We start from the raw sequence: 129,628 nt of genomic DNA on the forward strand, positions 1-129,628 counted from the left end.
CATTTGCCCATATTGGGAGATGATACACTGGATTTCTGACTGCTCCATTGGATGGGGGGGGCGGGTCACAGGGGCATTGGGGATTATTTTACTCACCCTAAAGTGTCCTGATTTGCTATCTCTGGGCTCCTCCCACCCTGCCCATTGCAGCATCTCCGTGGCACCCGGGGGGGGGGTAGTTATAAATACCCACATGGAAACGCACCTACGGGGGAGCAAACTGGCACCAAAGTAGACAGGGGGCCCCGGTCCCTCAGCCACAGGCAGCGGATAAACGGTTAAACCCCAAGACCGAAAAAAAAAAAAGGAAAAGAGAGCAGTTACCCACGTGCCCCCCCGCCTGGGCTCCATCTGTGGCAGAATGTTCCATGCCCCTCCCCTGGCACCATCATGTCTGTGTGGCACCTCCCTGCCCTCAGCCTGGCACTGTGTGGGTAATGCCCTTCCCTCCCCACTAGGTGGCGCTGTGGGTGCAGAGCTGGATATTTGAAAATCTAAATATCTGAATCTTGTTCCCAAGGTCCCTTTATGTGGACTTTCTGTAGAAGGGTTGTCCCCGCCAGAACCGGGCCTCCCCAGCACCCCGCCAGAACCGGGCCTCCCCAGCACCCCGCCAGAACCGGGCCTCCCCAGCACCCCGCCAGAACCGGGCCTCCCCAGCACCCCGCCAGAACCGGGCCTCCCCAGCACCCCGCCAGAACCGGGCCTCCCCAGCACCCCGCCAGAACCGGGCCTCCCCAGCACCCCGCCAGAACCGGGCCTCCCCAGCACCCCGCCAGAACCGGGCCTCCCCGCCAGAACCGGGCCTCCCCGCCAGAACCGGGCCTCCCCGCCAGAACCGGGCCTCCCCAGCACCCCGCCAGAACCGGGCCTCCCCAGCACCCCGCCAGAACCGGGCCTCCCCAGCACCCCGCCAGAACCGGGCCTCCCCAGCACCCCGCCAGAACCCTTTTGGGAGCCCAGAACTTTCTGCTGTGAAATGACAGGGAGAAGCTGCGGTGTAGGATCCATAACGCGGTACAGGCGAGGGTTAAACAGAACAGGCAGATTTGTTCGCACAGGGGCAGAAATTTTCACATTGCGAATAATGTTCCTGTTACAGAGTTTTTATTACATTCCCCCCCCGACACTTCCTATAGAAGCCAATGGGGGGTGGCTCCTGGGGAAGCCAATGGGGGGTGGCTCCTGGGGAAGCCAATGGGGGGTGGCTCCTGGGGAAGCCAATGGGGGGGTGGCTCCTGGGGAAGCCAATGGGGGGTGGCTCCTGGGGAAGCCAATGGGGGGTGGCTCCTGGGGAAGCCAATGGGGGTCGTTCCTATGGAAGCCAATGGGGGTGGCTCCTGGGGAAGCCAATGGGGGGTGGCTCCTGGGGAAGCCAATGGGGGTCGTTCCTGGGGAAGCCAATGGGGGGTGGCTCCTGGGGAAGCCAATGGGGGTCGTTCCTATGGAAGCCAATGGGGGGTGGCTCCTGGGGAAGCCAATGGGGGTCGTTCCTATGGAAGCCAATGGGGGGTGGCTCCTGGGGAGGCCAATGGGGGGTGGCTCCTGGGGAAGCCAATGGGGGGTGGCTCCTGGGGAAGCCGGCGGGGGTCGCTCCTGAGGAAGCCGGCGGGGGTCGTTCCAGGCAAAGTTGCCCCATTTGTTCAAACTCAAATCTTTCAAGTTTGTGAACTTAGAAAATTCCAGGTTTTCGCATTTTTAATTCAAACGAGTTTTCACTATTAATAAATAAAGGAGCAGTCGATGGGGGAGTTTATTCGGTTTAGAAAAACAAACTCGAAAATTGATAAATAAGCCCCAACGAGACTAAAATATAATGTGCTGCTGCCTGCACTGGTAAAAGTTGTGTGTTTACTTCAGAAAGTCTACTATAATTTATATAAATACCCCGCTGTGTAGCCCCGGGGGCAGCCATTCCTGCACCGGTACAGCTGGGGTGTTTGCTACAGAAACCCTACTATAGTTTATATAAATACCCCGCTGTGTAGCCCCGGGGGCAGCCATTCCTGCACTGGTACAGCTGGGGTGTTTGCTACAGAAACCCTACTATAGTTTATATAAATACCCCGCTGTGTAGCCCCGGGGGCAGCCATTCCTGCACTGGTACAGCTGGGGTGTTTGCTACAGAAACCCTACTATAGTTTATATAAATACCCCGCTGTGTAGCCCCGGGGGCAGCCATTCCTGCACTGGTACAGCTGGGGTGTTTGCTACAGAAACCCTACTATAGTTTATATAAATACCCCGCTGTGTAGCCCCGGGGGCAGCCATTCCTGCACTGGTACAGCTGGGGTGTTTGCTACAGAAACCCTACTATAGTTTATATAAATACCCCGCTGTGTAGCCCCGGGGGCAGCCATTCAAAGGAGAAAAGGCACAGGCACATAGCAGATAACAGATAAACACTATTGTATTCTACAGAGCTTATCTGTTATCTGCTATGTAACCTGTGCCTTTTCTCCTTTTTTCCAGCTTGAATGGCTGCCCCCGGGGCTACACAGCGGGGTATTTATATAAACTATAGTAGGGTTTCTGTAGCAAACACCCCAGCTGTACCAGTGCAGGAATGGCTGCCCCCGGGGCTACACAGCGGGGTATTTATATAAACTATAGTAGGGTTTCTGTAGCAAACACCCCAGCTGTACCAGTGCAGGAATGGCTGCCCCCGGGGCTACACAGTGGGGTATTTATATAAACTATAGTAGTGTTACTGTAGCAAACACCCCAGCTGTACCAGTGCAGGAATGGCTGCCCCCGGGGCTACACAGCGGGGTATTTATATAAACTATAGAAGGGTTTCTGTAGCAAACACCCCAGCTGTACCAGTGCAGGAATGGCTGCCCCCGGGGCTACACAGCGGGGTATTTATATAAACTATAGTAGGGTTTCTGTAGCAAACACCCCAGCTGTACCAGTGCAGGAATGGCTGCCCCCGGGGCTACACAGCGGGGTATTTATATAAACTATAGTAGGGTTTCTGTAGCAAACACCCCAGCTGTACCGGTGCAGGAACGGCTGCCCCCGGGGCTACACAGCGGGGTATTTATATAAACTATAGTAGGGTTTCTGTAGCAAACACCCAGCTGTACCAGTGCAGGAATGGCTGCCCCCGGGGCTACACAGCGGGGTATTTATATAAACTATAGTAGTGTTACTGTAGCAAACACCCCAGCTGTACCAGTGCAGGAATGGCTGCCCCCGGGGCTACACAGCGGGGTATTTATATAAACTATAGTAGTGTTACTGTAGCAAACACCCCAGCTGTACCAGTGCAGGAATGGCTGCCCCCGGGGCTACACAGCGGGGTATTTATATAAACTATAGTAGGGTTTCTGTAGCAAACACCCCAGCTGTACCAGTGCAGGAATGGCTGCCCCCGGGGCTACACAGCGGGGTATTTATATAAACTATAGTAGGGTTTCTGTAGCAAACACCCCAGCTGTACCAGTGCAGGAATGGCTGCCCCCGGGGCTACACAGCGGGGTATTTATATAAACTATAGTAGGGTTTCTGTAGCAAACACCCCAGCTGTACCGGTGCAGGAATGGCTGCCCCCGGGGCTACACAGCGGGGTATTTATATAAACTATTAGTAGGGTTTCTGTAGCAAACACCCCAGCTGTACCAGTGCAGGAATGGCTGCCCCCGGGGCTACACAGCGGGGTATTTATATAAACTATAGTAGGGTTTCTGTAGCAAACACCCCAGCTGTACCAGTGCAGGAACGGCTGCCCCCGGGGCTACACAGCGGGGTATTTATATAAACTATAGTAGGGTTTCTGTAGCAAACACCCCAGCTGTACCAGTGCAGGAATGGCTGCCCCGGGGCTACACAGCGGGGTATTTATATAAACTATAGTAGGGTTTCTGTAGCAAACACCCCAGCTGTACCAGTGCAGGAATGGCTGCCCCCGGGGCTACACAGCGGGGTATTTATATAAACTATAGTAGGGTTTCTGTAGCAAACACCCCAGCTGTACCAGTGCAGGAACGGCTGCCCCCGGGGCTACACAGCGGGGTATTTATATAAACTATAGTAGGGTTTCTGTAGCAAACACCCCAGCTGTACCGGTGCAGGAATGGCTGCCCCCGGGGCTACACAGCGGGGTATTTATATAAACTATAGTAGGGTTTCTGTAGCAAACACCCCAGCTGTACCAGTGCAGGAATGGCTGCCCCCGGGGCTACACAGCGGGGTATTTATATAAACTATAGTAGGGTTTCTGTAGCAAACACCCCAGCTGTACCAGTGCAGGAATGGCTGCCCCCGGGGCTACACAGCGGGGTATTTATATAAACTATAGTAGGGTTTCTGTAGCAAACACCCCAGCTGTACCAGTGCAGGAATGGCTGCCCCCGGGGCTACACAGCGGGGTATTTATATAAACTATAGTAGGGTTTCTGTAGCAAACACCCCAGCTGTACCGGTGCAGGAATGGCTGCCCCGGGGCTACACAGCGGGGTATTTATATAAACTATAGTAGGGTTTCTGTAGCAAACACCCCAGCTGTACCAGTGCAGGAATGGCTGCCCCCGGGGCTACACAGCGGGGTATTTATATAAACTATAGTAGGGTTTCTGTAGCAAACACCCCAGCTGTACCAGTGCAGGAACGGCTGCCCCCGGGGCTACACAGCGGGGTATTTATATAAACTATAGTAGGGTTTCTGTAGCAAACACCCCAGCTGTACCGGTGCAGGAATGGCTGCCCCCGGGCTACACAGCGGGGTATTTATATAAACTATAGTAGGGTTTCTGTAGCAAACACCCCAGCTGTACCAGTGCAGGAATGGCTGCCCCCGGGGCTACACAGCGGGGTATTTATATAAACTATAGTAGGGTTTCTGTAGCAAACACCCCAGCTGTACCGGTGCAGGAATGGCTGCCCCCGGGGCTACACAGCGGGGTATTTATATAAACTATAGTAGGGTTTCTGTAGCAAACACCCCAGCTGTACCAGTGCAGGAATGGCTGCCCCCGGGGCTACACAGCGGGTATTTATATAAACTATAGTAGGGTTTCTGTAGCAAACACCCCAGCTGTACCAGTGCAGGAATGGCTGCCCCCGGGGCTACACAGGGGGGTATTTATATAAACTATAGTAGGGTTTCTGTAGCAAACACCCCAGCTGTACCAGTGCAGGAATGGCTGCCCCCGGGGCTACACAGCGGGGTATTTATATAAACTATAGTAGGGTTTCTGTAGCAAACACCCCAGCTGTACCAGTGCAGGAATGGCTGCCCCCGGGGCTACACAGCGGGGTATTTATATAAACTATAGTAGGGTTTCTGTAGCAAACACCCCAGCTGTACCAGTGCAGGAATGGCTGCCCCCAGGGCTACACAGGGGGGTATTTATATAAACTATAGTAGGGTTTCTGTAGCAAACACCCCAGCTGTACCAGTGCAGGAACGGCTGCCCCCGGGGCTACACAGCGGGGTATTTATATAAACTATAGTAGGGTTTCTGTAGCAAACACCCCAGCTGTACCAGTGCAGGAATGGCTGCCCCCGGGGCTACACAGCGGGGTATTTATATAAACTATAGTAGGGTTTCTGTAGCAAACACCCCAGCTGTACCAGTGCAGGAATGACTGCCCCGGGGCTACACAGCGGGGTATTTATATAAACTATAGTAGTGTTACTGTAGCAAACACCCCAGCTGTACCAGTGCAGGAATGGCTGCCCCCGGGGCTACACAGCGGGGTATTTATATAAACTATAGTAGTGTTACTGTAGCAAACACCCCAGCTGTACCAGTGCAGGAACGGCTGCCCCCGGGGCTACACAGCGGGGTATTTATATAAACTATAGTAGGGTTTCTGTAGCAAACACCCCAGCTGTACCAGTGCAGGAATGGCTGCCCCCGGGGCTACACAGCGGGGTATTTATATAAACTATAGTAGGGTTTCTGTAGCAAACACCCCAGCTGTACCAGTGCAGGAATGGCTGCCAATATAAACTATAGTAGGGTTTCTGTAGCAACACCCCAGCTGTACCAGTGCAGGAATGGCTGCCCCCGGGGCTACACAGCGGGGTATTTATATATAAACTATAGTAGGGTTTCTGTAGCAAACACCCCAGCTGTACCAGTGCAGGAATGACTGCCCCCGGGGCTACACAGCGGTATTTATATAAACTATAGTAGTGTTTCTGTAGCAAACACCCCAGCTGTACCAGTGCAGGAATGGCTGCCCCCGGGGCTACACAGCGGGGTATTTATATAAACTATAGTAGGGTTTCTGTAGCAAACACCCCAGCTGTACCGGTGCAGGAATGGCTGCCCCCGGGGCTACACAGCGGGGTATTTATATAAACTATAGTAGGGTTTCTGTAGCAAACACCCCAGCTGTACCGGTGCAGGAATGGCTGCCCCCGGGGCTACACAGCGGGGTATTTATATAAACTATAGTAGGGTTTCTGTAGCAAACACCCCAGCTGTACCAGTGCAGGAACGGCTGCCCCCGGGGCTACACAGCGGGGTATTTATATAAACTATAGTAGGGTTTCTGTAGCAAACACCCCAGCTGTACCAGTGCAGGAATGGCTGCCCCCGGGGCTACACAGCGGGGTATTTATATAAACTATAGTAGGGTTCTGTAGCAAACACCCCAGCTGTACCAGTGCAGGAATGGCTGCCCCCGGGGCTACACAGCGGGGTATTTATATAAACTATAGTAGTGTTTCTGTAGCAAACACCCCAGCTGTACCAGTGCAGGAATGGCTGCCCCCGGGGCTACACAGCGGGGTATTTATATAAACTATAGTAGGGTTTCTGTAGCAAACACCCCAGCTGTACCAGTGCAGGAACGGCTGCCCCCGGGGCTACACAGCGGGGTATTTATATAAACTATAGTAGGGTTTCTGTAGCAAACACCCCAGCTGTACCAGTGCAGGAATGGCTGCCCCCGGGGCTACACAGCGGGGTATTTATATAAACTATAGTAGGGTTTCTGTAGCAAACACCCCAGCTGTACCAGTGCAGGAATGGCTGCCCCCGGGGCTACACAGCGGGGTATTTATATAAACTATAGTAGTGTTTCTGTAGCAAACACCCCAGCTGTACCAGTGCAGGGCAACAGTGCATTATATTTTTATTACTTTAAAGCTCTTTCATTTTTTGGTGTTACTGTTCCTTTAATATTGAATGTACAACGGGACGATGATGATGATGCGATGGGAGGGGTCTATTTATTATTTTGCCGATATTCACAACCCCATTCAGTAGAAATGGACCGTATTTAGGCTCCTCCTCCTTTTGTTTCTATGGGTTTAGGGCTTATTATATATCTGTATTCCTTCTCTCACAGTCTCACAGTAATCCCGACATTTCAGCGCAATAATCTGTTAATATCGGACATTTGGGGAATCGAGTTCAGTAAATCTGCCCCTTAATGTGGAACAGTTCTGTGTAGTGATGAGCGAATCCATGGGCGGAGCTAGGGGCGGGTACCGCTTCTGCCTACGCCCAGTCTGTGCTCTACCATTGTGTGTCTCCTCCCCCTGTGGCCTCACTGGGGGTGGGGGGCACATTGGCCGACCGGCTTTCCTTGGACCCGCCTCTGAGTGAATCTGTCCCATTTTACCCCAAAATTTTTGAAACCGCAAAAAAATTCATGAAATGGCAAAAAAAAAATTGCGAAATGTAGAAATGTCAGTAAATCCAGGCCTGGCGCAAACATCCCCCCATCACTGGCCCCGTCGGTACCGAGGGAACCCACAAAATGGAACGTTCTGTAAAGTGTGGGGGGGGGCGGTTTTTCCATGGTGAATCGTTACTGGTTATAAAAAAAAAAATCCAAGAAACAAATAAAGGTTGAATCATGTGACCAAGAAATAATTATATTAAGCTCATTTGCATATTCCCAAAACCTGTCATTAGGGCCGGACCAATCGGCTCGTCTGTGTAACGACTGGACCAATCGGCTCGTCTGTGTAACGACTGGACCAATCGGCTCGTCTGTGTAACGACTGTAGCAATCGGCTCGTCTGTGTAACGGCTGGACCAATCGGCTCGTCTGTGTAACGACTGGACCAATCGGCTCGTCTGTGTAACGACTGGACCAATTGGCTCGTCTGTGTAACGACTGTAGCAATCGGCTCGTCTGTGTAACGGCTGGACCAATCGGCTCGTCTGTGTAACGACTGGACCAATCGGCTCGTCTGTGTAACGACTGGACCAATCGGCTCGTCTGTGTAACGACTGTAGCAATCGGCTCGTCTGTGTAACGGCTGGACCAATCGGCTCGTCTGTGTAACGACTGGACCAATCGGCTCGTCTGTGTAACGACTGGACCAATTGGCTCGTCTGTGTAACGACTGGAGCAATCGGCCTATTGGCTAAAGGGGTCATTACATCCAGAGATGTGGGGCCGACCCCCCCATACAGAGGTGGCACACATGGGTGCAAATGGGGCATCTCTGTAGGTAACACCCCCCCCCCCCCGAGCCTAAACCGCATCCAAACCTTTTCCTTAATCTGTCAGCACCAACCCAACCCCACGTCTGCCTGAGACCTGTAGTAAGGATTTTGTGTTCCATTTGCTGCCGCATTATATTCCGCATTATATGCCGCATTATTATGGTAGATTTGCTTGCAAAACGGGGACAAAAATCAAGCACAAAAAAAAGTTGCAGAGAGGAAAAAGTTGCGGTCGCATCAAAAAAGTTGTGTGATCGGCGCATTTCAGTGAATTTTCCAGTGAAGTGAAATGGGTCGTATTCTCTCATCATTGGGGGAAACAACTGATGTAGAATCCGCGGGTCCCATCAATGTGCCGGTACCGAATCCACAGAGTTTTATGGAGATTTCCAACCTGTCCGTGTCACACACTCAGCACCAACATTTCCCAGAACTCCCCATCCGGTACCTTCAACTCCGAGGCCAAACCCTCTCACAGGTTCCGCCCTTCCCCCAGAAACTGTAAATATGAGGAATCCAAAATGGGTACAGCTGGCTTTTTACCCCCAAACCACAAAACTTCCCTTCATTTTGCCAACAAGGGTTTCAGCTGCGCCCAATGACTGACTTGGGGGTATTTGGGGGCTCATGGGAAGAAGCAAGAAATGAGTGAGGTGGGGCCCAACAGAACCAGGGCCCAGCTGCTTTTTCCCAGTGCCCTATTGGGCCAGTCACGCAATTTACAATACCCCAGGATCCCAGTGTGGGTGCCAGTATGGGTGCTACACTGGGAGGGAGGTGGCAGGGAGGGCATGGAGGTGGCAGAGCCAAGCAGATATGATGTATACTGAGGGACCTACCTGCTCCCATTGAACCCCTTTTACAGCCTAAGGCGAGAGGGGAGAAAATATACATGGGGCAGATGTTCTCAGTGAAGCAGAGTAAGTTTATTGAGACATCACCGCACTACATGTTTCAGCTAACAGCCTTCCTCAGGTGCATACACGAGTGATAATAGCAAACAGAATAAATACCCTACACCCCACCAACAAGTTCCACCAGTGTGGCCAGGTGTATGGGTTATCATGGAAAGAAAGTGTACTGCCATCTAGTGGCCTACCCTTAAATAACACCTTGGAAATAGTATATCCTTTAGGAATCAGTTACATTACAGCAACATTGTATGCCGTATTCGCAACACTTGTAGAAGGGAAAAACTATTTCCTACCAGACGGCAATTTGATAGAAAGAGAGTTGTTTTTTCTGGAAAGGAGTCCGACATTCAAAAGTTCATTGCTGTAAATGAAAATCATATCATTACAGAAAGCATTTAAAGCTCAAGGCCTCATTCATACCCAGTGGCTCCAGGGTGTCCATTGTGTGTATCCACTTTGCCTCATTGTGTAGTAGCAGGTGTGTTCTATCTCCCCCCCCTTGGGGCAGTTACACCTTGTAGAACCAGCCAGTGTAATGAGGCCGCACTGTGTGTAAATAAAAGTGTTTGCCCCCGGGTGTCTGGGTTTTCTTTTATTCAGGGTCAGAAGTAGTTATCGAGTATTTATGTTCCCGTATTCTTGTTTTAACCGGTCTGGCAGTTTGCCCTATGTACATTTTACCACACGGGCATTTTAGAGCATATACCTCCGAGTTGCAGGTGTGGTACCCTCTAATGGGGCTCTTATGGCCCTTATAGGGGTGTGTTACAAAGTCCCCCCTAATGATGGAGTTGCAGTTACCGCCCCCCAGGCAGGGGAAGCACCGGAGGGACAAGGGAGCGGGTTGGTGTTTCTGTGCCCTGTAGGTCGGATCTGACCAATTTATCCGCTAAATTGTTGCCTCTCTTATAAGAGAATAATGGTGGGGACTGGCAGAACCTAAACCCTTTTGTACAATAGACCAATGGCGTAGGAACAGTTTCCCAAGTTGTTTGCTTCGAGGGCCATATTGGCAGATGGTATTCTTGGTTGTGATGGGGTTTTGCCAATTTTCCGTATGAGTAGGAAATGAGTAGACTGTTCCTGTCAGTTTTCTGCACCTCATTTCTCAGTTTACAGAGCGTCCTCCTGTCGTATCCTTTTCTACAAACTTATTAATAAGTTTATTAGCGCTCGGTAGGTACCTTAGGTCATGTGATGCAATGCGCCTGATGCGTAGAAACTGGCCTTTAGGTATCCCCTTAAACCAGTGATCCCCAACCAGTAGCTCGTGAGCAACATGTTGCTCCCCAACCCCTTGGATGTTGCTCCCCGACCCCTTGGATGTTGCTCCCCAACCCCTTGGATGTTCCTCCCCAACCCCTTGGATGTTCCTCCCCGACCCCTTGGATGTTCCTCCCCAACCCCTTGGATGTTGCTCCCCGACCCCTTGGATGTTGCTCCCCGACCCCTTGGATGTTGCTCCCCGACCCCTTGGATGTTGCTCCCCGACCCCTTGGATGTTGCTCCCCAACCTCTTGGATGTTCCTCCCCAACCCCTTGGATGTTGCTCCCCAACCCCTTGGATGTTGCTCCCCAACCTCTTGGATGTTCCTCCCCAACCCCTTGGATGTTGCTCCCCGACCCCTTGGATGTTCCTCCCCAACCCCTTGGATGTTGCTCCCCAACCCCTTGGATGTTGCTCCCCAACCCCTTGGATTTTGCTCCCCAACCTCTTGGATGTTCCTCCCCAACCCCTTGAATGTTGCTCCCCAACCCCTTGGATGTTGCTCCCCAACCCCTTGGATGTTGCTCCCCAACCCCTTGGATGTTGCTCCCAGTTGCCTCAAAGTAGGGGCTCATTTTTTGAATACTTGGCTTGGAGGCAAGTTTTGGATGCATAAAACCCAGTGTAAAACTAAACAGAGCCTTCTGTAGGCTGCAAGTCCACATAGGGGCTACCAAATAGCCAATCATAGTCCTTATATGGCACCTCAGGTACCTTTTTCATGCTTGTGTTGCTCCCCAACTCTTTTTACATTTGAATGTTGCTCATGGGTAAAAAAGGTTGGGGATCCCTGCCTTAAACTGTCAGGTCTGAGGATATTATTTCCCTCAGTGGGTTTGGAGAAAAGGTCGGTCCCCATGTGCCCTGCCTTATTAAACACCTGCACATCCAGATAATGTATAGTGTCGTTACTGTTTAAATTTAATGAGCCATGTTAAGAGTTAATGTATTGAAGGAATTCCCGCAGTTTTGTTTCACCTGATTTCCAAATTATGAAAATATCATCCACATATCGGAAGTAACAGTGTATGGATTCTCTGTATATTGGATTCTGGAGTATGACCGTTCCAGATAATCCATGAAGCTGTTGGCATAGCTAGGTGCCCCATTACTGCCCATGGCCGTGCCCTGCACAAAGGATAGTAGCGCCATGAGGAAAAATACCATAGAGTGTGGAGTGTTGGTATTGAGTAATGGTGCCTCAGTGTAATGCATGCCCTCCTCATGTGGTCTGGATGTATATAGTGATTGTATATAGGAGCCAGTTGGGGGAAATCTGCCCTATATCCTGCAACTTCCAGAGAAAGTCACTAGTATCACACTGGCATTGAGGTATACAATCTCTTGTGAGTATACAATCTCTTGTATATATACAATCTCTTGTGAGTATACAATCTCTTGTATATATACAATCTCTTGTGAGTATACAATCTCTTGTATATATACAATCTCTTGTGAGTATACATGCACATATTGGGAAAGTGGTTGTAGAATGGATCCCACCCCTGATACAATCCCTGGTGTATCTCTATTCACAATTACAGTGGCACCGCCTTTATGGGCTTTTTTATTACTATTTCCTTGTTGTTCTGTAGGGACTGTATTGCCTGTCTGTCTGATTTAGTGAGATTAAACCTCTTGTGGTTCCATTTTTCCCACAGATTCTCAGCCTCCTGTGTGACACAAACACAGACAAAGCTTCATTTGTAACATCAGGTATATAGTTATATATATATATAAGTTTAACACTTAAATCCTGACTAGTTGTCAGTTTTTTATCATCAGGGAAACACATTTTCAGTTTTACTCTGCGCAAAAACTGATCCCGGCTGAAAAACCGTTGCCTGTGCTGGGGGTTTGAGTAATCCCGCTCGCTTAGGGTGCCTTCCGAGTCGCTGCTCGTTAGGGGTCTCGCCGTGTCACTTCCTGTGCGTCCCACGTGGTGCAGTCTGTAATCTGTACGGTGTCCTGGCGGGTCAAATCTCCTCTCACGTTGCTGCCTTGAAGTGCCTGGTTCCCACGGTTCTCTACGGTGTCCCGGCGGTCCAATTCTTTTTTCGTGTAACTGTCTAGGGGGATCCGCTTGCCGCTGGTACACTTTGCCTGCAGCGTCGTCCCTCGTATCACGTTCAAAGCTTGTGGGAAAGTATTTCTTTCCTTGACTTTGTTAGTGTTTTATTCACATCTTGTAGTATATTCTCCTATATATTCTTGTAGTATATTCTCCTATATATTCTTCTAGTATATTCTCCTATATATTCTTGTAGTATATTCTCCTAGTCCGTTACTGTCGGCAATGCAGCCTTTAGTTGGTTTTTACTGTCAGTTATTTCCTCACGTACTTTGTTCATTTCAGGCTGTAAGTACCCTACTGTAAGTACCATAGCGTCTAGGCTTGTTCCAAATACCTTCCCATTCCTCCAGGAATTCTTTATTCTCAATACAATGTAAGGGCTGAACTCCTGTTCTTAGTCCCCTTGGCATTCGTTTTGCCTTAATATAGCCAATCAGTGTTGAGCTATGGAGAAGAAATCTCAATTCCTTACGTGATAAGTTCAGTAGTTGTAGAAGTCGGAGTGTTTCCACCCAAGTTCTGATTCTTTCTATTTCTGCATCAGAATAAACGAATGTGTTGGCTTTCTCTTGCGCTAAACCTGCTGTATCACCGACATCTCACTTGCTAGTTCAGGACGCACGGGTAATGTAGGTATCCTCAGATATAGATAGAAGTCCTGTTGTAGCTCCCAGTGTATGCAGTAAGTACTCCTCAACTGGAACCCGGAGAGAACACGGTCTCAGTGTAAGTTTATTGAGACATCACCGCACTGCATGTTTGGGCTAACAGCCATTGGTCTATTGTACAAAAGGGTGTAACACTGGGTAGGTTCTGCCAGTCCCCACCATTATTCTCTTATAAGAGAGGCAACAATTTAGCGGATAAATTGGTCAAATCCGACCTACAGGGCACAGAAACACCAACCCGCTCCCTTGTCCCTCCGGTGCTTCCCCTGCCTGGGGGGGCGGTAACTGCAACTCCATCATTAGGGGGGACTTTGTAACACACCCCTATAAGGGCCATAAGAGCCCCATTAGAGGGTACCACACCTGCAACTCGGTGGTATATGCTCTAAAATGCCCGTGTGGTAAAATGTACATAGGGCAAACTGCCAGACCGGTTAAAACAAGAATACGGGAACATAAATACTCGATAACTACTTCTGACCCTGAATAAAAGAAAACCCAGACACCCGGGGGCAAACACTTTTATTTACACACAGTGCGGCCTCATTACACTGGCTGGTTCTAGAAGGTGTAACTGCCCCAAGGGGGGGGGAGATAGAACACACCTGCTACTACACAATGAGGCAAAGTGGATACACACAATGGACACCCTGGAGCCACTGGGTATGAATAAGGCCTTGAGCTTTAAATGCTTTCTGTAATGATATGATTTTCATTTACAGCAATGAACTTTTGAATGTCGGACTCCTTTCCAGAGAAAACAACTCTCTTTCTATCAAATTGCCGTCTGGTAGGAAATAGTTTTTCCCTTCTACAAGTGTTGCGAATACGGCATACAATGTTGCTGTAATGTAACTGATTCCTAAAGGATATACTATTACCAAGGTGTTACCTAAGGGTAGGCCACTAGATGGCAGTACACTTTCTTTCCATGATAACCCATACACCTGGCCACACTGGTGGAACTTGTTGGTGGGTGTAGGGTATTTATTCAGTTTGCTATTATCACTCGTGTATGCACCTGAGGAAGGCTGTTAGCTGAAACATGCAGTGCGGTGATGTCTCAATAAACTTACACTGAGACCGTGTTCTCTCCGGGTTCCAGTTGAGGAGTACTTACTGAATACACTGGGAGCTACGACAGGACTTCTATCTATATTTGAGGATACATGGGGCAGAACTGGAGGTCACGGAGGCAGAAACACATAGAGCTGTACCCCCTATGTCTTCCTGATTAACCCATTGGCTGCCACTTTCCCTGCCTACTTACTTGCCTGATAACCAGGCCTTGGGTAACCCCTTTTTTTTTTTTACAGACTGGCAGCTAGGAGGTTGGTGCTGGGGGGCATTTCTGGGTGGGGGTGGGAAGGGAATATTTATGATGTAACCACTTGTTTATCCTTGGGGGTCATTCCTACCCTGGGGCCCAGGGGCAGTGAGTGTAGTTCCTATGCCCCAGTCTGTATAATTGAGGGGGGGGGGGGGCACGTGGTTCTGTTTCACTCATCTTGGTGCCTCTCTGGAATCCCCCCTTTGCCACAGGTTGGTACATTGGGCACAAAGCTGCTGTGTGATTAATGCCCATTGGGACTATTTGTACCTACCGATCAGTAAATCTACAGGTCAGACCCTTCCCCCAATACCCCTGCGAGGGGCAGAGTCGCATGTAGCAGTGCAACCCTCAGCGCAGCCGCAGCAGAGCCCAAACGGGTCACACAGGAAAGAACTGGGCACAAGTCTGGGCTCGTAATTTCACTAAATCTCTGGATTGGGCAACGGAACCAATCACTGGGCCCAACCAGCCAACCTCATCATCCAGGGAGAAAGGGCCCAAATCCCAAGGCTGGTACCTACTTACCCCAACAGTCTTATCACCCAACATTAGGGTGCCAGGGGCACAGGGTCGGACTTGGCCAGTGGGGCACCGAGAAAAAACCCAGTGGGTCCCCGGGCCACTCATCTCCCTCCCCCGATGCACTGAAGGTAAATTTCATTAATTCGGGGTCGAGTAGGTGCTGGGGGCCCCAGCATGGGTTGTGGGGGCTGAGGACCCTTGGGGGGGTGCGAGGGCCCCAGGGGTAGGATTTGCACCCCCAGTCAAGAGAATCTTTATGCCAATATATCCAATAGGAAACATTAATGGGTAAGTGTAAGTTTTTACTCTGGATTAAAACATCAAGGTGGGGTTTATTACTTGGGGGGGTGCAGACAAATGTCCCCGGATGAGATTTATTGCCCCTCGTTGTTCCTGACACACACACAGGGGGGGCACTTAGCGGCTGAGTGTGAGTAATTGGTGTCTCGGCACAAACACCGCGGATGGCGGCCGGCCGAGCCGTCGATAGTGGCCCCCTCACAGCGAGCCGGGGCGTAATGAAAATCCAATAGAGACGCCGGCGCCAGTGAGTAACGATTCCATCACAATGGGAAAATCATTGGCCGGACGACTTATTCTCCTGCCGTATTGATCCCTTTATTAGGGGAATATTGCTGCAAAATAACATTAACGCCGCACGAGGTGGGGGGCGTATCCTCTGCACCGAGGGGTCTCACCCTAATTATTGGCACTTCATCATTTCCTACAGAAACAGCCCAGACTTATAGGCAGAGATTGGCACAGGATTCACAGGAACTTACCCCCCAGGGGCACTGCCACTTGAACCCACATATCTATACCTGAGGGCATCTTGCCCTACTGTCCCCATCTTGCCCTACTGTCTCCATCTTGCCCTACCGTCTCCATCTTGCCCTACTGTCCCCATCTTGCCCTACTGTCTCCATCTTGCCCTACTGTCTCCATCTTGCCCTGCTGTCTCCATCTTGTCCTGCTGTCCCCATCTTGTCCTACTGTCTCCATCTTGCCCTACTGTCCCCATCTTGCCCTACTGTCCCCATCTTGCCCTACTGTCTCCATCTTGTCCTACTGTCCCCATCTTGCCCTACTGTCTCCATCTTTTCCTACTGTCCCCATCTTGCCCTACTGTCTCCATCTTGCCCTACTGTCTCCATCTTGCCCTACTGTCTCCATCTTGCCCTACTGTCTCCATCTTGCCCTACTGTCTCCATCTTGCCCTACTGTCTCCATCTTGCCCTACTGTCTCCATCTTGCCCTGCTGTCTCCATCTTGCCCTGCTGTCTCCATCTTGTCCTGCTGTCTCCATCTTGCCCTGCTGTCTCCATCTTGTCCTGCTGTCCCCATCTTGCCCTACTGTCTCCATCTTGCCCTACTGTCTCCATCTTCCCCTACTGTCTCCATCTTGCCCTACTGTCCCCATCTTGCCCTACTGTCTCCATCTTGCCTTACTGTCTCCATCTTGCCCTACTGTCCCCATCTTGCCCTACTGTCTCCATCATGTCCTACTATCCCCATCTTACCCTACTGTCTCCATCTTGTCCTACTGTATCCATCTTGCCCTACTGTCTCCATCTTGTCCTACTGTTTCCATCTTGCCCTACTGTCTCCATCTTGTCCTACGTTCTCCATCTTGCCCTACTGTCTCCATCTTGCCCTACTGTCTCCATCTTGTCCTACTGCCTCCATCTTGCCATTTTTTCAGAGTTTTTGTGTATTTACACTTCTGGAACAAGATTTCAAAGTGTAAATACAAAAAAAAAAAAAAAATTATAATTTTTATGATATAGGGATTTATACCAGAAACATATTTTATTCTATGCACACAAATTCAACCAATTGGGAAAGCCTTGTGTCTCCCAAACCTGCCAATACTGGATATGTATAGTTTTACGGATATTTCTATAGATCACAAACTCCCAGCAGTACCACATTTCCAAGCATTACAGCAGAATACGGCATACTTTAGATTCCAAAGCCAAAAATCCTGGAACATTAGGTTTACCCCAGAAAACAATATATTTTTGAAAAGTACACATTCTGCCGAATCCAAAATGGGTAACTGTGTCTTTCTAAGTACCAAACGGCAACGGTGAATTTAGCAGTTGCTATCAAAATTGTATCCCTATTTATTGCGGAATGGTGTAATTATACAATGTGCCTATAGGGGGCGCTCTATGGGGCTGTAACAGATGTAACTGTAATTAGGGATATTTAGCTGATAAGGAACATTGTATCTGTATTCCAATGGCCTTAGGGATAATGTTATGGTTGGGGGGCACCACAACATGAGGGGAAAGGGTCGGGGCATTAGGGAGGCTGGGAACCCCTGAACTAGCATATATTTAGGATGAGGTAAGTGCCGGCCGCAGTCCAATCAGAATCAGAGCAAAAGGCTGAAAACAAAATCTCCAACTTGTCCTACTGACTCCATATTGTCCTACTGTCCCCATCTTGTCCTACTGTCCCCATCTTGTCCTACTGTCCCCATCTTGCCCTATTGTCTTCCATCTTGCCCTACTGTCTCCATCTTGCCCTACTGTCTCCATCTTGCCCTACTGTCTCCATCTTGTCCTACTGTCCCCATCTTGCCCTGCTGTCTCCATCTTGCCCTACTATCCCCATCTTGCCCTACTGTCTCCATCTTGCACTACTGTCTCCATCTTGCCCTACTGTCTCCATCTTGCCCTACTGTCTCCATCTTGCCCTACTGTCCCCATCTTGCCCTACTGTCTCCATCTTGCCCTACTGTCTCCATCTTGCCCTACTGTCTCCATCTTGTCCTACTGTCTCCATCTTGCCCTACTGTCTTCATCTTGTCCTACTGTCTCCATCTTGCCCTACTGTCCCCATCTTGCCCTACTGTCCCCATCTTGTCCTACTGTCTCCATCTTTCCCTACTGTCTCCATCTTGTCTTACTGTCTCCATCTTGTCCTACTGTCTCCATCTTTCCCTACTGTCTCCATCTTGTCCTACTGTCTCCATCTTGCCCTACTGTCTCCATCTTGCCCTACTGTCTCCATCTTGTCCTACTGTCTCCATCTTGCCCTACTGTCTCCATCTTGCCCTACTGTCTCCATCTTGCCCTACTGTCCCCATCTTGCCCTACTGTCTCCATCTTGCCCAACTGTCTCCATCTTGTCCTACTGTCTCCATCTTGCCCTACTGTCTCCATCTTGTCCTACTGTTTCCATCTTGTCCTACTGTCTCCATCTTGCCCTACTGTCTCCATCTTGCCCTACTGTCTCCATCTTGCCCTACTGTCTCCATCTTGCCCTACTGTCCCCATCTTGTCCTACTGTCTCCATCTTGCCCTACTGCCTCCATCTTGCCCTACTGTCTCCATCTTTTCCTACTGTCCCCATCTTGCCCTACTGTCTCCATCTTGCCCTACTGTCTCCATCTTGCCCTACTGTCTCCATCTTGCCCTACTGTCTCCATCTTGCCCTACTGTCTCCATCTTGCCCTGCTGTCTCCATCTTGTCCTGCTGTCCCCATCTTGCCCTACTGTCTCCATCTTGCCCTACTGTCTCCATTTTCCCCTACTGTCTCCATCTTGCCCTACTGTCCCCATCTTGCCCTACTGTCCCCATCTTGCCCTACTGTCTCCATCTTGTCCTACTGTCCCCATCTTGCCCTACTGTCTCCATCTTTTCCTACTGTCCCCATCTTGCCCTACTGTCTCCATCTTGCCCTACTGTCTCCATCTTGCCCTACTGTCTCCATCTTGCCCTACTGTCCCCATCTTGTCCTACTGTCTCCATCTTGCCCTACTGCCTCCATCTTGCCCTACTGTCTCCATCTTTTCCTACTGTCCCCATCTTGCCCTACTGTCTCCATCTTGCCCTACTGTCTCCATCTTGCCCTACTGTCTCCATCTTGCCCTACTGTCTCCATCTTGCCCTACTGTCTCCATCTTGCCCTGCTGTCTCCATCTTGTCCTGCTGTCCCCATCTTGCCCTACTGTCTCCATCTTGCCCTACTGTCTCCATCTTCCCCTACTGTCTCCATCTTGCCCCTACTGTCCCCATCTTGCCCTACTGTCCCCATCTTGCCCTACTGTCTCCATCTTGTCCTACTGTCCCCATCTTGCCCTACTGTCTCCATCTTTTCCTACTGTCCCCATCTTGCCCTACTGTCTCCATCTTGCCCTACTGTCTCCATCTTGCCCTACTGTCTCCATCTTGCCCTACTGTCTCCATCTTGCCCTACTGTCTCCATCTTGCCCTACTGTCTCCATCTTGCCCTGCTGTCTCCATTGCCTGTGTCCCTTGCCTGCTGTCCCCATCTTGCCCTACTGTCTCCATCTTGCCCTACTGTCTCCATCTTCCCCTACTGTCTCCATCTTGCCCTACTGTCCCCATCTTGCCCTACTGTCTCCATCTTGCCTTACTGTCTCCATCTTGCCCTACTGTCCCCATCTTGCCCTACTGTCTCCATCATGTCCTACTATCCCCATCTTACCCTACTGTCTCCATCTTGTCCTACTGTATCCATCTTGCCCTACTGTCTCCATCTTGTCCTACTGTTTCCATCTTGCCCTACTGTCTCCATCTTGTCCTACGTTCTCCATCTTGCCCTACTGTCTCCATCTTGCCCTACTGTCTCCATCTTGTCCTACTGCCTCCATCTTGCCATTTTTTCAGAGTTTTTGTGTATTTACACTTCTGGAACAAGATTTCAAAGTGTAAATACAAAAAAAAAAAAAAAATTATAATTTTTATGATATAGGGATTTATACCAGAAACATATTTTATTCTATGCACACAAATTCAACCAATTGGGAAAGCCTTGTGTCTCCCAAACCTGCCAATACTGGATATGTATAGTTTTACGGATATTTCTATAGATCACAAACTCCCAGCAGTACCACATTTCCAAGCATTACAGCAGAATACGGCATACTTTAGATTGCAAAGCCAAAAATCCTGGAACATTAGGTTTACCCCAGAAAACAATATATTTTTGAAAAGTACACATTCTGCCGAATCCAAAATGGGTAACTGTGTCTTTCTAAGTACCAAACGGCAACGGTGAATTTAGCAGTTGCTATCAAAATTGTATCCCTATTTATTGCGGAATGGTGTAATTATACAATGTGCCTATAGGGGGCGCTCTATGGGGCTGTAACAGATGTAACTGTAATTAGGGATATTTAGCTGATAAGGAACATTGTATCTGTATTCCAATGGCCTTAGGGATAATGTTATGGTTGGGGGGCACCACAACATGAGGGGAAAGGGTCGGGGCATTAGGGAGGCTGGGAACCCCTGAACTAGCATATATTTAGGATCAGGTAGGTGCCGGCCGCAGTCCAATCAGAATCAGAGCAAAAGGCTGAAAACAGAATCTCCAACTTGTCCTACTGACTCCATCTTGTCCTACTGTCTCCATCTTGTCCTACTGTCCCCATCTTGTCCTACTGTCTTCATCTTGCCCTACTGTCTTCATCTTGCCCTACTGTCTCCATCTTGCCCTACTGTCTTCATCTTGCCCTACTGTCCCCATCTTGCCCTACTGTCCCCATCTTGCCCTACTGTCTCCATCTTGCCCTACTGTCTTCATCTTGTCCTACTGTCTCCATCTTGCCCTACTGTCCCCATCTTGCCCTACTGTCCCCATCTTGTCCTACTGTCTCCATCTTTCCCTACTGTCTCCATCTTGTCTTACTGTCTCCATCTTGTCCTACTGTCTCCATCTTGCCCTACTGTCTCCATCTTGCCCTACTGTCCCCATCTTGTCCTACTGTCTCCATCTTGCCCTACTGTCTCCATCTTGCCCTACTGTCCCCATCTTGTCCTACTTTCTCCATCTTGCCCTACTGTCCCCATCTTGTCCTACTGTCTCCATCTTGTCCTACTGTCTCCATCTTGCCCTACTGTCTCCATCTTGCCCTACTGTCTCCATCTTGTCCTACTGTCTCCATCTTGCCCTACTGTCTCCATCTTGCCCTACTGTCCCCATCTTGCCCTACTGTCCCCATCTTGTCCTACTGTCTCCATCTTTCCCTACTGTCTCCATCTTGCCCTACTGTCCCCATCTTGTCCTACTGTCTCCATCTTGTCCTACTGTCTCCATCTTGCCCTACTGTCCCCATCTTGTCCTACTGTCTCCATCTTGCCCTACTGTCTCCATCTTGCCCTACTGCCTCCATCTTGCCCTACTGTCTCCATCTTGCCCTACTGTCTCCATCTTGCCCTACTGTCTCCATCTTGTCCTACTGCCTCCATCTTGCCATTTTTTCAGAGTTTTTGTGTATTTACACTTCTGGAACAAGATTTCAAAGTGTAAATACAAAAAAAAAAAAATTATAGTTTTTATGATATAGGGATTTATACCAGAAACATATTTTATTCTATGCACACAAATTAAACCAATTGGGAAAGCCTTGTGTCTCCCAAACCTGCCAATACCGGATATGTATAGTTTTACGGATATTTCTATAGATCACAAACTCCCAGCAGTACCACATTTCCAAGCATTACAGCAGAATATGACATACTTTAGATTCCAAAGCCAAAAATCCTGGAACAGAAAACAATATATTTTTGAAAAGTACACATTCTGCCGAATCCAAAATGGGTAACTGTGTCTTTCTAAGTACCAAACAGCAACGGTGAATTTAGCAGTTGCTATCAAAATTGTATCCCTATTTATTCCGGAATGGTGTAATTATACAACGTGCCTATAGGGGGCGCTCTATGGGGCTGTAACAGATGTAACTGTAATTAGGGATATTTAACTGATAAGGAACATTGTATCTGCGACATCTTGAGACCCCCAGGTACAGGGAACCCTATCTCCCTTACGAGACCCCAGTACAGGGGGAACCCTATCTCCCCTTACTCTTGTACAGACCCCCAGGTACAGGGGAACCCTATCTCCCACGTACAGACCCCAGGTACAGGGGCGAACCCTCTATCTCCCTACTTGTACAGACCCCCAGGTACAGGGGAACCCCTATCTCCTACTTACAGACCCCCAGGTACAGGGGAACCCTATCTCCCTACTTGTACAGACCCCCAGGTACAGGGGAACCCTATCTCACCTACTTGTACAGACCCCAGGTACAGGGGAACCCCTATCTCCCTACTGTACAGACCCCAGGTACAGGGGAACCCTATTCTCCCTACAGACCCACAGGTACAGGGGGAACCCTATCTCCCTACTTGTACAGACCCCCAGGTACAGGGGAACCCTATCTCCCTACTTGTACAGACCCCCAGGTACAGGGGAACCCTATCTCCCTACTTGTACAGACCCCCAGGTACAGGGGAACCCTATCTCCCTACTTGTACAGACCCCAGTACGGGGGAACCCTATCTCCCTACTTGTACAGACCCCCAGTACAGGGGACCCTATCTCCTACTCGTACAAGAACCCCCCAGGTACAGGGGAACCCTTATCTCTCCTACTTGTACAGACCCCCAGGTACAGGGGAACCCCTATCTCCCTACTTACAGACCCACAGGTACAGGGGGACCCCTATTCTCCCTACTTGTACAGACCCCCAGTAACAGGGGAACCCTTATCTCCCTACTGTACAGACCCCCAAGTACAGGGGACCCTATCTCCCTACTTGTACAGACCCCCAGGTACAGGGGAACCCTATCTCCCTACTTGTACAGACCCCCAGGTACAGGGGAACCCTATCTCCCTACTTGTACAGACCCCCAGGTACAGGGGAACCCTATCTCCCTACTTGTACAGACCCCCAGGTACAGGGGACCCCCTATCTCCCTACTTGTACAGACCCCCAGGTACAGGGGAACCCTATCTCCTACTTGTACAGACCCCCAGGTACAGGGGAACCCTATCTCCCTACTTGTACAGACCCCCAGGTACAGGGGAACCCTATCTCCTACTTGTACAACCCCAGGTACAGGGGGACCCTATTCTCCCTACAGAACCCCAGGTACAGGGGGACCCCTATTCTCCTACTTGTACAGACCCCCAGGTACAGGAACCCTATCTCCTACTTGTACAGACCCCCAGGTACAGGGGAACCCCTATCTCCCTACAGACCCCAGTACAGGGGGACCCATCTCCCCTACTTGTACAGACCCCCAGGTACAGGGGGAACCCTATCTCCCTACTGTACAGACCCCACATAAGGGGGACCCCTATCTCCATTGTACAGACCCCCAGGTACAGGGGGACCCCTATCTCCCTACTTGTACAGACCCCCAGTACAGGGGAACCCTATCTCCCTACTTGTACAGACCCCTTATGGCCTTAGGGATAATGTTATGGTTGGGGGGCACCACAACACGAGGGGAAAGGGTCGGGGCATTAGGGAGGCTGGGAACCCATGAACTAGCATATATTTAGGATCAGGTAGGTGCCGGCCGCAGTCCAATCAGAATCAGAGCAAAAGGCTGAAAACAAAATAGTTACATAGTTACATAGTTACATAGGGTTGAAAAAAGACCAGTGTCCATCAAGTTCAACCCATCCAAGTAAACCCAGCACACCTAACCCCCACCTACCAATCTATACACTCACATACATAAACTATAAATAGAACCACTAGTACTAACTGTAGGTATTAGTATCACAATAGCCTTGGGTATTCTGATTGATCAAGAACTCATCCAGGCCCCTCTTAAAGGCATTAACAGAATCTGCAACTTGTCCTACTGACTCCATCTTGTCCTACTGTCTACATCTTGCCCTACTGTCTCCATCTTGCCCTACTGTCTTCATCTTGCCCTACTGTCCCCATCTTGCCCTACTGTCTCCATCTTGTCCTACTGTCTCCATCTTGTCCTACTGTCTCCATCTTGCCCTACTGTCCCCATCTTGTCCTACTGTCTCCATCTTGCCCTACTGTCTCCATCTTGTCCTACTGTCTCCATCCTGTCCTACTGTCTCCATCTTGCCCTACTGTCTCCATCTTGTCCTACTGTCTCCATCTTGCCCTACTGTCCCCATCTTGCCTTACTGTCCCTATCTTGCCCTACTTTCTCCATCTTGCCCTACTGTCTCCATCTTGTCCTACTGTCTCCATCTTGTCCTACTGTCCCCATCTTGCCCTACTGTCCCCATCTTGTCCTACTGTCTCCATCTTGCCCTACTGTCTTCATCTTGCCCTACTGTCTCCATCTTGCCCTACTGTCTTCATCTTGTCCTACTGTCTCCATCTTGCCCTACTGTACCCATCTTGCCCTACTTTCTCCATCTTGCCCTACTGTCCCCATCTTGCCCTACTGTCTCCATCTTGCCCTACTGTCTCAATCTTGCCTTAATGTCCCCATCTTGTCCTACTGTCTCCATTTTGCCCTACTGTCCCCATCTTGCCCTACTGTCCCCATCTTGTCCTACTGTCTCCATCTTGCCCTACTGTCCCCATCTTGTCCTACTGTCTCCATCTTGCCCTACTGTCCCCCATCTTGCCCTACTGTCCCCATCTTGCCTTTACTGTTCCCCATCTTGCCCTACTGTCTCCATCTTGCCCTACTGTCTCCATCTTGCCCTACTGTCCCCATCTTGCCCTACTGTCTCCATCTTGCCCTACTGTCCCCATCTTGCCCTACTGTCTCCATCTTGCCCTACTGTCCCCATCTTGTCCTACTGTCTCCATCTTGCCCTACTGTCTCCATCTTGCCTTACTGTCTCCATCTTGCCCTACTGTTTCCATCTTGCCTTACTGTCTCCATCTTACTCTACTGTCTCCATCTTGTCCTACTGTCTCCATCTTGCCCTACTGTCTCCATCTTGCCCTACTGTCCCCATCTTGTCCTACTGTCTCCATCTTGTCCTACTGTCCCCATCTTGCCCTACTGTCTCCATCTTGCCCTACTGTCTCCATCTTGCCCTACTGTCCCCATCTTGCCCTACTGTCCCCATCTTGTCCTACTGTCTCCATCTTGCCCTACTGTCTCCATCTTGTCCTACTGTCTCCATCCTGTCGGCTGCCGGCACTGGGCCGTACTGGGAACCTTATGAAACAACAATTGTGCAATTTATTTGCATGAACTCGAATGGGACCCAATTCCTTTCCCTCCCGCAGAGCATGTTGGTTCTGTGTCACTAACACACGTCTGTGTAACCCTTTCCTGGCACTGACATCCGGGGCCACACTGGGACGCTAACAGGAAACACCCCCAAGCCTCCATTAATTGGGAGATTTGTGGGGTTTGGATAATTAATGTGCCCCCCCCCAGGGCTAAACCGTGTACTAGGGGGCAACAACCCCCCGGGAAGTGCAGTGATTAATACACTAAATATAATAGAAATAAATCACAGAATCGATAGATGAAATAAATTCTAATTTATATACAAAGTGCAATGAAATGAGAAGAGTGAGTAACAATATAACACATATAATATGTAACAATATTCCCCTTTGGGTAAGAAATGTCCCCTGTCACTTTAAGAACCCTGAGTGTGTCACTATGGGTCTGCGTGGGTTAACCCCTTGTATGAAGGCACGGGGAGCAGAGTTATGTGTTGCAGCTCCAGATTGTAGCCCCCCGGGTGGGTAACTGTAGGGTCTCACCAACTCCCGGTGGCAGTGATAGGGCAATAGACCCTGTGGGGCAGAGCAGGGGCAGGGGGGGCAGTCTGGCAGCTTTAACCCTCACTGAGCTTGAGATGCTGGGGGAGAGAAAGGGCAATAGACCCTGTGGGGCAGAGCAGGGGCAGGGGGGGCAGTCTGCCAGCTTTAACCCTCACTGAGCTTGAGATGCTGGGGGAGAGAAAGGGGAATAGACCCTGTGGGGCAGAGCAGGGGCATGGGGGGCAGTCTGGCAGCTTTAACCCTCACTGAGCTTGAGATGCTGGGGGACAGAAAGGGCAATAGACCCTGTGGGGCAGAGCAGGGGCATGGGGGGCAGTCTGCCAGCTTTAACCCTCACTGAGCTTGAGATGCTGGGGGAGAGAAAGGCTTCCTGGGATCCTGATGGAGATTCACTGCAGGTGTCACAGGGGCTGATGGGTAATCCCACATGCAGATCCAGTGTACACGCTGGTACCTCCCTACAGGGCTGAACCCTAACTCCCCTACAGGGGTTACCCCCCCCCAGCAATAGCTCAGGCAGATGCACTAGCCCCAGTCACTAAATGGCTGAATGGGAAACTAACTCCCTGATTATGGGGGTCCCTATATGGGTAGTTGTTCTACAGGGGGACCCCTATCTCCCTACAGACCCCCAGGTAAAGGGGGACCCCTATCTCCCTACTTGTACAGACCCCCAGGTACAGGGGGAACCCTATCTCCCTACTTGTACAGACCCCCAGGTACAGGGGAACCCTATCTCCCTACTTGTACAGACCCCCAGGTACAGGGGAACCCTATCTCCCTACTCGTACAGACCCCCAGGTACAGGGGAACCCCTATCTCCCTACTTGTACAGACCCCCAGGTACAGGGGAACCCTATCTCCCTACTTGTACAGACCCCCAGGTACAGGGGAACCCTATCTCCCTACTTGTACAGACCCCCAGGTACAGGGGGAACCCTATCTCCCTACTTTTACAGACCCCCAGGTACAGGGGGACCCCTATCTCCCTACAGACCCCCAGGTACAGGGGAACCCTATCTCCCTACAGACCCCCAGGTACAGGGGAACCCTATCTCCCTACAGACCCCCAGGTACAGGGGAACCCTATCTCCCTACTTGTACAGACCCCCAGGTACAGGGGGACCCCTATCTCCCTACTTGTACAGACCCCAGGGTACAGGGGAACCCCTATCTCCCTACTTGTACAGACCCCCAGGTACAGGGGGAACCCTATCTCCCTACTTGTACAGACCCCAGGTACAGGGGAACCCTATCTCCCTACTTGTACAGACCCCCAGGTACAGGGGGACCCCATCTCCCTACTGTACAGACCCCCAGGTACAGGGAACCCTATCTCCCTACTTGTACAGACCCCCAGGTACAGGGGGACCCCTATCTCCCTACTTGTACAGACCCCCAGGTACAGGGGACCCCTATCTCCCTACTTGTACAGACCCCCAGGTACAGGGGGACCCCTATCTCCCTACTTGTACAGACCCCCAGGTACAGGGGGAACCCTATCTCCCTACTTGTACAGACCCCCAGGTACAGGGGGAACCCTATCTCCCTACTTGTACAGACCCCCAGGTACAGGGGGAACCCTATCTCCCTACTTGTACAGACCCCCAGGTACAGGGGGAACCCTATCTCCCTACTTGTACAGACCCCCAGGTACAGGGGAACCCTATCTCCCTACTTGTACAGACCCCAGGTACAGGGGAAACCCTATCTCCCTACTTGTACAGACCCCCAGACCCCAGTACAGGGGGACCCCTATCTCCCTACTTGTACAGACCCCCAGGTACAGGGGAACCCTATCTCCTACTTGTACAGACCCCAGGTACAGGGGAAACCCTATCTCCCTACTTGTACAGACCCCCAGGTACAGGGGAACCCTATCTCCCTACTTGTACAGACCCCCAGGTACAGGGGGAACCCTATCTCCCTACTTGTACAGACCCCCAGGTACAGGGGAACCCTATCTCCCTACTTGTACAGACCCCCAGGTACAGGGGGACCCCTATCTCCCTACTTGTACAGACCCCCAGGTACAGGGGAACCCTATCTCCCTACAGACCCCCAGGTACAGGGGAAACCCTATCTCCCTACTTGTACAGACCCCCAGGTACAGGGGGAACCCCTATCTCCCTACAGACCCCCAGGTACAGGGGGAACCCCTATCTCCCTACTTGTACAGACCCCCAGGTACAGGGGGAACCCCTATCTCCCTACAGACCCCCAGGTACAGGGGGAACCCTATCTCCCTACAAACCCCCAGGTACAGGGGGAACCCTATTCCCTACTTGTACAGACCCCCAGGTACAGGGGGAACCCTATCTCCCTACTTGTACAGACCCCCAGGTACAGGGGAACCCCTATCTCCCTACTTGTACAGACCCCCAGGTACAGGGGGAACCCTATCTCCCTACTTACAGACCCCAGGGTACAGGGGGAACCCTATCTCCCTACTTGTACAGACCCCCAGGTACAGGGGAACCCCTATCTCCCTACTTGTACAGACCCCCAGGTACAGGGGAACCCCTATCTCCCTACTTGTACAGACCCCCAGGTACAGGGGAAACCCTATCTCCCTACTTGTACAGACCCCCAGGTACAGGGGGAACCCCTATCTCCCTACTTGTACAGACCCCCAGGTACAGGGGAACCCTATCTCCCTACTTGTACAGACCCCCAGGTACAGGGGAACCCTATCTCCCTACTTGTACAGACCCCCAGGTACAGGGGAACCCTATCTCCCTACTTGTACAGACCCCCAGGTACAGGGGAACCCTATCTCCCTACTTGTACAGACCCCCAGGTACAGGGGAACCCTATCTCCCTACTTGTACAGACCCCCAGGTACAGGGGAACCCTATCTCCCTACAGACCCCCAGGTACAGGGGGAACCCTATCTCCCTACTTGTACAGACCCCCAGGTACAGGGGAACCCCTATCTCCCTACTTGTACAGACCCCCAGGTACAGGGGGAACCCTATCTCCCTACTTGTACAGACCCCCAGGTACAGGGGAACCCCTATCTCCCTAACAGACCCCCAGGTACAGGGGAACCCTATCTCCCTACTTGTACAACCCCCAGGTACAGGGGCAACCCTATCTCCCTACTTGTACAGACCCCCAGGTACAGGGGGACCCTATCTCCCTACAAGACCCCAGGTACAGGGGAACCCTATCTCCCTACTTGTACAGACCCCCAGGTACAGGGGAACCCTATCTCCCTACTTGTACAGACCCCCAGGTACAGGGGGAAACCCTATCTCCCTACAGACCCCCAGGTACAGGGGAACCCTATCTCCCTACTTTACAGACCCCCAGGTACAGGGGAACCCTATCTCCCTACTTGTACAGCCCCCAGGTACAGGGGAACCCTATCTCCCTACAGACCCCCAGGTACAGGGGGAACCCTATCTCCCTACTTGTACAGACCCCCAGGTACAGGGGAACCCTATCTCCCTACTTGTACAGACCCCCAGGTACAGGGAACCCTATCTCCCTACTTGTACAGACCCCCAGGTACAGGGGAACCCTATCTCCCTACTTGTTCAGACCCCCAGGTACAGGGGAACCCTATCTCCCTACTTGTACAGACCCCCAGGTACAGGGGAACCCTATCTCCCTACTTGTACAGACCCCCAGGTACAGGGGAACCCCTATCTCCCTACTTGTACAGACCCCCAGGTACAGGGGAACCCTATCTCCCTACTTGTACAGACCCCCAGGTACAGGGGAACCCTATCTCCCTACTTGTACAGACCCCCAGGTACAGGGGGACCCTATCTCCCTACTTGTACAGACCCCCAGGTACAGGGGGACCCCTATCTCCCTACTTGTACAGACCCCCAGGTACAGGGGAACCCTATCTCCCTACTTGTACAGACCCCAGGTACAGGGGAACCCCTATCTCCCTACTTGTACAGACCCCCAGGTACAGGGAACCCTATCTCCCTACTTGTACAGACCCCCAGGTACAGGGGGAACCCCTATCTCCCTACTTGTACAGACCCCCAGGTACAGGGGGAACCCTATCTCCCTACTTGTACAGACCCCCAGGTACAGGGGAACCCTATCTCCCTACTTGTACAGACCCCCAGGTACAGGGGAACCCTATCTCCCTACAGACCCCCAGGTACAGGGAACCCTATCTCCCTACTTGTACAGACCCCCAGGTACAGGGGAACCCTATCTCCCTACTTGTACAGACCCCCAGGTACAGGGGGAACCCTATCTCCCTACTTGTACAGACCCCCAGGTACAGGGGGAACCCTATCTCCCTACTTGTACAGACCCCCAGGTACAGGGGAACCCTATCTCCCTACAGACCCCCAGGTACAGGGGACCCCTATCTCCCTACTTGTACAGACCCCCAGGTACAGGGGAACCCTATCTCCCGTACAGACCCCAGGTACAGGGGGAACCCCTATCTCCCTACTTGTACAGACCCCCAGGTACAGGGGACCCTATCTCCCTACTTGTACAGACCCCCAGGTACAGGGAACCCTATCTCCCTACTTGTACAGACCCCCAGGTACAGGGGGAACCCTATCTCCCTACTTGTACAGACCCCCAGTACAGGGAACCCTATCTCCCTACTTGTACAGACCCCCAGGTACAGGGGAACCCTATCTCCCTACTTGTACAGACCCCCAGGTACAGGGGGACCCCTATCTCCCTACTTGTACAGACCCCCAGGTACAGGGGAACCCTATCTCCCTACTTGTACAGACCCCCAGGTACAGGGGAACCCCTATCTCCCTACTTGTACAGACCCCCAGGTACAGGGAACCCTATCTCCCTACTTGTACAGACCCCCAGGTACAGGGGAACCCTATCTCCCTACTTGTACAGACCCCCAGGTACAGGGGAACCCTATCTCCTACTTGTACAGACCCCCAGGTACAGGGGGAACCCTATCTCCCTACTTGTACAGACCCCCAGGTACAGGGGAACCCTATCTCCCTACTTGTACAGACCCCCAGGTACAGGGAACCCTATCTCCCTACGTACAGACCCCCAGTACAGGGGGACCCTATCTCCCTACTTGTACAGACCCCCAGGTACAGGGGAACCCTATCTCCCTACTTGTACAGACCCCCAGGTACAGGGAACCCTATCTCCCTACTTGTACAGACCCCCAGGTACAGGGGGAACCCTATCTCCCTACTTGTACAGACCCCCAGGTACAGGGAACCCTATCTCCCTACTTGTACAGACCCCCAGGTACAGGGGAACCCTATCTCCCTACTTGTACAGACCCCCAGGTACAGGGGAACCCCTATCTCCCTTACAGACCCCAGGTACAGGGGACCCCTATCTCCCTACTTGTACAGACCCCCAGGTACAGGGGAACCCTATCTCCCTACTTGTACAGACCCCAGGTACAGGGAACCTATCTCCCTACTTGTACAGACCCCCAGGTACAGGGGACCCCTATCCCCTACAGACCCCAGGGTACAGGGAGACCCCATCTCCCTACTTGTACAGACCCCCAGGTACAGGGGACCCTATCTCCCTACTTGTACAGACCCCCAGGGACCCCTATCTCCCTACTTGTACAGACCCCCAGGTACAGGGGGAACCCCTATCTCCCTACTTGTACAGACCCCCAGGTACAGGGGAACCCTATCTCCCTACTTGTACAGACCCCCAGGTACAGGGGAACCCCTATCTCCCTACTTGTAGCAGACCCCAGGTTACAGGGGAACCCTATCTCCCTACTTGTACAGACCCCCAGGTACAGGGGAACCCTATCTCCCTACTTGTACAGACCCCCAGGTACAGGGACCCTATCTCCCTACTTGTACAGACCCCCAGGTACAGGGGACCCTATCTCCCTACTTGTACAGACCCACAGGTACAGGGGAACCCTATCTCCCTACTTGTACAGACCCCCAGGTACAGGGGACACCCTATCTCCCTACTTGTACAGACCCCCAGGTACAGGGACCCCTTCTCCCTACTTGTACAGACCCCCAGGTACAGGGGGAACCCTATCTCCCTACTTGTACAGACCCCCAGGTACAGGGGGAACCCCTATCTCCCTACTTGTACAGACCCCAGTACAGGGCCCCTATCTCCCTACGACCCCCAGGTACAGGGGGACCCCTATCTCCCTACAGACCACCAGGTACAGGGGGAACCCTATCTCCCTACAGACCCACAGGTACAGGGGAACCCTATCTCCCTACTTGTACAGACCCCCAGGTACAGGGGAACCCTATCTCCCTACTTGTACAGACCCCCAGGTACAGGGGAACCCTATCTCCCTACTTGTACAGACCCCCAGGTACAGGGGGACCCCTATCTCCCTACAGACCCCCAGGTACAGGGGGAACCCTATCTCCCTACTTGTACAGACCCCCAGGTACAGGGGGACCCCTATCTCCCTACAGACCCCCAGGGACCCTCGCAGGGCAGATGGGGGGACCCCAGTAATACTGCGCAGACTCCCCGCTTCCCTGGGAAAGTTCTGCTTCACTTTCATATCTTTTTGGCTCCAAACCTTTCAGCAGGGTCACATGGTCAGAAGCAAATCCCTCCTGCTGATTGGCCCAGGCTGTGACTAGGAACTGTCCCTTTGCAGTAGGGGCGGCCGCCATGTTTTTGGTTGTCCCAGAGTGAAAGTCACAGGGTTGTTTGTTCAGGGAAATTAACCCTTCCCTACAGATGATAAGGGGCAAATGGAGGCCCCATGGGATCTCAGCCCGTTTGTTTGTTGGTTTCTATTCACGGGTCCAGTTGGCTAATGTATGTCACATGACATGGGATGTCCATTCCCCCATTTCCCAGCAGCCTCTGTACCCAGCACTGTCCCACACTGAATTGCCTGCAGTAACACATTTGCCCACTAGATGTCAGTAGAGCCCAACACATTTCCAGGGCAGAGTGAGGGGGATAATTAAGACATAAAGCTGATAATTAACTCGATGTATATAATGTCGGTCCCTGACAGGCGCTAATTAATGGGCTGCGCCGGCGCCTGTAGCGCCCAGTAGTCTCCGAGTTACATGATATTGGGGCCCCGACAGCTGCTCTGAGAGTTGTAGTTCCTCTGTGACTGCAGGGCCCCAGGTTGGGCAGTAGGGTGGCTCTGCTACCACTAGGGGAAGGGGTAGAAGCTGGGGGGGGGGCATATTCTGCAGCCTTCCCTGTTACATACACTGGCACTGAGGGGCATCAGGTACTTGCCAGGGGGCACCCCAAGGCCGGAGAGGTGGGGGGGCATATTCTGCAGCCTTCCCTGTTACATACACTGGCACTGAGGGGCATCACGTACTTGCCAGGGGGCACCCCAAGGCCGGAGAAGGTGGGGGGCATATTCTGCAGCCTTCCCTGTTACATACACTGGCAACTGAGGGGCATCACGTACTTGCCAGGGGCACCCCAAGGCGGAGAGGTGGGGGGCATATTCTGCAGCCTTCCCTGTTACATACACTGGCACTGAGGGGCATAAGGTACTTGCCAGGGGGCACCCCAAGGCCGGAGAGGTGGGGGCATATTCTGCAGCCTTCCCTGTTACATACACTGGCACTGAGGGGCATCAGGTACTTTGCCAGGGGGCACCCCAAGGCCGGAGAGGTGGGGGCATATTCTGCAGCCTTCCCTGTTACATACACTGGCACTGAGGGGCATCAGGTACTTGCCAGGGGGCACCCCAGGCCGGAGAGGTGAGGGGGCATATTCTGCAGCCTTCCCTGTTACATACACTGGCACTGAGGGGCATCAGGTACTTGCCAGGGGGCACCCCAAGGCAGGAGAGGTGGGGGGGCATATTCTGCAGCCTTCCTGTTTACATACACTGGCACTGAGGCATCAGGTACTTGCCAGGGGGCACCCCAAGGCCGGAGAGGTGGGGGGGCATATTCTGCAGCCTTCCCTGTTACATACACTGGCACTGAGGGGCATGAGGTACTTGCCAGGGGGCACCCCAAGGCCGGAGAGGTGGGGGGCATATTCTGCAGCCTTCCCTGTTACATACACTGGCACTGAGGGCATCAGGTACTTGCCAGGGGGCACCCCAAGGCCGGAGAGGTGGGGGGGCATATTCTGCAGCCTTCCCTGTTACATACACTGGCACTGAGGGGCATCAGGTACTTGCCAGGGGGCACCCCAAGGCCGGAGAGGTGGGGGGGCATATTCTGCAGCCTTCCCTGTTACATACACTGGCACTGAGGGGCATCAGGTACTTGCCAGGGGGCACCCCAAGGCCGGAGAGGTGGGGGGGCATATTCTGCAGCCTTCCCTGTTACATACACTGGCACTGAGGGGCATCAGGTACTTGCCAGGGGGCACCCCAAGGCCGGAGAGGTGGGGGCATATTCTGGCCAGCCTTCCCTGTTACATACACTGGCACTGAGGGGCATCACGTACTTGCCAGGGGGCACCCCAAGGCAGGAGAGGTGGGGGGGCATATTCTGCAGCCTTCCCTGTTACATACACTGGCACTGAGGGGCATCACGTACTTGCCAGGGGGCACCCCAAGGCCGGAGAGGTGGGGGGGCATATTCTGCAGCCTTCCCTGTTACATACACTGGCACTGAGGGGCATCAGGTGCTTGCCAGGGGGCACCCCAAGGCCGGAGAGGTGAGGGGGGGGACATTCCAGAGATAATGAGCCGAGCAGAGACGCCCACCTAAGTGTCACTCAGGGAGTCATTGCTCCTGGGGGGGGTAACTTTATCCCCCCCCAAGCACTTTACTGCTCATCCGTATTCTGCCAGTTAGGTCCTGTACTCGATAGACCAGCACAGGGGTAAGTGCAAATAGCCTGCAATCCCAGCAGCCCCCTTGTACGCAGAGCTTACAATCTACTGTTGTACTAGTGGGAGCAGCTGCAGCAGGAGTGACCCCTATTGTTGCTCATGGTGTGACAGTTCTTGGTATCACATTTAGATTGTAAGCTCTGCAGGCAGGGATTGACTGAGCTATGGGAGTGTTGGGGGACAGGTGTAGGTGGGGGCTGCTGGGCCAGTTGAGCGGCAAGGGGGGGCCATTGAACATCTCTCCGGCCTGTGCTTGTGCTACTGCATCAACTAATAATCAGCTGCTCCAGGCCGGGGGGGGGGGGGGGGGTCTCTGCCCCAGACTGCCCCGGGGGTCCCTGCTACTTCCCCTTTAATTGGGGAGGGAGATAAAGAGATGAATCACCCAGGAGCCATAAAAACACAGATGTGTCCGACTCCAGCAGGAACAGCCCTCAGTCTGGAGCTGCCTTTGTTTGTATTAACTCTTTATGGCGCTGACACCTGGAAGTGACATTCACTGGGTCTGTCTGTCTGTCTGTCTCAGGCCTGTCTGTCTCTCTTAGGCCTGTCTGTCTGTCTGTCTCAGGCCTGTCTGTCTCTCTTAGGCCTGTCTGTCTGTCTAAGGCCTGTCTGTCTGTCTCTCAGGTCACTATTTATTGGGCTGGGGGGGCTGCCCCCCCAGCCCAATAAATAGTAACTGTGGCACCTTACAGCCCCCCTGGCATTCCCAGTACCCAGAGGCACAAACAGCCCCCCCCCAGCCCAATAAATAGTGACTGTCTGTGGCACCTTACAGCCCCCCCTGGCATTCCCAGTACCCAGAGGCACAAACAGCCAACCCCCCCCAGCCCAATAAATAGTGACTGTCTGTGGCACCTTACAGCCCCCCTGGCATTCCAGTACCCCAGAGGCACAAACAGCCCCCCCAGCCCAATAATTAGTGACTGCCTATGGCCACCTTACAGCCCCCCTGGCATTTCCCAGTACCCAGAGGCACAAACAGCCCCCCCCCCAGCCCAATAAATAGTGAACTGTCTGTGGCACCTTACAGCCCCCCCCGGCATTCCCAGTACCCAGAGCACAAACAGCCCCCCCAGCCCAATAAATAGTGACTGTCTGTGGCACCTTACAGCCCCCCCGGCATTCCAGTACCCAGAGGCACAAACAGCCCCCCAGCCCAATAAATAGTGACTGTGGCACCTTACAGCCCCCCTGGCATTCCCAGTACCCAGAGGCACAAACAGCCGCCCCCCAGCCCAAATAAATAGTGACTGTGGCACCTTACAGCCCCCCTGGCATTCCCATACCCAGAGGCACAAACAGCCCCCCCCCAGCCCAATAAATAGTGGACTGTGGCACCTTACAGCCCCCCTGGCATTCCCAGTACCCAGAGGCACAAACAGCCCCCCCCAGCCCAATAAATAGTGACTGTGGCACCTTACAGCCCCCCGGCATTCCCAGTACCCAGAGGCACAAACAGCCCCCCCCCAGCCCAATAAATAGTGACTGTGGCACCTTACAGCCCCCCTGGCATTCCCAGTACCCAGAGGCACAAACAGCCCCCCAGCCCAATAAATAGTGACTGTCTGTGGCACCTTACAGCCCCCCCCAGCCCAATAAATAGTGACTGTGGCACCTTTACAGCCCCCGGCATTCCCAGTACCCAGAGGCCAAACAGCCCCCCCAGCCCAATAAATAGTGACTGTCTGTGGCACCTTACAGCCCCCCTGGCATTCCAGTACCCAGAGGCACAGACAGCCCCCCCCAGCCCAATAAATAGTAACTGTCTGTTGGCCCTTACAGCCCCCCCGGCATTCCCAGTACCCCAGAGGCCAAAACAGCCCCCCCCAGCCCAATAAATAGTGACTGTCTGTGGCACCCTTACAGCCCCCCTGGCATTCCCAGTACCCAGAGCACAAAACAGCCCCCCCAGCCCAATAAATAGTGACTGTGGCACCTTACAGCCCCCCTGGCATTCCCAGTACCCAGAGGCACAACAGCCCCCCCCCAGCCCAATAAAATAGTGACTGTCTGTGGCACCTTACAGCCCCCCTGGCATTCCCCAGTACCCAGAGGCACAAACAGCCCCCCCAGCCCAAATAAATAGTGACTGTGGCACCTTACAGCCCCCCTGGCATTCCCAGTACCCAGAGGCACAAACAGCCCCCCCAGCCCAATAAATAGTGACTGTGGCACCTTACAGCCCCCCTGGCATTCCCAGTACCCAGAGGCACAAACAGCCCTCCCTCAGTATGGGTGCATACAGTGAGTGTGAGTGGGTGGGTGGGTGCATACAGTGAGTGTGAGTGGGTGCATACAGTGAGTGTGAGTGGGTGGTTGGGTGCATACAGTGAGTGGGGTGGGTGCATACAGTGAGTGTGAGTGGGGTGGGTGGGTGCATACAGTGAGTGTGAGTGGGTGCATACAGTGAGTGTGAGTGGGGTGGGTGGGTGCATACAGTGAGTGTGAGTGGGTGCAGTGAGTGGGGTGGGTGCATACAGTGAGTGTGAGTGGGTGCAGTGAGTGTGAGTGGGGTGGGTGCATACAGTGAGTGGGGTGGGTGCATACAGTGAGTGGGGTGGGTGGGTGCATACAGTGAGTGTGAGTGGGTACAGTGAGTGTGAGTGGGGTAGGTGCATACAGTGAGTGTGAGTGGGTGCATACAGTGAGTGTGAGTGGGGTGGGTGCATACAGTGAGTGTGAGTGGGTGCATACAGTGAGTGTGAGTGGGTGCATAAAGTGAGTGTGAGTGGGTGGGTTGCATTACAGTGAGTGTGAGTGGGATGGCGTGGGTGCATACAGTGAGTGTGAGTGGGTGGGTGCATACAGTGAGTGTGAGTGGTGGGTGCATACAGTGAGTGTGAGTGGGTGGGTGGGTGCATACAGTGAGTGTGAGTGGGGTGGGTGCATACAGTGAGTGTGAGTGGGTGGGTGCATACAGTGAGTGTGAGTGGGTGGGTGCATACAGTGAGTGTGAGTGGGGTGGGTGCATACATGAGTGTGAGTGGGTGGGTGCATACAGTTGAGTGTGAGTGGGTGGGTGCATACAGTGAGTGTGAGTGGGTGGGTGCATACAGTGAGTGTGAGTGGGTGCATACAGTGAGTGTGAGTGGGGTGGGTTGCATACAGTGAGTGTTGAGTGGGTGGGTGCATACAGTGAGTGTGAGTGGGTGGGTGCATACAGTGAGTGTGAGTGGGTGGGTGCATACAGTGAGTGTGAGTGGGTGGGTGCATACAGTGAGTGTGAGTGGGGTGGGTGCATACAGTGAGTGTGAGTGGGTGGGTGCATACAGTGAGTGTGAGTGGGTGGGTGCATACAGTGAGTGTGAGTGGGTGGGTGCATACAGTGAGTGTGAGTGGGTGGGTGCATACAGTGAGTGTGAGTGGGTGGGTGCATACAGTGAGTGTGAGTGGGTGGGTGCATACAGTGAGTGTGAGTGACACAGGCCCCGCCCCCTATCTGACTGACACGCCGGGGGCTGACAGGAGTCGGAGCGCTGGGATCGCACTCGGGTTCTGACTCCGGAGATTCGCACTTGTTGCCGAAACACCGGGAAATCAGCGCTGCGGGGCCCGGGCAGCCAAGGGGGGACCCTGGGAAGGAACAGCAGGGGGTGCGGAGCCCTGGGAAGGAACAGCAGGGGGTGCGGAGCCCCGGGAAGGAGGAGCAGGGGGTGCGGAGCCCCGGGAAGGAGGAAGAGGGGGTGCGGAGCCCCGGGAAGGAGGAAGAGGGGTGCGGAGCCCCGGGAAGGAGGAAGAGGGGGTGCGGAGCCCCGGGAAGGAGGAAGAGGGGGTCGGAGCCCCGGGAAGGAGGAAGAGGGGGTGCGGAGCCCCGGGAAGGAGGAAGAGGGGTGCGGAGCCCCGGGAAGGAGGAAGAGGGGGTGCGGAGCCCCGGGAAGGAGGAAGAGGGGGTGCGGAGCCCCGGGAAGGAGGAAGAGGGGTGCGGAGCCCTGGGCAGGGAGAATGCGGAGCCGGGGGGCGGCCCGGTGCGTCTCTATGTTGGATTTATAAACGGAACCCGGACATTTAATCTACTTGCCCCGACCCGGCACCGACCCCCCCCCCCAGGGCAACGGGATGGCAGAGAACGCCGGTGTGGCCAGCAAATCTGCCCTGGTAAGTGCCCTTCTGCCCCCACGGCCCCCCCCCAATACTTCTACTACTTCTCTTGGGAACCCCCTTCCCTCCCACTGGGATAACGGGGCTTCGCCTCTCATTCCGGCACTTTCTGCTACTAATGGGGCAACTGCACTTACTGGGGCAACTGCACTTACTGGGGCTACTGCACTTACTGGGGCAACTGCACTTACTGGGGCTACTGCACTTCCTGGGGCAACTGCACTTCCTGGGGCAACTGCACTTACTGGGGCTACTGCACTTACTGGGGCTACTGCACTTACTGGGGCAACTGCACTTACTGGGGCTACTGCACTTACTGGGGCAACTGCACTTCCTGGGGCAACTGCACTTACTGGGGCTACTGCACTTACTGGGGCAACTGCACTTACTGGGGCTACTGCACTTACTGGGGCAACTGCACTTACTGGGGCAACTGCACTTACTGGGGCAACTGTTAGTGGCATTATTATTATTAATAGTATTAGTGCTATTAGCACCCTACGTTACTCTGTTACTAATGACAAACACTCCCCTAAACCCCACGGGTATCACTAATTGTATTATTGCCGTTAGTAGTAGTAACAGTTGCTGTTCCCCCGGGGTGGGTGCCATTGGGGTCGGGGGTCAGTCCGGGGGTTATAGGGACAGTAGGTCAGTGACCCAGTTGGTGTCGGTACCATTATTGAGAGTGAGTTTTGTGCTGAGGGGAGAGGGGCACGCTGGCACTGCCAATCCGCCTGTTCCTTGGGCTCCAAATACACTTTGTTCCTTTCACTTTGCCCCCTTTATCCCTCTACTGGCACCCTCAGCACTGGCACTGCCCTGCCCTGCACCCTCAGCACTGCCCTGCACCCTCAGCACTGGCACTGCCCTGCACCCTCACCCCTGGCACTGCCCTGCCCTGCACCCTCAGCACTGGCACTGCCCTGCCCTGCACCCTCACCACTGGCACTGCCCTGCCCTGCACCCTCAGCAATTGCACTGCCCTGCACCCTCAGCACTGGCACTGCCTGCCTGCACCCTCAGCACTGGCACTGCCCTGCACCCTCACCACTGGCACTGCCCTGCCCTGCACCCTCACCACTGGCACTGCCCTGCACCCTCACCACTGGCACTGTATGTAGTGCAGGGAGTCTTTCTGTGGATCCAATGAATGGAGGTGCCAGTTCCTCTCCTCACACAGGGTGTTCTGTAGGGATAGGGTCGGTACTGTAGGGAGAGGGTCGGTACTGTAGGGATAGCCCCCGGGTCGGTACTGTAGGGATAGGGTCGGTACTGTAGGGATAGGGTCGGTACTGTAGGGATAGGGTCGGTACTGTAGGGATAGGGTCGGTACTGTAGGATGGTCGGTACTGTAGGGATAGCCCCGGGTCGGTACTGTAGGGATAGGGTCGGTACTGTAGGGATAGGGTCGGTACTGTAGGGACTGGGTCGGTACTGTAGGGATAGGGTCGGTACTGTAGGGATAGCCCCGGGTCGGTACTGTAGGGATAGGGTCAGTACTGTAGGGATAGGGTCGGTACTGTAGGGATAGGGTCGGTACTGTAGGGATAGCCCCGGTCGGTACTGTAGGGATAGCCCGGTCGGTACTGTAGGGATAGGGTCGGTACTGTAGGGATAGGGTCGGTACTGTAGGGATAGCGGGTCGGTACTGTAGGGATAGGGTCGGTACTGTAGGGATAGGGGGGGGGGGTCGGTACTGTAGGGATAGGGTCTTGTAGGGATAGGGTCGGTACTGTCGGTACTGTAGGGACCGGGTCGGTACTGTAGGGACAGGGTCGGTACTGTAGGGATAGGGTCGGTACTGTTAGGGATAGGGTCGGTACTGTAGGGATAGGGTCGGTACTGTAGGGATGGTCGGTACTGTAGGGACAGTGTCGGTACTGTAGGGACAGGGTCGGTACTGTAGGATAGGGTCTGTACTGTAGGGACCGGGTCGGTACTGTAGGGAGAGGGTCTGTACTGTAGGGATAGGTCGGTACTGTAGGGACCGGTCGGTACTGTAGGGATAGGGTCGGTACTGTAGGGATAGCCCCGGGTCGGTACTGTAGGGATAGGGTCGGTACTGTAGGGATAGGGTCGGTACTGTAGGGACCGGGTCGGTACTGTAGGACAGGGTCGGTACTGTAGGGACAGGGTCGGTACTGTAGGGATAGGGTCGGTACTGTAGGGATAGGGTCGGTACTGTAGGGATAGGGTCGGTACTGTAGGGATAGGGTCGGTACTGTAGGGATAGGGTCGGTACTGTAGGGATAGCCCGGGTCGGTACTGTAGGGATAGGGTCGGTACTGTAGGGATAGCCCCGGGTCGGTACTGTAGGGATAGGGTCGGTACTGTAGGGATAGCCCCGGGTCGGTACTGTAGGGATAGGGTCGGTACTGTAGGGATAGCCCCGGGTCGGTACTGTAGGGATAGGGTCGGTACTGTAGGGATAGGGTCGGTACTGTAGGGATAGGGTCGGTACTGTAGGGATAGGGTCGGTACTGTAGGGATAGGGTCGGTACTGTAGGGACAGGGTCGGTACTGTAGGGACAGGGTCGGTACTGTAGGGACAGGGTCGGTACTGTAGGGACAGGGTCGGTACTGTAGGGACAGGGTCGGTACTGTAGGGACAGGGTCGGTACTGTAGGGAAGGGTCGGTACTGTAGGGATAGGGTCGGTACTGTAGGGATAGGGTCGGTACTGTAGGGATAGGGTCGGTACTGTAGGGATAGGGTCGGTACTGTAGGGATAGGGTCGGTACTGTAGGGATAGGGTCGGTACTGTAGGGATCCGGTCGTCGAGGGTTACTGTAGGGACAGGGTCGGTACTGTAGGATAGGGTCGGTACTGTAGGGATAGGGTCGGTACTGTAGGGATAGGGTCGGTACTGTAGGGATAGGGTCGGTACTGTAGGGATAGGGTCGGTACTGTAGGGACAGTGTCGGTACTGTAGGGAGAGGGTCTGTACTGTAGGGATAGGGTCTGTACTGTAGGGACCGGGTCGGTACTGTAGGGAGAGGGTCTGTACTGTAGGGATAGGGTCGGTACTGTAGGGACCGGGTCGGACTGTAGGGATAGCCCCGGGTCGATACTGTAGGGATAGGGTCGGTACTGTAGGGATAGGGTCAGTACTGTAGGGATAGGGTCGGTACGGGATAGCCCCGGGTCGGTACTGTAGGGATAGGGTCGGTACTGTAGGGATAGGGTCGGTACTGTAGGGACCGGGTCGGTACTGTAGGGATAGGGTCGGTACTGTAGGGATAGGGTCGGTACTGGTAGGGATAGGGTCGGTACTGTAGGGATAGGGTCGGTACTGTAGGGATAGGGTCGGTACTGTAGGGACCGGGTCGGTACTGTAGGGATAGCCCCGGGTCGATACTGTAGGGATAGGGTCGGTACTGTAGGGATAGGGTCGGTACTGTAGGGATAGGGTCGGTACTGTAGGGATAGGGTCGGTACTGTAGGGATAGGGTCGGTACTGTAGGGACCGGGGTCGGTACTGTAGGGATAGCCCCGGGTCGGTACTGTAGGGATAGGGTCAGTACTGTAGGGATAGGGTCGGTACTGTAGGGATAGGGTCGGTACTGTAGGGATAGGGTCGGTACTGTAGGGATAGGGTCGGTACTGTAGGGATAGGGTCGGTACTGTAGGGATAGGGTCGGTACTGTAGGGATAGGGTCGGTACTGTGAGTGAGTGGGTGGGTCAGTGAGTGAGTGGGTGGGTCAGTGAGTGAGTCCTGGGTCAGTGAGTGAGTGGGTGGGTCAGTGAGTGAGTCCTGGGTTAGTGAGTGAGTGGGTGGGTGAGTAGGTGAGTGAGTGCAGGTAGGTGTACTCTATTCTCACGTGTGAGACCCAATGGCACCCACAAATCTACTAGCTGCTACTGTCCCTTTAAGATCTGTGGCCCCTCGGGGTGCCCCAGGGCAGGTGCAGCTACACTCAGTGGATCTGTAGAAATCTGCCCCTGTGCGGGAGTTGGACCCTTCCCTGTGAGACCCCCAGTGTTTGCTGGCGGGGGCAATAAGGGGATAATATCCTTACTGCTTCCTCAGGGGAATAAATGCCACCGTTGGGGGTTAATCTGGGGCAATTAATATTCCGGGTGGCGTGCACTAAGCACAAATAAATTCCCCCCACCTCAGAGGGCCCTAGGAGCTGACACTCTACACACGGGCAATGTGCAATAATAACCCCTTCATATAATCTGTGATTGGCCAGGGACCCCCAGCCCGGGGGGCTGCACATCAGGAACAGAAACGGGGGGGCAATTCCCTTCACTTTGCACCCAGATCTTTTTGGGTAAAGTCTAGTTCAGGGGTTCCCAGCCTCCCTAATGCCCCTCATGTTGGGATGACCCCCAACCATAACATTAACCCTTAAGACCATGGGAAATGTGTGTTTCCCCAAAGGGCCCGACCCCCCAGGGTGAGAGTCGCTGGGCTGGAGGGTTTCCCTGCTCTCGCTCTGCCCCCCGGCTCTGCCCTCCTTGCTCTGCCCCCGGCTCTGCCCCCCCCGCTCTGCCCCCCCGGCTCTGCCCTCCCTGCTCTGCCCCCGGCTCTGCCCTCCCCGCTCTGCCCCCCCGCTCTGCCCCCTGCTCTGCCCCCGGCTCTGCCCTCCCCGCTCTGCCCCCCCCGCTCTGCCCCCCTGCTTCTGCCCCCCGGCTCTGCCCTCCCTGCTCTGCCCCCCGGCTCTGCCCCCCCCGCTCTGCCCCGGCTCTGCCCTCCCTGCTCTGCCCCCCCCACTCTGCCCCCCCCACTCTGCCCCCCCGCTCTGCCCCCCCGCTCTGCCCCCCGGCTCTGCCTCCCAGCTCTGCCCCCCACTCTGCCCCCCACTCTGCCCCCCGGCTCTGCCCCCCACTCTGCCCCCAACTCTGCCCCCCCACTCTGCCCCACTGGCTCTGCCCCCCGGCTCTGCCCCCCGCTCTGCCCCCCGCTCTGCCCCCCCCGCTCTGCCCCCCACTCTGCCCCCCACTCTGATCCTTATCCCTATTAGCCTTATTATTTATTAGTGTTATTTATAGTCATTAGTTTTATTGTTCTTACTATTTGTAATGATCTGTTTTATTTTTCTCACATTCATTATTATCATTGTTATTATTATTATTATCAGCACCATTAACGTTAATATTAGTATTATTATCACTACTATAGTTATTATTACTATTATTATTATTATCATCACTATTGCTATTATCGTTATCATTATTATCACTATTATTGTTATTATTGTTATTATTTATTGTTATTATTATTATTGTTGTTATTATCATTATTATTATTATCACTATCACTATTATTAATACTATGAATAACAATCCGGTATTTCGCCGGCGCAGTAGGATTAACCCTTAGTACAGGGGTATTTCGTAGCTGAATCCCCCAGATGAGCAGGTTGGGGTGCAGTGGGGTGTCGGGAGGGGAGTTGGGGTTCACACAGGAGTTATTGCTAAAGGGGAAATGATTTCTTATTGGTCGGATTGTTGGGTTTGATGAAACCATCTAGTTAACCCCGTGGGTGCTGTGGGGAATGCAGGGAATGGGGCAATGAATAGGCTTACTTTGCCTTTAATATATAACAGACTATGGCATTTGCCTTCCCCCCGGGGGTGCCGGGGGGCACAATACTACCCCCTCTTGCCCTGGGCTGACACAGCTCCGGCCGGTACCAGTTTTGGGCTGGCACGTGCGGGTATCAGGGCAATGGGGCAATGCCAGAGGTGCCCTCCGGGGCAAATAGTCTGCCCCCCACATACAGAAGCCTCTGAACCCAGCGCTAAATTTATCTGAGTTCTAAGAAATGGATGGGATTCTGTTCCCGGGATAAATCTGGGCCATTGTGTTCCCGGCGCCGGGGGGTCACTTTGAGACTCGCCCTCCTTATGGTCACTGGGGTAAGAGGATCTGGAGCGTTGGGGCATTAAGTCATTAGCTCTTCCCATAATCCCCCCCGGCGCGATGTAATCTAATAAACTGATTTCTTAATCACCCCCACGGATTTATCCGACAACAACAACAAAGCAGCCTTTATTAACCCCCAGCGTGCCAGAGCCACCTTTGTACCCGCCGGGTCAGCACTGTGCCACCGGGGTACACGGGGGGTTAACCATAAACCCAGCGCCGGGGGGGGGGGGTCTCATAATAAACAACAAAGTGACGCGAGTTGCAGCCTTAATAACAAACTGCCCCCGGGGGGGGGGGGAATGTTCTATGGAAAAACAGAAAGTTCCTTGGTAAATGGGGCGGCGTCTTAAAGCACAGCAGCACCGGGAGGGAGGGGCCAAATGTTGAGTGATAATCTGGGGGGGCGAGTATCACTGGTAGTCATGGCGACTCAGAGTGGCACCCATAGGCCCCCTGTACCCCCATATATTGGCCGGACAGGCCTGTCCTTATCAGAGGCGACTCCGTGATTGGCTCATCTCTGTGGCCCCCCAGCAGCTCCGTCACTTAACCCTCTGGCTCATCGGCCAATTGGGGCTCAATCAGAAGCTGCAAACAGGGCACGTTGGGCATTTACCCACATTGGAACAGAACCCCCAGTGTGGGAGCAGATGGAGTTAACTGAACCCCAATATATATATATTTGTAGGGGGCCCTTCCTATAGGTTGGGGGGTCGATAACACAGCGGAACCCAGGGGAGCAGAACAAATAGCCGCACAGGGAGGGGCTTCTCTCTCTCTACTTGGAGTTGGGGTTCATTGGACACGAGAGTCTCTCCCATTATATATATTTCTTATAGTAGTGATCCCCCCACATTCTCCTATACGGGGGGTCCGCACCTCCCTCTGCAGCTTCTGGGAGTTTGGTTTCCTTGTGTTGCTGCAGGTTGGACTGTACAAGCTGATTGGCTAAAAGCATACGCATGCTTAATTAGGCTTTTTTATTGGCCTGATGGGGGCGCTCTGTAAAACTTTATAGCAGCACAATAACGTGTGGGAAATCCTGTATATCAGTATATTATATGTATATGTGCCCCCCCCCATGCACTCACACACAGGGGGACACACACATGGGGGGTCTCTGTTTGTCTGTATTGGGGTCTCTGTCTGTATTGGGGTCTCTGGCTGTATTGGGGTCTCTGGCTGTATTGGGGTGTCTGTTTGTCTGTATTGGGATCTCTGTCTGTATTGGGGTCTCTGGCTGTATTGGGGTGTCTGTTTGTCTGTATTGGGGTCTCTGGCTGTATTGGGGTCTCTGGGGGGATTGTAAATACAGAGAGGTGCCTTGTCATGTGTGCAGTATTTACTAACGTGTCTCTTCTCTCCCTTCCCCCCCCTTGTGCCGCTCTCTCCCCTCATTTTGTTTCCTCCCCCACCCCCTCTTCTTCCCCCCCCCCCCCCCGTGTTTCTGTCTCTCCCTCTGGTTGGACGGTTAATACTGTTACCCTCACTGACTCCTTAACTTCCTCTTCTCTTAACTTCCCCTTTCCCCCCCCCTCCCCCCCCCCCGCTCTCCGGCCTCTCACTCACATTTCTATTTCTGGTTTTCATCTATTGTTCCCTTTAAATTCTCGGCCAACTCCTCCATTTCTGTATTTCTCATTTCCCTTCTTCTCTCTATAAACCTGTCTGCTCCTTCCCTCTCCCCCTTCCCTCCTGTCTGCTCCCCTATTCTCCATTCCTTCCCTCTCCCCCTTCCCTTCCGTCTGCTCCTCTATTCTCCATTCCTTCCCTCTCACTATCCTTTCTCTTTCTTTCCCTCTAATTCTCACACCATCACTCCTTCCTTCCCTCCCTACTTCCTTCCTTTCTCTCCTTTGTTCCTTCCTTCCTTCCCTCCCTACTTCCTTCCTTTCTCTCCTTTGTTCCTTTCTTTCTCTCCTTTGTTCCTTTCTTTCTCTCCTTCCTTCCTTCCTTCCATCTTTCTTTCTCTCCTTCCTTCCTTCGTCCTTCCTTTCTCTCCTTTGTTCCTTCCTTCCTTCCTTTCTCTCCTTCCTTCCTTCCTTCCTTCCTTTCTCTCCTTCCTTCCTATCTTTCCTTTTCTCCTTCCTTCCTTCCTTCCTTCCATCTTTCTTTCCCTCCTTCCTTCCTTCCTTTCTCTCCTTCCTTCCTTCCTTCCTTTCTCACCTTTGTTCCTTCCTTCCTTTCTCTTCTTCCTTCCTTCCTATCTTTCTTTCTCTCCTTCCTTCCTTTCTCTCCTTTGTTCCTTCCTTCCTTTCTCTCCTTCCTTCCTTCGTCCTTCCTTCCTTTCTCTCCTTTGTTCCTTCCTTCCTTTCTCTCCTTTGTTCCTTCCTTCCTTTCCTTTCTTCCTTTCTCTCTTTCGTTCTTTCCTTTCTCTCCTTCCTTCTTTTCTCTCATTTGTTCCTTCCTTCCTTTCTCTCCTTCCTTCCTTTCTTCATTCCTTCCTTCGTCCTTCCTTCCTTTCTCTCCTTTGTTCCTTCCTTCCTTTCTCTCCTTTGTTCCTTCCGTCCTTTCTCTCCTTTGTTCTTTTCTTCCTTTCTCTCCTTTGTTCCTTCCTTCCTTTCTCTCCTTCCTTCCTTCCTTCGTCCTTCCTTCCTTTCTCTCCTTTGTTCCTTCCTTCCTTCCTTCCTTCGTCCTTCCTTCCTTTCTCTCCTTTGTTCCTTCCTTCCTTTCTCTCCTTTGTTCCTTCCTTTCTCTCCTTTGTTCCTTCCTTCCTTTCTCTCCTTTGTTCTTTTTTTCCTTTCTCTCCTTTGTTCCTTTCTCTTCTTCCTTCTTTCCTTCCTTTCTCTCCTTCCTTTCTCTCCTTTGTTCCTTCCTTCCTTTCTTTCTCTCCTTTGTTCCTTCCTTCCTTTCTCTCCTTCCTTCCTTCCTTCCTTCGTCCTTCATTCCTTTCTCTCCTTTGTTCCTTCCTTCCTTTCTCTCCTTTGTTCCTTCCTTCCTTTTTCTCATTCCTTCCTTCCTTCCTTCCTTTCTTTCTTCCATCCTTTCTCTCCTTCCTTTCTTTCTTCCTTCCTTTCTCTCCTTCCTTCCTTCCTTTCTTCCTTCCTTTCTCTCCTTTGTTCCTTCCTTCCTTTCTTTCTCTCCTTTGTTCCTTCCTTCCTTTCTCTCCTTCCTTCCTTCCTTTCTCTCCTTTGTTCCTTCCTTCCTTCCTTCGTCCTTCCTTCCTTTCTCTCCTTTGTTCCTTCCTTCCTTTCTCTCCTTTGTTCCTTCCTTCCTTTCTCTCCTTTGTTCCTTCCTTCCTTTCTCTCCTTTGTTCTTTTTTTCCTTTCTCTCCTTTGTTCCTTTCTCTTCTTCCTTCTTTCCTTCCTTTCTCTCCTTCCTTTCTCTCCTTTGTTCCTTCCTTCCTTTCTTTCTCTCCTTTGTTCCTTCCTTCCTTTCTCTCCTTCCTTCCTTCCTTCGTCCTTCATTCCTTTCTCTCCTTTGTTCCTTCCTTCCTTTCTCTCCTTTGTTCCTTCCTTCCTTTTTCTCATTCCTTCCTTCCTTCCTTCCTTTCTTTCTTCCATCCTTTCTCTCCTTCCTTTCTTTCTTCCTTCCTTTCTCTCCTTCCTTCCTTTCTTCCTTCCTTTCTCTCCTTTGTTCCTTCCTTCCTTTCTTTCTCTCCTTTGTTCCTTCCTTCCTTCCTTCGTCCTTCCTTCCTTTCTCTCCTTTGTTCCTTCCTTCCTTTCTCTCCTTTGTTCCTTCCTTCCTTTCTCTCCTTTGTTCCTTCCTTCCTTTCTCTCCTTTGTTCTTTTTTTCCTTTCTCTCCTTTGTTCCTTTCTCTTCTTCCTTCTTTCCTTCCTTTCTCTCCTTCCTTTCTCTCCTTTGTTCCTTCCTTCCTTTCTTTCTCTCCTTTGTTCCTTCCTTCCTTTCTCTCCTTCCTTCCTTCCTTCGTCCTTCATTCCTTTCTCTCCTTTGTTCCTTCCTTCCTTTCTCTCCTTTGTTCCTTCCTTCCTTTTTCTCATTCCTTCCTTCCTTCCTTCCTTCCTTTCTTTCTTCCATCCTTTCTCTCCTTCCTTTCTTTCTTCCTTCCTTTCTCTCCTTCCTTCCTTTCTTCCTTCCTTTCTCTCCTTTGTTCCTTCCTTCCTTTCTTTCTCTCCTTTGTTCCTTCCTTCCTTTCTCTCCTTCCTTCCTTCCTTCGTCCTTCATTCCTTTCTCTCCTTTGTTCCTTCCTTCCTTTCTCTCCTTTGTTCCTTCCTTCCTTTTTCTCATTCCTTCCTTCCTTCCTTCCTTTCTTTCTTCCATCCTTTCTCTCCTTCCTTTCTTTCTTCCTTCCTTTCTCTCCTTCCTTTCTTCCTTCCTTTCTCTCCTTTGTTCCTTCCTTCCTTTCTTTCTCTCCTTTGTTCCTTCCTTCCTTTCTCTCCTTCCTTCCTTTTTCTCATTCCTTCCTTCCTTTCTTTCTTCCATCCTTTCTCTCCTTCCTTTCTTTCTTCCTTCCTTTCTCTCCTTCCTTCCTTTCTTCCTTCCTTTCTCTCCTTTGTTCCTTCCTTCCTTTCTTTCTCTCCTTTGTTCCTTCCTTCCTTTCTCTCCTTCCTTCCTTCCTTCGTCCTTCATTCCTTTCTCTCCTTTGTTCCTTCCTTCCTTTCTCTCCTTTGTTCCTTCCTTCCTTTTTCTCATTCCTTCCTTCCTTCCTTCCTTTCTTTCTTCCATCCTTTCTCTCCTTCCTTTCTTTCTTCCTTCCTTTCTCTCCTTCCTTTCTTCCTTCCTTTCTCTCCTTTGTTCCTTCCTTCCTTTCTTTCTCTCCTTTGTTCCTTCCTTCCTTTCTCTCCTTCCTTCCTTTTTCTCATTCCTTCCTTCCTTTCTTTCTTCCATCCTTTCTCTCCTTCCTTTCTTTCTTCCTTCCTTTCTCTCCTTCCTTTCTTTCTTCCTTCCTTTCTCTCCTTCCTTCCTTCCTTCCTTCCTTTCCTTCCTTTCTTCCTTCCTTCCGTGCTTCCTTTCTCTCCTTTGTTCCTTCCTTTCTCTCCTTTGTTCCTTTCTTTCTTCCTTCCTTTCTCTCCTTTGTTCCTTCCTTCCTTTCTCTCCTTTGTTCCTTCCTTCCTTTCTCTCCTTTGTTCCTTCCTTCCTTTCTCTCCTTCCTTTCTCTCATTTGTTCCTTTATTTCCTTCCTTTCTTTCTTCCTTTCTCTCTTTCGTTCTTTCCTTTCTCTCCTTCCTTCTTTTCTCTCATTTGTTCCTTCCTTCCTTCCTTTCTCTCCTTCCTTCCTTTCTTCATTCCTTTCTCTCCTTCCTTCCTTCCTTCCTTTCTCTCATTTGTTCCTTCCTTCCTTCCTTTCTCTCATTTGTTCCTTCCTTCATTTCCTTTCTTTCTTCCTTTCTCTCTTTCGTTCCTTCTTTTCTCTCCTTCCTTCTTTTCTCTCATTTGTTCCTTCCTTCCTTCCTTTCTCTCCTTTGTTCCTTCCTTCCTTTCTCTCCTTTGTTCCTTCCTTCCTTTCTCTCCTTCCTTTCTCTCATTTGTTCCTTTATTTCCTTCCTTTCTTTCTTCCTTTCTCTCTTTCGTTCTTTCCTTTCTCTCCTTCCTTCTTTTCTCTCATTTGTTCCTTCCTTCCTTTCTCTCCTTCCTTCCTTTCTTCATTCCTTCCTTCGTCCTTCCTTCCTTTCTCTCCTTTGTTCCTTCCTTCCTTTCTCTCCTTTGTTCCTTCCTTCCTTTCTCTCCTTTGTTCTTTTCTTCCTTTCTCTCCTTTGTTCCTTCCTTCCTTTCTCTCCTTCCTTCCTTCCTTCGTCCTTCCTTCCTTTCTCTCCTTTGTTCCTTCCTTCCTTCCTTCCTTCGTCCTTCCTTCCTTTCTCTCCTTTGTTCCTTCCTTCCTTTCTCTCCTTTGTTCCTTCCTTCTCTCCTTTGTTCCTTCCTTCCTTTCTCTCCTTTTTCTTTTTTTCCTTTCTCTCCTTTGTTCCTTTCTCTTCTTCCTTCTTCCTTCCTTTCTCTCCTTCCTTTCTCTCCTTTGTTCCTTCTTCCTTTCTTTCTCTCCTTGTTCCTTCCTTCCTTTCTCTCCTTCCTTCCTTCCTTCCTTCGTCCTTCATTCCTTTCTCTCCTTTGTTCCTTCCTTCCTTTCTCTCCTTTGTTCCTTCCTTCCTTTTTCTCATTCCTTCCTTCCTTCCTTCCTTTCTTTCTTCCATCCTTTCTCTCCTTCCTTTCTTTCTTCCTTCCTTTCTCTCCTTCCTTCCTTCCTTTCTTCCTTCCTTTCTCTCCTTTGTTCCTTCCTTCCTTTCTTTCTCTCCTTTGTTCCTTCCTTCCTTTCTCTCCTTCCTTCCTTCCTTCCTTCCTTTCTCTCCTTTGTTCCTTCCTTCCTTCCTTCGTCCTTCCTTCCTTTCTCTCCTTTGTTCCTTCCTTCCTTTCTCTCCTTTGTTCCTTCCTTCCTTTCTCTCCTTTGTTCCTTCCTTCCTTTCTCTCCTTTGTTCTTTTTTTCCTTTCTCTCCTTTGTTCCTTTCTCTTCTTCCTTCTTTCCTTCCTTTCTCTCCTTCCTTTCTCTCCTTTGTTCCTTCCTTCCTTTCTTTCTCTCCTTTGTTCCTTCCTTCCTTTCTCTCCTTCCTTCCTTCCTTCGTCCTTCATTCCTTTCTCTCCTTTGTTCCTTCCTTCCTTTCTCTCCTTTGTTCCTTCCTTCCTTTTTCTCATTCCTTTCCTTCCTTCCTTCCTTTCTTTCTTCCATCCTTTCTCTCCTTCCTTTCTTTCTTCCTTCCTTTCTCTCCTTCCTTCCTTTCTTCCTTCCTTTCTCTCCTTTGTTCCTTCCTTCCTTTCTTTCTCTCCTTTGTTCCTTCCTTCCTTTCTCTCCTTCCTTCCTTCGTCCTTCCTTCCTTTCTCTCCTTTGTTCCTTCCTTCCTTCCTTGTCCTTCCTTCCTTTCTCTCCTTTGTTCCTTCCTTCCTTTCTCTCCTTTGTTCCCTTCCTTCCTTTCTCTCCTTTGTTCCTTCCTTCCTTTCTCTCCTTTGTTCTTTTTTTTCCTTTCTCTCCTTTGTTCCTTTCTCTTCTTCCTTCTTTCCTTCCTTTCTCTCCTTCCTTTCTCTCCTTTGTTCCTTCCTTCCTTTCTTTCTCTCCTTTGTTCCTTCCTTCCTTTCTCTCCTTCCTTCCTTCCTTCGTCCTTCATTCCTTTCTCTCCTTTGTTCCTTCCTTCCTTTCTCTCCTTTGTTCCTTCCTTCCTTTTTCTCATTCCTTCCTTCCTTCCTTCCTTCCTTTCTTTCTTCCATCCTTTCTCTCCTTCCTTTCTTTCTTCCTTCCTTTCTCTCCTTCCTTCCTTTCTTCCTTCCTTTCTCTCCTTTGTTTCCTTCCTTCCTTTCTTTCTCTCCTTTGTTCCTTCCTTCCTTTCTCTCCTTCCTTCCTTCCTTCGTCCTTCATTCCTTTCTCTCCTTTGTTCCTTCCTTCCTTTCTCTCCTTTGTTCCTTCCTTCCTTTTTCCTCATTCCTTCCTTCCTTCCTTCCTTTTTTCTTCCATCCTTTCTCTCCTTCCTTTCTTTCTTTCCTTCCTTTCTCTCCTTCCTTTCTTCCTTCCTTTCTCTCCTTTGTTCCTTCTTCCTTTCTTTCTCTCCTTTGTTCCTTCCTTCCTTTCCTCCCTTCCTTCCTTTTTCTCATTCCTTCCTTCCTTTCTTTCTTCCATCCTTTCTCTCCTTCCTTTCTTTCTCCTTCCTTTCTCTCCTTCCTTTCTTTCTTCCTTCCTTTCTCTCCTTCCTTCCTTCCTTCCTTCCTTTCCTTCCTTTTTCCTTCCTTCCGTGCTTCCTTTCTCTCCTTTTGTTCCTTCCTTTCTCTCCTTTGTTCCTTCTTTCTTCCTTCCTTTCCTCTCCTTTGTTTCCTTCTTCCTTTCTCTCCTTTGTTCCTTCCTTCCTTTCTCTCCTTTGTTCCTTCCTTCCTTTCTCTCCTTCCTTTCTCTCATTTGTTCCTTATTTTCCTTCCTTTCTTTCTTCCTTTCTCTCTTTCGTTCTTTCCTTTCTCTCCTTCCTTCTTTTCTCTCATTTGTTCCTTCCTTCCTTTCTCTCCTTCCTTCCTTTCTTCATTCCTTTCTCTCCTTCCTTCCTTCCTTCCTTATCTCTCATTTGTTCCTTCCTCCTTCCTTTTCTCATTTTGTCCTTCCTTCATTTCCTTCTCTTTCTTCCTTCCTTCCTTCTTTCTCTCCTTCCTTCTTTTCTCTCCCTTCCCTTCCTTCCCTTTCTCTCCTTTGTTCCTTCCCTCCTTTCTCTCCTTTGTTCCTTCCTTCCTTTCTCTCCTTCCTTTCTCTCATTTGTTCCTTCCTTCATTTCCTTTCTTTCTTCCTTTCTCTCTTTCGTTCCTTCCTTTCTCTCCTTCCTTCTTTTCTCTCATTTGTTCCTTCCTTTCTTCTTTTCTCTCATTTGTTCCTTCCCCTTCCTCCCCCCCAGCAGGCTGTATTCCCCTCTTCCCCGTCTCTTCCCTCTCTCTTAGTTTCTACTTCCTCCCACCATGGCTCTCCCTTTGCCATTGGCCGGCCTGGCCAGCAGTCTCAGAGCAGTTCCTCCAATGGCGGAGGCAGCGGTGGAGGCGGCGGGATGAGGCTGGAGGCGGTGATGGAGAACCTGCAGAGGCAGCAGGCGGCCCGCTTGGCCCTGGAGGAGAAGCTGCGGCAGGAGAAGGAGCGGGAGCTGCGGTGCATGGTGGAGTCGCGCATCCAGCAACAGGCGCTCGCCATACGCCAGTACCAGGCAGCTGTGAGGGCAGCGGCGGCGGCAGCAGTGGCCACTTCCCCTCCCTCCCTGAGCGCTACTAATAGCGCCCCCACTGGCACTGCCATTTCCCACAGCCGCCCCCCACTTATATTTCCCAGGTCACAAGGGAAAAGGTCCGAGGAGGAGGAGGAGGAGCAGAAGCACGAGAGTGAGGGGGAGGAAGGGATGGATTGTGATGAGGAGGAGTTGGACGATGAGGAAGGGGAGGAGGATGAAGATGGGGAGACAGCCTCTAATATGCAGAAACAAGGATCACCCAGCAAAGGGGGGCTCAGCGTTGGCCAATCCCAGGTGCCAAACCCCAGTAACCCTGGCCAATCACAGGCTCTCTCACCCAGCGGACAGACAGGACACCATGAATGGACATATGAGGAGCAGTTCAAACAGGTAGGAGGCCATTGGTTCTGTGTTCGTCTCCTTTATTTCCTGCTATTCCCATGGCAGCCAATCAGAAATTGACTTCCATTATTTTAATGCCACTAAAGCATTGAAAGCCAACTGCTGATTGGTTGCTAAACCAGAGCAAACTTTACCTTGTGCCCCAGCAGAAGTGCTGTATAAAGGGGTAATTACCCCCTGGTACCTGTATATTGTTGTGTGTAGCATGCAGTCAGAACAGGGGGTTCTTGTTAACGACCCAGACCGCTGGGCTGTACCATTGACCCCAGGGGGTTGTGCCGGGGCACCTTTTTATATCTAAATATGGTAAATGGTGGTTGGTATCAGCTACCCCCCCCCCCCCCCAGATTAAAGGCCACATTCCCTGTGCTAATGGCTGTGTTTAGATAACATCCCAGCTGAGAGTGTGGGCGCCTGTGTGGCCCTAAGAGCCGGGGCCCCTGTGTCCCACTGCCCACCAATCAGCTGCTCTAATGGGACCGGTGGGGGAACTGAAGAGCAAACATCCTGCCCCACATGCCGGGGATTGGGGTGATCGGGTTATTGGGGATGAGTGAATCCCACCCTCTGTCTGTACTTGGGGGGCTCAGGCTCTGTGGGTGCAGCTCGGCCCAACGCTGTTTCCTGCAGCCCCTATAGGACTAACTGCAAGTGACAAAGCAACCAATAGAAACACACTACTTGGAATGAACCATTCTTGTGATTGGGGGAATGAGAGGGTTAAATAAAGGGGCAACATATTCTGCAGCGCTGTCCTGTAGAGACCCCCAGAAAAGGAGAGCTTTGGGGGTGCCAGCACCATTGTACTGAGGGCATTGGGGCAGTAATGAGAAGGTGATTGGGTGGCAGGGGCAGAAGGTTTTACCCAGGTTTGGGAGGAGGAGGAAGGGTTGAGGGGGGCGCTGAGGGGTCCCCCAGTTATGAGCACAATGGGAAAGCAATGCCGGGCCCCGTCACAAACACACAGGCAGGGCCAATGCAGGGGCAGATAAGGCGATAGCAGGGGGCAGATTACTGGCCGGTGGGGGAGGAGAGGCCTAATCTTTACACACCCAGTGGGGGGGAGACTCTTCTCCCAAATTGGCTGTATTTGCAGTTAAAGTGTATGGGCCCCGCGGGAACCAATCTCCGTCTGTCTGGGCCCTTTAGGGCCACCTGGGGCAGATCTGTGGCTTCGGCCCAGATACAGCCATGGCTCCCGGTGCGGCGCCCGAGAATCTGCCCCTGGAGGCAACTCACCCCCTGAAGTGCAACGTGCCACGTGCTGATTGGCTGTTTCTAACATATCAGTTTCTGGGTACCCAGGGCAGTGGGTGCTTTGTGGGGGGGCCCTGGGTGTAATGGGGGGTTACAAACCTGGCCCAGGCTCTGGGGGGCAGCACTGATGGGAACCCTGCCTTTAACCCCTGCCTAGCCAGTGCCAGGACGGAATGGCATTCCCAGTAACTGCTGGGCAGAACCGATGGGGGGGCCTGTATGGATCGGCTCGCTATCACCTTCCTATACTGCCAGCATGTACAGGGTTAAGGCCATTGTTCTGTTGGAGGGGGTCCCGGCCTATCGGCCAATGAGTGCTCCCGGCAGGGAGTTGCTGATAACGGGAGTTTCCCTGAGTTTGCAGGAGTTTATCAGCCACAACCATTGGCCACTCACCGGGGGGCGCGGGGGCTGCACGCCATTGGGCGGCTCGTAACTGTCATTATGTCAGGATGTGATTGGGCAGCACTGGGGGTCCCACAGAATGGATCCCCCCTATATTCATACAGATGGCACTACAGCGGCACTTCTGGCTTTTGATTGGTTGCATCTATATCACTAGGGGAGTGGCACCAGTAGAACCAGTTCTGGGGGGGCCCGTGGGGCGCATCCCTCTCTCTGTTTGTGGCTTTTGCCCTTTGTTGGTGTTTGTGCTGCCGCAGGTGCTGCTGTTGTTTCAGGTGTGGGCGCCGCCTGTTAACCCTATAAAGGAGAGAGGCCGGCACGTGCTGCATTGGGGCAGGAATATCCCTTGTGACTCCCTACAGCATTTCATCTTCACTAAACTATTGTTTGTCCGTTACTGAACTGCAACTCCCAGCTGTGAGAATTGTGGGGTTACAGGGCAAGTGCAGTGGGACAAGGTGGAGACAGTGGGGCAAGATGGGGACAGTAGGGCAAGATAGGGACAGTAGGACAAGATGGAGACAGTAGGGCAAGATGGAGACAGTAGGGCAAGATGGAGACAGTAGGGCAAGATAGAGACAGTAGGGCAAGATGGGCGGACAGTAGGGCAAGATGGGGACAGTAGGGCAAGATGGGGACAGTAGGGCAAGATGGAGACAGTAGGGCAAGATGGGGACAGTAGGGCAAGATGGAGACAGTAGGACAAGATGGAGACAGTAGGGCAAGATGGGGACAGTAGGGCAAGATGGAGACAGTAGGACAAGATGGAGACAGTAGGACAAGATGGAGACAGTAGGGCAAGATGGGGACAGTAGGGCAAGATGGAGACAGTAGGACAAGATGGAGACAGTACGGCAAGATGGAGACAGTAGGAGAAGATGGAGACAGTAGGACAAGATGGAAACAGTAGGACAAGATGGGGACAGTAGGGCAAGATGGGACAGTAGGGCAAGATGGAGACAGTAAGGCAAGATGGAGACAGTAGGGCAAGATGGGGACAGTAGGGCAAGATGGAGACAGTAGGCCAAGATGGGGACAGTAGGGCAAAGATGGGGACAGTAGGGACAGTAGGGCAACATGGAGACAGTAGGGCAAGATGGGGACAGTAGGGCAAGATGGGGACAGTAGGGCAAGATGGGGACAGTAGGGCAAGATGGGGACAGTAGGACAAGATGGAGACAGTAGGGCAAGATGGAGACAGTAGGGCAAGATGGAGACAGTAGGGCAAGATGGGGAACAGTAGGGCAAGATGGGGACAGTTAGGGCAAGATGGGGACAGTAGGACAAGATGGAGACAGTAGGACAAGATGGAGACAGTAGGACAAGATGGGGACAGTAGGGCAAGATGGAGACAGTAGGGCAAGATGGGGACAGTAGGGCAAGATGGAGACAGTAGGGCAAGATGGGGACAGTAGGGCAAGATGGAGACAGTAGGGCAAGATGGGGACAGTAGGGCAAGATGGAGACAGTAGGGCAAGATGGAGACAGTAGGGCAAGATGGGGACAGTAGGACAAGATGGGGGACAGTAGGGCAAGATGGAGACAGTAGATGGAGGCAGTAGGGCAAGATGGGACAGTAGGACAAGATGGGGACAGTAGGGCAAGATGGGGACAGTAGGCAAGATGGGGGACAGTAGGACAAGATGGAGACAGCAGGGCAAGATGGAGACAATAGGGCAAGATGGGACAGTAGGACAAGATGGGGAACAGTAGGACAAATGGAGACAGCAGGGCAAGATGGGGACAGTAGGACAAGATGGAGACAGTAGGGCAAGATGGAGACAGTTAAAGGACAAGATGGAGACAGAAGGGCAAGATGGAGACAGTAGGGCAAGATGGGGACAGTAGGACAAAGATGGGGACAGTAGGACAAGATGGAGACAGTAGGGCAAGATGGAGACAGTTAGGGCAAGATGGGGACAGTAGGACAAGATGGAGACAATAGGGGGCAAAGATGGGGACAGTAGGGCAAGATGGAGACAGTAGGACAAGATGGGCAGTAGGACAAGATAGGGGACAGTAGGGCAAGATGGAGACAGTAGGACAAGATGGAGACAGTAGGGCAAGATGGGGACAGTAGGACAAGAATGGGACAGTAGGGCAAGATGGGGACAGTAGGACAAGATGGACAGTAGGGCAAGATGGGGACAGTAGGACAAGATGGAGACAGTAGGACAAGATGGGGACAGTAGGGCAAGATGGGGACAGTAGGGCAAGATGGAGACAGTAGGACAAGATGGAGACAGTAGGACAAGATGGAGACAGTAGGACAAGATGGGGACAGTAGGACAAGATGGGGACAGTAGGGCAAGATGGGGACAGTAGGGCAAGATGGAGACAGTAGGGCAAGATGGGGACAGTAGGACAAGATGGGGACAGTAGGACAAGATGGGGACAGTAGGGCAAGATGGGGACAGTAGGGCAAGATGGAGACAGTAGGGCAAGATGGGGACAGTAGGACAGGATGGAGACAGTAGGACAAGATGGGGACAGTAGGACAAGATGGGGACAGTAGGGCAAGATGGAGACAGTAGGACAAGATGGAGGCAGTAGGGCAAGATGGGGACAGTAGGACAAGATGGAGACAGTAGGACAAGATTGGGACAGTAGGGCAAGATGGAGACAGTAGGACAAAATGGAGACAGTAGGGCAAGATGGAGACAGTAGGGCAAGATGGAGACAGTAGGACAAAATGGAGACAGTAGGGCAAGATGGAGACAGTAGGATATTGGGAAGGGACTGGCCTGTAGCAAGGGATTCTGGGAAGGGACTGGCCTGTAGCAAGGGATTCTGGGAAGGGGTACATATAGCAAGGCATTCTGGGAAGGGGTACATATAGCAAGGGATTGTGGGAAGGAGTTGGGGTACATATAGCAAGGGATTGTGGGAAGGGGTGGGGTACATATAGGAAGGGATTCTGGGAAGGGGTTGGGGTACATATAGCAAGGGATTGTGGGAAGGGGTGGGGTACATATAGCAAGGGATTGTGGGAAGGGGGTGGGGTTCATATAGCAAGGGATTGTGGGAAGGGTTGGGGTTCATATAGCAAGGGATTGTGGGAAGGGGTTGGGGTACATATAGCAAGGGATTGTGGGAGGGGGTGGGGTTTATTATGCAAGGGATTGTGGGAAGGGGGTGTTGGGTTCATATAGCAAGGGATTGTGGGAAGGGGTGTGTTTGGTTTTCTATATAGCAAGGGATTGTGGGAAGGGGTTGGGGTACATATAGCAAGGGATTGTGGGAAGGGTTGGGGTACATATAGCAAGGGATTGTGGGAAGGGGGTGGGGTTCATATAGCAAGGGATTGTGGGAAGGGTGGGTACATATAGCAAGGGATTGTGTGGAAGGGTTGGGGTACATATAGCAAGGGATTGTGGGAAGGGGGTGGGGTTCATATAGCAGGATTGTGGGAAGGGGTGGCGTACATATAGCAAGGGATTGTGGAGTAGTTGGGGTTCATATAGCAAGGGATTGTGGAAGGGGCGTGGGGTTCATAGTGAGCAAGGGATTGTGGGAAGGGTTGGGGTACATATAGCAAGGGATTGTGGGAAGGGTGGGTTCATATAGCAAGGGATTGTGGGAAGGGTTGGGGTATACTGAGTAGCAAGGGATTGTGGGAAGGGGGTGGGTTCATATAGCAAGGATTGTGGGAAGGGGTGGGTTCTTGGTGGGGTTAACATATAGCAAGGGATTGTGGGAAGGGGTTGGGGTACATATAGCAAGGGATTGTGGGAAGGGGTTGGGGTTCATATAGCAAGGGATTGTGGGAAGGGGTGGGGTACATATAGCAAGGGATTGTGGGAAGGGGTTGGGGTTCATATAGCAAGGGATTGTGGGAAGGGGTGGGGTACATATAGCAAGGGATTGTGGGAAGGGTGGGGTACATATAGCAAGGGATTGATTGGAGCGGGTTGGGGTTCATATAGCAAGGGTTTGGGGAAGGGGTGGGGTACATATAGCAAGGGATTGTGGGAAAAGGGGTTGGGGTTCATATAGCAAGGGATTGTGGGAAGGTTGGGGTACATATAGCAAGGGATTGGGAAGGGGTGGGTACATATAGCAAGGGATTGTGGGAAGGGGGTGGGGTTCATATAGCAAGGGATTGTGGGAAGGGTTGGGGTTACAATAGCAAGGGATTGTGGGAAGGGGTGGGGTACATATAGCAAGGGATTTGGGGAAGGGGTGGGGTACATATAGGGAAGGGATTGTGGGAAGGGTTTGGGGTACATATAGCAAAGGATTGTGGGAAGGGTTGCGGGTTCATATAGCAAGGGATTGTGGGAAGCGGTGGGGTACATATAGCAAGGGATTGTGGGGAAGGGTGGGGTACATATAGCAAGGGATTGTGGGAAGGGGTTGGGGTACATATAGCAAGGGATTGTGGGAAGGGGTTTGGTTCATATAGCAAGGGATTGTGGGAAGGGGTGGGGTACATATAGCAAGGGATTGTGGGAAGGGGTGGCGTACATATAGCAAGGATTGTGGGAAGGGTGGGGTACATATAGCAAGGGGATGTGGGAAGGGGTGGCGTACATATAGCAAGGGATTGATGGGAAGGGGTTGCGGGTCATATAGCAAGGGATTGTGGGAAGGGGCGGTGGGGTTCATATAGCAAGGGATTGTGGGAAGGGGTGGGGTTCATATAGCAAGGGATTGTTGAAGGGTTGGGGTACATATAGCCAAGGATTGTGGGAAGGGTTTGGCGTACATATAGCAAGGGATTGTGGGAAGGGGTTGGGTTATATAGGCAAGGATTTTGGGAAGGGGTTGGTAGGTACATATAGCAAGGGATTTTGGGAAGGGGTTGGGGTACATATAGCAAGGGATTGTGGGAAGGGGTTGGGGTACATATAGCAAGGGATTGTGGGAAGGTGGTACATATAGCAAGGGATTGTGGAAGGGGGTGGGGTTCATATAGCAAGGGATGTGGGAAGGGTTGGGGGTACATATAGCAAGGGATTGTGGGAAGGGTTGGGGTACATATAGCAAGGGATTGTGGGAAGGGGTGGGGTACATATAGCAAGGGATTTTGGGAAGGGTTGGGTACATATAGGAAGGGATTGTGGGAAGGGGTGGGGACATATAGCAAGGGATTGTTGGGAAGGGGGTGGGGATCATATAGCAATATATGGGGTGGGGTACATATAGCAAGGGATTGTGGAGAGGGTTGGGGTACATATAGCAAGGGATTGTGGGAAGGGGGTGGTGGGTATGGGTACATATAGCAAGGGATTGTGGGAAGGGTTGGGGTACATATAGCAAGGGATTGTGGGAAGGGGTGGTGTGTACATATAGCAAGGGATTGTGGGAAGGGTTGGGGTACATATAGCAAGGGATTGTGGGAAGGGGGTGGGGTACATATAGCAAGGGATTGTGGGAAGGGTTGGGGTACATATAGCAAGGGATTGTGGGAAGGGGGTGGGGTACATATAGCAAGGGATTGTGGGAAGGGTTGGGGTACATATAGCAAGGGATTGGGGAAGGGTTGGGGTACATATAGCAAGGGATTGTGGGAAGGGTTGGCTTGTGGTACATATAGCAAGGGATTGTGGGAAGGGGGTGGGGTACAAATAGCAAGGATTGTGGGAAGGGTTGGGGTACATATAGCAAGGGATTGTGGGAAGGGTTGGGGTACATATAGCAAGGGATTGTGGGAAGGGGGTGGGGTACATATAGGAAGGGATTGTTGGGAAGGGTGGGGTACATATAGCAAGGGATTGTGGGATGGGGGGGTACATATAGCAAGGGATTGTGGGAAGGGGTGGCTGGTACATATAGCAAGGGATTGTGGGAAGGGTGGGGTACATATAGCAAGGGATTGTGGGATGGGGGTGGGGTACATATAGCAAGGGATTGTGGGAAGGGGTGGGTACATATAGCAAGGGATTGTGGGAAGGGGGTGGGGTCATATAGCAAGGGATTGTGGGAAGGGGGTGGTGGGTACATATAGCAAGGGATTGTGGAAGGAGGTGGGGTACATATAGCAAGGGATTGTGGAAGGGGGTGGGGTACATATAGCAAGGGATTGTGGAAGGAGGATGGGTTGGTGGTACATATAGCAAGGATTCTGGGAAGGGTTTGGGTACATATAGGAAGGGATTGTGGGAAGGTTGGGGTACATTATAAGGGATTGTGGGAAGGGGTTGGGGTACATATAGTAAGGGATTGTGGGAAGGGGTGGGGTACATATAGGAAGGGATTGTGGGAAGGGGTTGGGGTACATATAGGAAGGGATTGTGGGAAGCGTGTGGATTTTTCAGGTACATATAGTAAGGGATTGTGGGAAGGGGTGGGGTACATATAGTAAGGGATTGTGGGAAGGGTTGGTTCGTACATATAGGAAGGATTGTGGGAAGGGGTTGGGGTTCATATAGCAAGGGATTGTGGGAAGGGGTGGGGTACATATAGGAAGGGATTGTGGGAAGGGGTGGGGTACATATAGTAAGGGATTGTGGGAAGGGGTGGGGTACATATAGTAAGGGATTGTGGGAAGGGTTGGGGTACATATAGTAAGGGATTGTGGGAAGGGGTGGGGTACATATAGTAAGGGATTGTGGGAAGGGTTGGGGTACATATAGGAAGGGATTCTGGGAAGGGGTTGGGGTACATATAGGAAGGGATTGTGGGAGGGGGTCTGGGACATATAGCAAGGGATTGTGGGAAGGGTTGGGGTACATATAGCAAGGGATTGTGGGAAGGGTGGGGTACATATAGCAAGGGATTGTGGGAAGGGGTGGGGTACATATAGCAAGGGATTGTGGGGAGGGGTTGGGGTACATATAGGAAGGGATTGTGGGAAGGGGTTGGGGTACATATAGCAAGGGATTGTGGGAAGGGGTTGGGGTACATATAGCAAGGGATTGTTGGGAAGGGTGGGGTACATATAGCAAGGGATTGTGGGAAGGGGTGGGGTAGATATAGCAAGGGATTGTGGGAAGGGGTGGGTGAGTATATGGGGGGGGCAGGCTGCGCCAATCTGCCCAGTTTAGGCTGCTGGACATGTGATTGATCCGGACATGTGAGGGGAGGATTGAGTGACAGGGCGGGGGGGGGGGGGGGGGCTATTAATGGCTCCCAATAGCAGGGCCCTGGGCCAGGTGGATTCCCAAACAAACGGAGCCATTGATGGGATCCCTCCCTCTGTCAGACCCTCTTGGGGTCCCTCTTCCCAAGCCGTTCAGATGCTGTTTGGCAGGTAATGAACTACAACTCCCAGCAGCCTCCCTGCTTCTGCCCCAGCATCACTATAATGTGACAGGTTGCAGTTGGCCTGCGTCCCTTTGCCGCATACAGTGCTGTCTGGTTATTAGGGTTAAGGTGGTACCTACCGGTCCATTGGTCCATGTATGGGGCCCGCTATTGGGCGGGATCCCATTGGGGGCGAGGAACACGTTTGTACATGTATGGGGCCCGGTATTGGGCGGGATCCCATTGGGGCAAGGAACACGTATGTACATGTATGGGGCCCGCTATTGGGCGGGATCCCATTGGGGTGAGGAACACGTTTGTACATGTATGGGGCCCGCTATTGGGCGGGATCCCATTGGGGCGAGGAACACGTTTGTACATGTATGGGGCCCGCTATTGGGCGGGATCCCATTGGGCGAGGATCACGTATGTACATGTATGGGGCCCGCTATTGGGCGGGATCCCATTGGGGCGAGGAACACGTATGTACATGTATGGGGCCCGCTTTTGGGCGGGATCCCATTGGGGGAGGAACACGTATGTACATGTATGGGGCCCGCTATTGGGCGGGATCCCATTGGGGCGAGGAACACGTATGTACATGTATGGGGCCCGCTATTGGGCGGGATCCCATTGGGGCGAGGAACACGTATGTACATGTATGGGGCCCGCTATTGGGCGTGATCCCATTGGGCGAGGAATACGTTTGTACATGTATGGGGCTCACTATTGGGCGAGATCCCATTGGGGCGAGAAACACGTATGTACATGTATGGGGATCACTATTGGGCGGGATCCCATTGGGGCGAGAAACACGTATGAACATGTATGGGGCCACTACTTTGGGCGGGAATCCCATTGGGGCGAGGGAACACGTATGTGCATGTATGTGGCTCGCTATTGGCGGGATCCCATTGGGCGCGAGAACACATATGTACATGTTAGTTGGCCGCTATTGGGCGGGATCCCATTGGGGCAAGAAAACACGTATTGTACATATATGTGGCTCGCTATTGGGCGCCGATCCCATTGGGGCGAGAATCACATATGTACATGTATGTGGCTCGCTATTGGGCGGGATCCCATTGGGGAAAGAAACACGTATGTACATGTATGGGGCTCACTATTGGGCGGGATCCCATTGGGGCAAGAAACACTTATGTACATATATGGGGCTCACTATTGGGCGGGATCCCATTGGGGGAGGAACACGTATGTACATGTATGGGGCCCGCTATTGGGCGGGATCCCATTGGGGCAAGAAACACTTATGTACATATATGGGGCTCACTATTGGGGCGGATCCCATTGGGGGAGGAACATGATGTACATGTATGGGGCCCGCTATTGGCGGGGGACCCATTGGGGCAAGAAACACGTATGTACATATATGTGGCTCGCTATTGGGCGGGATCCCATTGGGGCGAGAAACACATATGTACATGTATGTGGCTCGCTATTGGGCGGGATCCCATTGGGGCAAGAAACACGTATGTACATATATGTGGCTCGCTATTGGCTGATCCCATGGGCGAGAAACCACATATGTACATGTATGTGGCTCGCTATGGGCGGGATCCATTGGGGCAAGAAACACGTATGACATGTATGGGGCTCACTATTTCGGGCGGATCCCATTGGGGCAAGAAAACACTTATGTACATTATATGGGGCTCACTATTGGGCGGGATCCCATTGGGGGAGGAACACGTATGTACATGTATGGGCCGCTATTGGGCGGGATCCCATTGGGGCAAGAAACACTTATGTACATATATGGGGCTCACTATTGGGCGGGATCCCATTGGGGGAGGAACATGTATGTACATGTATGGGGCCCGCTATTGGGCGGGATCCCATTGGGGCAAGAAACACTTATGTACATATATGGGGCTCACTATTGGGGGATCCATTGGGCGCAGGAACACGTTATAGTATATGTATGGGGCTCACTATTGGGCGGGATCCCATTGGGGGAGAAACACGTATGTACATATATTGGCTCACTATTGGGCGGGATCCCATTGGGGCGAGGAACACGTATGTACATGTATGGGGCTCACTATTGGGCGGGATCCCATTGGGGCGAGGAACACGTATGTATATGTATGGGGCTCACTATTGGGCAGGATCCCATTGGGGGAGGAACACGTATGTACATATATGGGGCTCACTATTGGGCGGGATCCCATTGGGAGGAAACACGTATGTTCATGTATGGGGCTCACTATTGGGCGGGATCCCATTGGGGGAGGAACACGTATGTTCATGTAAGGGCTCACTATTGGGCGGGATCTCATTGGGTGAGGAACACGTATGTACATGTATGTGGCTCGCTATTGGGCGGGATCCCATTGGGGGAGGAACACGTATGTACATGTATGTGGCTCGCTATTGGGCGGGATCCCATTGGGGGAGGAACACGTATGTACATGTATGTGGCTCGCTATTGGGCGGGATCCCATTGGGTGAGGAACACGTATGTACATGTATGTGGCTCGCTATTGGGCGGGATCCCATTGGGGCGAGGAACACGTATGTACATGTATGTGGCTCGCTATTGGGCGGGATCCCATTGGTGAGGAACACGTATGTACATGTATGTGGCTCGCTATTGGCGATCCCATTGGGGCGAGGAACACGTATGTACATGTATGTGGCTCGCTATTGGGCGGGATCCCATTGGGGCGAGGAAAAACACGTATGTACATGTATGGGGCTCGCTATTGGGCGGGATCCCATTGGGGCGAGGAACACGTATGTACATGTATGTGGCTCGCTATTGGGCGGGATCACATTGGGGCGAGGAACACGTATGTACATGTATGGGGCTCGCTATTGGGCGGGATCCCATTGGGGGAGGAACACGTATGTACATGTATGGGGCCCGCTATTGGGCGGGATCCCATTGGGGCAAGAAACACTTATGTACATGTATGGGGCCCGCTATTGGGCGGGATCCCATTGGGGCAAGAAACACTTATGTACATATATGGGGCTCACTATTGGGCGGGATCCCATTGGGGGAGGAACACGTATGTACATGTATGTGGCTCGCTATTGGGTGGGATCCCATTGGGGGAGGAACACGTATGTACATATATTGGGCTCACTATTGGGCGGGATCCCATTGGGCGAGGAACACGTATGTACATATATTGGGCTCGCTATTGGGCGGGATCCCATTGGGGGAGGAACACGTATGTACATATATGGCAGCGTTACTGTCCCAGACATACGTTATATGTTACATGCCGCAGACTGTGCTGGTTTCTGTGCCGCCATGCAGAATGCAGCTACATTAGATGCCCCAATGCCCCCCAGTGTGTGAGGTATGTGTATAATGAGCCCCTCCCACACTCACGGGGCCACACTATTTTTCACTGAGGTGGCAGTTGCCCCAGAGGCTAGTACCCCTGTGGCCCCTGTGGCCCTTAGCTTATGGCTCCAATGTACAACTCCCAGTGACCCCCCAAGGGCCCGGTGGGGGATGGGAGTTTAGGGGCTTGGGATGCACAGGGGCCCCAGGTGGATGTGGATAGAGGGGCCACTTCCTGTGGGGCAGATATAAGGCCCCCCCTGGGTGGCGCAATGTGAGGAATGTAACTGGGAGCTGAACCATAAATAATTCCCAGCAAAGGAGCAGAGAGGCCGGGGCTATTAAATAGAGAAACCAGATGAGCCACATTCTCCCTCCCCCACCCCTCGGCCTATTAACTGAGCTGTCACGCTAGCCCCCGCCCCGCCTCTGCTTAACCCCTTCCTGCCCACCCTCTCCTTATGGGCTGCAGAGCTTGCACTCTATCCCTGTCTCCAGGCACAGCACACAGTCAGTCTCTCATTACAAGCTAGAGGCTTTTGCCTGCAGAGCTTGCACTCTATCCCTGTCTCCAGGCACAGCACAGTCAGTCTCTCATTACAAGCTAGAGGCTTTTGTCTGCAGAGCTTGCACTCTATCCCAGTCTCCAGGCACAGCACAGTCAGTCTCTCATTACAAGCCAAGCTTTTGCTGCTTGCACTCTATCCAGTCTTCCAGCCCACAGCACAGTCATTCTCTCATTTACAAGGCTTAGAGGGCTTTTGTCTGCAGAGCTTGCACTCTATCCCTGTCTCCAGGCACAGCACACAGTCAGTCTGCCATTTACAAGCTAGAGGCTTTTGTCTGCAGAGCTTGCCACTCTATCCCTGTCTCCAGGCACAGACACAGTCAGGCTCTCAATTTACAAGCTAGGCTTTCTGCCAGAGCTTTGCACTCTATCCCTGTCTCCCAGGCGCACAAGCACACAGGTCAGTCCTCTGATTACAAGCTAGGAGGCTTTTGCTGCAGAAGCTTGCACTCTATCCCTGTCTCCAGGCACAGCACACCAGTCAGTCTCTCATTACAAGCCTAGAGGCTTTTGTCTGCAGAGCTTGGCACTCTAATCCCTGTCTCCAGGCACCAGCACACATGTCAGTCTCTCATTACAAGCTAGAGGGCTTTTGCCTGCAGAGCTGCACTCTATTCACCAGTCTCCCAGGCCCACAAGCACACAGTCAGTTCTCATTACAAAGCTAGAGGCTTTTGTCTGCAGAGCTTGCACTCTATCCCAGTCTCCAGGCACAGCACAGTCAGTCTCTCATTACAAGCTAGAGGCTTTTGTCTGCAGAGCTTGCACTCTATCCCTGTCTCCAGGCACAGCACACAGTCAGTCTCTCATTACAAGCTAGAGGCTTTTGTCTGCAGAGCTTGCACTCTATCCCTGTCTCCAGGCACAGCACACAGTCAGTCTCTCATTACAAGCTAGAGGCTTTTGCCTGCAGAGCTTGCACTCTATCCCTGCACCCACCTCTCCTCTCCCAGTCTCCAGGCGCAGCACAGTCAGTCTCTCATTACAAGCTAGAGGCTTTTGCCTGCAGAGCTTGCACTCTATCCCTGCACCCACCTCTCCTCTCCCAGTCTCCAGGCACAGCACACAGTCAGTCTCTCATTACAAGCTAGAGGCTTTTGCCTGCAGAGCTTGCACTCTATCCCTTGTACTATCCCTGCCCATCCAGCCTGACTGACCACTCAGCACTCAGTCTTCCATGGCAACACTCCTGCCTGCAGAGCTTGCACTCTATCTCATACTACTGAATTGAGTAGTTACAGATCTAGCCCACAGAGCTGATACTCTAATCCCATCCTGTGCTACAGACCCACCTACTTTTGGGCTAATTGGATCGTTTGGCCAAACAACCGAATATCATGGGGCAGTAAAGAACCAAATATGCCCCCTTTTGCCTCCAGGATTCCCCCCCCATCACTGTTGCTGCTTCCTGTAACCAGATGCCAGTTGCCATGGTTTCCCGGTGGGCAAATAAGAGCCAATACCCTCCGGTCTGTAACCTCGGGGCCCCATCAGTTCCCAGGGGGAGGGGCTTTTATATTGATTCCCAGGGGTCACTGGGGCAGATCTATTGGCCCCGGGGCCCGTGCAGATCTGATGGCTCTTACCCCATTACATGGGGGGGGGGGGGTATCTGGAGTCAGAGTGGCTGTAAATGTGCTGCCAGGGGGCATTTAAGGCACAGTGCCTGGGAGGTTTCTTTTCTTGGATTGTCAGCTCCAGGGCCAAATGGCCAATAATACAAGGAAATACCCTGTGCTGGGGCAGGTGTGCATTTGGGCAGTACCCGGGGGCTGCCCCCCTCTAGGGATTGGATTCTGCATGGGGGGGGGAGTGTAGGGCCACTAGTCTGTTTGGCCCATTGCTCAGATACTGGATTAGACCACAACTCCCAGCAGCCCCTGCAGGGGATTATGTCGCTGCGCAGCCAATCGTGTACTGGGCAGGAGCACATTAGAAACTGGATTTATTAAACTGCTGACAGGTTGCTAGGGCCAGGAACCCTGGCAACTAAAAGCAGATTATTTGGGGGGGCTGGATTTTTATTCCTTATGTTTCTGGTTGCCATGGCGGCTAGGCGGTAGGCCCTAGGGCCAATCATCTATGGGTACTTGCACCCCCAGGGAGACCAGACACATGAATCCCAGGGGCCCAGCTGAGAGGGGCCACACTGCTAGCCAGGGTACCCCAGCTCTGCGCCCCAGGAGCTCACACTCAGTGTATAGGCACAAATACACACGCGCTGCATCTGGCGCAGGACCAGCACAGAACCAGAGGAAGGAGGAGGATTCCCTTCCTATTGGGCAGAGAGCCAGTCAGCTGACGTAGCGAGGGAAACCCACACGCCCAATGGCACCTTATCTGCCCCCTGTGCCCCTGACACCCTGCTCATTAACCCTTACTGTCCCAGTCCTGGGGGGGGGGGGAATCAGTACCTTTTTGCCCTTGTGGGTCCCTACAGATCATTAACCCTTACTGGCATGCAGGGTGCTGGGAGTCCCGTGTAAATACTGGGCTGGTACCTATATACTGGGCTGGTACCTATATACTGGGCTGGTACCTATATACAGGGCTGGTACCTATATACTGGGCTGGTATCAATATACAGGGCTGGTACCTATATACTGGGCTGGTATCTATATACTGGGCTGGTATCTATATACTGGGCTGGTATCTATATACTGGGCTGGTACCTATATACTGGGCTGGTATCTATATACAGGGCTGGTACCTATATACTGGGCTGGTATCTATATACAGGGCTGGTATCTATATACAGGGCTGGTACCTATATACTGGGCTGGTATCTATATACTGGGCTGGTATCTATATACTGGACTGGTATCTATATACAGGGCTGGTATCTATATACAGGGCTGGTACCTATATACAGGGCTGGTACCTATATACTGGGTTGGTATCTATATACTGGGTTGGTATCTATATACAGGGCTGGTATCAATATACAGGGCTGGTATCAATATACAGGGCTGGTATCTATATACTGGACTGGTACCTATATACAGGGCTGGTACCTATATACAGGGCTGGTACCTATATACCGGGCTGGTATCTATATACTGGGCTGGTACCTATATACTGGGCTGGTACCTATATACTGGGCTGGTACCTATATACTGGGCTGGTACCTATATACTGGGCTGGTACCTATATACTGGGCTGGTATCTATATACTGGGCTGGTACCTATATACTGGGCTGGTATCTATATACTGGGCTGGTATCTATATACAGGGCTGGTACCTATATACTGGGCTTGTTTCTATATACTGGGCTGGTATCTATATACTGGGGTGGTATCTATATACAGGGCTGGTATCTATATACTGGGCTGGTACCTATATACAGGGCTGGTATCTATATACAGGGCTGGTATCTATATACAGGGCTGGTACCTATATACTGGGCTGGTATCTATATACAGGGCTGGTACCTATATACAGGACTGGTATCTATATACTGGACTGGTATCTATATACTGGGATGGTACCTATATACTGGGCTGGTATCTATATACTGGGCTGGTATCTATATACAGGGCTGGTACCTATATACTGGGCTGGTATCTATATACTGGGCTGGTATCTATATACAGGGCTGGTACCTATATACTGGGCTTGTTTCTATATACTGGGCTGGTATCTATATACTGGGGTGGTATCTATATACAGGGCTGGTATCTATATACTGGGCTGGTACCTATATACAGGCCTGGTATCTATATACAGGGCTGGTACCTATATACTGGGCTTGTTTCTATATACTGGGCTGGTATCTATATACAGGGCTGGTACCTATATACTGGGCTTGTTTCTATATACTGGGCTGGTATCTATATACTGGGGTGGTATCTATATACAGGGCTGGTATCTATATACTGGGCTGGTACCTATATACAGGGCTGGTATCTATATACAGGGCTGGTATCTATATACAGGGCTGGTACCTATATACTGGGCTGGTATCTATATACTGGGCTGGTATCTATATACCGGGCTGGTACCTATATACTGGGCTGGTATCAATATACTGGGCTGGTATCTATATACTGGGCTGGTATCTATATACTGGGCTGGTACCTATATACTGGGCTGGTATCTATATACTGGGCTGGTACCTATATACTGGGCTGGTATCAATATACTGGGCTGGTATCTATATACTGGGCTGGTATCTATATACTGGGCTGGTACCTATATACTGGTATTACTACAGATATTAAGGGGGTGTTGCCCCAGGATAGGGGGATGCACTAATAATGATTTAGTAATAAAGGCCAAACAAACCCACAGGCCTAATTAAGGGGCTGTTTGTCTCTCTATGACTAAATGATCCTTATAGTGTGTGAGTGGGGAGGGGCCCCTGATAATAAATACAGCACTTCCTGCCCCCCCCCCCCAGGCACAGCTGGGAAATGACAGCGCTGATCCATTGATCCTGATTGATCCGGGGGCAGCTGTGCTTACAGCACCTAATGCATCTCCCTACCTGCCGGGGGGGGGGGGGCTTCCCGTCTGCCTGATGCAATTCCCAGGGGCCCCTTGCCTGGCTGTCACCCCCACTTTAGAGCTGGGGCTTTGGGAATGCTGGGAGTTGTAGTTCCAGGGGCCCCTTGCCTGGCTGTCACCCCCACTTTAGAGCTGGGGCTTTGGGAATGCTGGGAGTTGTAGTTCCAGGGGCCCCTTGCCTGGCTGTCACCCCCACTTTAGAGATGGGGCTTTGGGAATGCTGGGAGTTGTAGTTCCAGGGGCCCCTTGCCTTGCTGTGTCACTGATATTAGACCCCCACTTTAGAGCTGGAATGCTGGGAGTTGTAGTTCCAGCTCATAAGGCTGTCCTTCCAATAACAACTGGTTACCTGCCAGTCTCTGTGCTGCACTGGGGAAATATAATGAATATTCTGTCCCTGTAACAGGGGTCCCGGGTTCTACCCTTCTGTCCCATAGCAAATTCCAGCAGGTGGGAGTGGGGGTCACTGACCTGCCCCTTAGATCTAACACAATAGCAGGGTCAGGGGGCAGAGAGACGCCCCACCCACCCACTCAGACTATTGTAGGGGTCAGACACCCAGTGACATGGAATGTTACTAAATTATTCTAGTCTGAGTGCGGCCCCCTAATGTGCCCCCCCCCAGCCTCCCACCCACCCCTGCAATATAATGTCATCCCTTTATATGGGCACAGAACCCCTCAGTGACTGCTAATATCCTTATAATTTACAGTAGGGGGTACAGTATCCCTTATAATACATGAGTGATACTCAGAGTTCCCTGTATAACTCAGCCTGCAGCCTTGTGCCTTTATATGGGGGGCACAGAACCCCTCAGTGACTGCTAATATCCTTATCATTTACAGTAGGGGGTACATTATCCCTTATAATACATGAGTGATACTCAGAGTTCCCTGTATAACTCAGCCTGCAGCCTTGTGCCTTTATATGGGGGGCACAGAACCCCTCAGTGACTGCTAATATCCTTATCATTTACAGTAGGGGGTACATTATCCCTTATAATACATGAGTGATACTCAGAGTTCCCTGTATAACTCAGCCTGCAGCCTTGTGCCTTTATATGGGGGGCACAGAGCCCCTCAGTGACTGCTAATATCCTTATCATTTACAGTAGGGGGTACATTATCCCTTATAATACATGAGTGATACTCAGAGTTCCCTGTATAACTCAGTCTGCAGCCTTGTGCCTTTATATGGGGGGCACAGAACCCCTCAGTGACTGCTAATATCCTTATCATTTACAGTAGGGGGTACATTATCCCTTATAATACATGAGTGATACTCAGAGTTCCCTGTATAACTCAGCCTGCAGCCTTGTGCCTTTATATGGGGGGCACAGAACCCCTCAGTGACTGCTAATATCCTTATCATTTACAGTAGGGGGTACATTATCCCTTATAATACATGAGTGATACTCAGAGTTCCCTGTATAACTCAGCCTGCAGCCTTGTGCCTTTATATGGGGGGCACAGAACCCCTCAGTGACTGCTAATATCCTTATCATTTACAGTAGGGGGTACATTATCCCTTATAATACATGAGTGATACTCAGAGTTCCCTGTATAACTCAGCCTGCAGCCTTGTGCCTTTATATGGGGGGCACAGAACCCCTCAGTGACTGCTAATATCCTTATCATTTACAGTAGGGGGTACATTATCCCTTATAATACATGAGTGATACTCAGAGTTCCCTGTATAACTCAGCCTGCAGCCTTGTGCCTTTATATGGGGGGCACAGAACCCCTCAGTGACTGCTAATATCCTTATCATTTACAGTAGGGGGTACAGTATCCCTTATAATACATGAGTGATACTCAGAGTTCCCTGTATAACTCAGCCTGCAGCCTTGTGCCTTTATATGGGGGGCACAGAACCCCTCAGTGACTGCTAATATCCTTATCATTTACAGTAGGGGGTACATTATCCCTTATAATGGCAGGCAGGATGGTGCCAGTGTGGCAGGTTGGCAGGGATTCCCCGGCAGAAGGCAGACATTGGCAGAAGAAAGGGATTCCCTAGAAAGCAAAGCCATTTGGGTCGGTGCCAGGCAGAGTGGTTAAGGGAAAGCCATTTGGGTCGGTGCCAGGCAGAGTGGTTAAGGGAAAGCCATTTGGGTCGGTGCCAGGCAGAGTGGTTAAGGGAAAGCCATTTGGGTCGGTGCCAGGCAGAGTGGTTAAGGGAAAGCCATTTGGGTCGGTGCCAGGCAGAGTGGTTAAGGGAAAGCCATTTGGGTCGGTGCCAGGCAGAGTGGTTAAGGGAAAGCCATTTGGGTCGGTGCCAGGCAGAGTGGTTAAGGGAAAGCCATTTGGGTCGGTGCCAGGCCTGAGTATCAGCAGCCAGAAGCCACGGTGAGGAACCTGCCCAGCTGCATTCTGGGATTGCAGTGATGGTGCCTGGGGCAGAAATGATCCATTTGGCACCTTTGGCCTGTGATTATTGTGACTGGGCGGCGCTGGGAGTTGCCACCTGTCCTGTAATTGCCCCATGGGGAGACACAGAGGGGGGGTAACTCTGTTAGATATTGGCAGATGGAATTGCCCCCATGTGTATAAATACAGAGGGATTGCCCCCCCCCGGGGCAGGTGTGTGTTTGCTCAGGGAACACGCGTGTAGCTCTCCATGGAAGGAGCAGCCCTGCAGTCTGTTGTAGCCTCGAGGGCATTGGCTTTGTGCTGCGCTCAGCACCAACACAGTAACTGTAACCAGGAGCTGCTAACGGCCTGACGGCATGAATAGGCCCTAATCCCCCCATTGTCCTGCCCCGGGGCAACTCTCTGCGCACAATGCAATGTGTATGGGCAACAAGGCACCGCTCGGGGCAGCGCTTTATCCCCGGAGCCCTTTGGTGCAGAGCGCCCCCTGCTGTTTCCATGTACATACCAGTCGGTGGGCACAGGGGTACTGCCTTTGTCTCTGGCCTCCCAGTGTCAGTGGCTGGCAGTGTAATGCAGGGTGCCCTCTGTGCCAGGAGCTGCCATATCTGTAGCCCAATGATCTGCAGGGTCCCTGAGTGGGAGATAGGGGGCAGTGTAATGCAGGGTGCCCTCTGTGCCAGGAGCTGCCATATCTGTAGCCCAATGATCTGCAGGGTCCCTGAGTGGGAGATAGGGGGCAGTGTAATGCAGGGTGCCCTCTGTGCCAGGAGCTGCCATATCTGTAGCCCAATGATCTGCAGGGTCCCTGAGTGGGAGATAGGGGGCAGTGTAATGCAGGGTGCCCTCTGTGCCAGGAGCTGCCATATCTGTAGCCCAATGATCTGCAGGGTCCCTGAGTGGGAGATAGGGGGCAGTGTAATGCAGGGTGCCCTCTGTGCCAGGAGCTGCCATATCTGTAGCCCAATGATCTGCAGGGTCCCTGAGTGGGAGGGGGTAGGGGCCACAGCTGGGGGAGGAGTTTCATTCTGCAGCCAATGGGCCCTACCTTCCCATAATCACTTGCACCCACATTATCAGGAGGACTTTGTTTAATCACCATTTAGCTTTCTAACTAGGGGGGCACCCTGCCCACAGACACCCCCACCTCTACCCATTACAGGGGGGCACCCTGCCCACAGACACCCCCACCTCTACCCATTACAGGGGGGCACCCTGCCCACAGACACCCCCACCTCTACCCATTACAATGGGGGGCTCCCTGCCCACAGACACCCCCACCTCTACCCATTACAGGGGGGCACCCTGCCCACAGACACCCCCACCTCTACCCATTACAATGGGGGGCTCCCTGCCAACAGACACCCCCACCTCTACCCATTACAGGGGGGCACCCTGCCCACAGACACCCCCCACTTCTGCCTGTTACAAGGGGGGCACCCATGTGTGCCAGAAAAGCGGATGATGCCACCCTCACCACCTGTGCAGTAGCAGCCATTAGCCTTGTGCACATTGGCATCAGAGCTTGCAATCTGTTGCACTCTTGGCAGCCTTGGGGACAAAGCCAGTGCCCTTGAGGTGCCAGTGCCCTTTATGTGCCAATGCCCTTTATGTGCCAGTGTCCTTGAGTTGCCAGTGCCCTTTATGTGCCAATGTCCTTTATGTGGCAGTGCCCTTGAGGTGCCAGTGCCCTTTATGTGCCAGTGCCCTTGAGGTGCCAGTGCCCTTTACGTGCCAGTGCCCTTGAGGTGCCAGTGCCCTTTACGTGCCAATGCCCTTGAGGTGCCAATGCCCTTTATGTGCCAGTGTCCTTGAGGTGCCAGTGCCCTTTACGTGCCAATGCCCTTGAGGTGCCAGTGCCCTTTATGTGCCAGTGCCCTTTATGTGCCAGTGCCCTTGAGGTGCCAATGCCCTTGAGGGGCCAGTGCCCTTTATGTGCCAATGCCCTTGAGGGGCCAGTGCCCTTTATGTGCCAATGCCCTTGAGGTGCCAGTGCCCTTTATGTGCCAATGCCCTTGAGGTGCCAGTGCCCTTTATGTGCCAATGCCCTTGAGGTGCCAGTGCCCTTTATGTGCCAGTGCCCTTTATGTGCCAGTGCCCTTGAGGTGCCAATGCCCTTGAGGTGCCAGTGCCCTTGAGGTGCCAGTGCCCTTTATGTGCCAATGCCCTTGAGGGGCCAGTGCCCTTTATGTGCCAGTGCCCTTGAGGTGCCAGTGCCCTTTATGTGCCAATGCCCTTGAGGTGCCAGTGCCCTTGAGGTGCCAGTGCCCTTTATGTGCCAATGCCCTTGAGGTGCCAGTGCCCTTTATGTGGCAGTGCCCTTAGCGGAGGCTGCGGGTTGATGGCAGTTAATAGCGGCGGATAATGTAAACATTAACTTATTAACTAGAGAATCAGGTTTCCCAGTCATTAAATGTTTATGGGTTTGGGCCGATTGTGACACTCACATTACAGGACAAGAACACAAGGTCGTTAGATCCTCGTCACCCCAATGGGGGAGGGGCCAGATACCTGCCATTCTTTCCCAGGAGGATTTTAATGAGCTGTAACCCTCGCAGTGCTGGATGGAATCAACCTACCCAGGCGTGTGTGTGTGAGGTAGTCAAGGGTTAATGCACGGATACAGGGAGTTGCTGGCAGTGCAAGGGTTGGTACAGGGAGTTGTTGGCAGTGCAAGGGTTACTGCATGGGTACAGGGAGTTGCTGGCAGTGCAAGGGTTAGTGCATGGATACAGGGAGTTGCTGGCAGTGCAAGGGTTAGTGCATGGATAGGGGGAGTTGCTGGCAGTGCAAGGGTTGGTACAGGGAGTTTTTGGCAGTGCAAGGGTTAGTGCATGGGTACAGGGAGTTGCTGGCAGTGCAAGGGTTACTGCATGGGTACAGGGAGTTGCTGGCAGTGCAAGGGTTAGTGCATGGATACAGGGAGTTGCTGGCAGTGCAAGAGTTAGTGCATGGGTACAGGGAGTTGCTGGCAGTGCAAGGGTTAGTGCATGGGTACAGGGAGTTGCTGGCAGTGCAAGGGTTAGTGCATGGATACAGGGAGTTGCTGGCAGTGCAAGGGTTAGTGCATGGGTACAGGGAGTTGCTGGCAGTGCAAGGGTTAGTGCATGGGTACAGGGAGTTGCTGGCAGTGCAAGGGTTAGTGCATGGATACAGGGAGTTGCTGGCAGTGCAAGGGTTAGTGCATGGGTACAGGGAGTTGCTGGCAGTGCAAGGGTTAGTGCATGGGTACAGGGAGTTGCTGGCAGTGCAAGGGTTAGTGCATGGGTACAGGGAGTTGCTGGCAGTGCAAGGGTTAGTGCATGGGTACAGGGAGTTGCTGGCAGTGCAAGGGTTAGTGCATGGATACAGGGAGTTGCTGGCAGTGCAAGGGTTAGTGCATGGATACAGGGAGTTGCTGGCAGTGCAAGGGTTAGTGCATGGGTACAGGGAGTTGCTGGCAGTGCAAGGGTTAGTGCATGGGTACAGGGAGTTGCTGGCAGTGCAAGGGTTAGTGCATGGGTACAGGGAGTTGCTGGCAGTGCAAGGGTTAGTGTATGGATACAGGGAGTTGCTGGCAGTGCAAGGGTTAGTGCATGGGTACAGGGAGTTGCTGGCAGTGCAAGGGTTAGTGCATGGGTACAGGGAGTTGCTGGCAGTGCAAGGGTTAGTGCAGGCAGGGAGTTGATGTACACAGTATATAGAGCTGATGAAGCTGATTACAGGGGGGGGGGGCAGTTGTCGGACTTTGCCCCTCGCTGGGACATTTTGTTCTCTATAAAGTGGGAATTAGTAATTGGTGCAGATATGAGCGGCGACTTTGCCCTTCTCCCTGCCCCTTCCCGGCCCCCGGGGCAGATATAGGTGTGGGTGCCAATGGGAGGGAATGGCCCCCGGCCCCCGGGGCAGATATAGGTGTGGGTGCCAATGGGAGGGAATGGCCCCCGGCCCCCGGGGCAGATATAGGTGTGGGTGCCAATGGGAGGGAATGGCCCCCGGGGCAGATATAGGTGGGGGTGCCAGTGAGAGGGAATGGCCCCCGGGGCAGATATAGGTGGGGGTGCCATTGGGAGGGAATGGCCCCCGGGGCAGATATAGGTGGGGGTGCCAGTGAGAGGGAATGGCCCCCGGGGCAGATATAGGTGGGGGTGCCATTGGGAGGGAATGGCACCCGGGGCAGATATAGGTGGGGGTGCAGTGGGAGGGAATGGCACCCGGGGCAGATATAGGTGGGGGTGCAGTGAGAGGGAATGGCACCCGGGGCAGATATAGGTGGGGGTGCCAGTGGGAGGGAATGGCCCCCGGGGCAGATATAGGTGGGGGTGCAGTGGGAGGGAATGGCACCCGGGGCAGATATAGGTGGGGGTGCAGTGAGAGGGAATGGCACCTGGGGCAGATATAGGTGGGGGTGCCAGTGGGAGGGAATGGCACCCGGGGCAGATATAGGTGGGGGTGCAGTGGGAGGGAATGGCCCCCGGCCCTACAGTGATCGTTCTGCCCACAATAATAATAATGTATTTTCCTGCTCAGACTATAGGGATACAAGAATAGGTAGGTGCTGGGGGGACAGGTAGGTGCTGGGGGGGCAGGTAGGTGGGTGTGGGAAGATATAAAAGCCCTATTGTCTCCCACCTTTAACCTTATCTTGGGGGCATTTACTGTGTAGGGTCAGAGGTTAATGGAGGGGGGGGGCACAGCTTTACCTCCTCACCTGTTTGCTCTCCATACAATCCAACCCCCCCATCATGAAAATCAGGTTTTTAACCGCTCCTGAGTAGGCCGCCCCGGGCAGGCAGGGGTTAATCCGGGAACAGGGCACGGCACATTCCTGGGTTTATAGGCGAGTAAATGGGGGGGGGGTCAAAGAATGTCAAAAACAGATGCTTAGAGCCCCCCCCCCATTATCCTGTGTTACTGGTAGTGGCCCCTGTAGCTGTGAGTAATGGATCGAATAACTGGCCCTGGGCCCCCCCTTAGTCAGGACTCCCCATCATGCTGGAGGGAGGGGTTTGTCTTCCCAGGGCCCGCCCCAAGGGCCAGTAATGCACCAACCTCTTCTGGGAAACGTCTAGTAAATACTCCCCGAGTCCGGCTATTCTACTGGGAGTAGTGCCGAGGGTTACTGGGAGTAGAGCCGAGGGTTACTGGGAGTAGTGCCGAGGGTTACTGGGAGTAGAGCCGAGGGTTACTGGGAGTAGTGCCGAGGGTTACTGGGAGTAGTACCGAGGGTTACTGGGAGTAGAGCCGAGGGTTACTGGGAGTAGTACCGAGGGTTACTGGGAGTAGAGCCGAGGGTTACTGGGAGTAGTGCCGAGGGTTACTGGGAGTAGTGCCGAGGGTTACTGGGAGTAGAGCCGAGGGTTACTGGGAGTAGTGCCGAGGGTTACTGGGAGTAGAGCCGAGGGTTACTGGGAGTAGTGCCGAGGGTTACTGGGAGTAGTACCGAGGGTTACTGGGAGTAGAGCCGAGGGTTACTGGGAGTAGTACCGAGGGTTACTGGGAGTAGTACCGAGGGTTACTGGGGAGTAGAGCCGAGGGTTACTGGGAGTAGAGCCGAGGGTTACTGGGAGTAGAGCCGTACTGGGAGTAGTACCGAGGGTTACTGGGAGTAGTACCGAGGGTTACTGGGAGTAGAGCCGAGGGTTACTGGGAGTAGTGCCGAGGGTTACTGGGAGTAGTACCGAGGGTTACTGGGAGTAGAGCCGAGGGTTACTGGGAGTAGTACCGAGGGTTACTGGGAGTAGTACCGAGGGTTACTGGGAGTAGAGCCGAGGGTTACTGGGAGTAGAGCCGAGGGTTACTGGGAGTAGAGCCGTGGAGTACTGGGAGTAGTACCGAGGGTTACTGGGAGTAGTACCGAGGGTAACTGGGAGTAGAGCCGAGGGTTACTGGGAGTAGTGCCGAGGGTTACAGGGAGTAGTGCCGAGGGTTACAGGGAGTAGTGCCGAGGGTTACTGGGAGTAGTGCCGAGGGTTACTGGGAGTAGAGCCGAGGGTTACTGGGAGTAGTGCTGAGGGTTACTGGGAGTAGTGCCGAGGGTTACTGGGAGTAGAGCCGAGGGTTGCTGGGAGTAGTCCGAGGGTTACTGGGAGTAGTGCCGAGGGTTACTGGGAGTAGAGCCGAGGGTTACTGGGAGTAGTGCCGAGGGTTACAGGGAGTAGTGCCGAGGGTTGCTGGGAGTAGTACCGAGGGATACTGGGAGTAGTGCCGAGGGTTACTGGGAGTAGTGCCGAGGGTTACAGGGAGTAGTGCCGAGGGTTGCTGGGAGTAGTGCCGAGGGTTACTGGGAGTAGTGCCGAGGGTTACTGGGAGTAGAGCCGAGGGTTACTGGGAGTAGTGCCGAGGGTTACTGGGAGTAGTGCCGAGGGTTACTGGGAGTAGTGCCGAGGGTTACTGGGAGTAGTGCCGAGGGTTACTGGGAGTAGAGCCGAGGGTTACTGGGAGTAGTGCCGAGGGTTACTGGGAGTAGTGCCGAGGGTTACTGGGAGTAGTGCCGAGGGTTGCTGGGAGTAGTGCCGAGGGTTACTGGGAGTAGTGCCGAGGGTTACTGGGAATAGAGCCGAGGGTTACTGGGAGTAGTGCCTAGGGTTACTGGGAGTAGTGGCGAGGGTTACTGGGAGTAGTGGCGAGGGTTACTGGGAGTAGTGGCGAGGGTTACTGGGAGTAGAGCCGAGGGTTACTGGGAGTAGTGCCGAGGGTTACTGGGAATAGAGCCGAGGGTTACTGGGAATAGAGCCGAGGGTTGCTGGGAGTAGACCCGAGGGTTACTGGGAGTAGTGCCGAGGGTTACTGGGAGTAGAGCCGAGGGTTGTTGGGAGTAGACCCGAGGGTTACTGGGAGTAGTGCCGAGGGTTACTGGGAGTAGACCCGAGGGTTACTGGGAGTAGTGCCGAGGGTTACTGGGAGTAGAGCCGAGGGTTGCTGGGAGTAGTGCCGAGGGTTACTGGGAGTAGAGCCGAGGGTTGCTGGGAGTAGACCCGAGGGTTACTGGGAGTAGTGCCGAGGGTTGCTGGGAGTAGACCCGAGGGTTACTGGGAGTAGTGCCGAGGGTTACTGGGAGTAGAGCCGAGGGTTGCTGGGAGTAGACCCGAGGGTTTCTGGGAGTAGTGCCGAGGGTTGCTGGGAGTAGACCCGAGGGTTACTGGGAGTAGTGCCGAGGGTTACTGGGAGTAGACCCGAGGGTTACTGGGAGTAGTGCCGAGGGTTACTGGGAGTAGAGCCGAGGGTTGCTGGGAGTAGTGCCGAGGGTTACTGGGAGTAGAGCCGAGGGTTGCTGGGAGTAGTGTGATATTCAGAGCCAGGGCGGAGGGGCCAGGGCGGAGGGGCCAGGGCGGAGGGGCCAGGGCAGAGGGGCCAGGGAGGAGGGGGCAGGGCAGAGGGGCCAGGGAGGAGGGGCCAGGGCAGACGGGGCAGGGAGGAGGGGCCAGGGCAGAGGGGGCAGGGAGGAGGGGCCAGGGCAGAGGGGGCAGGGAGGAGGGGCCAGGGCAGAGGGGCCAGGGAGGAGGGGCCAGGACAAAGGGGCTGGTGTAAGTTACCATAGTCCTGCCCTAAGTATTGGGCCTGGGGGGCTTTGGGGGCCCCGGAGAAATGCTAGGGACTATTTAAAATCCCAGTGTGGGCATGGGCAGTGCCTGGCAGCTTGTACCCAGTGTGGGCATGGGCAGTGCCCTGCAGCTTGTACCCAGCGTGGGCATGGGCGGTGCCCGGTAGCTTGTACCCAGCGTGGGCATGGGCGGTGCCCGGTAGCTTGTACCCAGCGTGGGCATGGGCGGTGCCCGGCAGCTTGTACCCAGCGTGGGCATTGGCGGTGCCCGGCAGCTTGTACCCAGTGTGGATGGCAACAGGCGGAGGAACAAGGAGGGGGCACTTATGGCTCCTACAGGTTCTGGTATAAAAAGTCTAAAAACAAGTCATTTCCTTCCCTGGTTCTACAGGCGTGCGTTGCACAAGCGTATCCTCGTGATTTCCTGGTGCCCAAATGCCCCACGTAAGGTGCCCTGACTGGCACCTACAGAGAATGGAGCCACTTACTGGCACCTACAGAGAATGGAGCCACTGACTGCCACATAGAGAGAATGGAGCCACTGACTGCCACCTAGAGAGAATGGAGCCACTGACTGCCACCTACAGAGAATGGAGCCACTGACTGCCACCTACAGAGAATGGAGCCACTGACTGCCACCTACAGAGAATGGAGCCACTGACTGCCACCTACAGAGAATGGAGCCACTAACTGCCACCTAGAGAGAATGAAGCCACTGACTGCCACCTACAGAGAATGGAGCCACTGACTGCCACCTACAGAGAATGGAGCCACTGACTACCACCTACAGAGAATGGAGCCACTGACTGGCACCTACAGAGAATGGAGCCACTGACTGGCACCTACAGAGAATGGAGCCACTGACTGCCACCTACAGAGAATGAAGCCACTGACTGCCACCTACAGAGAATAAAGCCACTGCGCGTAACCAACCCCTTTACCTTTCTGTGCCACCTCAGGTGCTTGTGCAAGCAGGGGGTAGAGGCTGCCACCCTAGGGTGCTGGAGGAGCGTGCCCGCTTGTGCCCACTTTTGCCCACTGCCCTATCTGGGGTCCCATGGAAAGTCATGTTTCTTGTGTTTGCTGAGAGTTGTGCACCCTCCTTGTTCCTCCGCCTGTTGCCATCCATGCTGGGTACAAGCTGCCGGGCACCGCCCATGCCCACGCTGGGTACAAGCTGCCGGGCACCGCCCATGCCCACGCTGGGTACAAGCTGCCGGGCACTGCCCATGCCCACGCTGGCTACAAGCTGCCGGGCACCACCCATGCCCACGCTGGCTACAAGCTGCCAGGCACCGCCCATGCCCACGCTGGGATTTTAAATAGTCCCTAGCATTTCTCCGGGGCCCCCACAGCCCCCCAGGCCCAATACTTAGGGCAGGACTATGGTAACTTACAGCAGCCCCTCTGCCCTGGCCCCTCCTCCCTGGCCCCTCCGCCCTGGCCCCTCTGCCCTGGCCCCTCCGCCCTGGCCCCTCTGCCCTGGCCCCTCCTCCCTGGCCCCTCTGCCCTGGCCCCTCCTCCCTGGCCCCTCTGCCCTGGCCCCTCTGCCCTGGCCCCTCCGCCCTGGCCCCTCTGCCCTGGCTCCTCCTCCCTGGCCCCTCCTCCCTGGCCCCTCCTCCCTGGCCCCTCCGCCCTGGCCCCTCCGCCCTGGCCCCTCCGCCCTGGCCCCTCTGCCCTGGCCCCTCCTCCCTGGCCCCTCTGCCCTGGCTCCTCCTCCCTGGCCCCTCTGTCCTGGCCCCTCTGCCCTGGCCCCTCCTCCCTGGCCCCTCTGCCCTGGCCCCTCTGCCCTTGCCCCTCCTCCCTGGCACCTCTGTCCTGGCCCCTCTGTCCTGGCCCCTCCTCCCTGGCCCCTCTGCCCTGGCCCCTCCTCCCTGGCCCCTCTGCCCTGGCCCCTCCTCCCTGGCCCCTCTGCCCTTGCCCTTCCTCCTTGGCCCCTCCTCCCTGGCCCCTCTGTCCTGGCCCCTCTGCCCTGGCCCCTCTGCCCTGGCTCCTCCTCCCTGGCCCCTCTGCCCTTGCCCCTCCTCCCTGGCCCCTCTGTCCTGGCCCCTCTGCCCTGGCCTCTCCTCCCTGGCCCCTCCTCCCTGGCCCCTCTGCCCTTGCCCTTCCTCCTTGGCCCCTCCTCCCTGGCCCCTCTGCCCTGGCCCCTCCGCCCTGGCCCCTCTGCCCTGGCTCCTCCTCCCTGGCCCCTCCTCCCTGGCCCCTCCTCCCTGGTCCCTCCGCCCTGGCCCCTCCTCCCTGGCCCCTCTGCCCTGGCCCCTCCGCCCTGGCCCCTCTGCCCTGGCCCCTCCTCCCTGGCCCCTCTGCCCTGGCCCCTCCGCCCTGGCCCCTCCGCCCTGGCCCCTCCTCCCTGGCCCCTCTGCCCTGGCCCCTCCTCCCTGGCCCCTCTGCCCTGGCCTCTCCTCCCTGGCCCCTCCGCCCTGGCCCCTCTGCCCTGGCCCCTCCTCCCTGGCCCCTCTGTCCTGGCCCCTCTGCCCTGGCCCCTCCTCCCTGGCCCCTCTGCCCTGGCCCCTCTGCCCTTGCCCCTCCTCCCTGGCCCCTCTGCCCTTGCCCCTCCTCCCTGGCCCCTCCTCCCTGGCCCCTCCGCCCTGCCTGGTAGCCTATTGGTCAGTGCATGGGGAGAAACTGGCAGTGCCAGTCTCCCAGTGAAGCAGTTGTACTGGCACATAGAGGAGAGAGGTGCAAGGAGGGGGGGGGGATACTCAGCGCTGACCCAGGTACTGGTCCGATTGCTGTTCTGGCTGGAAGCATTTTGTGCCCTTGGTAAGGTGCATATGGGGGGCAGTAGGAAAGCAGTGGGGGAGCAGAAGGTTGATGTCCTTTCCCAGCAGCCTGAGCTGCTATATCCCCCCCCCGCCAACACCCTGCTCCTTTTCATCCACTGTGGGCCCCTCCTGCGCCCGGGGCCCCGATCATAAAATCCCGGCAAACAAAGGTGCAGACTGGCTGTAATTGTAACTGGGGCAAAACAACCATAAATTATTAAAGTGATTGCAGGGAGGGGGGCAATTTGGCTTCCAGATGGCGGACAGGATTGGCCAGTGTGCCCCCAGGACTCTCCCACGTACATCAGATTAAAGGGAGATAATTATCTTCCCCGGGACAGGTATTGCCCCCCCCAGCCGCCATTAAAGGGGAAGTTAGCCTTATTATTGCCCCGGCACATGTTCATATATAAGGTGACTTGTCCTTTAGATTGTCAGCTCCCAGGCTGGGTATATTGCAGCTATTATAGAGCTGTCAGTTTCTTACATGGGGTTCCCTCCTCTCCCCAGGGGGGCAGTGCTCCCTAAAGAGCTGATATTAATACCCCCAGCAGGGAATAGTGGCACAGACCCTGGGTATCCATGGGCAGCTCATTATAACTAGGGGTGCCCCCCCCCTGCATTATTGCTGATGCCCGGGCAGTAAATACTTTCCTTGTCGCTGGGGCCCCAGAAAGTTCAGGGTTGTGGGCAGTCAGGGATGTGCCAACCTGCTGGCATCTGCCAGGCTCACTGGCCAATCAGATCAATCGCTCGGCTCTGTGCCAACTGCCTGACTGACTATACCGTTTCTGGCGCCAAGCGGAGATTTTTATTCCAGGTGAAGTGATGCCCCCTAGTGTTGGCACAGAGGTGCACAGACCCAGCTCATGCCACATTTCCCCCCCTATGTAATCAAATGCACTAAGTTTGCCCAGGAGCAGTAACACATAGCAACCAATAAGATGTTGGCTTTTAAACAGGTGACATGTAAATGCTGCCTTCTGATTGGTTGCTATGGGTTACTGCCCCGGGCAAACTTAGTGCCTTTGATTACATGACCCCCTTAGTTTGAGCAAGTTGGTTGCACTTCTATTATAAATCCCAGGAAATCTGGGGTCTCTCGTGGGGAGGGGGGGAGGGCCCCCCAATCTATGCCTGTTTGCCCCCTGATGGTTAATGCTCAGGGGTGGGAGTTGCAGGGAGTTCCAACACAATGGCTGTGGGGAGTGGAAGCCCATTGGGGAGCATTGGGTTCTATTGGGGGGTTCTATTCTGTACTTTTGAGCCCAGTTGGGGAGGGGACACGGGACCAATCAGAAGCAGCGTATGACCGTAGGGCTATTAATCATTACAGGGGGAGGGGCTTGGCATTAATCACAATAATAAGGTTGGGGTTCCCTCATTGGCTGAATCGGATCCGGTTCTGAGGCAGCGACACTGAGACATTTCCGGGTCTGTAGCACCAGGGAAACCTGCCAAGTCTGTGGTTCTTGGATCTTCTCCATAACCCGTTATAGCAGCGCTGGAGCCGCTCCAAGGTTCATGTCTGGGACATCCGTGTCCTGGGGCTTCCGCTCCGTCTGTTACACAACTGCCTGTTACACAACTGCCTGTTACACACGCTTTGTCTGACTCCTTCCCATCATACGTGTAACATGGAATCCCACTGGGCTCTCTCCTTCCCATCATACGTGTAACATGGGATCCCCCCGAGCTCTCTCCTTCCCATCATACGTGTAACATGGGATCCCTTTGGGCTCTCTCCTTCCCATCATACGTGTAACATGGGATCCCTTTGGGCTCTCTCCTTCCCATCATACGTGTAACATGGGATCCCTTTGGGCTCTCTCCTTCCCATCATACGTGTAACATGGGATCCCTTTGGGCTCTCTCCTTCCCATCATACGTGTAACATGGGATCCCCCCGAGCTCTCTCCTTCCCATCATACGTGTAACATGGGATCCCCCCGAGCTCTCTCCTTCCCATCATACGTGTAACATGGGATCCCCCCGAGCTCTCTCCTTCCCATCATACGTGTAACATGGGATCCCCCCGAGCTCTCTCCTTCCCATCATACGTGTAACATGGGATCCCATTGGACTCTCTCCTTCCCATCATACGTGTAACATGGGATCCCATTGGGCTCTCTCCTTCCCATCATACGTGTAACATGGGATCCCCCCGAGCTCTCTCCTTCCCATCATACGTGTAACATGGGATCCCCCCGAGCTCTCTCCTTCCCATCATACGTGTAACATGGGATCCCCCCGAGCTCTCTCCTTCCCATCATACGTGTAACATGGGATCCCACTGGGCTCTCTCCTTCCCATCATACGTGTAACATGGGATCCCTTTGGGCTCTCTCCTTCCCATCATACGTGTAACATGGGATCCCTTTGGGCTCTCTCCTTCCCATCATACGTGTAACATGGGATCCCACTGGGCTCTCTCCTTCCCATCATACGTGTAACATGGGATCCCGCCGAGCTCTCTCCTTCCCATCATACGTGTAACATGGGATCCCATTGGGCTCTCTCCTTCCCATCATACGTGTAACATGGGATCCCTTTGGGCTCTCTCCTTCCCATCATACGTGTAACATGGGATCCCTTTGGGCTCTCTCCTTCCCATCATACGTGTAACATGGGATCCCACTGGGCTCTCTCCTTCCCATCATACGTGTAACATGGGATCCCGCCGAGCTCTCTCCTTCCCATCATACGTGTAACATGGGATCCCATTGGGCTCTCTCCTTCCCAACATACGTGTAACATGGGATCCCCCCGAGCTCTCTCCTTCCCATCATACGTGTAACATGGGATCCCATTGGGCTCTCTCCTTCCCATCATACGTGTAACATGGGATCCCGCCGAGCTCTCTCCTTCCCATCATACGTGTAACATGGGATCCCATTGGGCTCTCTCCTTCCCATCATACGTGTAACATGGGATCCCCCCGAGCTCTCTCCTTCCCATCATACGTGTAACATGGGATCCCTTTGGGCTCTCTCCTTCCCATCATATGTGTAACATGGGATCCCATTGGGCTCTCTCCTTCCCATCATACGTGTAACATGGGATCCCGCCGAGCTCTCTCCTTCCCATCATACGTGTAACATGGGATCCCATTGGGCTCTCTCCTTCCCATCATACGTGTAACATGGGATCCCGCCGAGCTCTCTCCTTCCCATCATACGTGTAACATGGGATCCCATTGGACTCTCTCCTTCCCATCATACGTGTAACATGGGATCCCGCCGAGCTCTCTCCTTCCCATCATACGTGTAACATGGGATCCCCCCGAGCTCTCTCCTTCCCATCATACGTGTAACATGGGATCCCACTGGGCTCTCTCCTTCCCATCATACGTGTAACATGGGATCCCACTGGGCTCTCTCCTTCCCATCATACGTGTAACATGGGATCCCGCCGAGCTCTCTCCTTCCCATCATACGTGTAACATGGGATCCCCCCGAGCTCTCTCCTTCCCATCATATGTGTAACATGGGATCCCATTGGATTCTCTCCTTCCCATCATACGTGTAACATGGGATCCCATTGGACTCTCTCCTTCCCATCATACGTGTAACATGGGATCCCATTGGACTCTCTCCTTCCCATCATACGTGTAACATGGGATCCCATTGGGCTCTCTCCTTCCCATCATACGTGTAACATGGAATCCCGCCGAGCTCTCTCCTTCCCATCATACGTGTAACATGGGATCCCATTGGACTCTCTCCTTCCCATCACACGTGTAACATGGGATCCCATTGGACTCTCTCCTTCCCATCATACGTGTAACATGGGATCCCATTGGACTCTCTCCTTCCCATCATACGTGTAACATGGGATCCCGCCGAGCTCTCTCCTTCCCAACATACGTGTAACATGGGATCCCATTGGACTCTCTCCTTCCCATCACACGTGTAACATGGGATCCCATTGGACTCTCTCCTTCCCATCATACGTGTAACATGGGATCCCATTGGACTCTCTCCTTCCCATCATACGTGTAACATGGGATCCCGCCGAGCTCTCTCCTTCCCATCATACGTGTAACATGGGATCCCATTGGGCTCTCTCCTTCCCAACATACGTGTAACATGGGATCCCATTGGGCTCTCTCCTTCCCATCATACGTGTAACATGGGATCCCTTTGGGCTCTCTCCTTCCCATCATACGTGTAACATGGGATCCCATTGGACTCTCTCCTTCCCATCATACGTGTAACATGGGATCCCCCCGAGCTCTCTCCTTCCCATCATACGTGTAACACGGGATCCCCCCGAGCTCTCTCCTTCCCATCATACGTGTAACACGGGATCCCACCACTCCATTGCCCGTGGGCCGGTGCCAGTGTTTCCAGTGCCCGTGGGCCGGTGCCAGTGTTTCCAGTGCCCGTGGGCCAGTGCCAGTGTTTCCAGTGCCCGTGGGCCCGTGCCAGTGTTTCCAGTGCCCGTGGGCCGGTGCCAGTGTTTCCAGTGCCCGTGGGCCGGTGCCAGTGTTTCCAGTGCCCATGGGCCGGTGCCAGTGTTTCCAGTGCCCTGTCGCAAGTGTCCGTGGGCTGGTGCCAGTGTTTCCAGTGCCCTGTCGCAAGTGTCCGTGGGCCGGTGCCAGTGTTGCCAGTGCCCATGGGCCAGTGCCAGTTATAACTGATGATGATTCCTCATTTCAGCCAATGGAATGTTTGACTTTCAGGGGTGTCGCCCCATTGCTGGGAATGGAATTGGCACCACAACTTTATGGGTACAACCCCAGGTTAGGGTTTGGGCACACAGGGTGTGTGGGGCACAGGGGGTAGGGAGGGCACAGGGGGTAGGGAGGGCACAGGGGGTACGGAGGGCACAGGGGGTACGGAGGGCATAGGGGGTAGGGAGGGCACAGGGGGTAGGGAGGGCACAGGGGGTAGGGAGGGCACAGGGGGTAGGGAGGGCACGGGGGTACGGAGGGCACAGGGGGTAGGGAGGGCACATGGCTGATTGGCACAGGAAGCGGTGGCTACCAGCCGGCCCTGGGGCTACTGACGGACCCAAGGCTTTAGGGGTCCCCCTGAGGCCCTAATTCACGTGCAATGGAGCTTGGAGGGGGGACAGTAATTGCCCCGAGGCGTGGGGTATCCATGAGGGCCCGGCAGTTCCCAGCATCCCCTAGCAGCGGCTGCCAATCATCTGGCCATGGTGAGGTTAATCAGGCAGAGGAATGTGCCCCGGTGATGGGGGGGTGAGGGGGGGGGGAGACACCAGGAAGGAATTCTAACAGCTGTGCCAACAAGGCTGCAGGGAGTGGCAGTAAATATTCTGTTTTATTTCCTAAATGAGAGCAGTAAATTATGGGGGCACCATTTACCCCTCGGGGCCGTTAGTTCCCATGGGGGGGATGATGCCCATGTTTGATGCCCCGACCCACAAATACCCGCAGTCAGATGCCCCCGAGGAGTCTGTCATTAGGGGTCATTGTGTAACCCAAGCCCCTGTGGCACTGCTACCCACCCTTCATGCCAACCTGCCACTCTACATGCCACCCTGGCACCTTGGTTTAACTGTGGGTGCAGAGCAGGAGCAGTGCCAGTCAGGCATCTCCCTTATGCTGCAATGAGATATTGTGCCCTGGGGCAATATTCCCGTTTAACCCCTTATGTGCTTTGTTCTGCAGTTGTACGAACTTGATGAGGATCCAAAGCGCAAGGAGTTCCTGGACGACCTGTTCAGCTTCATGCAGAAAAGAGGTGGGTGCCGGGCACGTTGGGGCACGTTGGGAATGGTACCCCAATATTTCTATATATCTGTAACCTTGTTATGGGCTAAGGGGGCCCAGCCTGAAGGCCAGTTAGGGGGGGATTTGGGGTGAGTGCTTATTTGTGCCCTGGGTACCCCTGGAACTATAGCGGGGTGACTGTTACCCCAATGTTTCTATATATCTGTAACCTTGTTATGGGCTAAGGGGGCCCAGCCTGAAGGCCAGTTAGGGGGGATTTGGGGTGAGTGCTTATTTGTGCCCTGGGTACCCCTGGAACTATAGCGGGGTGACTGTTACCCCAATGTTTCTATATATCTGTAACCTTGTTATGGGCTAAGGGGGCCCAGCCTGAAGGCCAGTTAGGGGGGGATTTGGGGTGAGTGCTTATTTGTGCCCTGGGTACCCCTGGAACTATAGTGGGGTGACTGTTACCCCAATGTTTCTATATATCTGTAACCTTGTTATGGGCTAAGGGGGCCCAGCCTTAAGGCCAGTTAGGGGGATTGGGGGTGAGTGCTTATTTGTGCCCTGGGTACCCCTGGAACTATAGCGGGGTGACTGTTACCCCAATGTTTCTATATATCTGTAACCTTGTTATGGGCTAAGGGGGCCCAGCCTGAAGGCCAGTTAGGGGGGGATTTGGGGTGAGTGCTTATTTGTGCCCTGGGTACCCCTGGAACTATAGCGGGGTGACTGTTACCCCAATGTTTCTATATATCTGTAACCTTGTTATGGGCTAAGGGGGCCCAGCCTGAAGGCCAGTTAGGGGGGGATTTGGGGTGAGTGCTTATTTGTGCCCTGGGTACCCCTGGAACTATAGCGGGGTGACTGTTACCCCAATGTTTCTATATATCTGTAACCTTGTTATGGGCTAAGGGGGCCCAGCCTGAAGGCCAGTTAGGGGGGGATTTGGGGTGAGTGCTTATTTGTGCCCTGGGTACCCCTGGAACTATAGGGGGGTGCCCATCAGTGTGAGTGCCAGTCTGTGCCAGGGTAACTGAAGGGGTGAGGGGCAGAGATGAGGGGGGCAGGCTGAAGCAGAGACAGATATTGGGGGACACTACCTACTATTCACATATGTGGCTGGGACCCCCCACATCCCTGTAGTCGCATTGGGGCCAGTAAGAGGGGGGGTGGATGTGCCCCATTGGGAGAGGAGGGGGCAGGTTTGGCAGTGATCCCTTATACAGATTCCCAGTGGCCCCACCATGTTTCATGGGTTCCTGACTGGGGGCCGACGGGCCTCCCCCATTATAGAAGCACAAAGGAAGAATGGGGGCACTTCTGGCTGCTGTTACTTATAGGGGTGCACTTGGGGGTGTGGCCACTATCGGGGGGGGGGGCAGATTAAATTACAAATAAAATGTCATTTGGAGTAGCACTGGGTCCAACTGGCATTTAATTGTTTATTTCCCACCACAGTCCCCCTTTGTCTGTGTCAGGCGAGGGGGGGCCCTATTGCTACAGACGGGGGCCCAATACTCAGCTAATTAGCTTTGCCTTTAATCTGCTGCTGCTGCAATGAGAAATACTCCGAGCGGAGTTTATTGATGAGAAATCAACTGCAGGTTTTTGTAACGAGCTCTCGGTGAATAATTAGCGCCGTCCAATCATCAATAAAAGCTTTAACCTGTGACCTCTGTGATTCCCCGGTGCCGCCGCTTCCTCACCCCCCCCCCCCCCCCCGCCTGGAACAATTAGAGAGACGGGAGAGGCGCTGACCCATTCATTAACCGCCATGTCCGGAGTAATGAACATACAGCTCGATAGCGATATCAGCCAGGGGTTAATGTTCTGCTAATTAGCAGCGAGATAGGAAATGCCAGGGTACCCCCCACTGTGTATGATAAGGATATTAGCAGTCACTGAGGGGTTCTGTGCCCCCCATATAAAGGCACAAGGCTGCAGGCTGAGTTATACAGGGAACTCTGAGTATCACTCATGTATTATAAGGGATAATGTACCCCCTACTGTAAATGATAAGGATATTAGCAGTCACTGAGGGGTTCTGTGCCCCCCATATAAAGGCACAAGGCTGCAGGCTGAGTTATACAGGGAACTCTGAGTATCACTCATGTATTATAAGGGATAATGTACCCCCTACTGTAAATGATAAGGATATTAGCAGTCACTGAGGGGTTCTGTGCCCCCCATATAAAGGCACAAGGCTGCAGGCTGAGTTATACAGGGAACTCTGAGTATCACTCATGTATTATAAGGGATAATGTACCCCTACTGTAAATGATAAGGATATTAGCAGTCACTGAGGGGTTCTGTGCCCCCCATATAAAGGCACAAGGCTGCAGGCTGAGTTATACAGGGAACTCTGAGTATCACTCATGTATTATAAGGATAATGTACCCCCTACTGTAAATGATAAGGATATTAGCAGTCACTGAGGGGTTCTGTGCCCCCCATATAAAGGCACAAGGCTGCAGGCTGAGTTATACAGGGAACTCTGAGTATCACTCATGTATTATAAGGGATAATGTACCCCCTACTGTAAATGATAAGGATATTAGCAGTCACTGAGGGGTTCTGTGCCCCCCATATAAAGGCACAAGGCTGCAGGCTGAGTTATACAGGGAACTCTGAGTATCACTCATGTATTATAAGGGATAATGTACCCCCTACTGTAAATGATAAGGATATTAGCAGTCACTGAGGGGTTCTGTGCCCCCCATATAAAGGCACAAGGCTGCAGGCTGAGTTATACAGGGAACTCTGAGTATCACTCATGTATTATAAGGGATAATGTACCCCCTACTCTAACTGATAAGGATATTAGCAGTCACTGAGGGGTTCTGTGCCCCCCATATAAAGGCACAAGGCTGCAGGCTGAGTTATACAGGGAACTCTGAGTATCACTCATGTATTATAAGGGATAATGTACCCCCTACTGTAAATGATAAGGATATTAGCAGTCACTGAGGGGTTCTGTGCCCATATAAAGGCACAAGGCTGCAGGCTGAGTTATACAGGGAACTCTGAGTATCACTCATGTATTATAAGGGATAATGTACCCCCTACTGTAAATGATAAGGATATTAGCAGTCACTGAGGGGTTCTGTGCCCCCCATATAAAGGCACAAGGCTGCAGGCTGAGTTATACAGGGAACTCTGAGTATCACTCATGTATTATAAGGGATAATGTACCCCCTACTGTAAATGATAAGGATATTAGAAGTCATGCAGGCCTAAAATACCCTCATATGGTAGAATAGGGGTAACACTGAGCAGCGCGTGTACTGATGACATCACTGGGGGTAGAAGTGACAGGACTATAATACAGACCAGATATTGTGACTCGGGACTGGCATCACACAGTATATTGTACCCAGGCACTTGGCCTTCCCTCCATCCCAGAGAGACCCGGCTGGGGGTGGGCACATAATTGGGCTGTGCTGACAGGAGGATGATGCCATGTGGGTGCCAGTGCCCAGGGTACATGTGTGGGCGGTGCCAGTGCCCAGGGTACATGTGTGGGCGGTGCCAGAGCCCAGGGTACATGTGTGGGCGGTGCCAGAGCCCAGGGTACATGTGTGGGCGGTGCCAGAGCCCAGGGTACATGTGTGGGCGGTGCCAGAGCCCAGGGTACATGTGTGGGCGGTGCCAGAGCCCAGGGTACATGTGTGGGCGGTGCCAGAGCCCAGGGTACATGTGTGGGCGGTGCCAGGGCTGAGAGGAATCAGATTGGCAGGAGGAATCATTTCCCTGTCACAGACGCATCACATCTGCAAGGAAATCAATGGGCAATTGATTTCCAATCTTTTGTGTTATTTGTTTCCCTCCTCTGCGTCGGCACCTGTGCCCCCCGCCGATCCCTGGTACCAGAGCCAGATACTTATATAACTGCACCGGGGGTCTGCCCTCCATGTCACTGCCGTCCCCACCGCTCCTCCATTGGCACCACTTGTGCCCCACCGGCCCTGCTGGGAGGCAGTTCCCTGTACCTACCCCCCTTTCTGTAAAGTAGCACTTCCTTATGTTCCCTTTCAGCCCCCCCCCTTTCCTTTACTGTATTAGTCCCACCGGCCCTGCTGGGAGGCTGTTCCCTGTACCTACCCCCCCTTTCTGTAAAGTAGCACTTCCTTATGTTCCCTTTCAGCCCCCCCCCCCCCCTATTCCTTTACTGTATTAGTCCCACCGGCCCTGCTGGGAGGCTGTTCCCTGTACCTACCCCCCTTTCTGTAAAGTACCACTTCCTTATGTTCCCTTTCAGCCCCCCCCCCCCCTATTCCTTTACTGTATTAGTCCCACCGGCCCTGCTGGGAGGCTGTTCCCTGTACCTACCCCCCTTTCTGTAAAGTAGCACTTCCTTATGTTCCCTTTCAGCCCCCCCCCCCCATTCCTTTACTGTATTAGTCCCACCGGCCCCTGCTGGGAGGCTGTTCCCTGTACCTACCCCCCTTTCTGTAAAGTACCACTTCCTTATGTTCCCTTTCAGCCCCCCCCCCCTATTCCTTTACTGTATTAGTCCCACCGGCCCTGCTGGGAGGCTGTTCCCTGTACCTACCCCCCTTTCTGTAAAGTACCACTTCCTTATGTTCCCTTTCAGCCCCCCCCCCCTTTCCTTTACTGTATTAGTCCCACCGGCCCTGCTGGGAGGCTGTTCCCTGTACCTACCCCCCTTTCTGTAAAGTACCACTTCCTTATGTTCCCTTTCAGCCCCCCCCCCCCCCTTATTCCTTTACTGTATTAGTCCCACCGGCCCTGCTGGGAGGCTGTTCCCTGTACCTACCCCCCTTTCTGTAAAGTAGCACTTCCTTATGTTCCCTTTCAGCCCCCCCCCCTATTCCTTTACTGTATTAGTCCCACCGGCCCTGCTGGGAGGCTGTTCCCTGTACCTACCCCCCTTTCTGTAAAGTAGCACTTCCTTATGTTCCCTTTCAGCCCCCCCCCTATTCCTTTACTGTATTAGTCCCACGGGCCCTGCTGGGAGGCTGTTCCCTGTACCTACCCCCCTTTCTGTAAAGTAGCACTTCCTTATGTTCCCTTTCAGCCCCCCCCCCCCCTATTCCTTTACTGTATTAGTCCCACCGGCCCTGCTGGGAGGCTGTTCCCTGTACCTACCCCCCTTTCTGTAAAGTAGCACTTCCTTATGTTCCCTTTCAGCCCCCCCCCCCCCCTATTCCTTTACTGTATTAGTCCCACCGGCCCTGCTGGGAGGCAGTTCCCTTTACCTACCCCCCTTTCTGTAAAGTAGCACTTCCTTATGTTCCCTTTCAGCCCCCCCCCCTATTCCTTTACTGTATTAGTCCCACCGGCCCTGCTGGGAGGCTGTTCCCTGTACCTACCCCCCTTTCTGTAAAGTACCACTTCCTTATGTTCCCTTTCAGCCCCCCCCCCTATTCCTTTACTGTATTAGTCCCACCGGCCCTGCTGGGAGGCTGTTCCCTGTACCTACCCCCCTTTCTGTAAAGTACCACTTCCTTATGTTCCCTTTCAGCCCCCCCCCTATTCCTTTACTGTATTAGTCCCACCGGCCCTGCTGGGAGGCTGTTCCCTGTACCTACCCCCCTTTCTGTAAAGTAGCACTTCCTTATGTTCCCTTTCAGCCCCCCCCCCCTATTCCTTTACTGTATTAGTCCCACCGGCCCTGCTGGGAGGCAGTTCCCTGTACCTACCCCCCTTTCTGTAAAGTAGCACTTCCTTATGTTCCCTTTCAGCACCCCCCCCCCCCATTCATTTACTGTATTAGTCCCACCGGCCCTGCTGGGAGGCTGTTCCCTGTACCTACCCCCCTTTCTGTAAAGTAGCACTTCCTTATGTTCCCTTCAGCACCCCCCCCCCCATTCATTTACTGTATTAGTCCCACCGGCCCTGCTGGGAGGCTGTTCCCTGTACCTACCCCCCTTTCTGTAAAGTAGCACTTCCTTATGTTCCCTTTCAGCCCCCCCCCCCTATTCCTTTACTGTATTAGTCTCACCGGCCCTGCTGGGAGGCTGTTCCCTGTACCTACCCCCCTGACAGAAGGGTGTGTTGATCTGGCACATAGTGGGTGGGGGGGGGGGGTAATAGCAGGGCAGAGTGATGAAGGAAGGACAGGGTACCGTGTTGATACAGTACAGTAGATATTAGAGTGCTAGCTCTGTTGCTCAGAATTGACACGATTACTCTCTCCCCACATGTGGCTGCTGGGTGCCAGGCAATGAGAAGTAGCTGCACCTTCCCGGGGCGGGAGGGTTAATGCTCGGAGGAGGAGGAGGAGGAGGAGGAGGCAGAAGAAGGATTCATGAGTCGCTTGTGATCACTTCATTATCTCTCTCTCCAGAGCTAATTAACTCAATCTCCATTCTCGCACAGGCAGATAAGGGCACTAATTAAAGCAAGCAGTCTCATTCTCCTCCGCTGCACCAAATAAATCTCAGCATCGCCCCCCTCGTGCAGTCGATAAGGATATAGGGCCTCATTGCCTGAGTCTTGGTGCTGATACTGTGGATCTGGGCCGGTACTGTGCATGGGTGCTGGGAGTTACAGTAGAGAGGGTACCGGGAGTGCGGGCAGGGTAGGTTATCATTAGCCCGTAGCCTGGGTAAGTGGCACCTCGCTGGGCACAGACTGGGGGCACGGGGGCAGTTGCTGATCTGTAAGTGTAACTCTATCCTAGTGTGTGCCAGTGCCCATCTGTGTCTCGCTGGGTACCTGCCAGTTAGGGCTCCTGGCTTGGCACATGGGTCTGGCACAACAGAGAATAAATCTGGGCTGGGTACCTGCCAGTTAGGGCTCCTGGCTTGGCACATGGGTCTGGCACAACAGAGAATAAATCTGGGCTGGGTACCTGCCAGTTAGGGCTCCTGGCCTGGCACAAGGGACTGGCACAACAGAGAATAAATCTGGGCTGGGTACCTGCCAGTTAGGGCTCCTGGCCTGGCACAAGGGACTGGCACAACAGAGAATAAATCTGGGCTGGGTACCTGCCAGTTAGGGCTTCCTGGGGACTGGCACAACAGAGGATTAATCTGGGCTGGGGTACCTGCCAGTTAGGGCTCCGGCTGCACAAGACTGGCACAACAGAGGATTAATCTGGCTGGGTACCTGCCAGTTAGGGCTTCCTGGCCTGGCACAAGGGACTGGCACAACAGAGAATAAATCTGGGCTGGGTACCTGCCAGTTAAGGGCTCCTGGCTGGCACAAGGGACTGGCACAACAGAGAATAAATCTGGGCTGGGTACCTGCCAGTTAGGGCTCCTGGCCTGGCACAAGGGACTGGCACAACAGAGAATAAATCTGGGCTGGGTACCTGCCAGTTAGGGCTCCTGGCCTGGCACAAGGGACTGGCACAACAGAGAATAAATCTGGGCTGGGTACCTGCCAGTTAGGGCTCCTGGCCTGGCACAAGGGACTGGCACAACAGAGAATAAATCTGGGCTGGGTACCTGCCAGTTAGGGCTCCTGGCCTGGCACAAGGGACTGGCACAACAGAGAATAAATCTGGGCTGGGTACCTGCTGGGCAAACCCGGGGAAAGGAGCCCTGGGCACATAATAGCCTTATACCCCCAATATGGCCGCTGCCCCCATATGTGCAGTGCGAGCCGTACCCTCATGATGCTATCGGTGTGAGCTCATACTGGTCACTTAGATTGTTAGCTCTATGGGGCAGGGATCCCCTTCCTCTTGTCTCTATGGCGGCCGTGCCCCTTTGTGTGAGGCTGATGGTGCCCACAGGTCCGTGTGTCGTGCTTTGTGCCCCATAAAACAAGGAGGAGGCGGAGCATGAGGGGGGGCGGGATTAAGATAAAATGTAACAGCTCCATGTGAGGCCATAAAAAGCCCCCCCATTGTGAGGGGGGGTGGGGAGGGGGGGTGCCACAAGTGTGAGACTGGAGAAAGGAATTTGGGTGCATTGGGTGCCTGATATCCAGGGGGGAGAGGGGCTGCCAGGTGGGCTCTGATGCCCCAAACAGGAGGGGGTGCCAGTTAGGGACGCAGGCAGTTAGTGCCATGGGGGCCCTGGGAAGCTTCTCTGCTCCCCTATTGAGCCCGTAGGGGGGCCCGGGGGCCACTGACTCACACAATAGAGCAGTTGTTACTGGCTCCCTGTTGCACAGACCCCATTATTATTGCAGTTGTACAAGCAGCCCCCCGAGACCCCAGGAATCCGTGGCTACATGGGATTATGGGATGCTCAGGCTGCATGGGATTATGGGATGCTCAGGCTGCATGGGATTATGGGATGCTCAGGCTACATGGGATTATGGGATGCTCAGGCTGCATGGGATTATGGGATGCTCAGGCTGCATGGGATTATGGGATGCTCAGGCTGCATGGGATTATGGGATGCTCAGGCTGCATGGGATTATGGGATGCTCAGGCTGCATGGGATTATGGGATGCTCAGGCTGCATGGGATTATGGGATGCTCAGGCTGCATGGGATTATGGGATGCTCAGGCTGCACCTGAGTGAGACATTCCTGAGAGCCCAAGGGCCCTGTATAAACAACAGGCTGCCGGAGATACATGGGGAACAGATGGCGCACACATCACACGGGCCCTGCCACGTCGCTGACATCCCTGGCAAGGGGGCGCCCAACCAGCCAATCAGGGCCTCGGCACAAAGGGGGACACTGCGGCCTCTTCCCACCCCCCGCTGGGTGCTGTAGGGGCAGGACCCAGGGTATGTGATTGGGCGGCCGGAGACAAATTCCATTCCCTACATTGTGTCGCGGGCAGAACTTGCAGAACGACCTTTTGTATCTGTTCCTTCTGGAACTGCCAGTTGTGCTGCCCGGCGCCTCCTACGGCATTCCAGCCGCCATATTGATTGGTCACTAGGGCCCCTGCTGCCATATTGATTGGTCACTAGGGCCCCTGCCGCCATATTGATTGGTCACTAGGGCCCCTGCCGCCATATTGATTGGTCACTAGGGCCCCTGCCGCCATATTGATTGGTTACTAGGGCCCCTGCCGCCATATTGATTGGTTACTAGGGCCCCTGCCGCCGTATTGATTGGTCACTAGGGCCCCTGCCGCCATATTGATTGGTCACTAGGGCCCCTGCCGCCGCATTGATTGGTCACTAGGGCCCCTGCCGCCGTATTGCTTGGTCACTAGGGCCCCTGCCGCTATATTGCTTGGTCACTAGGGCCCCTGCCGCTATATTGCTTGGTCACTAGGGCCCCTGGCACCATATTGCTTGGTCACTAGGGCCCCTGGCACCATACTGCTTGGTCACTAGGGCCCCTGGCGCCATATTGATTGGTCACTAGGGCCCCTGCCGCCATATTGCTTGGTCACTAGGGCCCCTGGCACCATATTGATGGGTCACTAGGGCCCCTGCCTCCATATTGCTTGGTCACTAGGGCGCCATATTGCTTGGTCACTAGGGCTCCTGGCACCATATTGATGGGTCACTAGGGCCCTTCCGCCATATTGCTTGATTGGTCACTAGGGCCCCTGCCTCCATATTGCTAGGTCACTAGGACCCCTGCCGCCATATTGCTTGATTGGTCACTAGGGCCCTTGGCGCCATATTGCTTGATTGGTCACTAGGGCCCCTGCCGCCATATTGATGGGTCACAAGGACCCCTGGCGCCATATTGCTTGATTGGTCACTAGGACCCCCCCCCTGGCGCCATATTGCTTGATTGGTCACTAGGCCCCTGGCGCCATATTGCTTGATTGGTCACTAGGGCCCCTGCCGCCATATTGATGGGTCACAAGGACCCCTGGCGCCATATTGCTTGATTGGTCACTAGGACCCCTGGCGCCATATTGCTTGATTGGTCACTAGGGCCCCTGCCGCCATATTGCTTGATTGGTCACTAGGGCCCCTGCCGCCATATTGCTTGATTGGTCACTAGGGCCCCTGGCGCCATATTGCTTGATTGGTCACTAGGGCCCCTGCCGCCATATTGCTTGATTGGTCACTAGGGCCCCTGGCGCCATATTGCTTGATTGGTCACTAGGCCCTCGCCCGCCATATTGCTTGATTGGTCACTAGGACCCCTGCCGCCATATTGCTTGATTGGTCACTAGGGCCCCTGCCGCCATATTGCTTGATTGGTCACTAGGGCCCCTGGCGCCATATTGCTTGATTGGTCACTAGGACCCCTGGCGCCATATTGCTTGATTGGTCACTAGGACCCCTGGCGCCATATTGCTTGATTGGTCACTAGGGCCCCTTCTGCCATATTGCTTGGTCTGTGACCCTGGCACCCTTGTTATGGGAATGGGGCCCAGAGCAATGGGATTATATTGGAGGCCAGGGCCAGGCAGAGATCTGATTGGCCTGTATTTAGCCAATAAGACCCTGTTCCCAGAGCATTGGGTACTACCAGGGGCCACATGGCCAAAGTCTCACTTTCCTGCTCATGTGCACACGAGGGGTTAACGAGCCAGTGGAACCCAATGAACTTCAGTTCCAGGAGGGGAAGTGTAAGTGGATCTGGGCCCCTCCCACAGAAGCCCAGCGGGACCGGTAGGGGAGAAGGGGTCAGACACCCAAGCCCTGACCCCCGACCCCTAGTTCCATTAATCACAAGCTGTCAGGGGCCGGACTCATATGATCCTCATTCAGGGTTTTTATTGGAGGAGCCGGGGGTCTGCGGGGCCGAGATTGTAGGTGCAGGAGGGGCCCCCCAGCCACAATAAGTGTATGGTGAAACCCTATCCAGGAAATATCCAGCTCTTCCCCATGGAGTTTTACAGACGTGTTCACAACCTGATGCATCTCCCAGACTCGATCTCGGAAATGCCTTCGAGTGCACATATTTCAGAGCTCGCGCTCTCGGACCTCTGAGAAACCCTATTGGCACAAACTCTGCTTTGTTGTCTCTGACCTCTCCACTCTAGTATAGCCCTATTGAGAGTGACCCATACTACCTTTATTGGTTCATGTCCTCATTCATATAAGCTCACGTCAACAGCGTCTAACTCAAGCTACTATAAAATTGCAGGTTGTCGCACATGTGGTCGATCTATCCTGTCATTTTTAGTCAAAAAAGTGGAACACCACTTTTGGGATGTTCCCGTTGTCTTGGACTCCTATACGTTATCACCTCCATGCACTGTCACCTGGTTCTGACATCCTGGATAAACTCAGTACTCCCATATCATCACCTCAATATCATATCATTGTCGCTATCATTCTACTGGTTTAAGAGCTCTCATCGCTTTGCTTTGACTAGTAAGAAGCATGGTCAACATTTGCGGTTGAGAGTATGTCTGTCACTTGTTTCGCCTTGCCCTGCATCTTGCTGGTTTATGCTACACGTGATACAAACTTACTTCACGCCATATTATACCACTACATATAGTTCATTTTCCTTCAACTGGCTTACACTCGACGTCGGTGCTCTTAATAGATTCATGTGTAGAACGGATGTCTTTACTCAAAGACGATTGGTTCTGTCCCTTTTTCACTCGCCACTGCTGGTTAGTCTGACTCTGATACAACTCCCCAAGTATACCAGTGGTCACTTTTCCTATTCTCTTCATAATGCTCATCAGCTCGCGCGTATATAATAGTCTATTGTTATACGAGGCATTCAAATCCAGAAAGGAATCGCATCTGTCGCTCTCGCTCTCCTGCACACTGCTTTTCGGATGTACTTGACTCCTGAAACAAAGCACACTAACAACTCCCAATGAAACCTATGAAGGAGACACCATTCAATAGAATTAACCCTCGTCATTGTCTCCAACTGAGTGGTTGTTTTGTATTAGGTCTCATTATGTAAATGATCCACTTGTTGCTCGTCCCTATGTCCCTTGTGCATCTGCTCTCTGTGTTCAAAATAGACTCTATGGATACCACTCTCCCCATATCCATTCACTTCCATCGATCTCTCTCAAATCTGCTGGGATATTTACTGGTCGCATGTCCTCTGAGAGTCCACTAGAGAGTGCTCTTGTGCGCCTTCTTCACACCTTACCCTGCGAACTGCACAGGGTATCTGGACAACTGGATCTTGTATTATCATAATCTCCCCAAATACACACGATTGTCTCATTTCCTCCAATCATCACACTGGGTATTGTTAATTAAGTTATGTGTAACTGTCACTGTGTCTGTCCCTTTCCCTTCTCTGCACTGCTGGTTCTGACTCCTGATACAACTCCCAATACCCATTCATTCCTCATTCTCACTGGGTTAATAGTTATGTGTAACTGTCACTGTGTCTGTCCCTTTCCCTTCCCTGCACTGCTGGTTCTGACTCCTGATACAACTCCCCAATATCCATTCATTCCTCATTCTCACTGGGTTTATAGTTATGTGTAACTGTCACTGTGTCTGTCCCTTTCCCTTCTCTGCACTGCTGGTTCTGACTCCTGATACAACTCCCCAATAACCCCATTCATTCCTCATTCTCACTGGGTTTATAGTTATGTGTAACTGTCACTGTGTCTGTCCCTTTCCCTTCCCTGCACTGCTGGTTCTGACTCCTGATACAACTCCCCAATATCCATTCATCCCTCATTCTCACTGGGTTTATAGTTATGTGTAACTGTCACTGTGTCTGTCCCTTTCCCTTCCCTGCACTGCTGGTTCTGACTCCTGATACAACTCCCCAATACCCATTCATTCCTCATTCTCACAGGGCACAGGGGGAGGCACAGGGGGAGGCACAGGGAGAGGCACAGGGGGAGGCACAGAGAGGGGTCACAGGGGGGCACAGGGGGAGGCACAGGGGGAGGCACAGGGGGAGGCACAGGGGGAGGCACAGGGAGAGGCACAGGGGGAGGCACAGTGGGAGGCACAGGGGGAGGCACAGGGGGAGGCACAGGGAGAGGCACAGGGAGAGGCACAGGGAGAGGCACAGGGAGAGGCACAGGGGGAGGCACAGGGGGAGGCACAGGGAGAGGCACAGGGAGAGGCACAGGGAGAGGCACAGGGAGAGGCACAGGGGGAGGCACAGGGGGAGGCACAGGGAGAGGCACAGGGAGAGGCACAGGGAGAGGCACAGGGAGAGGCACAGGGGGAGGACAGGGGGGCACAGGGGAGGCACAGGGGGGAGGCACAGGGGGAGGCACAGGGAGAGGCACAGGGAGAGGCACAGGGGGAGCAACAGGGGGAGGCACAGGGGGGCACAGGGGGAGGCACAGGGAGAGGCACAGGGAGAGGCACAGGGGGAGGCACAGGGAGAGGCACAGGGAGAGGCACAGGGGGAGGCACAGGGGGAGGCACAGGGAGAGGCACAGGGGGAGGCACAGGGAGAGGCACAGGGAGAGGCACAGGGGGAGGCACAGGGAGAGGCACAGGGGGAGGCACAGGGGGAGGCACAGGGGGAGGCACAGGGGGAGGCACAGGGGGAGGCACAGGGAGAGGCACGGGGGAGGCACAGGGAGAGGCACAGGGAGAGGCACAGGGGGAGGCACAGGGGGAGGCACAGGGGGAGGCACAGGGGGGAAGGCACAGGGAGAGGCACAGGGAGAGGCACAGGGAGAGGCACAGGGAGAGCGGGGGGGAGACAAATGGAGCGGGGGGGCAGACAAATGGAGCGGGGGGGGAGACAAATGGAGCGGGGGGAGACAAATGGAGCGGGGGGGGAGACAAATGGAGCAGCAGGGGGGGAGACAAATGGAAGCGGGGGGCATTTAATTAAAGGCAATTGGGCGCTGGGAGCAATGGGAAGAGATAAGGGCCCCTCGTTAATCAGACTAATTGAGGGGAGACAATGGGCATTTTGGCCTGAAAAGAGCTTTGTGGAGATTTGTGAGGAGGAGACTTGGGTGTCATTACTCTTAGGGCCCGACAGCTCCATTGTCCCCCCCCCCGGGCCCCTCCCTACTCACAGGGGCCCCGGGCTCCCTCCCTACTCACAGGGGCCCCGGGCTCCCTCCCTACTCACAGGGGCCCCGGGTTCCCTCCCTACACACAGGGGCCCCGGGTTCCCTCCCTACTCACAGGGGCCCCGGGCTCCCTCCCTACTCACAGGGGCCCCGGGCTCCCTCCCTACTCACAGGGGCCCCGGGTTCCCTCCCTACTCACAGGGGCCCCGGGCTCCCTCCCTACTCACAGGGGCCCCGGGTTCCCTCCCTACTCACAGGGGCCCCCGGGCTCCCTCCCTACTCACAGGGGCCCCGGGCTCCCTGCCTACTCACAGGGGCCCCGGGCTCCCTGCCTACTCACAGGGGCCCCGGGCTCCCTCCCTACTCACAGGGGCCCCACAGTCACTGTGCCCTCACTCACACTCATACACACGGTGCCCTCACTCACACTCATACACACGGTGCACTCAACTATCAACCATGCTACACACAGAAACAGGCCACACACAGGTGAGCCACCACAACATCTCATACCACATGAGAATAGACCATCTCCTCACGAAACTACATATAGACACCAGATGTCCCTTCTCTCGCAGATCCACTTCACATAGACACCTACAACTAGAGCCGAGAAACAGCAACAATTATTTAACATCTCATACTCACCAAACTCGCGCGATATAAATTACAAACGGTGTGCTAACTCGACTCACACTGCATATGATCAAGCGAGGCGTGTACCTGCCATCATACATTCCACTCACATCATATTAACAAACAGTGCCGATAATGTTCAGCTTCACACCTAGCATACACACTATGAAGCTGACCTCTCTCGTAGACCAGGGAATGGGACACTACCTCATACACCACGGTGCCCCACTCCTCATCCCGGTGCTCCTCCTTACACACGGTGCCCCTCACATCAACACTCCATACCACGGTGCCTCACTCACGAATCTCATAAAAACACGGTGCCCTCACCTCACAACTGACATATAACACGGTGCCACTCACTACACCATAGCTGTTATAAACTGCCCCCAATCAGGAAATGAGGCGCTATAATTGCCACCTGGGCACCTACTGGTGGCAGGTATGGGTTACTGGTTCTCCTACACTTCCTCTGCCTCCCCAGTAACGCACCTCGTCGGCCACAGGGGCCCCCAAAATGTTTTACTGTTTCTGAGAATCCCCCCCCCCGAGCGCTGACTCACTCACATACTATGGCCTCCAGTAAATGGGACAGCTGCCTATAGATGGGGGCTTTATGGCCGGGGATGAGGGCAATTAGTCGCCCCCCCGCCCCATGACATCATTCGCTGACAAGAAGTCACGTTATTTGGGAAAAACAGAGTGTGACTCCCATGAGCTCATAACCCCCCCCCATCCCTGGGAATGTGCCCCCCCCTTTATTGGCCGTTAGGTGGGACGTGCGAGATTTCACGCCGTTTGGTGTCACGGGAGGGGGGAGGCCATGTCCTTGGCACAGAAACCCCCCCTTATCCCATGTCTGGCTATTAGCACCTTGTCTCTGGGGTCCGGCTGCACCCTTAGTGCCATCTCATGCCCCCTGACAGGGTGCGGGGCCCCCCAGACTGGCACTGAGACTCCATAAGGCTGGCAGGGCCCCCCCAGACTGGCACTGAGACTCCATAAGGCTGGCAGGGCCCCCAGACTGGCACTGGAGCTTCGGTAAGCTGTCAGGGCCCCCCAGACTGGCACTGAGACTTCGTAAGGCTGGCAGGGCCCCACAGACTGGCACTGAGACTCCATAAGGCTGGCAGGGCCCCCCCAGACTGGCACTGAGACTCCGTAAGGCTGGCAGGGCCCCACAGACTAGCACTGAGACTTCCGTAGGCTGGCAGGGCCCCCCCAGACTGGCACTGAGACTCCATAAGGCTGGCAGGGCCCCCACAGACTGGCACTGAGACTCCGTAAGGCTGGCAGGGCCCCCCAGACTGGCACTGAGACTCCATAAGGCTGGCAGGGCCCCTCCAGACTGGCACTGAGACTCCATAAGGCTGGCAGAGCCCCACAGATTGGCACTGAGACTCCGTAAGGCTGGCAGGGCCCCCCCCCAGACTGGCACTGAGACTCTGTAAGGCTGGCAGGGCCCCCCAGACTGGCACTGAGACTCCATAAGGCTGGCAGGGCCCCCCAGACTGGCACTGAGACTCCGTAAGGCAGGCAGGGCCCCCCCAGACTGGCACTGAGACTCCGTAAGGGCCCCAGGCAGGGCCCCCCAGACTGGCACTAAGACTCCATAAGGCAGGCAGGGCCCGCCACAGAGCTGCACTGAGACTCCGTAAGGCCGGCAGGGCCCCCCCAGACTGGCACTGAGACTACATAAGGCTGGCAGGGCCCCACCAGACTGGCACTGAGACTCCGTAAGGCTGGCAGGGCTCCCACAGACTGGCACTGAGACTCCGTAAGGCAGGCAGGGCCCCCCCAGACTGGCACTGAGACTCCATAAGGCTGGCAGGGCCCCTCCAGACTGGCACTGAGACTCCATAAGGCTGGCAGGTGCCCCCCAGACTGGCACTGAGACTCCGTAAGGCTGGCAGGGCCCCCACAGACTGGCACTGAGACTCCGTAAGGCTGGCAGGGCCCCCCAGACTGGCACTGAGACTCCATAAGGCTGGCAGGGCCCCTCCAGACTGGCACTGAGACTCCATAAGGCTGGCAGAGCCCCACAGACTGGCACTGAGACTCCGTAAGGCTGGCAGGGCCCCCCAGACTGGCACTGAGACTCCGTAAGGCTGTCAGGGCCCCCCAAGACTGGCACTGAGACTCCGTAAGGCTGTCAGGGCCGCCCAGACTGGCACTGAGAACCTACCGTCAAGGACTGATTCAGGGCCCCCGCCCCAGACCTTGGCACACTCATGAGACTCCGTAAGGCTGGCAGGGCCCCCCAGACTGGCACTGAGACTCCATAAGGCTGGTAGGGTCCCCCAGACTGGCACTGAGACTCTGTAAGGCTGGCAGGGCCCCCCAGACTGGCACTGAGACTCCATAAGGCTGGCAGGGCCCGCCCCAGACTGGCACTGAGACTCCGTAAGGCTGGCAGGGCCCCACAGACTGGCACTGAGACTCCGTAAGGCTGGCAGGGCCCCCATAGACTGGCGCTGAGACTCCGTAAGGCTGACAGGGCCCCCCCCAGACTGCACTGAGACTCCATAAGGCTGGCAGGGCCCCCCCCAGACTGGCACTGAGACTCCATAAGGCTGGCAGGGCCCCTCCCCAGCCACCTGGCACTGAGACTCCGTAAGGCTGGCAGGGCCCCTCCAGACTGGCACTGAGACTCCGTAAGGCTGGCAGAGCCCCACAGACTGGCACTGAGACTCCGTAAGGCTGGCAGGGCCCCCCAGTCTGGCACTGAGACTCCGTAAGGCTGGCAGGGCCCCCCAGACTTGCACTGAGACTCCGTAAGGCCGGCAGGGCCCCCCCAGACTGGCACTGAGACTCCGTAAGGCTGGCAGGGCCCCACAGACTGGCACTGAGACTCCGTAAGGCTGGCAGGGGGCTCCCCCACAGACTGGCACTGAGACTCCGTAAGGCTGGGACGGGCCCCCCCCAGACTGGTACTGAGACTCCATAGGGCTGGCAGGGCCCCTCCAGACTGGCACTGAAACTCCGTAAGGCTGGCAGAGCCCCACAGACTGGCACTGAGACTCCGTAAGGCTGTCAGGGCCCCCCCCCAGACTGGCACTGAGACTCCGTAAGGCTGGCAGGGGCCCCCCAGACTGGCACTGAGACTCCGTAAGGCTGGCAGGGCCCCCCCAGACTGGCACTGAGACTCCGTAAGGCTGGCAGGGCCCCACAGACTGGCACTGAGACTCCGTAAGGCTGGCAGGGCCGCCCCAGACTGGCACTGAGACTCAGTAAGGCTGGTCAAGGGCCCCCCAGACTGGCACTGAGCATCCGTAAGGCTGGCAGGGCCCCCCCAGACTGGCACTGAGACTCCGTAAGGCTGGCAGGGCCCCCCAGACTGGCACTGAGACTCTGTAAGGCTGGCAGGGCCCCACAGACTGGCACTGAGACTCCGTAAGGCAGGCAGGGCCCCCCTCCAGACTGGCACTGAGACTAGTTCCACCAGTAAGGCGGAGGGCCTCCCCCAGACTGGCACTAAGACTCCTTAAGGCAGGCAGGTCCCCCCAGACTGGCACTGAGACTCCGTAAGGCCGGCAGGGCCCCCCCAGACTGGCACTGAGACTACATAAGGCTGGCAGGGGCCCCACGCAGACTGGCACTGAGACTCCGTAAGGCTGGCAGGGCCCCACAGACTGGCACTGAGACTCCGTAAGGCTGGCAGGCCAGACTGGCACTTGGGCCAGGGCCCCCCCAGACTGGCACTGAGACTCCATAAGGCAGGCAGGGCCCACCCAGAGGCTCGCACTTGCAGAGACTGGCACTGAGACTCCGTAAGGCTGGCAGGGCCCCCCCAGACTGGCACTGAGACTCCGTAAGGCAGGCAGGGCCCCCCCAGACTGGCACTGAGACTCCGTAAGGCAGGCAGGGCCTCCCAGACTGGCACTGAGACTCCGTGTAGCCCTGGGGTAATAGCCATATGGCAGTTGCCCCGTTACTTACCCCGCCTTCTGTTGCAGGTACCCCGGTCAATCGCATTCCCATCATGGCCAAGCAGGTGCTGGACCTGTACTCGCTGTACAGACTGGTCACGGAGAAGGGGGGCCTCGTGGAAGTGATCAATAAGAAGATCTGGAGGGAGATCACCAAGGGCCTGAGCCTCCCCACCTCCATCACCAGCGCCGCCTTCACCCTCCGAACCCAGTGAGTGGCCCCATACTCTCACACCAACCAATAGCATGCCTCCGCCTTGTAGAATGGTTGCTGGGCAACAGGGCTCTCCCATTGGGGGGGTCATACTTATTGCCCCAGGGATGTAGCACATTTATTATCCCCTTTTCCTCCAAAGATATTGCACAGTCCAAGTGGGTCAGGAGGAAAGTGAGGGGCAATGTACAGTGTAACAATGTAACTTCCCCCCCCAAATGTTTCAGTTTGGATCCAATTCTGCCCCTCATTTGTCCCAGTTCTACCCCAACCCCCCCATGAGTTGGGTTATTGGGCATCTTGGACACAACCTGTCCAAGATGCCCAATAACCCAACTTACTGGGGGGGGGGAGTAGAGTGGGACCCCAAGTTGCCAGGATTCTCCATGGAGATGGGGAACATGGGGGTGCATACAGGAAGTCTTACCCCCACCCCCAGGCCAATTAGGAGTGGGCATTAAGCTAAGGGTTAAAGTCGATTGATTGTGCGTTTCTTCCTCTCAGATACATGAAGTACCTGTACCCCTATGAATGCGACAAGCGGGGTCTCAGCTCCCCGGGGGAGCTCCAAGCCGCCATTGACAGCAATAGAAGAGAGGGGCGCAGGCAGAGTTTCGGCTCGGGACTCTTCAGCTACTCCCCAGCGGGAACCCCCAGTGTCTTGGCCTCCCCAAAGATCAACATGGCCTCTCTGTCTCTCTCCACCCACAATGGGGGGCAAATCAACCATCTCACCCCAATCAAAAAGGGTACGTTCTACTCCATTGAAAGGGCAATCACGGTGCTTACCCATAATTCAGTGTAAGAGTAATTTGTGGGTAGGGGGGTGCAGATAACTCCAGGCCTGAGCTTGTTGGGATATTGGGGGGTGCAGATAACTCCAGGCCTGGGATTGTTGGGATATTGGGGGGTGCAGATAACTCCAGGCCTGGGATTGTTGGGATATTGGGGGGTGGAGAGAACTCCAGGCCTGGGCTTGTTGGGATATTGGGGGGTGGAGAGAACTCCAGGCCAAGGCTTGTTGGGATATTGGGTGGTGGAGAGAACTTTAGGCCAGGGCTTGTTGGGATATTGGGGGGTGGAGAAAACTCCAGGCCAGGGCTTGTTGGGATATTGGGGGGTGGAGAGAACTCCAGGCCAGGGCTTGTTGGGATATTGGGGGGTGGAGAGAACTCCAGGCCTGGGCTTGTTGGGATATTGGGGGGTGGAGAGAACTCCAGGCCAGGGTTTGTTTGGGGGATTTGGGGGATGGAGAGAACTCTAGGCCTGGGCTTGTTGGGATATTGGGGGGTGGAGAGAACTCCAGGCCAGGGCTTGTTGGGATATTGGGAGTGCAGAGAACTCCAGGCCTGGGTTTGTTGGGATATTGGGGTGTGGAGAGAACTCTAGGCCTGGGCTTGTTGGGATATTGGGGGGTGGAGAGAACTCCAGGCCTGGGATTGTTGGGATATTGGGGGGTGGAGAGAACTCCAGGCCAAGGCTTGTTGGGATATTGGGTGGTGGAGAGAACTCCAGGCCAGGGCTTGTTGGGATATTGGGAGGTGGAGAGAACTCCAGGCCAGGGCTTGTTGGGATATTGGGGGGTGGAGAGAACTCCAGGCCAGGGCTTGTTGGGATATTGGGGGGTGGAGAGAACTCCAGGCCTGGGCTTGTTGGGATATTGGGGGGTGGAGAGAACTCCAGGCCAGGGCTTGTTGGGATATTGGGGGATGGAGAGAACTCTAGGCCTGGGCTTTGTTGGATATTGGGGGGGGAGAGAACTCCAGGCCAGGGCTTGTTGGGATATTGGGAGTGCAGAGAACTCCAGGCCTGGGCTTGTTGGGATATTGGGGGGTGGAGAGAACTCCAGGCCAGGGCTTGTTGGGATATTGGGAGTGCAGAGAACTCCAGGCCTGGGCTTCTTGGGATATTGGGGTGTGGAGAGAACTCTAGGCCAGGGCTTGTTGGGATATTGGGGGGTGGAGAGAACTCCAGGCCTGGGCTTGTTGGGATATTGGGGGGTGGAGAGAACTCCAGGCCAGGGCTTGTTGGAATGGGGGTGGAGAGAACTCCAGGCCTGGGCTTGTTGGGATATTGGGGGGTGGAGAGAACTCCAGACCAGGGCTTGTTGGGATATTGGGGGATGGAGAGAACTCTAGGCCTGGGCTTGTTGGGATATTGGGGGGTGGAGAGAACTCCAGGCCAGGGCTTGTTGGGATATTGGGGTGTGGAGAGAACTCCAGGCCAGGGCTTGTTGGGATATTGGGGGGTGGAGAGAACTCCAACCTGGTCTTGTTGGGATATTGGGGGGGTGGAGAGAACTCCAGGTCAGGGCTTGGAGGGATATTGGGGGGTGGAGAGAACTCCAGGCCAGGGCTTGTTGGGATATTGCGGGTGTGGAGAGAACTCCAGGCCAGGGCTTGTTGGGATATTGGGGGGTGGAGAGAACTCCAACCTCGGCTTGTTGGGCATATTCTGGGGGGGTGGGAGAACTCCAGGCCAGGGCTTGTTGGGATATTGGGGTGTGGAGAGAACTCCAGGCCTGGGCTTGTTGGATATTGGGGGATGGAGAGAACTCCAGGCCAGGGCTTGTTGGGATATTGGGGTGTGGAGAGAACTCCAGGCCAGGGCTTGTTGGATATTGGGGGTGGAGAGAACTTCAACCTGGTCTTGTTGGGATATTGGGGGGGTGGAGAGAACTCCAGGCCTGGGCTTGTTGGGATATTGGGGGACATGGAGAGAACCCAGGCCTGGGCTTGTTGGGATATTGGGGGATGGAGAGAACTCCAGAACTGGGGTTGTTGGGATATTGGGGGGTGGAGAGAACTCCAGGCCTGGGATTGTTGGGATATTGAGGGATGGAGAGAACTCCAGGCCTGGGCTTTTTGGGATATTGGGGTGTGGAGAGAACTCCAGACCTGGGCTTGTTGGGATATTGGGGGATGGAGAGAACTCCAGGCCAGGGCTTGTTGCGGATATTGGGGTGTGGAGAGAACTCCAGGCCAGGGCTTGTTGGGATTATTGGGGGTGGAGAGAACTTCAACCTGGTCTTGTTGGGATATGGGGGTGGAGAGAACTCCAGGCCAGGGCTTGGTAGGATATTGGGGTGTGGAGAGAACTCCAGGCCAGGGGCTTGTTGGGATATTGGGGTGTGGAGAGAACTCCAGGCCAGGGCTTGTTGGGATATTGGGGGGTGGAGAGAACTCCAACCTCGGCTTGTTGGGATATTGGGGGGGTGAGAAGAACTCCAGGCCAGGGCTTGTTGGGATATGGGGTGTGGAGAGAACTCCAGGCCTGCGCGCTTTGTTGGGATATTGAGGGATGGAGAGAACTCCAGGCCTGGGCTTGTTTAGATATTGGGGGGTGGAGAGAACTCCAGGCCTGGGCTTGTTTGGATATTGCGGGGTGGAGAGAACTCCAGGCCTGGCTTGTTGGGATATTGAGGGATGGAGAGAACTCCTCGCCTGGGCTTGTTGGGATATGGGGTGCAGAGATCTCCAGACCTGGGCTTGTTGGGATTTTGGGGGGTGCAGAGAACTCTAGTCCGGGGCTTGTTGGGATATTGAGGGATGGAGAGAACTCCAGGCCTGGGCTTGTTGGGATATTGGGGGATGGAGAGAACTCCAGGCCTGGGCTTGTTGGGATATTGAGGGATGGAGAGAACTCCAGGCCTGGGCTTGTTGGGATATTGGGGGGTGGAGAGAACTCCAGGCCTGGGCTTGTTGGGATATTGGGGGGTGGAGAGAACACTAGGCCTGGGCTTGTTGGGATATTGAGGCATGGAGAGAACTCCTCGCCTGGGCTTGTTGGGATATTGGGGGGTGCAGAGATCTCCAGACCTGGGCTTGTTGGGATTTTGGGGGGTGCAGAGAACTCCAGGCCAGGGCTTGTTGGATTTTGGGGGGTGCAGAGATCTCCAGACCTGGGCTTGTTGGGATTTTGGGGGGTGCAGAGAACTCCAGACCTGGGCTTGTTGGGATTTGGGGGGTGCAGAGATCTCCAGACCTGGGCTTGTTGGAATATTGGGGGGTGCAGAGATCTGCAGACCTGGGCTTGTTGGGATTTTGGGGGGTGCAGAGAACTCTAGTCCGGGGCTTGTTGGGATATTGAGGGGGCAGTTGAAGAGTTCGGCTTGGGGGTCCCTGAAACAGATCCTTGATTGCTCTTTCTAATTGCAGAAGATGGAGCCCCCACTCCTGGGGCCCCTCACCGTGTCGGGATCCCCATTGCTTTGGCCTCTCACCATGGGGCAGTGCAGGTCATGCAGGCGGCGGCCCTCGAGCAACTGCGGGAAAAACTGGACTCTGGGGAACCCCCCGAAAAGAAGATGTCGCTTATGGCAGAGGAACAAAGGATAATGCAGCAAGCGATCCAACAGAACCTTCTGGCCATGGCGGCCCAACTGCCCATGAACATCAAGATCAACAGCCGAGGTACCGATCCAATACAACTGGGCTGGACTGGGGGGGGGGGGGCGGGGGGGATAAGCCTGAGCTCTTTAGGTAGATAGGGGAAGGGACAGACTAGATGGGACAGACATAAGGCAGTACTTGCGGGGGGGGGGGGGGGATAAGCCTGAGCTCTTTAGGTAGATAGGGGAAGGGACAGACTAGATGGGACAGACATAAGGCAGTACTGGGGGGGGGGAGGTAGATAGGGGGAGGGACAGACTAGATGGGACAGACATAAGGCAGTACTGGGGGCGGGGGGGGGATAAGCCTGAGCTCTTTAGGTAGATAGGGGAAGGGACAGACTAGATGGGACAGACATAAGGCAGTACTGCGAGGGGGGGGGGATAAGCCTGAGCTCTTTAGGTAGATAGGGGAAGGGACAGACTAGATGAGCGGACAGACATAAGGCAGTACTGGGGGGGGAGGGAGATAAGCCTGAGCTCTTTAGGTAGATAGGGGAAGGGACAGACTAGATGGGACAGACATAAGGCAGTACTGGGGGGGGGGAGTAGATAGGGGGAGGGACAGACTAGATGGGACAGACATAAGGCAGTACTGGGGGGGGGGGGGGGATAAGCCTGAGCTCTTTAGGTAGATAGGGGAAGGGACAGACTAGATGGGACAGACATAAGGCAGTACTGGGGGGGGGGGGAATAAGCCTGAGCTCTTTAGGTAGATAGGGAAGGGACAGACTAGATGGGACAGACATAAGGCAGTACTGGGGGGGGGGGGGGGGGGATAAGCCTGAGCTCTTTAGGTAGATAGGGGGAAGGACAGACTAGATGGGACAGACATAAGGCAGTACTGGGGGGGGGGGGGATAAGCCTGAGCTCTTTAGGTAGATAGGGGAAGGGACAGACTAGATGGGACAGACATAAGGCAGTACTGGGGGGGGGGGGGGATAAGCCTGAGCTCTTTAGGTAGATAGGGGAAGGGACAGACTAGATGGGACAGACATAAGGCAGTACTGGGGGGGGGGATAAGGCTGAGCTCTTTAGGTAGATAGGGGAAGGGACAAACTAGATGGGACAGACATAAGGCAGTACTGGGGGGGGGGGGGAGATAAGCCTGAGCTCTTTAGGTAGATAGGGGAAGGGACAGACTAGATGGGACAGACATAAGGCAGTACTGCCGGGGGGGGGGGGGTGTATTAAGCCTAAGCTCTTTAGGTAGATAGGGGAAGGGACAGACTAGATGGGACAGACATAAGGCAGTACTGGGGGGGGGTAAGCCTGAGCTCTTTAGGTAGATAGGGGAAGGGACAGACTAGATGGGACAGACATAAGGCAGTACTGGGGGGGGGGTGATGATAAAGCCTAAGCTCTTTTAGGTAGATAGGGGAAGGGACAGACTAGATGGGACAGACATAAGGCAGTACTGGGTGGGGGGGTAAGCCTGAGCTCTTTAGGTAGATAGGGGAAGGGACAGACTAGATGGGACAGACATAAGCAGTACTGGGGGGGGGGTAAGCCTGAGCTCTTAGGTAGATAGGGGAAGGGACAGACTAGATGGGACAGACATAAGGCAGTACTGGGGGGGGGGGATAAGCCTGAGCTCTTTAGGGTAGATAGGGGAAGGGACAGACTAGATGGGACAGACATAAGGCAGTACGGGGGGGGGGGGGGATAAGCCTGAGCTCTTTAGGTAGATAGGGGAAGGGACAGACTAGATGGGACAGACATAAGGCAGTACTGGGGGGGGGGGATAAGCCTGAGCTCTTTAGGTAGATAGGGGAAGGGACAGACTAGATGGGACAGACATAAGGCAGTACTGGGGGGGGATTAAGCCTGAGCTCTTTAGGTAGATAGGGGAAGGACAGACTAGATGGGACAGACATAAGGCAGTACTGGGGGGATAAGCCTGAGCTCTTTAGGTAGATAGGGGAAGGGACAGACTAGATGGGACAGACATAAGGCAGTACTGGGGGGGGGAGATAAGCCTGAGCTCTTTAGGTAGATAGGGGAAGGGACAGACTAGATGGGACAGACATAGGGCAGTACTAGGGGGGGGGGATAAGCCTGAGCTCTTTAGGTAGATAGGGGAAGGGACAGACTAGATGGGACAGACATAAGGCAGTACGGGGGGGGGGGATAAGCCTGAGCTCTTTAGGTAGATAGGGGAAGGGACAGACTAGATGGGACAGACATAGGGCCAGTACTGGGGGGGGGATAAGCCTGAGCTCTTTAGGTAGATAGGGGAAGGGACAGACTAGATGGGACAGACATAAGGCAGTACTGGGGGGGGGGGGGATAAGCCTGAGCTCTTTAGGTAGATAGGGAAGGGACAGACTAGATGGGACAGACATAAGGCAGTACTGGTGGGGGGGGGGGGATAAGCCTGAGCTCTTTAGGTAGATAGGGGAAGGGACAGACTAGATGGGACAGACATAAGGCAGTACTGGGGCGGGGATAAGCCTGAGCTCTTTAGGTAGATAGGGGAAGGGACAGACTAGATGGGACAGACATAAGGCAGTACGGTGGCGGGGGGGGGGATAAGCCTGAGCTCTTTAGGTAGATAGGGAGGGACAGACTAGATGGGACAGACATAAGGCAGTACTGGGGGGGGGATAAGCCTGAGCTCTTTAGGTAGATAGGGGAAGGGACAGACTAGATGGGACAGACATAAGGCAGTACTGGTGGGGGGGGGGATAAGCCTGACCTTTAGGTAGATAGGGGAAGGGACAGACTAGATGGGACAGACATAAGGCAGTACTGGGGGGGGGGATAAGCCTGAGCTCTTTAGGTAGATAGGGGAAGGGACAGACTAGATGGGACAGACATAAGGCCAGTACTGGTGGGGGGGGGGATAAGCCTGAGCTCTTTAGGTAGATAGGGGAAGGGACAGACTAGATGGGACAGACATAAGGCAGTACTGGGGGGAGAGGGGATAAGCCTGAGCTCTTTAGGTAGATAGGGAGGGACAGACTAGATGGGACAGACATAAGGCAGTACTGGTGGGGGGGGGGGATAAGCCTGAGCTCTTTAGGTAGATAGGGGAAGGACAGACTAGATGGGACAGACATAAGGCAGTACTGGGGGGGGCATAAGCCTGAGCTCTTTAGGTAGATAGGGGAAGGGACAGACTAGATGGGACAGACATAAGGCAGTACTGGTGGGAGCGCGCGGGGATAAGCCTGAGCTCTTTAGGTAGATAGGGGAAGGGACAGACTAGATGGGACAGACATAAGGCAGTAACTGGGGGGGGGATAAGCCTGAGCTCTTTAGGTAGATAGGGAAGGGACAGACTAGATGGGACAGACATAAGGCAGTACTGGGGGGGGGGGGGATAAGCCTGAGCTCTTTAGGTAGATAGGGGAAGGGACAGCCCAAGAGAGGGGGTTCCAGGCGGGGGGCGTAGATAGAGCGGAAGGACAAGCCCAAGAGAGGGGGGTTCCAGCGGGGAGGTAGATAGGGAAGGGGACAGACTAAGAGAGGGGCTCCAGGGGGCTGTAGATAGGGAAGGACAGCCCAAGAGAGGGGCTCCAAGGGGGGGTAGATAGGCGGAAGGGACAGCCCCAAGAGAGGCGTCCCGCGGGGGGGCGGTAGATAGGGGAAGGACAGACCAAAAAGAGAGGGCGCGTCCCGGGGGAGGGGGTAGATTAGGGGAAGGGACAGACCAGAGAGGGGTGCCCGGGGGGGGGGGTAGATAGGGAACGGACAGCCCAGAGAGGGTTCCGCGGGGGGGGCGGTAGCAATAGGGAAGGGACAGACCAAGAGAGGGGTCCGGAGGGGGGTAGATAGGGGAAGGGCAGACTAGATGGGACAGACATTAAGCAATAACTGGGGGGGTGGGGATAAGCCTGAGCTCTTTAGGTAGATAGTGGGAAGGGACAGACTAGATGGGACAGACATAAGAGTACTGGCGGGGCGGATAAGCCTGAGCTCTTTAGGTAGATAGGGAAGGGACAGACTAGATGCGGACAGACATAAGGCGTACTGAGGGAGGGGGGAGGTAGATAGGGGAGGGACAGACTAGATGGGACAGACATAAGGCCAGTACTGGGGAGAGGCAGATAAGCCTGAGCTCGTTAGGTAGATAGGGAAGGACAGACTAGATGGGACAGCAACAGCGGCAGTTACTGGGGGGGATAAGCCTGAGCTCTTTAGGTAAGATAGGGGAAGGACAGACTAGATGGGACAGACATAAGGCACAGACTGGTGGGGGGCTGGGATTAAGCCTGAGCTCTTTAGGTAGATAGGGAAGGACAGACTAGATGGGACAGGGACATAGGGCAAGTACTGGTGGGGTGGATAAGCCTGAGTCTTTAGGTTTAGATAGGGGAAGGGACAGACTAGATGGGACAGACAATTAAGGCAGTACTGGGGCGGGGGGGATAAGCCTGATGCTCTTTAGGTAGATAGGGGAAGGACAGACTAGATGCGGACAGACCATAAGCAGACTGGTGAGGGGCGGGGGAAAGCCTGAGCTCTTTAGGTAGATAGGGGGAAGGGACAGACTAGATGGGACGCACATTAAGGCAAGTACTGGGCGCGGGGGATAAGGCCTGAGCTCTTTTAGTAGATAGGGGAAGGACAGACTAGATGGGACAGACATAAGGCAGTTACTTTGACCTATTAGGGGGTGGGGATAAAGCCTGAGCTCTTTAGGGTAGATTAGGGGAAGGGAACAGACTAGAATGGACAGGGACATTAGGGCATAACTGGGGGGGGGCATAAAGCCTGAGCTCTTTTAGGTAGATAGGGGAAAGCCGGACAGACTAGATGGGACAGACATAAGGCAGTACTGGGGGGGGGGGGGGATAAGCCTGAGCTCTTTAGGTAAGATAGGGGGAAGGGACAGACCCAAGAGAGGGCGTTCCAGGGGGGGGTAGATAGGGGAAGGGACAGACTAAAGAGAGGGGGCCTCCAGCGGGGGCAGGTAGATAGCGGGAAGGCGACAGCCCAAGAGAGGGGTTCCAGGGGGGGTAGAATAGGGGAAAGGACAGACTAAGAGAGGGGCTCCAGGCGGGGGTAGATAGGGCGAAGGGACAGTCCCAAGAGCAGGGGGCTCCAGGGGGTAGATAGGGGAAGGGACAGCCAAAGAGAGGGTCCCGGGGGGGTAGATAGAGGGAAGGCGACAGACCAAGAGAGGGGTTCCACGGCGGGGGTAGATAGCGGGAAGGACAGACCAAGAAGAGCGGTTCCCGGGGGGGGGTAGATAGGGGGAAACGGACAGCCCAAGAGAGGGGTTCCGGGGGGGAGATAGGGGAAGGGACCAGACCAAGAGAGGGGTTCCGCGAGGGGGGGGTAGATAGCGAAGGACAGACTTAGCATGGGACAGACATAAGGCAGTACTGGGGGCGGGGGATAAGCCTGACTCTTTAGGTAGATAGGGGAAGCGGACAGACTAGATGGACAGACATAAGGCAGCTTACTGCGGGGCGGCGGATAAAGCCTGAGCTCTTTAGGTAGAATAGTGGGAAGGACAGACTAGATGGGACAGACATAAGGACTAGTACGGGGGGGGGGGATAAGCCTGAGCTCTTTAGGGTAGATAGGGGAAGAGGAAGACTTAGATGCGGACAGAACAAGCCAGTACGGGGGGGGGCAATAAGCCTGAGCACTTTAGGTGATAGGGAAGGGACAGGACCTAGATGGGGGACAGACATAAAGGCAGTACTGGGGGGGGGGGGGATAAGCCTTGAGCTCTATTAGTAGATAGGGGAAGGGACAGACTAGATGGACAGACATAGGGGCCAGTACTGGGGGCGAGGGGATAAGCCTGAGCTCTTTAGGTAGCATAGCGGAAGGGACAACTAGATGGACAACATAAGGCCAGTACTGGGGCGGGGGGGGATAAGCCTGAGCTCTTAGGTAGATAGGGAAGGACAGACTAGATGGGATCAGACATAAGCAGTACTTGGGGGGGGGGGGGATAAGCCTGAGCTCTTTAGCGATAGATAGGGGGAGGACAGACTAGATGGGACAGACATAAGGCAAGTACTGGGGAGTGGGGATAAGCCGCAGCTCTTTAGGTAGATAGGGGAAAGGGACAGACTTAGATGGACAGACATAAGGCAGTACTGGGCGGGGGGGCGATAAGGCCTGAGCATCTTTAGGTTAGATAGGGGAAAGCGGGACAGAACTAGAGGGGACAGGACATAAGGCAGTACTGGGGGGGGGGGATAAAGCCTGAGCTTCTTTAGTAGACTAGGGGGAAGGAACAAGACTAGATGGACAGACATAAAGGCCAGTACTGGGGGGGGGATAAGCCTGGAGCTCTTTAGGTAGATAGAGGGAAGGGACAGCCCAAGAGAGGAGGGGTCCAGGGGGGGGCGCGAGATAGGCGGAAGGCGACAGCCCCAATGATGAGGGGGTTCCAGGGGGGGGTAGCATAGGGGCGAAGGGACAGCCCCAAGACGAGGCGGTGTTTCCAGGGGGGGTGGTAGATAGGGGATAGGGACAGCCCAGAGAGGGGGCTCCAGGGGGATGGTAGATTAGGGGAAGGGACAGCCAAGAGAGGGGCTCCAGGGTGGGGTAAGATAGGGGAAGCGGACAGCCCAAGAGAGGCGGTCCCGGGCGGGCGTGGTAGATAGGGGAAGGGACAAGACCAAGGAGAGGCGGGTCCCGGGGGGGGGAGGTAGATAGGGAACGGACAGCCCAAGCAGAGGGGTTCCGGTGGGCGGGTTAGATAGGGAAGGGACAGACCAAGCAGAGCGGGTTCCGGGGGAAGGGGGTAGCATAGGGGAAGGACAGACTAAGAGTAGGGTTCCGGAGGGTGGGGGTAGATAGGGGACAGCGACAGACCCAAGATGAGAGGCGTCCCGGGGGGGTAGATATGGGAAGGACAGACCAAGAGAGGGGTCCCGGGGGGGGGGTAGATAGGCGGAACGGACAGCCCAAGAGAGGGGTTCCGGGGGGGGGAGATAGGGGAAGGCGACAGACCAAGAGAGGGTTCCGCGGGGGGCGGGCTAGATAGGGGAAGGGACAGACTAAGAGAGCGGGTCCGGGGGGCCGGGTAGATAGAGGAAGGGACAGACCAAGAGAGGGGTCCCGGGGGGGTAGATAGGCGAAGAACAGACCAAGAGAGGGAGGTACCCGGGGGGGGGGTAGAATAGGGGGAAGGGACAGACCAAGAGAGGCGTCCCGGGGGACCAACAATGGGGGCGTAGATAGCGACGGAAAGGGACAGACCAAGAGAGGGGTCCCGGGGGCGTAGATGGGGAAGGGACAGCCCCAAGAGAGAGGTTCCGGCTGGGGGGTAGATAGGGAAGGCACCAGACAGAGCAGGGCGTTCCGGGGGGTAGATAGGGGCAAGGCGACAGACCAAGAGAGGGGTTACCGGGGTGGGGGTAGGATAGGGAAGGGACAGCCCCAAGAGAGGCGTGCGTTTCCAGGGGGGGAGATAGGGGAAGGGACAGCCCAAGAGAGGGGCTCCAGGGAGGGTAGTAGATAGGGAAGGGGACAGGCCCCCAAGCAGAGGGTCCCGGTGGGCGGGGTAGAGATGGCGGAAGGACAGACCAAGAGGAGGGGTCCCGGGGGGGTAGATAGGAAGGAAGACCAAGAGAGGGGTCCCGGGGGGGGGGGTGAGTAGGGCGAAGGGACAGCCCAAGAGAGGGTTCCGAGCGGGGGGGCGTTAGATTAGGGAAGGGACAGCCCAATGAGAGGGGTTCCGAGGGGTAGGATAGGGGAAGGGACAGCACCAGAGAGGGTCCGGGGGTAGATAGGGAAGGAACAGACCAAGAGAGGGGTCCCGGGGGGGGGGCTAGATAGTGGGAAGGCGACAGACAAGAGAGGGGTCCCGGGGGGCGCTAGATAAGGGGAAGGGACAGACCCAAGAGCAGGGGGTCCCGGGCGGAGGGTGCGTAGCATAGGGGAAGGGACAGCCCAAGAGAGGGGTTCCGGGGGGGGCGTAGATAGGCGGAAAAGGGACAGACCAAGAGAGGGGTCCGCGGGGGGCGGTAGATAGGGAAGGGACAGACCAAGAGGAGGGGCGTCCCGTGAGAGGGGGGTAGATAGGGGAAGGGGACAGCCCTAGCAGAGGGGTTCCGGGGGGGGTAGATTGTAGGGGAAAGGGACAGCCCAAGAGAGGGGTCCACAGGGGGGTAGCATATCGGAAGGACAGCCCAAGCAGAGGGTCCCAGGGGCGCCGGTAGCATAGGGGAAGGGACAGCCCAAAGAGTGGCGGTCCCGGGGGGGGCGTAATAGGGGAAGGACAGACTAGAGAGCGGGTTCCGGGGGGGGGAGACTAAGGGGAAGGGACAGACCAAAGAGAGGGGCGTCCCGGGCGGGGGGTACATAAGGGAAGCAGACAGCCAAGAGAGGGGGTCCCGGGGGGGGTAGATAGGGGAAGGCGACAGCCCAAGAGAGGGGGTCCCGGGGGGGGGTAGATAGGGAAGGGACATGACCAAGAGAGGGGTTCCGGGGGGGGTAGATAGGGGAAGGGACAGACCAAGAGAGGGGTCCCGGGGGGGGTAGATAGGGGAAGGGACAGCCCAAGAGAGGGGGTCCCGGGGGCGGGGAGATAGGCGGAAGGGACAGCCCAAGAGAGGCGGGTTCCGGGGGGCGTAAATAGGGGAAGGACAGACTAAGAGAGCGGGTTCCGGGAGGGGGCGTAAGATAGGGGAAGGGGACAGGACCCAAGAAAGAGGGTTCCGCGGGGGGTAGAAATAGGCGGAAGGGACCAGCCCAAGAGAGGGGTCCCGCGGGGGTAAGATAGGGGATAGGACAAGCCCAAGAGAGGGCGTCCCGGGCGAGGCGGTTAGATAGACGGAAGGGACAGGGACTAACGAGGAGGGGTCCCGGGCGGTATGGAGGTAGATAGGGGAAGGACAGCCAAGAGAGGAGTCCCGGGGGGGTAGATAGGGGAAGGGACAGACTAAAGAGAGGGGTCACCGGGGGGTAGATAGGGGAAGGGACAGCCCAAGAGAGGGGTCCCGCGGTGGTCAGCCTGGCGGGTAGCATAGGGGAAAGGGACAGCCAAGAGAGGGGTCCCGTAAGGGGTAGATAGGGAAGGACAGACTAAAGGAGAGGGGTCCCGGGGGGGTAGATAGGGCAAGGACAGCCCAAGACGAGGGGTCCCGGGTAGGGGGTAGATAGGGAAAGGGACAGACTAAGAAGGGGTCCCCGGGGGGGGGTAGATAGCGGGGAATGGAACAGACTAAGAGAGGGGGTCCCGGTACTGGGTAGATAGGCGAAGGGACAGCCCAAGGAGAGGGGTTCCGGGGGGGGGGGTAGCATAGGGAAGGGACAGGACTAAGAGAGGGGTCCCGGGGGGCGTAGATAGGGGAAGCGACAGACCAAGAGAGGGGTTCCGGCGTGGGGGTAGATAGGGGAAGCGACAGCCCAAAGAGAGGGGTTCCGGGGGGGGGGCAGGTGAGTTGGTATTTACAGGAGTTTCTCTCGGTTACAGATGACAGACAAGAGGCCCAGATGAACCTGTCTGCCACGAGCATTAGCAGCATCAACATGTCGATTGAAATTAATGGAGTTGTCTACGCAGGTAGGTGGGCGGCCGCTCCCCCCGCGCTGATTGCAGGGAATCCAATAAATGACAGTCAGGCCCAAGTGGACGCACTTCCCTCGCTTTTGACGGCTTTACTTTAAAATCCATTGTAATGAAGTGGAGACAGAATTTCACTAGACGAGGATTAACCCCTGTGCTGCCAGAATGTCAGGGGGACCACAGTACAGGGCCCCGGGGGGGGGATAGAAACACGGACCCTTCCCCTTTAGCTGCCCCAGGGTGGCATTGGGGTGGCACTCGGGTGGCAGCTGAGCGGTTGGGCAGCAGTTTCAGTTCAGGGCACATTTCGGGGGCCCCTAGTGAGTGGGGTAACGGGGGGCATGCCACATGGGAAGGCACTACCCTAATAAGTATTTATGGCATTTTGGGAAATAAACTGGCATTAGGGAGTTGCCATTGACTGCCAGTTAGTATCCTCATTGGCTCGGCTGGGGGCAGTATCAGATTGATATCACAGAAACTGGTTTGGCAGCTTCAGGGTTAACAGGCAGCTTCAGGGTTAGCACAAACAGACAGACAGAGTGCAGCGGATACAGACAGACAGACAGACAGAGTGCAGCGGATAAAACAGACAGAGTGCAGCGGATAAGACAGACAGACAGAGTACAGCGGATAAGACAGACAGACAGACAGAGTGCAGCGGATACAGACAGACAGACAGAGTGCAGCGGATAAGACAGACAGACAGACAGAGTGCAGCGGATAAGACAGACAGAGTGCAGCGGATAAGACAGACAGACAGACAGAGTGCAGCGGATAAGACAGACAGACAGACAGAGTGCAGCGGATAAGACAGACAGACAGAGTGCAGCGGATAAGACAGACAGACAGAGTGCAGCGGATAAGACAGACAGACAGAGTGCAGCGGATAAGACAGACAGACAGACAGAGTGCAGCGGATAAGACAGACAGACAGACAGAGTGCAGCGGATAAGACAGACAGACAGACAGAGTGCAGCGGATAAGACAGACAGAGTGCAGCGGATAAGACAGACAGACAGACAGAGTGCAGCGGATAAGACAGACAGACAGACAGAGTGCAGCGGATAAGACAGACAGACAGACAGAGTGCAGCGGATAAGACAGACAGACAGAGTGCAGCGGATAAGACAGACAGACAGAGTGTAGCGGATAAGACAGACAGACAGACAGAGTGCAGCGGATAAGACAGACAGACAAAGTGCAGCAGATAAGACAGACAGACAGACAGAGTGCAGCGGATAAGACAGACAGACAGAGTGTAGCGGATAAGACAGACAGACAGACAGAGTGCAGCAGATAAGACAGACAGACAGACAGAGTGCAGCAGATAAGACAGACAGACAGAGTGCAGTGGATAAGACAGACAGACAGACAGAGTGCAGCAGATAAGACAGACAGACAGAGTGCAGCGGATAAGACAGACAGACAGACAGACAGAGTGCAGCAGATAAGACAGACAGACAGAGTGCAGTGGATAAGACAGACAGACAGAGTGCAGCAGATAAGACAGACAGACAGAGTGCAGCAGATAAGACGGACAGACAGAGTGCAGCGGATAAGACAGACAGACAGACAGAGTGCAGCAGATAAGACAGACAGACAGACAGAGTGCAGCAGATCAGACAGACAGACAGAGTGCAGCGGATAAGACAGACAGACAGAGTGCAGCGGATAAGACAGACAGACAGACAGACAGAGTGCAGCAGATAAGACAGACAGACAGAGTGCAGCGGATAAGACAGACAGACAGAGTGCAGCAGATAAGACAGACAGACAGACAGAGTGCTTCGGATAAGACAGACAGACAGAGTGCAGCGGATAAGACAGACAGACAGACAGAGTGCAGCAGATAAGACAGACAGACAGAGTGCAGCGGATAAGACAGACAGACAGACAGAGTGCAGCAGATAAGACAGACAGACAGACAGAGTGCAGCAGATCAGACAGACAGACAGAGTGCAGCGGATAAGACAGACAGACAGAGTGCAGCGGATAAGACAGACAGACAGACAGACAGAGTGCAGCAGATAAGACAGACAGACAGAGTGCAGCGGGATAAGACAGACAGACAGAGTGCAGCAGATAAGACAGACAGACAGACAGAGTGCTCGGAATAAGACAGACAGACAGAGTGCAGCGGATAAGACAGACAGACAGACAGAGTGCAGCAGATAAGACAGACAGACAGAGTGCAGCAGATAAGACAGACAGACAGAGTGCAGCGGATAAGACAGACAGACAGACAGAGTGCAGCGGATAAGACAGACAGACAGAGTGCAGCGGATAAGACAGACAGACAGAGTGCAGCAGATCAGACAGACAGACAGAGTGCAGGGAATAAGACAGACAGACAGAGTGCAGCGGATAAGACAGACAGACAGAGTGCAGACGGATAAGACAGACAGACAGACAGAGTGCAGCAGATAAGACAGACAGACAGAGTGCAGCGGATAAGACAGACAAGACAGACAGAGTGCAGCGGATAAGACAGACAGACAGAGTGCAGCGGATAAGACAGACAGACAGAGTGCAGCAGATCAGACAGACAGACAGAGTGCAGCGGATAAGACAGACAGACAGAGTGCAGCAGATAAGACAGACAGACAGAGTGCAGCGGATAAGACAGACAGACAGACAGAGTGCAGCAGATAAGACAGACAGACAGACAGAGTGCAGCGGATAAGACAGACAGACAGACAGAGTGCAGCGGAAAGAACAGACAGACAGAGTAGCGGATAAGACAGACAGACAGAGTGCAGCAGATAAGACAGACAGACAGACAGACAGACAAGAGTGCAGCGGATAAGACAGACAGACAGACAGAGTGCAGCAGATAAGACAGACAGACAGACAGAGTGCAGCGGAATAGACAGACAGACAGACAGAGTGCAGCGGATAAGACAGACAGACAGAGTGCAGCGGATAAGACAGACAGACAGAGTGCAGCAGATCAGACAGACAGACAGAGTGCAGCGGATAAGACAGACAGACAGAGTGCAGCAGATAAGACAGACAGACAGAGTGCAGCGTAGACAGACAGACAGCGACAGAGTGCAGCGGATAAGACAGACAGACAGAGTGCAGCGGATAAGACAGACAGACAGAGTGCAGCAGATCAGACAGACAGACAGAGTGCAGCGGATAAGACAGACAGACAGAGTGCAGCAGATAAGACAGACAGACAGAGTGCAGCGGATAAGACAGACAGACAGACAGAGTGCAGCAGATAAGACAGACAGACAGACAGAGTGCAGCGGATAAGACAGATCAGACAGACAGAGTGCAGCGGATAAGACAGACAGACAGAGTGTAGCGGAATAAAACAGACAGACAGACAGACAGAGTGCAGCAGATAAGACAGGACAGGACAGACAGACAGAGTCAGCGGATAAGACAGACAGACAGACAGAGTGCAGCAGATAAGACAGACAGACAGACAGAGTGCAGCGGATAAGACAGACAGACAGACAGAGTGCAGCGGATAAGACAGACAGACAGAGTGCAGCGGATAAGACAGACAGACAGACAGAGTGCAGCGGATAAGACAGACAGACAGAGTGTAGCGGATAAGACAGACAGACAGACAGACAGAGTGCAGCGGATAAGACAGACAGACAGAGTGCAGCAGATAAGACAGACAGACAGAGTGCAGCGGATAAGACAGACAGACAGAGTGCAGCAGATAAGACAGACAGACAGACAGACAGAGTGCAGCGGATAAGACAGACAGACAGACAGAGTGCAGCGGATAAGACAGACAGAACAGAGTGCAGCAGATAAGACAGACAGACAGACAGAGTGCAGCAGATAAGACAGACAGACAGACAGAGTGCAGCAGGATAAGACAGACAGACAGACAGAGTGCAGCGGATAAGACAGACAGACAGAGTGCAGCAGATAAGACAGACAGACAGAGTGCAGCGGATAAGACAGACAGACAGAGTGCAGCAGATAAGACAGACAGAGTGCAGCGGATACAGACAGACAGACAGAGTGCAGCGGATAAGACAGACAGACAGAGTGCAGCAGATAAGACAGACAGACAGAGTGCAGGCGGATAAGACAGACAGACAGAGTGCAGCAGGCATAAAGACAAAGACAGAGATTGCAGCGATAAGGACAGACAGGACAGACAGAGGCAGCGGATAAGACAGACAGACAGGACAGACAGAGTGGCAGCGGATAGACAGACAGACAGACAGACAGAGTTTGCCAGCGGATAAGACAACAGACAGACAGGATGCTTCGGATAAGACCAGACAGCAGAGTGCAGCGATAAGGGACAGACAGACAGACAGAGTGCAGCGGATAAGACAGAACAGGACAGACATGGAGTGCAGCGTGCATTAAGACAGACAGACCAAAGCTGCAGCAGATAAGACAGACAGACAGAGTCGCTTCGGATAAGACAGACAGACAGACAGAAGTTGCAGCAGATAAGACAGACAGACAGCATGTGCAGCAGATAAGACAGACAGACAGAGTGCTTTCGGCATAAGACAGCACAGAACAGACAGAGTGCAGCGGATAAGACAGACAGACAGACAGAGTGCAGCGGATAAGACAGACAGACAAATGTGCAGGCAGATAAGACAGGACAGACAGAGTGCAGCGGATAAGACAGACAGACAGACAGAGCTGCAATGCGGGATAATGACAGACAGGACAAAGTGCAGCAATAAGACGACAGACCAGAGTGCAAGCAGATAAGACAGACAGACAGAGTTGCAGCGGATACAGAACAGACAGACAGAGTGCAGCAGATAAGACAGAACAGACAGAGTTGCAGCGGATAAGACAGACAGACAGAGTGCAGCAAGATAAGGACAGACAGAACAGAGTGCAGCGGATACCAGACAGACAGACAGACAGAGCTGCAGCGGATAAGACAGACAGACAAGGACAGAGTGCAGCGGATAAGACAGAACAGACAGAGTGCACCGGATAAGAAACAGACAGACAGACAGAGTGCACCGGATGAAGACAGACAGACAGAGCTTGCAGCAGAAAGACAGAACAGACAGCAGCTGCCAGCGGATAAGACAACAGACAAGAGTGTAGCGGATAAGACAGACAGACAGACAGAGTGCAGCGGATAAGACAGACAGACAGAGTGCAGCGGATAAGACAGACAGACAGAGTGTAGCAGATAAGACAGACAGACAGATAAGACAGACAGACAGACAGAGCGCAGCAGATAAGACAGACAGACAGAGCTGCCAGCGGATAAGGCACAGGACAGACAGACAGAGTCAGCAGATAAGACAGACAGACAGACAGAGCTGCAGCGGATTACAGAAGACAGACAGAGTGCAGCGGATAAGACAGACAGACAGGACAGAGTGCAGCGGATGAGGCACAGACAGACAGGAGTGCAGCGGATACAGACAGACAGACAGAACCAGAGTTGTAATGCCGGATAAGACAGCACAGAGCTGCAAAGCGGATACAGACAGACAGACAGGAGCTGCAGCCGGATACAGACAGACAGACAGAGTTGTAGCGGATAGACAGACAGACCCAGAGTGCAGCGGAAATAAGACAGACAGGACAGGGGACAGAGTGCAGCGGATTAAGACAGAACAGACAGACAGAGTGTATGCGATAAGACAGACAGACAGACAGAGTGCAGCGTATACAGACAGACAGACAGAGTGCTAGCAATAAGACAGACAGACAAAGTGCAGCGGATACAGGACAGCACAAGACAAGGATGCAGTGGATACAGACAGACAGAACCAGAGTGCAGCGGATAAGACAGACAGAGTGCAGCGGAAAGACAGACAGACAGAGTGCAGCGGATAAAGACAGACAGAGTGCAGCGCGCATAAGAACAGACCAGACAGAGCTGCAGCGTATACAGACAGACAGACAGAGTGTAGCGGATAAGACAGACAGACAAAGTGCAGCGGATACAGACAGACAGACAGAGTGCAGTGGATACAGACAGACAGACAGACAGAGTGCAGCGGATAAGACAGACAGAGTGCAGCGGATAAGACAGACAGACAGAGTGCAGCGGATACAGACAGACAGACAGAGTGCAGCGGATAAGACGGACAGACAGACAGAGTGTAGCGGATAAGACAGACAGACAGACAGACAGATAGAGTGCAGCGGATAAGACAGACAGACAGACAGAGTGCAGCGGATAAGACAGACAGACAGACAGAGTGCAGCGGATACAGACAGACAGAGTGCAGCGGATAAGACAGACAGAAGGCAGCAGATACAGACAGACAGACAGAGGGCAGCGGATTACATACAGACAGAACAGACAGACAGACAGAGTGCCAGCGGATAAGACAGACCAGACAGAGTTGCAGCGATACAGACAGACAGGGACAGACAGAGTGAAGCGGCAATAAGACAGACAGAGTGCAGCCGGATTAACAGACAGACAGACAGATGCAGCGGAATACAGACAGACAGACAACAGAGTGTAGTTGTAGCGGATAGACAGACAGACAAGCTGCAGCGTATTACCAGACAGACAGACAGAGTGTCGATAGCGGATAAGACAGACAGCACAGAGTGCAGCGGATACAGACAGACAGACAGAGTGCAGCGGATACAGACAGACAGACAGACAGACAGAGTGTAGCGGATAAGACAGACAGACAGAGTGCAGCGGATACAGACAGACAGACAGAGTGCAGCGGATAAGACAGACAGACAGAGTGCAGCGGATAAGACAGACAGACAGAGTGCAGCGGATACAGACAGACATACAGAGTGCAGCGGATAAGACAGACAGACAGACAGAGTGCAGCGGATAAGACAGACAGACAGAGTGCAGCGGATAAGACAGACAGACAGAGTGCAGCGGATAAGACAGACAGACAGAGTGCAGCAGATACAGACAGACAGACAGAGTGCAGCGGATACAGACAGACAGACAGACAGAGTGCAGCGGAATTAAGCGACAGACAGACAGACCATGAGTGCAGCAGATAGACAGACAGACAGAGTGCAGCAAGATCTAAGACAGAACAGACAGAGTGCAGCGGAATAAGACAGACAGCACAGAGTGCAGCGGATAAGACAGACAGACAGAGTGCAGCGATATAGACAGACAGACAGAGTGCAGCAGATACAGACAGACAGACAGAGTGCAGCGAGATCACAGACAGACAGACAGAACAGAGCTGCAGCGGAAAGACAGACAGACAACAGAGTGCAGCAGATAAGACAGACAGACAGAGTGCAGCAGATAAGACAGACAGACAGAGTGCAGCGGATAAGACAGACAGACAGAGTGCAGCGGATAAGACAGACAGACAGAGTGCAGCGGATAAGACAGACAGACAGAGTGCAGGCAGATACAGACAGACAGACAGAGTGCATTCGGATACAGAGACAGACAGACAGACAGAGTGCAGCGGATTTAGACAGACAGACAGACAAGTAGCAGCGGATACAGACAGACAGAAGTGAAGCGATAAGACAGGGACAGAGCGCGCAGCGGATACAGACAGGACAGACAGAGTGCAGCGGATTTACAGACAGAGTCGTAGGCCGGCATAAGACAGACAGACAGAGTGACAGCGTACTCAGCGTATACAGACAGACAGACAGACAGATGTAAGCGGATAAGACAGACAGACCAGAGTGCAGCGGGATTACAGACAGACAGACAGAGGGCAGCCGCGATACAGACAGACAGAGTGCAGCGGATAAGTACGGACAGACAGGACAGAGTGTAGCGATAAGACAGAACAGACAGACAGAGATGTAGCGGCATTAAGCGACAGAACAGACAGAGTGCAGCGTATACAGACAGACAGACAACAGAGTTGTAGCGGATTAAGACAGACAGACAGACAGAGTGTTAGCGGATAAGACAGACAGACAGAGGTGCAGCGTATACAGGACAGGACAGACAGACAGAGTGTAGCGATAGACAGACAGACAGAGTGCAGCCGGATACAGAACAGACAGACAGAGTGCAGACGGATACAGACAGACAGACAGAGTTGCAGCGATAAGACAGACAGACAGGACAGAGTGTACGCGGATAAGACAGACAGACAGCAGTGCAGGCGTATACAGACAGACAGAACAGACAAGGCCTGTAGCGATAAGACAGACAGACAGAGTGCAAATCTCTCTCTTTTTTTTT

General features: G+C 53.9%; 2 protein-coding genes across 3 annotated transcripts in view; both read left to right on the plus strand.

Annotated features, from left to right (window-relative positions):
• sigmar1 (sigma non-opioid intracellular receptor 1) overlaps positions 1-23 on the plus strand; it is a 6,364-nt gene extending 6,341 nt beyond the window's left edge. Inside the window, 1 exon segment of the mRNA NM_001008206.1 lies at positions 1-23. This exon segment is cut by the window's left edge and continues 617 nt beyond it. The gene's annotated coding sequence lies outside the window, so the exon portion shown is untranslated.
• Positions 24-38,273: 38,250 nt separating this feature from the next.
• On the plus strand, positions 38,274-121,667 carry arid3c (AT-rich interaction domain 3C). Of its 2 annotated transcripts, none has more exons than XM_031895040.1 (7): positions 38,274-38,574; positions 52,771-53,478; positions 89,032-89,104; positions 107,443-107,626; positions 108,134-108,378; positions 111,787-112,041; positions 121,411-121,667. In XM_031895040.1, exons 1-7 carry the CDS (start codon positions 38,536-38,538, stop codon positions 121,602-121,604), a joined length of 1,698 nt encoding a protein of 565 aa, XP_031750900.1. In that variant the 5' UTR covers positions 38,274-38,535; the 3' UTR covers positions 121,605-121,667. The 2 variants fall into 2 exon arrangements, with proteins under 2 accessions (XP_031750900.1, XP_031750899.1); XM_031895039.1 differs by having other exon boundaries at positions 38,275-38,574; positions 52,768-53,478; positions 121,411-121,666.
• The last annotated feature ends 7,961 nt before the right edge of the window (positions 121,668-129,628 follow it).

The sequence above is a fragment of the Xenopus tropicalis genome, chromosome 1 (genome assembly GCF_000004195.4).
Source record: "Xenopus tropicalis strain Nigerian chromosome 1, UCB_Xtro_10.0, whole genome shotgun sequence".
Lineage (NCBI taxonomy): Eukaryota > Metazoa > Chordata > Amphibia > Anura > Pipidae > Xenopus > Xenopus tropicalis.

Coding starts and splice junctions, on each gene's coding strand:
- arid3c (XM_031895039.1), top strand. CDS start 38,536: ATGGCAGAGAACGCCGGTGTGGCCAGCAAATCTGCCCTG. Junction 89,105..107,442: donor CAGCTTCATGCAGAAAAGAG/GTGGGTGCCGGG, acceptor CTTCTGTTGCAG/GTACCCCGGTCAATCGCATT. Junction 112,042..121,410: donor CATCAAGATCAACAGCCGAG/GTACCGATCCAA, acceptor TCTCGGTTACAG/ATGACAGACAAGAGGCCCAG.